This window comes from Gouania willdenowi, chromosome 24, assembly GCF_900634775.1.
Source record: "Gouania willdenowi chromosome 24, fGouWil2.1, whole genome shotgun sequence".
NCBI classification, from domain to species: domain Eukaryota; kingdom Metazoa; phylum Chordata; class Actinopteri; order Blenniiformes; family Gobiesocidae; genus Gouania; species Gouania willdenowi.
The window spans coordinates 11,512,644-11,627,323 of NC_041066.1; the positions used below are offsets into that span (position 1 = coordinate 11,512,644).

At 36.9% G+C, this 114,680-nt stretch overlaps 4 protein-coding genes across 8 annotated transcripts; 1 reads left to right on the top strand and 3 right to left on the bottom strand.

The window, feature by feature from the left end:
- Nucleotides 1-6,211: 6,211 nt before the first annotated feature.
- rps6kc1 (ribosomal protein S6 kinase polypeptide 1) lies at nt 6,212-44,726 on the bottom strand. Of its 2 annotated transcripts, none has more exons than XM_028439840.1 (16): nt 44,531-44,726; nt 42,347-42,382; nt 41,137-41,257; nt 40,903-41,018; nt 39,685-39,778; nt 39,517-39,570; nt 37,433-37,831; nt 36,724-36,848; nt 34,223-34,321; nt 29,998-30,045; nt 29,294-29,426; nt 24,934-26,541; nt 23,032-23,121; nt 12,581-12,663; nt 8,564-8,659; nt 6,212-7,409 (listed from the first exon to the last, which is right to left on the bottom strand). In XM_028439840.1, exons 1-16 carry the CDS (start codon nt 44,633-44,635, stop codon nt 7,305-7,307), a joined length of 3,312 nt encoding a protein of 1,103 aa, XP_028295641.1. In that variant the 5' UTR covers nt 44,636-44,726; the 3' UTR covers nt 6,212-7,304. The 2 variants fall into 2 exon arrangements, with proteins under 2 accessions (XP_028295641.1, XP_028295640.1); XM_028439839.1 differs by having other exon boundaries at nt 37,433-37,849.
- A 1,196-nt stretch (nt 44,727-45,922) lies between these two features.
- moxd1l (monooxygenase, DBH-like 1, like) lies at nt 45,923-54,349 on the bottom strand. The gene is made up of 13 exons (XM_028439956.1): nt 54,076-54,349; nt 53,094-53,240; nt 52,752-52,904; nt 52,593-52,676; nt 51,301-51,456; nt 51,089-51,188; nt 50,834-51,006; nt 50,649-50,737; nt 47,874-47,970; nt 47,732-47,791; nt 46,459-46,580; nt 46,257-46,374; nt 45,923-46,095 (listed from the first exon to the last, which is right to left on the bottom strand). Exons 1-13 carry the CDS (start codon nt 54,304-54,306, stop codon nt 45,943-45,945), a joined length of 1,683 nt encoding a protein of 560 aa, XP_028295757.1. The 5' UTR covers nt 54,307-54,349; the 3' UTR covers nt 45,923-45,942.
- A 3,246-nt stretch (nt 54,350-57,595) lies between these two features.
- Nucleotides 57,596-79,687, top strand: snx9b (sorting nexin 9b). Of its 4 annotated transcripts, XM_028439584.1 has the most exons (20): nt 57,596-57,913; nt 60,280-60,366; nt 61,212-61,286; nt 62,959-63,081; nt 64,513-64,590; nt 67,045-67,189; nt 69,066-69,101; nt 71,645-71,774; nt 72,404-72,488; nt 73,414-73,539; nt 73,630-73,747; nt 73,830-73,960; nt 74,619-74,722; nt 74,819-74,922; nt 75,067-75,144; nt 75,384-75,460; nt 76,468-76,557; nt 77,391-77,505; nt 77,598-77,689; nt 78,525-79,687. In XM_028439584.1, exons 1-20 carry the CDS (start codon nt 57,902-57,904, stop codon nt 78,570-78,572), a joined length of 1,854 nt encoding a protein of 617 aa, XP_028295385.1. In that variant the 5' UTR covers nt 57,596-57,901; the 3' UTR covers nt 78,573-79,687. The 4 variants fall into 4 exon arrangements, with proteins under 4 accessions (XP_028295385.1, XP_028295387.1, XP_028295388.1 ...); XM_028439586.1 differs by lacking the exon at nt 69,066-69,101; XM_028439587.1 differs by lacking the exon at nt 64,513-64,590.
- A 3,337-nt stretch (nt 79,688-83,024) lies between these two features.
- On the bottom strand, nt 83,025-90,446 carry LOC114458068 (microfibril-associated glycoprotein 4). The gene is made up of 8 exons (XM_028440314.1): nt 90,282-90,446; nt 89,281-89,496; nt 87,358-87,477; nt 87,165-87,279; nt 86,322-86,459; nt 84,472-84,688; nt 83,286-83,481; nt 83,025-83,211 (listed from the first exon to the last, which is right to left on the bottom strand). Exons 1-8 carry the CDS (start codon nt 90,444-90,446, stop codon nt 83,065-83,067), a joined length of 1,314 nt encoding a protein of 437 aa, XP_028296115.1. The 3' UTR covers nt 83,025-83,064.
- Nucleotides 90,447-114,680: the final 24,234 nt, after the last annotated feature.

Below are 114,680 nucleotides of genomic sequence, written 5' to 3' on the forward strand. Positions count from 1 at the left end.
GATAGTCTAAAGGGGAACAAAATATGTGCTGAGATATGCTTCCCTTTTGACATGAAATAGCATCTACTGTATGAATTCATTGATCAGTGTAACTCGTGTGTGTGTGTGTGTGTGTGTGTAGTAATAGTAGGGATACATGTGTGTGTGTGTTTACAGGGGATAATGAAGAGGCATTGTGTCTCCTCATAATGACATTATGGCTCTGACAGAAGATGCCCCAGGTCCCACAGCAGAACTCTTCAGCTTGGCACAAGTGTGTGTGAGACAAAGTGTGTTTGCGTGTGTGCGTCCCTAAGCCATCCCACTCCTCCTGGGCTTTGTGAACAAAAGTCAAAGCACCAAAGACAAAAAACAAAATCTGACCACCAGCAAAATGCAGCAGAGGGCAGGGCCATTTGGCTGCCGCCCGCTCACTGGGGCCTCAGTGCGAGCGCGATGGGTTCTACGTTTAAGGAGAACGCGGTGGAACGAGAGCACGGAGAGGGGGAAACAAAGAGGAAGAGACTGCTGGTGATGAAAGTTGCAGGAGAGGGTCAATTCGGGGGTCAATTCAGCCTGCAGGCCCGGGTGACGCTTTCAGGGCCACATTGCATCATGGGAGTCCTTGGTGTGTCCTCTCACTCTTGCCTCTGACCAGACCGTGGCTTTACACACACACGCACGCACAATGACACACGTAAAAAAAAAAAAAACATCTTACTTCTATGTGGTAGATAAGCAATTTGGACTCACCCAACAAAATGAACCAGTCCAACTTCCTCCGTCAGATCCACCGAAACATGTTGACAGAGTTGAACCTACAGCAACAATAATGAACAACAAACTGGACTAAAGCATGCTAAGCTAACCCACCAAAACTTCTTCTTCTTCTGGTTTAATTATAGGATATCAGAGAGATATTTATAAATCATAATTCTATGTAACTCATTATCAGATATGAAATAAACAAGATTATATTAAACAGTAAAAGCCTTTTTTAATGTGTAAATGCTATTAGTGAAGCAGATTCTTCTGTTGATGTATTCAATTGACTTAGTGTTTGTAAGGAACACTTACACTTTAAGATGGGAAATGTTTTATTTATTGTCTTTATTTATCATAATTTTTATCGTTAACGTGATAAATACCAGAAATCAACATTGAACATAATATCTACAATTGAACAAATATAATATATATCGCAGATTTTAGATGCAGTTCGATAAAAACCGATGTTCGTTTTCTGGCTGATATCGGACAGATATCCAATATCAATATCGGATCGGGACACCTCTAGTTCTTTTAGTCTATATCACCCATCCCTATGAGAGATACCAAACCTAAGGAAGGCACAGAATCAGGAAGTGAATTGACCTGATTCTAGACTAGATACTTCAAATAGTACGGCAAGAACAAAAAACAAATTGTGCAGCGTTCAATTAATCATCTTATTGTTGCAATATTTGTGTAAATGTAAGTTCTTTTGTTTTTCATTTGCATGTAGATGTTAAAGACGATAGTTTTAAAATACAAAAAAAAAAATCATCAAGAATGAAGTGCGTAAAAGAGAACAAAAAGATTGATCTTGTATTTTTTTCTCACAGAAACAAACATCAACATGAATAAAACAAAGGCAAAGCGGTCACCCAGCAACCAAACTCAAACAATTCAAATTACTTCATTTAATTACAATTTCAGTTCACAAAATGCTTTGATTATAGGCGGTGCTCCTGAAGCAAATAGAACACGGCCAGTGTCTACTAAAAATCTCCAAAAAACAATCTATGCTAAGCTAACTAGCTACTCAATACTCACTATACCTCTCTATTCACATTCTCTCTATCCAGCGTACTCACCAGATTGTCGAGCCCACAGGTGTCATCTTTCATCGGAGGGGCGGAGCCAACACTGGTGGTTCGTGAGCTAAAAAGCTTTGAAAACGTCATCAGCGCCCATCTCTGCCAATAGCAACATGTTATTGTAATAGCCTGGTTTCAACCCATAGAGGGCACTCACTCTTATAATCTTACAATAAAATGTGCCAAATAAAAATACTTGGACTAAAATGTCAAAAGTTGGACTAGAACCAACCAGCAACACTACTTTATAAACAAATACATTTGTTTTCAGCAGAAAAAGTGGTTTTGGGGGTTTTTGTTACTCTTTAATGAACATAAATGAATTTTAAAACCCAAACTATCTAAATGCAGCCTGGTTTTGTAAATGGTCATCAGGCTGTAAGTAAACATCATTTTAGATAGAAAACAATAGCTTGAGTTATACTTTGTAATGCTCTAAATCAGTGGTTCTCAAATGTTTTTGGCTCCATTATTCCTTTTCTCTTATTTCTGAATCCTATTACCGCCTGTGTTTGACTTTTGCTTAGAAAACTATTCAAAAACTACTACTACTTTCTTTCTAGAATTAGTTTTTAATCATGTTTGAGCTCATATACATATACATATATATATGAACTCAAACATGATTTTTTTTTTTTTACTGCATTTTAGTTGAACTAGATTTCACAAAGTAGAAGTATAGAAATACTGTTGTTTAAAATTGTTTTTTTTTTTTTTTTTGTGTTTTTTTAAAGAATACAAATTCAACAAATTCAAAAATCAAATAAAAATTTTCTGAAATTTCAAGTGATCCCTTTAACTCTAGGCGACCACACATGGGGTCTCAATCCCCAGGTTGAAAATGCTGATTTAGTGATTCCTAAATAGATTAATTTTTTATAGTTTTTAATATCATTTCCAGTCATCTCATTCCTGTGGTGGGACCAAGACTGACACTTTTTTTGTGTTAATTTTCCACTCTCTCTCTCTCTCTCTCTCTCTCTAATATCCCCTGTAGTGTCTAAGCGTACCCCACTTTGGGAACCTCGACTCTAAATCATCTCTGTTTAAACTGAAGGTTTGAATTAGTTTAATAAATGGAGGCATTGGATCTGTGGCTTTCTATAAGCTAAATGACATTGACTTTTATTTGTACTGCATGAACAGATCAAACACATGCATTTCCGGTCAACTCTAGTCCTTTCACACTACACTGTTTGAAATCCTGACATCTGTTTGACAAAATGAGCATGAACACTAAATTATATTTACAATAACTGAAAAACTGAAAGCCTCGCCACTGCTTTATTGCAAAGGAATTGACGCATATCTGCTGTAGCATCTTCAACGACAAGATGTATAAATCATTTACTTTATCATCACAATTAAAGTCATATTTAAAGTTGTAGGAAGTCACACGACTCGCACTAAGCTCTGAAAAATCACAATCAATTAGCAACTCTTTGGAATAAGTTTTACATCATACATTCTCACAAAAACCTTATCCGAGATTATAAATCTAATATGTAGAACATGAACTAGGATGGATCAGATCCTTCACTGAGAGCACGTCTCTCATTAACTCCAGGTAAGATTGACAGGTTTCTTCTGTGAGCCGAATTCAACCTGGTGACCTGAGTGTATGTGAAAATGGGAAACAGGTCTTCTGGATGAGCACTAATCAGCCCAGACTCTCGACCCCTCGGTGGAGAAGCTCACACATCAAAGTGCGTTTCAACACCTCACAACTTTACCGACCTCTGTGAGAGCGACGACGACGACGATGATGATGATGATGAAGATGAGCAGGTGGCGACTCTGGTAATGAAGATTAATGCAAAACTGGCTCGCTTGAGTTCAAGGAGCCTTAACGCTCCGTTTCCTTAAAAAAGAACACTTATCATGGCTTCCTTAGGGAAACAAATTGCTATTTCCACAGTTAATAAAACAGGAAATATGACAAATGTAAATTAATATACTAAAAACATTCATTTTTAGCTACCTTATGGTAATATAAAGCTGATATCCGAAGAAAAAAAAAACTGGTCTTTTACTATGGTCTACTGCCGGTGGTCATTCACATACATTAATGTATATAAGTCCCTCCTTTGTCCTATAGACCCCTATACAAATCGAAACGATCGCCGAGTGCGCCCAGCCAATAGGCTTTGACTTCCTGTTTTTGAGACTGTCAAAGTGAATGTGGAACTGTGCACGGAAACAAGGCCGTGCATCACAACAGCAAACAGGTAAATATGATTTTGGCTCTTACTTGACCCATACACCTACGTATATCAATGCAATCTTATTATGTTCTGCAATGCATGTGCAGAAAAGTAGAGGCGTGGCTTCTGGTAGATTGGCAGAGGATGTGGGAGGAAGTGAGGCTGTTTAGGAGGCGGGACAATGAGATGTTTCTCAGAAACTCCAGATAGCAGCTTTATGGTTACCAGTAGTTTGGTTTGAGTAGTACAATTCCACAAATCTGCAGTCCTTTTTAAAGTTTGCTTTAATCAAATAAAATCTAGCACTTTTACTACATTAAAAGACAAAACTTTATGAAACACAGAATATTTAAAGGCTCCATATTATACTAATTGTCATACCATTTCACGGAAGTCTCAAAAGGCCAACAAAATAGTATTTGAAGTGTATCTCCTCAAACACATTCATTTTCCCAAATTTCAACTGTCTAAAAAGTTGATATCATGAGCTCCCCTCAGAGCAGGCTGTTTCTGAGTGTACTTCTGGATACGCATGAGGTTGGAGGGAGGGGCGGTAGGAGGAGTCCTCTTATGACATCATAAACGGAGCAAACTTAAACTCACCTGTCTAAGCACAAATTTCACAAAATGAGGAGCAACAAGGGAGGGAAAAATCATACATTTTCACTTTTGGAGCTTCATAATGAGTCTATGCAATATCATACTGTGCATATTATTGTGAGAAACCATTTAAAAAAAAAAAAAGTTACATTTGTATAATATGGGACCTTTAAAACAAAAAGGATGCATATTATAAGAAAAAAAAACAATGTTTAAAACATTAAAAAAGAAGACATTTCCCACATAAACTACTGAGGAGAAAAGTAAAATGTTTGTGATGTAGACACTGACGGACCATTTGGTTCCTTTCAATAAGGGATATATTGCTAAATAAAAATAATTATGTTACCTTAATTTAAGATATTTAATTGTAAGATTTCACATTTTGCAGTGCAGCTGAGCTGACATTATTGAGGGCCATCCACATCAGGAGCCCAGCTGTGATCACGGGGGTGGAGACATTGATCGCCTGATCGGACAGAACGAGACGAGAGTGATCCAAAAGATGGTTAACACTGTGTTGACTATTGCATTAACGTCTTATGTAACCTACGGTTTTCTTTTTGATCTTCTCACCTAATGATTGCTTTGATTCACTGATATGCAGACGATTCACCCTAGAAAGGTTTGTTACAAATTTCACAAGTAAATATGAACAATTAATTCCAGCAAGATTCTTTTGGAATAGATGTTAAGGTTTCATCCACTTTGATCTCCTGACGTTTTGACTGTTAACTGCCAGTCTTTTTCAGAGGCGTCTGTTGAGCGCTTTGATGTTTCCTTTGAAGTTTCCTTAACTTCAGCGTTAGCAATTCCAGCAAGATTCTTTCTGAATAATATGTGATGGTTTCATTTATTCAGACAACTGTTACTGAGGAAATCCACTTTGATCTCCTGACATGTTTCGATTGTCAACTGCCATTCTACGTCAGAGGCGTTTGCTGATCGCTTTGATGTTTCCTTGACTTCCGCATAGTAATTCCAGCAAGATTCTTTTTCAAGAGCAAATGCCTACGTCGAAAATTGGCAGTTGACATTCGAAATAGGTCAGGAAGTGGATTTCCTAACTAACAGTTGTCTGAATAAATAAACCCTTAACATACTAAATATAACCAACCCATTTCATCAGTTGGTGGTAAATTTTAAATAATCAAACGTTTCATTTGAACGCTATTCCCCAGCCATTACACGATCTCGCTGAAACCCACCTTTAGGCATTCAGCTCCAGTATCTCACTGCTAAAACTCTTTAAGTGCTCATTGACAGTGCGTTTCTGTTTAAGCGGTGCTAGCGACGTAAAATCCTGAGCCAGAACGGTACAGACGAGAAGTAACTGCAAGGCCCATATTTCCTGATCACTGCTGGGTATCCTCCATGAGTGTCTGCAGGTCTGCATGCTGTCTCATATTAGAGTCAACCTGACCTTTAGCTGGAATGACAGCCGCTCTCTGAGTCGATCAGCAGCAGAGCAGATCAGACAGCCTGTAGCCTCAGAACATACAGTTACAGCCTCTCATTTCTATGTGATCAGTGTATAATCCAAAATAAAAAAAAATAGCATAGCTGTGGTTTCTTTACTCATCCAGGTATGTTTATTGTTTATGGGAGTGCACCAGCATAACAGAAAACTCATGTAAACATGAGAAAGTGTATAAATGAGACAAACGACCGTGTACGTAATGCAGAGTAAAACCGGGCAAGCAGCAATTATAATGAATATGTTCCACCAGCTTTTGTTTACATCACAATTACAAAAACAGCAATAAACTACCATAACCATAAAACTGTTAAACTATCATTGGGATCAAATTATGAAAATATGTATGTATATTTTTTTTTGTTTAACTGCATTTGAATGACGCGACAGGAAATATTGGACAGAATCCGACTGATTTGAGTATTTCAGCCCTGGTGCACCTTTCACATCCTTCATATACAAAACACTCACTTTAACAGCATTAAACACATTCCATAATCTCAATCCAACACACAGAGTTCAGAATGTCATCTGATATTTTAAAAAAACACTTTCAGACTTTGTAGGCTTTATAGGCCTCGTCCTGCTTTATTATTTCCTGAAAAAAACATAAAACCACTTATTTTACAACACTCATCAATAATTTATACTTAAGTTAGCTAAACACTCATCTACCACCACTACTACACATGTTGTTCAATTGCTTTGCATAGTGTCCTTTGTTTTGCTTGTCTGAATGCTGAAAAAGGGGGGACACAATACATTATACAGTGTAAAAAAACGAGACGCTACTCTCGTTCGGACGTCCATAAAGACTGATTTGGACTGTATTGCTCGTTGGTCTTTTAGAAGGTGAATTTCTAAGAATAAAAACATTCTTAATTGTTATTGTTGGAGTGTAGAAGAAACAAAATCTTAATATCTAAATTATTGCACAGCAGGTGTTAAGGGCTCCCTGGATCAAAAATGTGAGATGGCAAGAATTGAAGATAAACACGTAAAGAAAAGCTTCAGCAAGTATGACAAAACCCTGCTTTTAAAACATGTAGCTAGAATAGGAAAAAATACATTAATAGTGTTTTGTGCAGGAATGCATAATAATAATAATCAACATTTACAGTGCCTGAACTGGGATCCAGTTGCTTGGAGGTTGTGTCTCAACCACTCCATAGTGGCCAACAAGTGCTAGGGTTTGGGCCAGTCCACTTTAGCAAAAAAGGGGTGGGCTTTGATATCTTCCACACCTCCCACGCCTGCTCCCAGTCTCTCAGTGGGATTGTACTGGAGCAGCTGCGTAAAGACACAAAAGAAAAAGTTTACAATTGTACAGACAGCTTTTAACGGCAATAGTTAAACATACATTTTTGGGTATTCCCCGCTTTGAACAAAGGTTAACTTTCAAGCCCCACCTGTGCCCATTGCCCCTCCCCAAATAATCCTGACAAATAACACATTTTCAATTGTATTGAACTAACAGGGAACAAGTAACATCATGTATCATAATAAATCAAACACTAAATTAAACTATTCACCTGCATAAAAACAAATGTGAAGGTGCAGCAGTCAGAAATGCAGGCACACACGCGCGCACACACACCACTGAAGCAATGAAGTGACCATAAAGCACCACTATGTTCAAGAGACTCGTCACGGGCGATTTAAGTGACTGCAGTCGCGTTCGGTGTGAACGCACCTACACTCCCTCTCTAGCGAGAAAAACAATGGCGGACTTTCATCAGGTTGGGGGTGGAGTCCATGAGTGGATTTAACAGCGGAGGGGAGGGCATTTTCTTTCCTGATTTAGTTTGTGACATCACAAACTTAGCAAATTTGAAATGGAGAAATGTTCTCTGTGTTATAAGACTTAAACAGACCGCAAACAAACGACTGGATGGTTTTATTTCATTATTTTGTATGCCGGCGGACACCCAAGATACCTCATATGTGGTCCAAAAAAACTTGAAAAGGGGATTTTTCATAATTGGTCCCTTTTACGCTGTTGAAAAAACTCAAAATTCTTATAAAACCTTCCATTTTGCACAAATTATTACATAATATATCCCTTTATTAAATAGAAATTGGTCACAAAATCTAGGAAATTTAAAGTGACGATCCGGTTGGGACTGATATCTATCACTTATCGCTTGAAATGTTGTCAGTTTCTTCAATATTTTGTATTTTCTATATACGTAGAAGTGCAAACTAAGGTGAAATAATGTTGAAATGTGTCGTTTTCCTTCATATAATCTGTGGCCCACTTGAAATCAAACTGCTCTGTATTTGGCCCCTGAACTAAAATGAGTTTGACACCCCTGATCTAAAGTGCATTCATGTGAATGGTTGTGCATTGCTTTAAAAAATAGACCACATAATCATCTATAGCAGAGAAATATTGAATAAGTGAAAAAATTAACAGTAGAGTTGGAGTCAGATGAAGGCGTTACCTGCTCCAGCAGAGATCTGGCCTCCTCTGAAACAGACTCAGAGATGTTGAGCGTCGTGTGGCGACCGATTCGAGCCGGATGACAGCGCAGCAGAGACTGCAGAAAAGAAGAGAGACGGATAAGCATCAGGGTGAAACACAGAGATCATTGTGTGGAGCGCCTGTGCTGGACAAATAGGATGACCCGAGGGAGGCGGAAGAAGCACCTGAAACAACACTGATCTCACAAATGAACGCAAAGTGATGACTTTATTACTGTTTCTCTTTCTTAGATCTGATGCGTTATCTCAGACAGACGTCACACAGAAGCTGACAGAGGAAATGGAAAAAAAAAAACCCTCTGTTTTTCTAGAGTTCCCAGAACAAGTGTGCGTAGAATGATGAGGTGTGTATTAAAACAGTTGTTTCATTTACAGCTGAGAGGGAAGCAGAGCTAATTTAGACATTGAACTTTGACATTGGACATTGTTATGAAATTTGACTTAATTTAGTCATCATTATATTCAATTAGATTGAACTTTAATACAGCAGTGAAGAAATAAAACAAAACAGCAAATACACAATTTACTCTGTGCAGAAAAGATGACACAAAACCAATTTAACAACACACATTTTAAAGATTTTAACAATATACAATAAACCTATGAGTGAGGTATGAGATAGGTAAATGAGTATAATAGAATATGTAGAAAAAAAAAAAAAGCAACAATTAATAAATAATATTGCAAATGATAACAGTAGGCTGTGAAGAACAGTACTTGGAAATATAAAATATAGATTAAATACATAGGTGGTAAAGTCAGTGTAAAGCAAATTTAGCCATTTTAAATGTATTCCTTAAAATTTGTAAAAAGCCATTCAACCATTTCTAATGTAATTGTGGAGCTCAGCTTCCCAAACTGTTTCAAATTTCTGTGTTCAGGATTTAATGAGCGGGTCAGAAATCATAGCCGCGTTACATCATTAGCATAAACACGACCCTGCTGCTGAAGCACACCAAACTTCTGCGGCCTCCAGCGGGCAAAAATTTGGCCCCTAGCTAAAAAACAAACCACATAATAATAATAAAATAATGAAAATGAGCACCTTTTTGCACCGCGATTGTGTTTTTTGCCTCTAGGGGGCACAGTTCTGATGCTACCAAGGTGAGAGGCACATATTTGTACGCGGGTGGCGCAGACCTTTCGGAAAACCAATGGGAGAAGCACTTTCGACACTGAAGCCACTTTCACACTGCTCTCTCCCATAGACACAGTACACGGAGAAGGCGGCGGCCTTCCCGCGCGTGGGCGTGGTTCTAGCGCCTCTAACTGACACGCCCCCAGCGTCTCAGAGCAGAGAGAAGTGCTTGTTTTTCCATGATTTTGAGACCTAACCTTCTATACTTAGCAATTTTTTTCATCTGTCAAATTTGGCTCAGTGGTCAGTGACACATTTCTGTGGTGTGACAAACTCATAACACACATTTATTTCTGCTTTACACGGACTTTAAGATAAATAATACTTAGAATAAAAAATAGACTACCTAGTTATTTTATTTCTTATCTGTAATCGAGTTAAAATCCAATAAACTCACAGCATTGGGGCAAAATGCGTAAAGACATTAATCACCCCAACCCTTTGTATGCATTTATTCTTTTTAAAGTTAAAAACATGTTGACAAAAGCTTTAAGAAAAAGAAAAAAAAACATTAAAAAGTATCCTGTGAGAGTAAAAGAGCAACGGTGTTTCTCACCAGATACATGTTAAAATATTTAACAATAATGAATTCAACCAGCATATGATATATTGTTCAGTTTATGTACACTGGTAAACTGGAGCGGAGGAGCGTGTGTGTGTGTGTGGCTCAAACAGTTTAGTGTGTTTGTGTAAAAGGACCCTCTGATTTCTCCCATCACTGATGCTGGTTGCCTCTTCGCTGCCTGCTGCAGGAGTTCTGGCTGCGTTCCTAACCACAAGTCAAGTCTGCCCCAGGCTCGATCTTATCCTGCAAGGATCAAGAGACGCTGTGTGTGCCTGTGTGTGTGTGCTCATGCCAGCACTGCACCAAGACATAATCATCAAAGGAGACATCTGTGTGACTGTGGTTTTTGTTGTTGTTTTATACTCAGGTAAGTCGATGTGTGCGGTTCAACATAACACTAAGCTAACACCTCCACCACAGGCAGCGATGGCTGATAAACATTATCTGCCCACTGGCAACCACTTACAACAGGGGTGTCAAACTCATGTTAGTTCAGGGGCCAAATACAGATCAGTTTGATCTCAAGTGGGCCACAGATTTTATACAGGAAAACCAGCAATTTCAACATTTTTGTGGTCTAGTTTTCACTTCTACGTATACATAAATTACAAAATATGTAAGAAACCGACAGGATCCAAGCGATAAGTAATAGATATCAGTTCCGACACTATCTTCACTTTAAATTTCCTAGATTTTGTTACCAAATTCTATTTAATTAAGGGAAATATTTAATAATTTTGAGTTTTTTCAATAGTTTAGCATTAAAAATGACTGCAATCGTGCGATATAAGCACCGGGACAACTGTGAGATCCTGCAAATATTGAGTTTCATTTCTACAATGATTCATGTTTTCCCTGTCATTTTGACTTTCTCCTGCGGGCCGAATTGGATCCTCTAAAGGGCCGGATATGGCCCCCGGGCCATGAGTTTAAAATACATAATTTAGAACTTATTCAAATTGAATAGACAATGAAAAAGCAAAGAGGCTAACGGCATCTCAAGCTAAAGTGAGGAACTGCATTCTTTTTCTGAGCGTGTGAAGATTTGATTTACAAATGTGCACCGCTAGAGTCAGGACTGAAGTCAATTACATTTTAAAATCACAAATACATCTACAGTTATAAATGTTCAATTACAACTCTATTACGGTGACCAATTAGTTAAATTTACAATTATTATTGTTCCTCTGAAAGTCAATTAGAGTTATGTTCTCAATTACGCATATTTAATTACAATTACTGAGCCTTTAATAAATAAGTCTATAAAATGTGACCTTCCTCTTGTGTTAGCTTTCTGTTAGCATCTCTTATGATAACGGGCCAGTTTAGACCAATGTCTCAAATCAGCTGTAAAATACACTAATAAATATTATCTATTTAAATAATTTGTTTCTCATCTCTTGGTTACCTTGTTAGGCTTTCTTATAATGAAAATATTGGCATTAATATTTTTGGTGTGGGGGCGTCTGAGCCTTTTTTCTGTCAGTATACCCTTTGATTAATTTTTTTTTTTTTCCAATTGCAAAATGATCCTCAAGGAAACTGACAGGTAAGATTAATATGAAACATATTTTAATAATTGTTGGCTACGTATGTGTAAGCCATAGAACTGTGACATATTTCCACAGTTTTGTGTTTAATTACATTGTAAATGACCATTTTTATAGAATTTGAATGCCAATTACAATTAAAAAGTCAGTTATCTGAATTCAATTACGATTACAACAGCAAGACATTTTTCAATTACGCAATTACAATTATAATGAACCCAAACCCTAGCTAGAGCTGCCAAATGTGTGTTGATTTTGAAACACAAAGATCACAGATGATCCCTTTGATCCCAAGTCTATCTTGAAAGACCGTCCCTGTGATCGAGGACGAGCCAAGCGGCCGCACCCCGAGACCTGCTCCGGTCTTCACCTTCCACGCCGCTCCAAGCCCGGCGCTGCTTTAGGAGCCAGCAGAAATGGCCCCGCAGAGAGCTGACCTCATGGCCCAGCAGATGGAGCTCAGGCTGGGGGAGAAAGTCACACCGACACCCCTGGCACTCCCTGAGAACCAGCGTAAGAGACTGTGGCCAAGATGCACCGCACACACACACACACACACACACACCAACGTGCGCACAAAATCACTGCAGTGAAACACACTTCCTGGCATCACCATAAAGACTGTGAGAGAGCTGAAAGCCAAGACACCTACAGATATCCCACAACACCTAAGCAACAAAGATAAAAAAAAACAAAAAAAAAAAAACTTTTTAAACAAACTCACCGTGCACGTCAGAAGCTCAAACAGAATGGCACCCAGACTCCACCAATCACAGGAAGCCGTCTCCTCACCGATGCCCCCCACCTCTGAAACAAGAAGGAAAAAAGGAGAAAACAGGGAACAATAAATTAGATTTTCTGTTTTTTTTTCTTCCTAAAACATAGACACAAATCTTATATTTAAACGATAACTATGTGAAACAAAACCACAATAACTTGTAAATGCACTTGAGTAATGATCTTAAGCTTGATTGCTTTTAAAACCCACAATTCTTGTAGAATTTAAGATTCCTCTAAGCCGATGTAATCAATTGAAAACGTGCACAAAAACATGAAAACAGTTACACGCACACACATACCAAGTGTGTGTCTCATAAAAGGAGTGATTTGCATAATAAAAAGCAGTTAAATTGAGGAAACCGTCTGTGCGGCAACTTCGCACCATCTGCATGACCTGACCTCAAACACACACACACACACACACACAGTTGAACGACGCACACACACACACCAAGAAATGTAAAGCAGGCGCAATTGAGAGTGTTTGCTTTCTTGTAATCCCCACATTTGTTTGTTTTCAGGTATCACTTAAAACTAACGCTTAGCTTCTCCCAATCCGTTTATTTCAAACCAACTATTGTGAAAAAAGATAACGCACTTTAAATTAATCTAAACTACGATTCACAAAGCATTTGATTTCTGGTATAAAAAAAATAAAAAAAACCCAAAAAATGAGCATAGTCCTACATTAAATATGATCTGTGATTAGTGTCTTCTCCCAGGATTAGGAGTCTAAATCACCTGACTCATTCCGATACGATACGTCAATTATCAGAACGACGTCATATTTGCCAATGTCACAAAGCCTGCCATGATACGACTTTGATTTGATTCGATTTAGAGGCCTGCGATAGATATTAGACAATAATCTGGGTTTTTTTTCACATAAAAAAAAAAGAAAACACAATATTGATACATTTTAAGAATTTTATTGCCTGACGTTTAAGGCATTTACATGAAAAACATTCTGTGAAAAACCTTTTAAACGTCGGAAACACTTCCGTTGTGGCTATTTTGCATTTGTGTTGTGACCTTTTTGCATTTGTGTTCATTTCTTTAAATGCATTCACCTGACACTTCACGGCCACCGGGTTTCCACAACGGAAGTGTTTCATACGGACCGATATTACAGACGGACACGTTTCTGGCAGATGTTTTTAACCCGCCAGAACAGAGAAGAACAAGAAGAAGACATCTAAACAAGTATGAAAGTAAGTGAAAGTTGATTAGGATGCTCTTATATTTTTCATATCAGACTATCATATCATAATACCGGTCCGTATGAAACACTTCCGTTGTGGCCATTTTGCATTCGTGTTGTGACCTTTTTGCATTTGTGTTCTTTTCTGTAAATGCATTCACCTGACACTTCCCAGCCACCATAGTAATGTGTGCACTTGTATTTAATCCTTATTTAATTAACAGTTTTTTTTTTACATAACTATGTACATTTTCTTTTCTCTTTCTTTCTTTGTTTAGTATTTATTCTTTTCATTTGTAATATTTCTCGAGCCTCTTTGACACACGTAATTTCCCCCTGGGATAAATCAAGTATTTCTGATTCTGATGCATGTGTTTGAGGCATAGAATCCAAGAGTGACACTTGTTTGCTAAAGTCAAACATGTGTGCATGTGTCTGGTAGCTACTCAGGGTACCAGATGGCCTCTTGTGCTGTTTTCCTTCCCTCTCCTCTGTTCTCCAGAGGGAGGGGGCGCCTGGGACCCAGGGTCACGGCTGTGAGCGCCCAGGGATCAGGCTCCTCAGCTGGGGGAGCATTTCAGACAAAGACCCCTCGTCCCCTGGAGGCTGCTGGGATCTCCAGGGCCCAGTGCGGCTCTCTTTCAGCCAAGGTTAGAGAGAGCTATGATACAAGTTACCCACTTTTGTACGCGCACACACACACTCTCACACACCCAACTGAGCAACCAGTCTTTAGGGCTCCCCAGGACTAGTGTTTTGACAACCAAGGAGAGAAGATCGTCATTGAACGGACCAGTGATACCTGTGTGCTTAGCAGCTGGAGGGAAGATGCTGGACACACACACACACACACATCTCAGAGCAAGGTCGATGTCATCACAATGGATTAATGTCTAAGGAGCTGCAGGGAGAGTACAGTGGAGCTGGCTACACTTACCGCTCTGTCAGAGCGAAGCAGGGAGAATAGGAGACAGGGAAGGAGAGGAAGTGAAAGGAGAATTAACTGCATCCAGAGGCCACAGGTCATTCAAACCCTGCTCTTACTCTCTTTAAATGATCCGATCGGAGTAAACGTATACACAGCCCTGCTGTTTGCCTTCTCAACAAGTATATGTTAAAAAAACAAACAAACAAAAAAAAACCCAACAACCCGCAAAGCAGTTTAAGAAAACAAAAGGTGTTGCATTCTGACTGGATAACAATACACTGGCCATGTTTACATGAGAGCTTTAATTCCCCTTTAATTCAGAATAAAAATTAAATCCTTTTTAAGCTGACCTTGTAAACACTTAATTCCGAATGAAAATGGCCATTCCGAATTAAACTTAAATCCGAATTAAGCGGACAACCACCAACATTCATGCACAATTCATACCCATTCATACAAGGCACTGTGAGTAAAGTGCCTTGCCTAAGGACACAATGACAATGACTTGGATGCAACGGAATTCCTCAGTCTTGTAAAAGTTTAATACCACTCGAAATGAATTCCGGTCGTTCTGCGTATGCTTGCCCTGTCACGATGACGCGCTGGTGACGACATAATCCAAGATGGCCGCCCAGACTCCAGCCGAGACTATTTATTTAATAAGAGCCTTAGAAGACATGGATATAATAAAAAAAAGTGGATGGATGGAAGCATAAATATGCATAAATATTAAACACACACAGACATCGGCAAACGAAACAGGCTTCATCGGAGGACATCGTGTAGATGGAAATAGAGCAGCCGTTGCATAAATCGTTGGCTTTGATTGGCCAAAGTACGGCCTTTTGCCTCTTTTCTCCTCCTCAGCTGACCAAAGTGAAACCGTGTTATTGTAGAGCTGCTGGTTCAAAACTACAATCAAAATAAAAGTGAAAACAGTACCTATTATGTGGTATTCTATGTTGTATTTGAAAAGAAAAGGTTTTTTTTTTCCTGATAGACGTGATACGTCACATTCGCCCATGTCCAATCAGAACCCTTCCCAATCCCCATACCTACAACGAACTTGAATAAAGCTGAATAAACCTGTTTTCCAATTCGGAATTACCATTTCCTTGTTAACACAAAGCAGAACACTTTAATTTGAAATAATTAATTAAGAATTAAAAATCATGTAACTGTGGCCACTGTGCACTCATCTTCTTCCCTTTCCCGTCAAACCTGCAGCTCCAACCTACTTTAAACCTGAACAACAGTCAACCACCTGTCTCTTAGGAGCAACAAGGAACTTTCTCTCTTCTCCTCTAACAATGACTTCCCTTTAAAATCAACCGACGAGAACAACTAGAAGAGGAAGCAGAGCACGTGCAGATGAGAAGTGAGGAAGGACTGGAGCATGAAGCTTTAAGATGGGCTTCGGTCAACACGCACAATTTCACACAACATAGAAGACTTAAATGCAAATATAGGCAAAAAAAAAAAAAATGTTTAGTGCATACTTGGTATCAACTAGAACGATCTATCTACTTGTGTGTTATTTGCAGTCTTGACGTAGGAGGGAATGTGTATGTCTCGTTTACTTAATTGAATATTGTATGTACTATTTTATGTTCTGGACCAAGTGCTAATGCTAATCTGGATCTCAATAAACAATAAACAATATAAATTCTGTTTTTTAAAACTTAAACAGAAAGCACAAGTCCAAAAACGTTAAACACATGTTTAAATACAGTTTGTAAGGCTTGGACTGCTTAGGATATCACACTGATAGCCCATGAGCAAACAGTAACAGGATCAATATACTAACAATATGTTCAGTCTGGATTTAAAGATCAACTGCACTCCGCATGCACATAGGCATACTAAAAAAAGGTTCACAAGTAATACATCCTGCCCCCAGCTTTCAGTCAAAATACCCTAAAACATCAGGTTTAAAAGCTTCTGTCTTCATGGTTGTGTCAAGATGACACAGAAAATAAAAAAAAAAATTGTGTTTACAAAGACTGCTAAACTTTCTTTTTCTGCTTTTAACAGCTGTAATTACGAATAGCAACTAGAGATGCAGCCGTAAGTCAAAGTTGAGCTAAAAGGGGCACAAAAATAAACCAGAACATTACCAGGCTCTGTGTAAAGACCTTGCATAGATCAGAGTTCAGAGCAGATGATCACTCGAGTTATAGATTTTTGGAAGTTGCTTTTTGAGCCTCATAAGTGGAGTATCAGCGTCACATATGGACTGCATGCCAGTGTCGGTGCACCAGTGTTGGAAAAAAAAAAAAAAAAAAACAGTATTTCAGGCATCGGGAAAGTATTCACAGCGCTTCACTCTTTCCACATTTTGTTATGTTACAGCCTTATTCCAAATTGTGTTAAATTAATCGCTTTCCTTAAAATTCTACACAAAATACCAAATAGTGACAATGTGAAAAAGTTTTTTTTTTTTGTTAGATTTTAGCAAATTTATGAAAAACAGAAAACTAAGAAATTACAATTAAGTATTCACAGGCTTTGCCATGAAGCTCAAAATTGATCTCAGGTGGATGTTGTTTCCAATGATCATCCCTTAAAATTTCTACAGTTAAATTGGAGTCCACCTGGGGTCAATTCAGTTGATTAGACATGAATTAGAAGGCACGCACGTGTCTAAATACGATCCCAAAGTCGACGTTGACAGTGCATGCAGAGGTGAGAGTATCAGATTACAAGTACTCAGGTTACTGTAATTGAGTTGCTTTTATGGGTACTTGTACTTTTTTTAGTATATTTCTAAATGAGTAATTTTACTTGTACTTTAGTACATTTTAAAATAAGTAATGTGTTACATTTCTACACCCAACCCTTACTGAGTAAATTATTATTTTTTGCTTTAAAAAGATCAACAGACATTGTGAGACTACAAAAAAAGAAATGACCAGACAACAATCAAATGCATCACATCACAGATGACCAATCAGATTAAACGCAATGCAAAAACAGCATTGAATACCGGTCATTTTCTCAGTATTAGAGTTCATAAATGTACTGTAGCTATACTTAGAGCCTGAACATTTTTTTTATATTTTGTATTGTATTTATTGGTGTTGTTTAAAAAACATCAATTAGAAACAATTAAAAAAAGAATATTTAAAAAAGAATTGTACATTTTGACAAACCTTTTATTTAATACAGGTGCCTTTGTGGAAAATAAATTAAGTTCCAATTGTGCAAGATTTAGTCTGTACATGAGAGGTTTACTGTATTTAAGGGAACCGTGGCAACATTTATTACAAAAAAAAAAAAAAAGGGGGGGGTCAAAGTAACTAGTAATTTTTTACTGTGGGTACTATTCAATTGAGCTATACTTTTTACTTGTACTTGAGTATTTTAAGTATGACCTACTTGTAACAGTACTTCTACTTGAGTAGGAAATATCAGTACTCTTTACACCTCTGAGTGCAGGTCAGAGTGCAAACAGCAAGCATAAAGTGAAAGGAATTGTCTGTAGACCTCTGAGACAGGATTGTTTTGAGGCACAGATCTGGGGATGGACACAGACAAACTTTTGCTGCTTTGAAGGTCCCAATGAGCACAGTGGCCTCCATCATTCAAAAATGGAGGACATTTGGAACCACCAGGATTCTTTTTAGAGCTGGCAGGCCATCTTGGGGAGAAGGGCCTTAGTCAGGGAGGTGACCAACAACCTGATGTTCACAGAGCTTCAGCGTTCCTCTGTGGAGAGAGGAGAACCTCCCAGAAGGACAGCCATCTCTGCAGCAATCCAATAAGCAGGCCTGTATGGTAGAATGACCAGGAAAAAGCAAATCCTGTGTAAAAGGCACATGGCAGCCTGTCTGGAGTTTGCCAAAAGTCAACTAAAGACTCTCAGACCATGAGAAACAAAATTCTCTGGTCTAATGAGACAAAGATTGAACTCTTTGGTAGGAATGCCAGGCATCATGTTTGGAAGAAACCAGGCACCATTCATCACCAGGACAATACAATCCCTACAGTGAAGCATGGTAGTGGCAACATAATGTTATGGGGATGTTTTTCAGCAGCAGGAATTAGTAGGCTAGTCAGGATACAGGGAAAGATGAATGCACCAAAGTTAAAGACATCCTTGATGAAAACCTCAGACTGGGGCAATGGTTCATTTTTCTGCAAGACAATGACCTCAAGTACATAGTCAGTCAAGATCTAAAAGGAGTGGCTTCAGATCAGAACCGCTCTGTGAATGTCCTGGAGTGGCCCAGTCAGAGTCCAGACTCGAATCACATTGGACATCTCTGGAGAGATCTGAAAATAGCTGTGTTCAGATGTCTCCCATCCAACCTGATGCAGCTTGAGAAGAACTGCAAAAAAGAAAGGGCCAATCTGCCAAAAGACCGCTGTGATATGCTTGTGGCATCATTATAAGAAAAGATATAAAAGGTTGAAATTCCTGCAATTGCCAAAACTTTCGGAAAAAACAAAAACAACTTTCCATTAAAAAAAAAAAAAACCCACCAGAAATGTGTTGGAAAGTGACTTTGGCAAAGGTTTTGAGGAAAACATAAGAAATCTCATTGTCAATAAACAGTTATTTAACAGTTTCACAAGTTTTTACTTTTTCTTTTTGGAGCAAATGATCTCCAAAATATTGATATGAGGGCCACACTGTCTTTATCTGATAAAAAAAGCCATCCCTAGCAGATTTAAAAATAAATAAAAGTAGATTCAATTTAAAAATAGGAGGGTTTTTAGGAGAATTGGCAGGTTAAAAGGGGAATATTGTTTCTTCGCGTTAGCTTTAACTCTGCAGATAGAAAATTATTCCACCATGAAAAATATGACAAACATGGTTTTAAAACAACAAAGCAGAAGTATGACCAAGATCCAAGGCCTTCCTTAAAAAGCTTTTCAAATCAATTAGATGACGTCTCAGTGTAAAAAAGGGGAACCAAACTACCTTCCATTAAATCAAGAGCAAAAAAAATAAAATTACTCATGCCAATTGTGGTAAGAGTCCTCTGGAGGAAGAACAACGAGTTTCCCTTTTCTTGGTTATTAAAGACAATCGGTTTGAGCTTCGCTTCCCACTTACCGTCGCAGTAAACAATTACCAGCTTTGATCAAAGCAGCAGCTTGTGTTTTTTCCCTCTAATCAGAGAACAAAAGATTAGCCATCTGATGTTTGTTAGCATTGACAACACAGTGAGAACATAAATTAGCCAAAGTGCTAAGATAAACAGAATAATACCTAGCACTGTATTTTCCAAGCACACTCCCATGTTTTCTGGGTGTGAATGTGAGTTTGAAAAACATGCTTCCCTCCTTCGCACACACGCACGCATGCACACACGCACACATGCACACACGCACACATGCACACACACGCACACACACAGAGAGCAGGCCCCCTGCTATCTTTCTGGCAAATAGTCATCAATCTGTCATCAGGAATGAAGCCATCGCAGGAGCTGACCCCGTCTGGATAAACATCAATACATAACCAGAGCAGGAGAGGGACACACAATTACTAACCTGTGCGTGTGTGTGTGGCCATAGTCATGTGTTTGTGGCAATAAGATGTACAAGTGTGAATGTATGGCTGATGAAAAATAAATTGTAACAAATGCCACATTTTTTTGTGTTAGTCTGTGATATTCTTCAACGCACATTTAGACCAAATAGGGGACAACAGAGGAAGTTGTTGGACAAGGACACTTGATGCAAACTTGTGTGGCCACAGTCCATGGCGTAAACCCCCGCCTAGTGGTAAATAAACGCCATTACAGCCTCTGACTCTGGTAATGAACTGTGGTTGAAAGAACCAGAGCTGAAGCTGATCGCTGAAAACCGAGCACTGGTATATAAGTTTACTTCACATTTTACTTAATGTAATATTTCACCACTGACTCTAATAAACATGACATCCCTTAATGCAGAGGTGTGTCAAACTCATTTTAGTTTAGGGGCCAAATACGGAGTAGCTTGAGCTCAAGTCGGCCACAGATTTTATGCGGGAAAAGTGCTAATTTTGGCAAAATTGTGCCCCAGCTTGCACTTCTACATATACAGTAAAAATAAAATATGTAAGAAAATGACAATATCCAAGCAATAAGCGATAGATATCAGTCCCAACAGGATCTCCACTTTAAATTTACAAGATTTTCGACCACTTCCTATTAAATTAAGGGAAATTTTATGTCATAATTACAGGAAAATTTAAAGATTTTGTAAGAATTTTGAGTTTTTTCAACTGTTTAGCATTAAAAAATGGCTGCAATTGTGCAAAATAAACACCAGGAAAACTGTGAACTGATGCAAATATTGTTGAGTTTCATTTACACAATGATTCATGTTTTCTCTGTCATTTGTTACTTTCTCCTGCGGGATGTTCCAAAGGGCCGGATTTGGCCCCCCGCTATGAGTTTGACACGTGACTTAATGCCTGCTCCAACAGATCTGCTGTGTCTCTCATTTTTTTTGTATTGACAGAAGCATTCATATATTGGTGTGTTCAAAGTATAAAAGTGACATTTCTGTGTTTATAACAAAGAGCGTAATGACTGAGTGAGGTCCCTGAGCTGATAATCAATCCTGTGTCTTTAGGTCACTTAGTGCATGTGTGCACCCCTGAAAGCAGCTCTTTCTAGTGAGCTTTTAAACAAGCTGATGCAGAGGAAACAAAAATGACCACTTTAGATATTAAACAGAGCTGCTCTTTGTTGCTCTTAGATTTATTACAGCAGTGAGACACAAGGAGGATTTAAATATGAAGTGACCTTTTGAGCTTCATACGGAGAGGATCAACGTGAAAGAATAGCTTCATGTGTGTGTGTGTGTGTGTGTGTGTGTGTGGGCGAGAAAATGAAGGGAACAGGTGTGAGAGTCTTCAATGAGAGTTTTCATCTAGTGGCCACATATCCTATATACGCATCTAAGCAAGGTGATGTTAGATGTAACGCAAGTTCAAAGCATGATAAAGTGGTATACAGATGTCAAACACATGTACACATGAGCACAGGTAAACGCCTCGCCACTAAACACACACACCACACACACACAGTAAGAAGTAATAACTTGATACTGTAAACCAGTAGCAATTTGTTGTAGGCAGATTTAAAACAGCATACCAGAGCTGCCACAAAGGGGGGGGGGGCCTCATAGGGTGTCATTGCTAATGACTGACTGTTGCACAACAGCGCACTCTAGAGGACACCAGAATGACCAACCTCACACTTTGTACTTTATAGATAAAAAAAATCCTGCATCGATGTCAAAATATACTAGTAATTTTATATATATATGTATAATTTAGACCCTTCTTCAATGGAAAGGTGCTAACCACTATCCCACTATGTTGCCCATAATTAACACATGTATTCCACAATGACGTTAAATAAAACCGTGAAAACAGTAAAAAACTACAAAAAAAATGTGTATTTTTGTATTTTACATCATAAAAAGAAATCTTATACAATGAACCATGTTTTATTGGCCATGAATAACAAACAACTTGAAATGTATTTATTTATTTTAAAGTGTGAGAACTTTAAACTGAAACTGAGGGCGAATTTTGACAGCAAAATTTGGATTCAGTTTTAGTCAAAATGTTATCATCAGGACTATTTCAGTGATAGTCTAGTTTTAGTCAAATTAATGACATTAAGATTTCAGTGGATTAAGTCTGGTACAAATGTCGTCGACTAAAATACAAAGCAGAAGATTCAATTACCATTGATCAACCTGACATTGGATGGTATTAATGTTTGTAAATACACACAGACAGATTTGATGTAATCAATGTGTAAGACCACATGAGTTCTGATTGGATTTAATCTTGATGTTACCAAATTATAGCTTTGTTTATATTAGTCGAGAAAAACACCAAATATATTTTGATGTATATGTTAACGTTTCATTTTTTCAGGAAATTTTATCTCCAGACATGTTTCGACTGTCAACTGCCAGTCTTCCTCAGAGGTGACTGCTTTGATGTATCCCTACGAGTTCTCACAAGGAAAGCATCATACCAGCCTGAGAGAACTCTCTACTTGAAAATAAGAAGACAAAATGAACTTGCTGGAATTATATATTTTTATGTAGTTTTTTTGTTGTGTTTTAAATGAGTCGGTCTTGTTATTGTCACCTAAAAAATCTGGTTGACAAAATTATGACGGTCATTTTTAGTCGATAAAATTAACAGCTTTCCAGAGGTAAATTTTGGTAAATAAGTGTCAATAATCTAAACAGATAAAAGATGAAATGGATAAACAAATGTATGGAAATGTTTCTATCTTACCTGGAGCACAGTACATGTTTGCAATGGCCTCCTTGTCACAGGATTCCTCCACATCGCTCCAGCAACTAAAGTATGTGAGCTGAACATGACCTAGGAGGAGAGAGAACATTAAACATCTCTACTCGGCTTTTCCCCCCCCTCCCACATCGATCACCTCAGTCAAGTGTCACTCGACTTTTCCCGGCTATTTACTCACATCCACAGCTCTTACATCATTCCTTTTTGCTTTTCTACGTCCTCCGTGAGCTTTTCAAGCACACAGCCCCTGCGATTACTTCTGTTTAGCGGCTACCCGTTAACACTATCATTAGAACTAATGGTGTCATTAGGTAGCCGTGGCCATTAGCCTGGGCTAGCCAGACTGATGCAGCACACTAGGTCGTTGATGGGCCCTTTAGAACAATAATTACCACCGGGGAGACGAAAACAGCCACTCAGCTAATTAGATGCTTGTTTATAACGAGGTGAGGAGAGATGATTGTAGGATTACAAAAGAAAAAGTTGAGGGAGAATCTGTGACCTCGTAATAAAATGTCCCTTTACCAGTAGGAGCTTTAGTTCTGGTAATAGATTAGATTATGGTAGACACAACAAAACCCATCTCCAGTCCGACTTTGTATAGCTAAAACATTATGGATTTTTACAAGAATGAATAACAACAACAAAAGACCTAGTGGTGCAACAGGAGCATAATATGAATTATAAAAAAGCGCTTATGTCAGCATTGCCTTTATCACCACAGTGCTCCCATCGTCTAAAGGATACTTCCACAATAATAAATCAGCATAATATCTCAAATCTGTTTCTTAAACATGAGAATAATTGAAGACGTCAAAACGTTACTAAATCTCAATAAATTTTAGGACGTAGTGGTAGCGCTGGGCAATATATTGGGATTCAAGATGTATCAAGTTTTCTATTTTGGCAATATGAAAAATGACTATATAAATATACATATTTTTTATAGCTTATTTTGTATTAAAATACTCGTTTTAGGAGTCGCTGCTTTTACCACTTCTCAGAACAGCATGAAAAGCACAGTTAGATGGATTTCTGAGTGCCTCCTATCCCAGACCTACGGTTGCATGATTATGGCCAAAATAATAATTACAATTATTTTGAACAATATTGTAATCATGATTATAACCACAATTATTATTATCATATTTGGTAAAAAAAAAAATTGTTTATTACACTACTTTTAAATAAACAATGTGTGTACAGTTTGCAAGCTTTACATAAGAATTATAATTTTATTTTATTTTTATTTTTAAATTAACCCAAGAATTTTAAATGTACCAAAGGATAAATGAATGAATACACTATTACAGAGTACAGAGCCCATATTATAAATGTAAATATTGCAAACAATCAGATTTATTTAATCATGGTAACCAAAATCGTGATCACGATTTAAATTCAATCAATTGTGCAGCCCTACCCAGACCTACTCCTAAACAAGTCACACTACAAAACTCACTCACACGTGCTGTCCCTTAGAGGAGAAAAAGCTAAAAGTGGCACACTTGTGAAAATGCTTGTTAATAAATGAGCCTGTGGGGCATTTTGCATCAGCAAATTTAACCCATTCTTTATTTGAATTAAAAATATAGCATATATCGCCATTTTGAGAAAAAATATTGAGATATGAGTTTTGGTCCAAATTGCCCAGCCCAATGGAATAAAAATCAACTCTGTAATTCCATTGGGTTCATGAGCCAAATCGTCAAAAGAAGGTAAAATAGGATTGAGACTGGTCAAAGTGGTTAAAGTGCTCGTGGAGTAAAGTGGGCTGATTTTTTTTAATTTTTTTATCATGAACAAAGCAACACTAACATTTTTAGCAACTGTTTGAGTTTCCTTAAAATGTGATGTGAAGAGGAAAAGGTAGAGATGTCTGACCTCTGTGATCGAGCAGGATGTTATTGGGATTCAGGTCCCTGCAGATGATGCCTTCTTGATGAAGCGAGTCCAGTGCCGTCACCAACTCCACTGCCCAACATCGAACAAACTCCTCTGGGATACGAGCTTGGGAAGCAGCCAGTGACAGCTCGTCCAGCTCGGCAAATAGCCGCGATACCTCTTTGTCAAGTTGGTTGCCAGCCGCAGTACTAATAACTGGTGATGATTCACAATCAGGACCTAATAAACCTTGCGGCGCTGCACAGGCCTCACTCTGAGTTAAGGCTGGGATTGAACCAGTGGTGCAACCTCCGGGGTGAAAGAGAGAATCTGTGTTTACTTTTGAACTGGCCTCCATTATCTCACTGCAAGACGGTTTATTAATGGGCAATCCTTCATTAAGGCCTGGTTCACTATTTTGGATTTCAGGGTGCACACGTACTTCAGAAGCCTGTTTTCCAAATGTCTGAGTGTAGTTGTCCCAAAGCGAGGGGAAAAGTGATGAGGCAACGTCAGTTTCACAAGTTGCAGAGGTTGCACACGCAGAGGAAATGTCTTCCTTTGCTGGTTGCTCTTCCTCCTCGGACTGACTAAGAAGCTGTAAAACATCTGGCTGAGTGACCTCGAGGCCCAGACACACACCCGAGGTCGGCAAGTTGTCCCGTAAAGATTCCGCCCCACTCACCACAGGGAGGTTCACCAAAAGATCAGGCGGGTGACCTTCATCTTCAACTGCAGCTTCTTTAAAGGAGATGACTGGCACTGACTCGTTGGAGCACTTATCACTATAGTCTAAACCCCAGCCCTTTGCTTCCTGAGCCAACTCTGGAAAATCCTCAGTGACATCTGAGCCTAAGTCTGACGTAGAAAAGAGTCGAGCGTGCTTCTTAGACGAGTGTTGCTCTCCTACGTCGAGGCAGGTCACCTCGCTTGCACTGTCTCTGCTGTCGATTCGAAAAAACTCCATAAGTGTGTGCTTGGACTGGTCTAGTGACTGAGGCGCAGGAGGAGACGGTAAAGGGCTGAACACCTCACTGTGCTCCTGCTCCTTGCTGTGGTACAGATCACCGTCGTGGGTGTGGCTGCTTTTATCCGACAAAAGGCCGAGTTCCTGAGAGCTGATGGGCGAAGAGAGGCTGTCGTTGCTAAGCAGTGAGCGGCTGCGTGAAGACGTGGTCATTGTGGCATTGGGAACATCTAGAGACAGCTGTTCACTCCTGTCTTCCTCCTCCTCTAGTGCATCTGGTTCTACTTTGTCTTGTTCATACTCATTGCAAAGTGTCAAATAACTGTTAGTGCATTCTTCTTCAGAGGTAGCTCCAGACTCCAATGATTGGGATCCTGTTCGTTGGACAAGTCTTGGAGGGATGGCACTTTTAGGAGCCACAGAAACATCTTCTGCTTCTTTCTGCAGCCTCGAAACTGAATCGTGATCAATACCAGCCCGTGAATCCAAACTGGAAGCCTCCAACAAAGACACGGCGTGCTGTGAATGTTGGGATGAATGTACAGCGGTTGTGTGACTCTTCTGGATGAAGGGAATGTCAAAGCTCTCGTCAGGGCTGGAAGTGTGCAAATACTTTCCAATGTGGGACCACAGCTTCCCACCTGGAGATGGAAATCAAACAAGTTAACCAACAACTCATGCATAGAACACACCCATTGGCTCTCATTTATCAACCTTGAGTGAAAACGGGTAGAAATCTGAGTTCACATTTGGTCGTACGACAGGACTAACGTGTGATTCATGAAACATTCGTATTTGACCAATCCCAGCGTACAAATGATCGGGTGTTGATAAATTTGATCGTCATTAACTTGTTATGCCCTCATGTTTCGGAGGCCCCGCCCACTGAGGTCAAACAAGAAAAGAAGCCTTTCCAAGATGAAAATCAGCATCCTCACATCTGAGGTGGAGCAAAACAAAAATATGCTTTTAAACAGTGTGAAAACTGTAATTAAGCGCATTCAAACGCTCTGTGGAAGAGGATCAGCTACTGAGGAGCTGACGTCTGCCCCCCTGTGTGCTCTGCGAGCAACTTCACAACAGAGATCTTGGAGAAACAAACGAATATGATGTTTTATATAAACTTTATATCGCATCACATTAAAAGAAATTTACAATCAACAACACTTTAAAAAAATGTTGACCCTCGTCTGTGTTTATTATGCCTTCAGCCAATTTCACCTATAATTCATTACCAATTACTACAGCGCATTTTTAAAAGTTTAAGGAACTAATAACATTTAAAAGCATGAATGAAGTTCTATTTCCTCCATACAGCCCCCAGTGATGTGCTGTATGTAGAAAATAGAGTTCATTAGTGGGTTTATACAGTATTCAGTGAAAGGAAAACCAAAAAAGTGGTATCAGTAATAACGTGGGCTTTTGTAAAATTCCTTTTATTTAGTTTAATTCTTCTTAATTCTACAATAATCTGTTTTTGAAAATGTGTCTGCTTATGCTTAAATGACAGCTGAGGCTTATTTTAATACTTTATTTTCAGTATCAGTCAGATTTGGTTGTGTTGAACCATAAATCCACACGCTCAGGTTCGCATACACGAGATCAGACCTGTTGTGAGATCTGATGTGAGATCCGTAGCGTACAATCACGTCAAAATTGATAAATACCGAAGCTTGTGTGAATTTGGTCAAACGCATGTTGTACACTCAGATATGACCGATTAATAAATGAGAGCCATTGATTCTCAAACTGGCCACAGTTTAAACAGCCCTTTAGTGGAAGATAATACCCAAAACATAGAAAGTATGGTTGCACTGAGCAGTTGAAATCGTGTCCTCTAAAGAGTTGTTGGAGTGATCCATTCGGTCACTTGCTAACTGAGCACAACATTTTGTAGAAAACATCTGTCACTGTTATGCAGACATGGCGTTTAAAGAATAAATTTAACACACGGTGCGCACGCGCACACACACACACACACACACACACACACAGAGCAGTGTGAGCAATTGGAAGCCAGCATCTGTTGTGAGTGATGAGAATGAATGGGGACTTCTCAATGATGATCACGACAGTGGGGCAGCTCGATGGCTTAGAAAGTAAAAACCAACCAATGTCATTCAGGTCAATGCCTCTGTGAGTTTGCCTTGCTATTGTTGTCTGCTGCCATTAAGAAAAAAAAAGGAAGAAATCCACAATTGTATGAATCACAAGTAGGAAATATGTTTGATTTAACTTGTATTGGATTAGCTTTATTAGATAATTTCAAATAACCCCCACAGGTTGCTTCAGGCAGACAGCAGATTGAATAGGTTACAGGGTATTAGGAAATATGGCTGCCTTTCATTGTAACTTCTCGACAACACACGTTGGACGACATACTCATCAAAGAGCGAGTAGGATGTAAGGAGGCCCAGGTGTTAGCATAGTTAATGAAGCATGATGCCACCTGCTATTCAGAATAATGACCTGTGACACACACCTATCTCTATCAAACATCTGTCTGGAACAAGGACACAAAAAAGGTGAGAAAGGGACTTAAGAGGAAGATATCTATAGCAGTGGTTCTCAACCTTTTCAGCCCATGACCCCCAAAATAAAGGTGCCAGAGACCAGGGACTCCCACTGTACCTGAAGGTGGTTGAATACAGACATGAACAATAAAGAACAGTCATGCGGAGACAGGACCATCTATGAAGGGGAATAAAGGGGAGAGATTTTTGGGGCCCATCTATAAAGTCAGCAAAATGATGGTCCATTGTTCTATGAATCTGTGATAACCACATTTATTTATTTACAGTATCTGAATATTGTCCACTGTTATACAGGAAGTTTTTTTTATTATTTGCTCCATAGTATATAGTCATCATAAAGATGTAAATCCTTGTTCTAATCAGAAATAAAAATAGGTTAAAAGTGACCAAAAATGGTGGAAAAGGTGGTAAAAAAAAAAAAAATGGGATTTTAGAAAACACAAAAATTGGTTAAAAGTTAGAGTGGCCAAAACTGACAGAAAAAGTGTTAAAAAAAAAAAGGTTCAAAGTGTCACTAATGAAACATTTTGAAAAGAGGGTAAAGGTGACAATAATGAGTCAACTAATGCAACATTAGGTGGGAAAAGTGGTGGAAAAGGGTTTTAAATGCCAAAAATGTCTTGAACGTGGAAAACATTTGCAGAAAAAGCATTGAATTTTGATGGAGAAATGGAAGTAATGTAGCAAAAATGCATTAAAAGGAGCAAAAATATAGCATGTTTGATGTAATTGCAGAAAAAGGGTGATTGTTCAAATATCCTTATTTTTTGAAGGCATCTGGCGACCCCCACCCAGTGTCTCGCGACCCCAAGGTTGTGAACCCCTGATCTATAGGATGATGTCAAAAGATATAATTTACCTTCGGCGTACTGCAGCAGGAGAAAAACTGTGTCTTCAGAGATGATGATCTTTTTTAGCTGCACCATGTGGGGTACAGAGCGTGGCATGATGGTTCTCTTTGACCGCCCACAGTCACTGCTTTTCCTTAGACCCTGAAGTTTGAAAAAGGGACAGAGTAACTGTGGTAAAAGCAAGCACGAACCTCCATTACTCACATTTAAGGGCAGGAGGAGAAAATGAAAATTAACCCGAATGAAGAGGGCAGAGGCAGCAGGAGAAAAAAAAAAGGAGGGTGAGTGTGTTTAAGGTGATGAAATGGGCAAAGGAGCGTGTGGTAAAGGAGAAAGAAGCCATTAACAAAGTGCCAGCCATGCCCCATGGCAAGCCAAAGTCACAGGATCCATCATGCTATACACACACACTTTACAAGGGGCCTCGCAAATCTATCAGCGCTGGATGTAAATTTCACTTTGGGTGTGAGAGCGGCGATGCTACGCGTGTGCGTGAAGCCATTTGTGGCTGTTTGTGTCATTGGCATCTGGCACACGTCTCACACCTGAGAGCAGAAGGGCTGTAAGGGACGGGCAAATTAGAATCAATTACAGCAGTCACACACAGGGGCGTCTGGCACACTTCACACAGTGTGGATGACGAGAGTGTGAGATGAACCACGCAAACACAAACACACACTCACTTACACACATAAACAAAGGTTACACTTACTTTAAGGATAAACGTCTCTTGCGTTCTCTTGTCCATGACCAGCAGGACCTGTGATGGAAGAGTGCCATTAATACAAAAACACACACAGTCTGGTATGACGGAGAAGGTTGAGGTCAATTATAATTGTAATCGTGAGGTGTAATTGATGATCAATTAAATGTATGGTGAAATTATAATTGTAATTGTAATTGTTTTAATCTGTTGCTGTCATAATCGTAATAAAATTGTAACTGAGTTCAGATAATTGACTTTGTAATTGTAATTGCCATGGAAATTCTATAAAAATTGCCAAATAGAATTTAATGGAAAACTGGGGAACCACGATACAGTTCTATGTACATTTCTACACATATGTAGTTAATTATTAAAATGTGTTTATATCAAGATTTCCCACATTTAAAAAAAAAAAAAATACTCTGATGGAGATATTGCTCCTCACAAGCAGTGTGTTTTAACCAGAGGTGTAAAGATTGCTGATATATCCTAACTAGTTACTTTCACCCCCCACTTTTAGTTTTGCAAATAGTAAACATCTCAAGTATAAACTTAAAAAGGAACACACCAGATCTACCGTAATTGGAACTTAACATATTTCCACAAAGGTATCTGTATAAATCAATAATAATTGTTTTAATAAAATAACACCTGTAATGTTCGAAATATATGCACATTATAATTCTACGCTCGATGCCAATATATATATATATACATACATATATATTTCTCCCTCCTTTAATGTCAGGGCTCTGTTTTCACAGTGTTGTCTCTCCTTCTCAGACAAGTTCACAACACATGTCTTGTTCCCACAGAGATTCCCTCTTAGTGTCAGATACACAGAAAATCTCATAACAAAGTAATCGCAGGTGTCCTGTGCTGAGAAAACCTATTCCCTTTCCCTCTATTTGAGTTTGATTAGCCTATAGCAGTCTCTCTGATCATCTTGCCTTTTTCATCCTTTAAGAAATATGTGCCGTTACTGTGTGGTTGCCACTTTTCTTTTACCCCCCCACAAGACCTCTTCATCTGTACCCTTTTTTCCATGCCAGAGCTCTGGAATAAAATCCACATGGGTTACTCATCTCGACTCATCCTTACGTCAGTAACTTTAAAGACGAGGGAACCGAGGCCCAGCTGATACCCGACGGAGGCTTCCCGACCATCCAAACAAACTCAAGTGCACAATTTGTCTGGTGAGACAAAAAAAAAAATTCCCCTTTTTATTCTGTTTTTTTCCTCTCTTTCTCTCTCTTTTTTCCCTTATCTGAAAGTCGACTGTAGGTGCTTCGCCTGCTAACCTTGTGTGTCGGAATACTGATTGTAAATTAACCCCGAATAATTAAAACAGGATATGCATATACATTAAACAAGGTGGAAGTTAGACTTTGTTCTCAAAAATATATACACTAGTATATATATATTAAACAAAGTGGAAGTTAGACTTTGTTCTCAAAAATATATACACTAGTATATATATATTAAACAAGGTGGAAGTTAGACTTTGTTCTCAAAAATATATACACTAGTATATATATATTAAACAAAGTGGAGGTTAGACTTTGTCCTCATATATATATATATATATATATAGGTATCTCAACAAAATGATAAACAAATATGGGCCTGAGTTCATTTTATAGTGACCTGAGTGGACATCATGGTTTGTGTTCCCCGAAATTCTGTCTTCAAAAATTATGCAATTACAAATTGCTCAAAAAAAAAAATTAAAAAAAATGGTGAACTTGTGAAATCTGCACTAAAAATAATCTACAAAGTAATATAAAACCTGAAAAGGGAGAGATAGGCTCCACATAGTCCTGCAACAGGCAGGTGTGGATGCTACAGGGCCATCACTGAAGAAAACAACTGAGGCAGGACGTTAGGGAGCCTCAACCTTAGGGAGAGATAACTGATAATAAATGTAAAATGTCATAATCTTAATCATTATGTGATGACTGATCATTCAACTTTTGTGCATGAAACCTAAATAAAATTATTGGTTAAGCCAGAAATAAAAAAAAAAATCATAGTGGTTTTCTTATAATGTTTTCACTGTAACCAACTCAGGAACACACAATGTGCATGTCTGCATTATCTCATCCCCAAGGTCCTGCTGAGAGAGCAGGGCGGGGGAGCTGAGATACACAAAATATCTCAATATAATTCAAGAAAAATCAATACAAATGTGTTGTTTCTGTTATGTGTTTGTCTACTATTGTGTGTCTGTTCCTATTTTATTTTTTATGTATTCATTTTTTTTTTCACATTACACATTAAAACGCATTATTCCAAAAAAAGAAACAAGACAAGGGAGAAAAAAAGTCAATACAGAGCATTTTGAAAACACAAATAATGTTCTTCGAAACAGCTAAAGAGAACACGAATACCCAACATTCCATACTGACAGCCTCTCTGCTCTGTTTACAGATTGGTGGATCCTCTGTTTGGACGCTGACCCAGTCTCCTGCCCTTCTCCATCCAACCACCTGTGCCAGCAGCAGGCTGAACACCATCTGAAAACTACTTCCGCTCCACAGCAGTGCAACCCCTCTCTGATGCGCGGAGCTACCTTCTCTGTGAGCTGACTGACAGCCGACACTCGCAACTTCTGAATATGACAACACACATGCTCAAAGACTTCCGTAACACACCAATGAATTCAATTAAAAATAAAAAAAAATTCTCAGACCAAGTATAGTTACACGTATTAAATCTAACAATTGAGAATTAACCTTGGTCGGTGATGATGTGATGCATTTGATTGTTGTCTGGTCATTTCATTTTTTGTAGTTTCACAATGTTTGTTAATCATTTTACAACAAAAAATAATAATTTACTCAGTGACAAGTTGGGTGTAGAAATGAAAAATTACTTTAATTCTTTTAAAATGTACTTATAACAAGTAAAATTACTGATTTAGAAATACTCAAAGTACATGTACCCATAAAGGCAACTCAATTACAGTAAGTAAGTTACTTACTTTCACCTCTGGTTTTAACCCATGGGTCAGAGCACAAAAACAATGTGTTTGTGCGTGTGTGTGTAGACGGAGAAATGTAAAAGCTAAAAAATGTGATTTTCAAAACAGCTTAAAATCTTCTTCAAAAGTGTGCAAAACTTGTGTTTAATAATAGTGGCAGTGAAAGCTAGCACTAGCGTTCCTAATGCATCCCCCCAGCTCCGCCTCATTTCCTCCCCCCGTCCTCCTCTTCCTCCCTCGCTGACATCTTCATTGCTCTTTCTGATCCCTCGCTCATCTCGAGGGGGAGCTTGAGCATATGTGTGCGACCCGCTGTGCGTTTGTGTGCGGCACGCGGTGTGTGCGTATGTTCTGTGGATGCGCTCTCTGTGTGACCCTGACTGGGACCAAACAGGTGCAGGCTAAATGGAAATGAATGGAGTTGTGAGTAAACAGAGTGGCAGCGCTAGCCAGGGCGCTAATATAATTAAGAAACAAACATCAGTGAGGGGGTTGGGGTGGGGAGGGGGCGGTGCAATGAGGGCAGCAGTGTGAGGAGCTCTCTCCATCTGTCCTCTCTGTCCCCATTTAAAGCCAAAGGATGAAGGAAAAGAGGAAGACATAAAGAACCACTGATCCACTCCTGAAAAAGCCCATTTCTGGCTTTATTTGTTACCTTGTGCCTGAATGGATTCAAACATATTTTGCATGCCCTTCCGCAGGGCAACACATGTTGGTTTTGTGTCAACATTTTCCTTAGGGTTTCCTGTGTGTGTGTCTGTGTGATTGCAGGACGAGCATCATTGATTCAATGTTCTGCAGCGCTCTCCCTGAGCCGCGTGCCAAGTCATTTCATGGCTGAGTGGGAAAGTTGCTTCGCGGGCAGCTGGTTGAGAGGACCGGCAACCCAAACTGACCTTGTGGTGGCCATAACTGACACTAAACATGCACACGCTCAGCCCTTACAATATACATCGAGTAAATCCATTAGCTTTTACTGCTTCAGATAAAGTAGACGGTTGAAGACGAAGAGGACACAAGAAGGAGAAATTGGCCTGGTTAACGGTGAAATAAATGAGCGCGTGCTCGACCTCAGGGTAATTACTTGGAGGGAATTTTGGCATTAAATCAGACAAAGTCAAACATTTAACAGAACAATTTGTGCCCATTATACACTCATTTCCAAAAACACTGAGGGTTTCATATACTATGGACAACATTTAACATGAACTAAATCTGGTTGAAACGTACTAGATTAAGTAAACCTACCTTATCTATGACTCCCAACACTCTGTAAACACAGAGCTCCTCTGAAGGACTCTGCAGAACTCCTCTGCTTGTGGAAGGACAACACTGGGCTCCTAATGCCTTTAAAGGGATTTAAAAAAAAAAAAAAAAAGAATGGCAGACATTAAGATTAAAACTGCTAAGGACAATATATATATATATTTTTTTTTTTATCAGATAAAGACATAGTGTAGGCCTCATAGAAAAATAAATCAAAAACATTTTGCTTGAAAAAAGATGTAAAAAAGTTGAAATTGCCGCTTGAAAGTTTGCTTTGATCACAGAAAAGTTGTTATATGGACAGTTAGCTAGTTTAGTGTGTACATGTATATGTTCTGTTTTTTTTATTGTGCAACGTCCTTTCTTGCCACGTGTCTTCCCTCTTTCGTGTGAATGTGAGAGTGATTGGGTGAATGAGCTGATGTGTAAAGCGCTTTGAGACTGCTTCAGTGTGGTGATAAAGCGCTATATAAAATCAAGTCCATTTACCATTCTCCCTGTACTGTGTACAGGCCTATGTATGTATACAGTATATCGTCTATTTTTTATTATTATGTTTTATTTTATTCATCTGCTGCTGAAACTGTGCCAATTTTCCCTTGCGAAACTAATAGAGGTTATCTTATCTTATAAAAACATTGAATAAATACAGTTTTTGAATTTGTTCACAAAACTTGACTTTTTTGTAGTGAAAGACTACATTAAAACCAAAAACTATTTCATTAGAAATTTTTCACTACTTCTCAATACGGCATGAAAACGCACAGTTAGATGGATTGCTGAGTGCGTCCTAACTCAGACTTTCTCCTAAACAAACCACACAAAAGAATTCACTCACAAGTGCTGTCCCTTACAGGAGAAAAAGCCAAAAGTGGCACATATCGTGCAGCTGTTGGTTAATAAATCTGCCTGTGTGGCATTTTGCATCAGAAAATGTAACTAAGAATTGTCTTTATCATTAGACTTTATTTGAACTACAAATATTGCATTTATATCGTATATTGCCATTTTAAGAAAAAATATTGACATATGAGTTTTGGTCCATCAACTGTAAATAACACTATACAGTATTTAAAGTGCTGTGAGGTGTTACTTTAAAAAAAAAGTCAAATAATTCAGCAGCTAACTGATGTTAAATGGAAAATCAGGAATCAGCAATAATCAAAAATCAAACCGATAATCATTATGGATCGATAATCGTTTTTTAATCAAATCAAGTCTTCAAAAATCAGAACAATCAAGTGAATCACTTTCAATTCTTGTCCGAGGAAGAAACACAAGAAATTACAGGAAGAATAAGTAAAAACGCTTATTGCATCAATGTACAGGACTCCATATCCCACAATGCAATGCGTGAAACTTTTCAGACAATGAGTGTTTACGCTGGAGATCAAAGCAGATTTCCTAGCAGCAATTTCAACCCTCTACATTTGTTAGTAGGAATGTAACGATTAATCGTAAGGCAGTTAAAAAATGATTCATAGGTATCACGGTTGATATCGATACTCTGAAAATTGAATCGCAGTACTTTTTTTAAACAGCAGAGAGCGGAATCGCCTACGACTCTTAAACATGCTCATAAATGATTCCTTACCCCTTTAGCACCGAAAGAATATCTGTAATATTACATGAATATCTGTAAAAGCCAAGTTTTTCTATTAGCGCTGTCTGCTAGCGCGTAGCATCTCTTCACTGCAAGAATAGCTGCATGCCAACCGACCACTGGGTTACCAGCGCCCTCTGCTGGTCCAAACAAATATCTGATGTAAATACAATGCAATGACTGTTTCTTTTAAAGTCCAATTGTTAAGGCACAAAATATATTTTGAGTTGCACTTTTAAAAAGAAAAAGAACTATTATGCAGTTTTGCATTGTTTACTACAGAACCAGAATTTAAACTAATAGGCTTCTTCTTCATTTGTATTATTCCTTTATTTATTTAATTCAGGATTTATTTTTAGTTAAATTGCATTGTTTTGAATAGTTTATCAAGGGATTCTTTTGACAACGAAAAATAAAAAGAAAATAGTACAGTATTTCCCCCAAAAAATAATGGAATATTTTTCAGTCATTTGTCTACAGTCCCATTTTGTAAAATAAATCATGAGAGAATCGTATCGTGAACCCAGTATCGTGAATCGAATCGTATCGGGAGTTCAGTGAATCATTACATCCCTATTTGTTAGTGAGTAAATTATCTTCCAATTATTGATCTATGAAATTAAAAATGATCATCTCCAGCAGCTTTAAGTTTTTTTTTTTTTAAAGAAAAGCCTACATCACTTACTGTTTTCTCAATTTTCCAAAAAAAATGTTCATCAACAATCCTCAAAGTAACTGTGAGAACCAAGGAATTTTTCTCACTGACTTTTTCTCCCCGACAATAATTGGCTATGTTGCTAAATCCCTATTAGGACAGTGATGCAGGAATACAGGAATGTTTGTATAAAAAGCACAAACAGCTTAATGTCCCCTGACTCACCACTGTTTGTGTTGAACCCTGACCCATGTTGCTCAATAGTTGCTGACAGGAAAGCTGCTCTGCACGCATCAGATACTCAGCCGTCTTCTTCTTCACCGCCTCGCGCCGTGCAGCACTGGGCTCACCTGAAAAAGTAAGAGTAGGATTATTATATTATTATTTAACTGGGTGGGTGGCTGAGATGAGCAGCCTGTATGAAGACATTTTTCTATCAAACACATGTTCTCTTTTCATTTACACACAATTTTAGCTGATTTGTAATTTTTTGTAATCTGACTCTGGGACATGCACAAGAATTCCATTGTACCAGTTCTTTTTAACGTGTACATACGGCAATAAACTCTATTCTATTCTATTTTCACAGTCTAAGAATAATGAAACTGCTTCCAACAGTCGTAGTCCTACTAACTGAAAACTGCTGAATTGTGATACTAAGAAAAGCTTCTTCTTTTTTTTCTTGTTTTTCAACCATGTCTGCATTTTTCAATTTAGGTTGACATTAACTGTGGTGCAATATTTTTTACAACTACCTATGTTTTCTTGCAAAAAAAAATAAAAACAATAAAGGACAAATGGAGGAAAAAAAATTAATTATGGATTCACAACTAAACTCCAAAATGAAAAACAACCAAACTAAAAGCATATAATACAAAATTAGTGTTTTTTAAAACTATGAGGCTTGGAAAACAAAGAGCTTGGTCAAACTGACCCTGCACTCCTTGTAAAAGCAAATCGACTCCACAGCGATAGTACACCAAGGCCGCCTGGTAATCCTCCTCTTGCTCTTTCTGAACTGCCAAGCAGATTAGTTCACTGGCTCTGTCCAAGTAGTCCGACTTCACCTGCTTGGAGCTTCCACCACTGGAGTTTTTCCAACTGCCAGAGAAAAGCTGAGGGAGACTTGGCCTATTGACCTCTGGCTTTGGGACGGGAGCGGGAGACGTGTGCGCGCTATGGCGAACGGGCAAGTGAGGGCTGCAGCTGCTGCTGATGGCTCCCCCGTGTGGCTGGTTTGGGGAGGTACGACCAGAGGCCATGCCATCATCTAACCCAACTAGAGAATCTGTATCCACAGCCGAGGAAGTGAGGTCGCTCTCACTGGAGGGGCCTGGGAGCAAAAGCAAAGCTGTAGAAAGCCCTACTGATGTAGCAGTGCAAATACAAGGACAAACAAAAAACAAGGTTGGGGTCCAATTTCATTGTAATCACATAATTGATGATTAATTTCAATAATGGTGCAATTATAATTGTAATTTTAAAAAAATTTTGCTGTCGTAATCATAATTAAATTGTAACTAAGTTTAAATAATTGACTTTGTAATTGTAATTGCCATGAAAGTTATATAATAATTGTCAATTACAATTTAACGCAAAACTGGGAAACCATGTTACAGTTCTACACATATTAGTTAACAATTATTAAATGTTTCATATTTTTTAGGGTAAATGTACTTGTTTTTTTTAATACAATTGCTCGGCTGTGTGAAGTGTGTATTTTTAAAGCTAAAACTATATCAAATTTATGTATAAAACACTTTAAAAATAGAGCTTATCATCAGTATATCCTAGAAACAATTATAGCAACAAATAACAACAGAATAACTGAGCATGAAAAGAAATGGAATGTTTGTTTACTTGAGTTAGAGATAAAATTATTAGATGTACTTTCTTAAAGGTGTGCAATTTGTTGTGTTATAAATGTTTTGCTAATTGTGTTGTATTTTCTTTATTTATTTTTGATTAGTATTATTGATTTTATCTTATTTTTCATTCTGTTATGTTATCAATTATTGTTTGCTTTGGGCTCCTTTTCTATTTATATTTCGCTTTCCTGTCACAACACTATGAATGTGTGGATGATTGTGGCTGTGATTGTGGTATGAATGTATGGGGGGCTGGTTGGAAGCCTGTTTTGTAATTGTATTCTGTAAATAAATACATTTTGAAAAAAAAAAAAAAAAGTTCCATATGAAGCTTTCCCACATTTTACCATTTTATACAAATCTAGGGGTATACGGACACAAAAAAAAGGCTCAGATGCCTAGACAAAAAAAAAGTATATCATTAATTTATTTACTTTTAACCATGCATGCATTTCTTGTGTCACATGTAGCGGAATCTTTACATAATGCGTATGTAATACATACATGCAGATTTCTTATAAATAGGAAACAAATCCTCTGGTTTATTAAGAGAGCGCTCTTGTTTTCTGCTGTATGTTACAAAAAATTAGCTTAACATTAAGCAAAAGTCTCTTTTATACATTTACTTGATTAATCAATGGTGTTTAAAGCATCTTTTTGAATCCATGTCATTAGGAATCCAGTCAGTTCTGAAGCCAAAGGTGGGTTTATGTGTATCTTTTTTCTGGGATGTTCAAATCCTAGAGGGCAGCAATCCTGTTTGTTTCAAGAGTTTATTAAACCTATATTTAATTGATCAGGAAGCCTAACAAAGTAACCAATGGATACGAAAAAAAAATGACTTGATAGATAATTGTTTTTAGTGTATTTTACAGCTGATTTAGGACCAGTTATCATAAGAGATGCTAACAGAAAGCTAACACAAGAGGAAGGTTAAGTTTTGTTAGGTTATTTATTTCAAGCTCAGCAATTGTGATTAATTGTAATTGAACATTAGTAATTGAGAACGTAATTGAGTTTCTGAGAATAAAAAAATAATTGTAATTCGAAAAAATAAAACACTGGTCACTAATCGTAATTGAACATGTGATTGAAAATGAAAAATGTAATTGACCCCAACCCTGACAAAAACATGCATTTCAGACGTTACCTCCATACTCGGATGTTATGGTCAGATCATCTGCACTGCCGACTTCTCTTTGAACTGAAAAAGACAGGCAGAGATCTCAGCGCTAAGCCATCTACAATGTTGTTAATGTGGACATCGGCGACTGATAAAGACTGACTTCAAACAAGGACTTCCTGTGTAAAAACTTACTGTCAGAACTACAGTCGGACAAACTCTCAGCCAGGAACTCAGAAAAAGGCTCAGCTGGACCAATGAGCTCAGAGCCGTCGTGGAAATCACCTCCCTGGAAACCAAAGAAAATAAAACAACTATCTTAAAACGTGCAATTACTGATCTGTGTGTAGCTATTGTATAGCTCTATTCTCCCATGCGCTAAGTCGAAAATGCTGCACAGTGATGCTGTTTCTGACTCTGGGTGGAGTGTCCCTGAAATGTGGGTGTTCCCATTCAAATCTGGCCTTGCACGCATTCTCCCGTCTGTTTAAGTTATTTTCTTCTGCACCTGGAATAACTGCAGCGCCCCGATAAGGTGAAACATTAGATTGCACTAGAAGTTAGGACTCAGTTACAATTGAAGCCACACGAACTCAGAATGTTCCAAAAGAGACTCCCAGAAAGAATCGATCCAAACTGACACTGTCACGAGGTTCAAAATGTTCACATTTAACAGTTCTATACGGGACAAAACGCGTAACATTTCCTCATATTGTATCCGTGTCATCCACTCCTTTTTCTGCAGAGACGGTTGGTTGTGCGTCGTGGAGCTGATCAGCTGTGCGCACCCGGGTTTTTCCTCGGCTGCTGCTGCTCGATAAATGAAACCCTGACAGACGTCGGACATCTGTCCACGTTGGTCACACTGATGTCCAATTATTTTCATACTTTATCCAATGTAAAGCCACAGTTTGATCAACTACAGAGTAAATAAGTGAAACAAGCTGCCATATGCGGTGGTTGGTGAAATACGCATATGTGTGGGAACAGAAACTGTTCCCACACACATTTAAATGAGACTCAGCTTCAGGTCGGACATCAGCTCCATACGGCTTTAAACTATTTATATTAAAACTGTGTATTATGTAGGAAGCCAATGGTTCTGTTTGCAGGAATGGAAGTAGTTTATTAATACATTAATCTGGCGTTAATATGAGGGGGGAAAAAGACAGTTTTTAACTGATCCTCACACTGCAATAATCTGATCAATAATCTGATCCAATCAACCTGTTACATTGTTTATCAACGAAGGCGTTTATTTGCACATGGGAAGATTGGTAAAGAAATATATGCTGCTTCTAAATAAAACGTATTGGACTTTACACTGTATCACATTAGTAATCAAACTGTGGCCAAAGCATTCTGCAGTTCTTGAAAACCTTCGTGAGAGACATAAAGGTTACGATTTAGTACCTTGAAGAAATCCTGAATGTGTGGACTGTTGTAAAGAGCAGGGATATTAGCAGAGAACTGAAGGAGATCCTCTGAACACTGTCTTCTTTGCTCTATCACAGAGTCATCAAAGCGACCTAAAGGCAGAATAGATAGACACACACAGCAAATTTGCTTCATATTGAATCTTACAGACATGTGACTCTTGTGCCTAAGCATTATTTTGTTCTTCTGTACAGGTGACCAGTAACCTACCAAAGACCTTGGCCTTAGCAAAAGGTGGGAACAGCTCAGAATGGCTACATGTATTCTTGTGCAGCTGCCACAGATTTTGATGGAGCTTCCGGAAATCACTGTATCGCTTCCATACTGTTATCTACAGAGAAAGGCACGTCACATGGAGACAGAAAAGAAGAGGGAGAATCAATATTTTGATGATATTTTGAATAATTAAATCCATTTGATAAGCAGGCATTGCTTAGAACAGTGGCTCCCAAACTGGTGGGTGTCATGAAATGGGGGGCGGTGGGGGGCACTAGAATGGCCTTGCTCAACCATGAAAATTAGAAAATGTTTTTTCTTTGCACCTTATTACTTTAAAGATATTTATTCATGTTCGAAGAAGAAGAAAGAAGAAAGAAGAAGAAAGAAGAAGACTAAAAAGAGGGCTCTGAGAGTTTTTCTTTCTTTAAAGGGGGCACAGCAGGAATACTTTGGGAACCACTGGCTTACAAAAAAAAACAAAATTGATTTCACAAGAAGAACTTGCAAGACATTTTTTAAACTCAGTTTTTCCTGTTACAGCCTCACCCTACCCTTGACCTAATCACATGACAAGTCTTAGTCATCATCTTACCATCTATTTATAAATCAAAGTTAAGGAATATTAATTCTCCCACAAACCTAAATACCATTGAAATCTGGTATTGTGGCCTAAAGCTGACGTGCACGTCTGAAAAATCCTCATCTTATAGGCTGAAATAAGAGAATACACACATATATATACATATCAACAGTGTTAAATATGTGCTTTCACTGCATCTCATGGACAAACATGGAATAATTGACATCATGCCTGTTGCGTTAGTGCTGCTTCCTGTTGGCGCTGCACTGCATTCCTTAGTCTGTATAAAATTCAGACAGGTATGCATGTGGTTTAATTAGAGTGTGTTTAATGATTTACGACCAGAAAATAAAATATTTTCAGACTAAAAAAAGTCTGCAGCAATGTGATCAATAGTTATGACTATTTAAAAAATGTAGATTATTTTTTTTACAATGACAACAAAGACGAGCCACAGAATTTTACCACCCAAACTAATAAAAGACTTAGCAATGCCTAAGCTTTATTCTGCATTAAATACATGTAAACCTGAGCTGCTGCGATAGATTGCTCCTTTCAGTTTAAAGGAATACCGTCACGACATACCTCAAATATTAATATATCTCAAAATACTAGTCTTACCTCTTGGATATCTTCTGGGTTTTTCCTGGAGATGATCTGCACAGGAAAGGGAGAACAGAATCAGGACTTTAAAATGGTTCTTATTGGCTTCAATGACTGTTCTGCTATGACTGGCAGGGACACGGCTCACACAGAGAGTGACAATGAGAGCATTATGGAGCAGAAGGAGGGAAATGTTGGGGGAGAGGCCGTGCGAGACATCACCAACACTCAACAAGCAGGAAGAGAAAGTTCAATCTGTTAAAAAGTTAGTAAACTAAAGAATGTGACACGATCCAGATGTAAGTGTGAGGTGAAAAACTGAAATCAAGGAAATTACGGTAGAATGGTGGACGCTTGTTAATTTTTTGAACAATGCGACTAAGAACAACTGACCGTATTGCTGTCAGAAAGCCATTTGTAGGGCCCTATAAAATCCATCTTATTTTTTTTCTAAATTCTGTTTCATTTTTTTCCCCCACATACATTAAAATTCTGTTTTTTTAAAAATATTTGTCAATTTTGTCAGAAAAGATTAATTTTTAACTCCAGTGAGGGAAAAAAAAAAATAATATTTTTTTAAAAGATAACCAAATTGAAGCTCCGCCCCTTTCTAGTGAAGCGCTGCAAACAGGGCGGGGCTCTCTTAGGACACCTAAGTCCTTTCTGTGTGGAGTTTGCGTGTTCTCCCCTGTGCTCGCATGGGATTTCTCCAGGTACACTCTTACGTAAACTAATGCTAGGCTTATGCTAATCCAGTGTTAGGCTAATGCTAATGATAATCCAGACCTGGGCTAATACTAGGCTAATGCTAAGATAATGCTAATCCAGGGTTAGGCTAATGCTACTGCTAGGCTAATGTTAATCTAGGGCTAGGCTAGCTAATGCTAATACAGTGCTAGGTTAGTGCTAATTCAGGGCTTGGATAATGCTAATGCTAATCCAGACCTAGGCTAATACAAGGCTGATGTTAATATAATGATAATCCAGGGCTAGGCTAACGTTACTGGTAGGCTAATGTCAATACCAAGCTAATGTTAATCTAGGGCTTGGCTAGCTAATGCTAATATAGTACTAGGTTAATGCTAATCCAGGGTTAGGCTAGCTAATGCTAATATAGTGCTAGGTTAATGCTAATCCAGGGTTAGGATAGCTAATGCTAATACAGTGCTAGGCTAATGCTAATCCAGAGCGAGGCTATTGCTAATATAGTGCTAGGTAAGCTATTGCTAATACAATGCTAGGCTAATGCTAGTCCAGGGCTAGGCTAGCTAATGCAATTGCACCTGACTCCTAAAACAAGTATTTTGATACAAAATAAGCTACATATATATATAATTTATTAATTCAATCATTTTTTTTTTTACTTTTAATTTTATTCATTGTCCTCCGTACACATGGCTGGAATAGATGGTCAACCTTCAATTGGGATTAGCAATTTAAAGTGTTTAATTCCTTGCAGGAAAAATAACAATAATCTTCCTTTACCATTTGTATTCATCATAAATTTGAACAAAATTTGAGAATTACATATGGTAACTAAATTCAGGGTCAAATGGGTCAAAACTGATGTAAAACAACGAAGAGAAACATAGGAAAAGTTAAATAATAATACAATAATAATACAAAAATCTTAAGTCATTATTATGAGATAGTATCTTATAATTATGACTTAGATTTATTTATTTATTTATTTATTTTTCTACTGGCGGGAATGGCCTTCCATAGAAACCATAACCACATGTAAAAGAAAATGGAAAAGAAAAATATGTTTTATAGATGTCCTTGAATGTTCAAATACAGAAAGGGATGATGAATAATGATGAGAAATAAAATGTTTAACCATCATCGCGGAACTATTATACATCATCATGAAATCCAATGCTCAGAAAAGTAAATCTTCTCCCAAATGTGGGAGATTTTTCTCGAGATAAAATGAGGAACACGAAACTGAAACTGCGTTTAATTGTCTGATTCAAGCCCTGCTAATGCACAAAAGCACTAACACAACTAAATAAAACAAAACTACGTGTGAAAATCGATCAGGAAAATTATTTCCACGTGTGTTCTCAAAAGCAGGTGATGTTGTCAGCGAATACAACTGCGTTTTTACGTGTTTGTGAGTCTTGGGTGAAGGTAAACAGCTAACTGAAAACACATTAGCATTAGCCTAGCATGAAGAGTGGCTATCCACTAATAACTTACCCGTGCAGTGACTTTATACACAGTGTAGCCTTTGTTGTGCTTCTTGGGGTCGGTGACAGTATAAAAACGAGCAAGTTCATCTATGTCCCGCTGCGATATCATCATTCTGATAATGACAACATTGCCGAAGATAGCAGCCGGCTAGCTGTGCACATTCATTCTACACATACCACAGCCAGACATGTTGACAACTGAGTTAGTGCGCCCTCTAATGGAAGGCTGTGGGATTACATGGTCCACTTCCATTCATCGATCCATTTTCTGGACAATTCTTTATTATGGTGTTTTTATATTAATATATATGATGTAAACAATGCAGTTTTTTTTTTTTTTAAAAAAAAAGATAGTTTACATTGTTTTGAAAAAGAATTATTCACATCAGCAAAATATACTAAATCGGATCAAAACACAATCATAGACAATGATAGACCAAAAAAAAAAAAAAATAAAAACCAAAATAAATCGGAATTCATCAAAACATAAATTTTCTTTAATTTATGAAATCTTGGCAGCAGGTTTAGAATTCACAAAATCTTAAATATTATTTTAACTTATTCAGAAAAAGGTGAGAAACATGGCTTTGTTTTTTTTTTTGTTTTTTTTTTTTTAAATCTGAATGAATGAAGAATACAAAAAAACAAAATTAAAAGTTAAAATAGGGTTGTCCAATTTTTTTTCTTTTATCCTTATTTTTAAACTGAACCTTATATAACCAAACTCAAGTAATGGAAAATCAAAATTCTATTGCATATGCTGTCATTGTAAAATAGTACGCAAACAGGATGTAGATGCGTTTCGCGCATGCATTACACAGATCGGGCAGGATCTTTTTTTTATTATTATTATTATTGATATCATAATACATTAGGAGGTCATTCATAACAAAGTATGATAATTACAAACATAACTACAAAAAAATAGTTAAAACACTATGATTCGTCTGCGCGAATGCACCCTTAAAGCTGCAGTATGTAATTGTGAGAAATCACGCTGTTGTTCTGAAAATATTGACTTTAATCTTGAAATATTACAACTTTAATCTTGAAATATTACAACTTTAATCTTGAAATATTACAACTTTAATCTTATAAAATTACAACTTTATTCTCGAAATATTACAACTTTAATCTCGTATTACTCAGATTTCTTTTTATTTGATATCTAATCACATTCAATACAAAAGCAAGTTATATGTATTTATTGATAATGTTACACAGAAAAGACACAAAGTTGTATTATTGCCAGAGAAGCCAAAATATACTGATTAGCGATGCTGTTCTTTTTTTATACGTAACAACAATAGCAGACATTGAAGAATATGCAATTAATGTAGTATGGATATACAGTAGATGACAACAAATTTGTTGCTGAATAAAAGAGGAAAGTGTAGAGAGAAAAGTTCAATGAAGTCATTAAAGCTGCACAATCAGGAGCAGCAAAATGATGATTCCCACTAAGTTCCAAGAAGAGCCGAGTCTGATTGACGAATTCGTTTTTTCACAAGTGACAGTTGGTGTCTTCATCAAATCTCTGATTCCGTCAATTTGTACAGTTGACCAGTTGAACTGTAAAAACAAAAGAATTCCGTTCAGGAAGTTACCAAGGATAAAACGACAGAGCTTATTTTGTTTCTCTGTGCTGAGTATGCTCAAATGTATATTTATAGCTATAGTCAATGACTTATTAAATGTATCCAATGAAAACAACAACTCTGACTTGTATTTACCTTGTCGTCGACGATAATCTGGACTTGTGGTATGGTCTTTAACAAAGTTTCATACGCTTGTATATCCTCATATTCTGGAGTTTGTGTCGACAATGAGTTAGAAATGGGTTCAGACCTGCTGCACGACGACAAACATCACAAACATATTATGTGAAAACTGGCAGACTTATATAATATTATGGAGAATTCTCGTGAGTCTTACTTGTCATTTGATTTCATAGTTAAATATTGTGTAATTGGGTGGCTGAGGCAAGTGGTGATGGGGAGAGCAGGGTAGTACAACAGGAAAGCCAGACACATCTCATCAGTGGTCCCTAACCCGAGCTGTAGGGGAGGAAATGACAGGTAGTGGAGGCAGAGTTGGGGTCAATTACATTTTTTAGTTTTCAATTACTCATGTTCAATTACAATTCAATCATGATTACAGTGACCAGCATTTTTTTTTTTTTTCAAATACAATTGAATTACAATTATTTTGTATCCTCACATAGTCAATCACAATTACGTTATCAATTACTAAAGTTCGATTACAATTATTCACAATTACTGAGTCTCTTAAGTTAGCTTTCTGTTAGCATCTCTTATGATAGCGGGTCCTAAATCAGCTGTAAAAATAAAAATATATCAACTAATTTCTTTCCTATCTGTTGGTTTCCTTGTTGGTCTTCCTAATCAATGAAAATATAGTTTTTAATATTTTTGGTGTGGGCGTCTGAGCCTTTTTTGTGTCATTATACCCCAAGATTATTTTATTAATTTATTTTTTTAAATGGTAAAATGTGGGAAACGCTTGATATGAAACATATTTTAATAATTGTTGACTAGATATGTGTATAACTGTACATACAGAATTGTAGCATGGTTCCTTAGTTTTGCGTTAAATTATAATTCATGACAATTACAATTACAAAGTCAATTATCTGAACTCAATTACAAATTAATTACGATTACGACAGAAACAGATCTTTTTTAAATTACAATAATAATTACGTCATAATTGTAATGAAATATCAATTACGCCAATACAATTAAAATTGATCCCAACCCTGATTGGAGGTGATGCTATCTTTGAATGAAACAGTCAAAATATGTTTCTGAAACAATACGGGTCTTAATGTAATAACTACAATCTAAATACATGAATGAGTCGCTTGAAGATAAGGCTAACATTGTCTGTCATTAGCATTATTAAGGCGTCATGAAGGCTGTCATTAATTGTCGTTGGCTAAATTATGACACCTTTGGAGCTATGTTGGCATTTCTTGGGTTAGGTGGAGAGAGTGGGGTTAGGTAGGGTTAGGGTTGGGGTGACAAATGACACAACAGCCTTCACGACACCTTATTAATGCTAATGCCAGATGTCATGTCACAATAAGGACAGCGTAATGTCAGCCTCAATGTATAAAACTTCAAGTAAAGTGTAACCAAGTATTTCAAACTAAAAGCATTTGAAGATTCTTCCAGTTTGTACTCACGTTTGTGACCTTAGAACGATTGGTAGTGCTGTATGTGCACTCAATTATGATGCTGTCATCCTGTCGTGGGAAAATAGGATTAGAAAAACCCAAAGTACCATGGTAACGGATAATAAATGAGCACCTTACCAAAGAAACGTACCGGCTTGATTGTCTTGATGGTCCCCAAATTCATAGCTTGTTGCATTTCAAAGTCATAGTTTTCATCCACGCCCAAGAAGTCTATCTGTTGACCATCTCTATGGAAATCAACAACAAAGGAAATCAGACTGAGAAATAGAGTTGCAAAAGGGGCGGGAAATTCCACTGGGACTTAAGATTGGGAATTTTGAGAATATTCAAAAATTAAATCTTTTCATGGGAATTATTTTTTAGAATTAACCGAATCGTGAGACTAATTTTAAATGACTTTATCATATCCAAACATTAGCAAAGTATTAGCAGCCATGCAAAAACAATAGAATTAAAAAAACCAAGGTTGCAAATTTCCAGCATTATTCAAAGTTGGAAACTTTCCATTGTAATTTATTGGGGGAAAATACTGGGAATTTAGAAAACTGAAGGTTGGCCATTAACAGGGATGTTTAATATAGTTGGGAAATATATTAGCATCATTTCAAAATAGAAAGTGTTTACCGAAGTAAATGTACATAGTGTGTTAGGATTAGGTTTAGGTTTAGGTTTAGGTTTAGGTTTAGGTTTAGGTTTAGGTTTAGGGTTAAGGTTAGTCTTAGTTACTTGACCTAAACTGGCCAATGAGGGGCGCTGCGTACGGATAGATTGTCGGTATATTGATAGGGCAACCGTACGGATAGCCACTGCCTTTAAAAGATTAGCATCAGTTATCATTTCCTCCCTTTTGCAACCTTACAGAGAAAACATTCAAAGAAAACAACAAAACCCGATTTGATTGGTGATTAATGATCTAATTCAGGGGTGTCAAACTCCTTTTAGTTCAGGGGTCAAATACAAAGTACCATAGTGGATCTTAAGTGGGCCACAAATTTCAGGAAAATTGAGTTCTTTGAACAATTTGAGATTTAAAATGACATTCGTGTGAAAAAGCATGGCAAATTGCGATCCTCCAAATATTGTGGCGTTTCATTGAATTTGTGTTTGGTCTAGAGCAGTGGTTCCCAAACTTTTCACAGTCCCGTACCCCTTCACACCTTTAACCTGAAGCCATATACCCCCTACCCCTACATACTAAATAAACATAATGTCATATACACATTTAGAACTACAGTGAACTTCGTCCCTGAACTTTAATTATCCTGTTGAGGAATAATACATAATAATGACTAGAATATTTGCATTACCTGAAGAAAAAGTGATGATGCAGGTGCTGGCCCGCATAGTCCTGCCTTAACTTAGCATTAGCATGAGCTAGTATTAAATCTAGCATTAACATAAGCCCAGCAATGACATTAGCCTGGCATTAACATTGATCTTGCATTAACTTTAACCTAGCATTAGCATTAGCCTAGCAATAGCATTAACCTAGCATTAACATTAACCTAGCATTAGCCTAGCAATAGCATTAACCTAGCATTAACATTAACCTAGCATTAGCCTAGCAATAGCAATAACCTACCATTAGCATTGGCCTACCATTAGCCTAGCATTAGCATTGACCAAGCATTAACTTTATTACCTAGCATTAACATTAGCCTAGCAATATCATTAACCTAGCAAAAATGTTAGCATTAGCCTAGCAATAGCATTAGCCTAACATTAGCATTCACTTAGCATTAGCATTCACTTAGCATTAGCTTTAACCTAGTATTAGCCTTGCAATAGCATTAGCCTTGCAATAGCATTAGCCTTGCAATAGCATTAGCCTTGCATAGCATTAGCTGCTTCATTTATATTCTCATTTCAAATTTTGTCACAGTGTTTTTAATTTTCATTCACATACCCTATGACAATTTGCGTACCCCTGGGGGTACCCGAACCCAACTTTGGGAACCTAAAGCAGTGTTTCTCAAATGGGGATATGTGATGGCACTACAGGGGGTACTTAAGACACAGAGAGAGGAAAAGTAGTAAATGAAAGTATAAAAAATATGGGGTTTTGTATTGTTTATTTTTAGTTAAAAATGATAATCACACTGAATATTACCAGCAACTCACAAAACCACAAAAAAAAAAAACCCACACAAAATAGGAGAAAAATATACTGAATAATAAAAACAACAGACAACAACAAATTACACAAAAAACACACACACTAAGAGAGAAATATACTTACCATTACCAGCAACACACAAAATGACAACAAACACACACTAAATAAAAGAAAAATACACAAGATGACTACAAAATACACAAAGCTAACAGAGCAAAATACAAAACGACATAAGAAACAACCATACGACACCAAAAACCCACACAATGAGAGATAACAATTTAAATAGTATCAACAACAGAGAAACATATACTGTATATACTAAAAAAAACAGACAAACAAAAAATACAAAACACACAAAAAGATAATAGAAATTATTTAGATTAAAATGAACTAAAAATACAAAGGTCAGTTTTGGTCCCACATCAAGAGGGAGATGACCGTAAATGATTAAAAAAAAACTAAAAAAAAACTATAGAAATAAATCTATTCAAAAGGCACTAAATGCTGTTTCATTTTTCTTGTTTACAAATGTGTGTTAACACTCATTCATTCCATCATTATGTTTTATAGTTGTTTTTTTCACAGAAGTCTGAGTAAAATGTTGTAGTCAGACATAAGGGGGTACTTGCATTCAAAAGTAAGAAAAAGATGGTACTTGAGCCAAAAAAGTTTGAGAACCACTGGTTTAAAGGGGCGAATTTGGCCCCCGGGCCTATAATTTGATACATGTGATCTAATTGCCCAGATGGGATTAAATAAACCAAACTCCTGGATTATTGTTCTTACCTGAAGTGACCAACTCGGACTTTCCTTCCAGCCAGGTGAGTGTGTAAGAGCACAGCAAAGACATGAATGTCAGGCATTGGATTGACAATCTACGGGTGGGGAGGAAGAATTCATTTGTACATTTCCAAAAAAAATGTGCAAATAATTGATGGTGGATCAAATATTTGAAATCTTTAAAGAAAAACCTGAGAAAAGTGAGACGTGTGGCAGACGCCGTAACTGTGGAACTGATCTGCCTTAGGAGGGATGTTGTACTGCATGTGTTCCATTTTCAGCATACCAAAGTTCAACACTCCCACATCATGCTGCCTGAGTTCCGAGGTGTAGTACAGTCTTAATCCAGAGCTATCGATAATGTCTACACAGAAAATGAACAAGAATTATTATTGTTTATCTTAAAGACATTTTAATTTAATTAATACAAATGATTGTGGCTTTACCTGCTCTCCCTTGAGGATTATTGTAATGGATTTCCAGTCTATATATTTCATTTTCTCCATTTCCAACAGGAATACCTACATTTTCTGGAAGCTCATATATCTAAAGTTTCAGAAATACAGCAATGGTCAACTCCAATAAGCAAAAATAACAGGGATATACACTCAATGTAGTTAGAAAAACTCATGGATGAAATTGAATATAACTCTTTTACCCCTCCTCCCACTGCCCATGAGGCCACGACTCCAAAACACACGTCGCCCGTGTCCCCTTTGTAACACTGGTGGTCGTAGGTTTCCGTCACCACAGGAGGACAATGGTACAGCAGCATGTGGTGAACAACTTCATGGTTATCAATTATGGGTTCCATCTAAAGTGTGGGATACAAAATGATAAAAAAAGAAAAAAAGGTCATACACATCATCAAATAAAACAAGAGTTATATTAGTCATCAATAATGAGGATTCACATCAAAATGAAATAAAAAAGGTACATCCTCCACCAGTGCATATTTTGACAGCAAATTTAGATTTATTTTGTCGTCTTTTGACTGAAATGCAACTTAGTTTTTGTCATAATTTATTTAGTCATCAGGACTATTTCAGTTTTAGTCAACTAAATGACATTATGATATTAGTCGACTAAATCTGTTAGCTAAATCTAAAAGCATAGGTTTTGCATTTTCCAACTCTTCAATTACCATGTACAGTATTATCAACCTGATATGGGATGGAATTAATTCCACGCAACAAAAGTAGTTGTGATTGGATAGCTTCCATAAAGGAAACTTAGTACGGAATAGATTTCGATCACATGTGAACGTTGTAGTTTAGTTTTTATTAGTAAAAAAAAAAAAAAATATATATATATATATATATATATATATATATATATATATATATATATATATATATATATATATATATATTATATATATATATATATATATATATGTGTATATATTATCATATATCTATCTATAAAGAAAGGGAGCACTGTCTGTCTGTGTGTTCCTCAAATATCTCTGCAGATCAGGCTCAGATTGACCTGAGACTTTCAACATGGCCGCTGCTTGGTTCAAAGGTGTGAGACGTCAGATTTGTTTGGTCAACAAACCTAAATATCCCTAACATCCCACCTTCAAACACAACCTCGTTTGGTCATTCATGAAAAATCTACTTAACCTCCCACTTTCCAATATAATATAATATAATATAATATAATATAATATAATATAATATAATATAATATAATATAATATAATATAATATAATATAATATAATATATTATATTATAATATAATATAATATAATATAATATAATCTGCTTCATTTATTATTATTATGATTATTAACAATGGACTCAAAATGGCTAAAATCAAACCAAAACTAGCAAACTGATATGATTTATTTTTCTTCTAAATTTGATTTTAAATCTCTCATTTTAAGTTAAAAAAAATTAGGGAATGGATTAATTGTGTAAAAAAAAAAGAAAAAAAATGTTACCAGATATATGTGATGTTTTGTGGTTAGCTTTGGAAGCTTCATGGTTTTGCAGTGATAGTAGGTGGTGATGGGAGGGACAGTGATCTGAGATGAGGAGGAAAATGTCAATCATTACCATTATTAGAGTAGGTTGGCAAGACTATCAAAAAAACAACTTACATTTTCCACGACAGCATTAAAATAGTTGCCGTTGCTTGGAGCTGTCCTTGTCATATAGTTCAACAGATTCACTTCCTTGGTGCCTCTGCGGGACGCATGGTACAGAATTTCATCCGTTGTCCCATAGGCGTAAATGATCTTAATAGGTTGAGCCTTTGAAAAGAAACAATTGTTGTCGTGCAATGTGATCCTGTGCACCAAACATAATTTTAAGAACCTTTATTATTTTGTTGCCTTTTGTCATTCGCTCTGACTGCATTCAAGCACACACTGGACAATAGCAGTTGCATAAAAGAAGTGAAATGGTGATACTCAGGTCACTCGGCAAACAAGAAATCTCACGGTGATGTGGAAATCTTTGTCGTCGCACGTTTGAATCAACCTTCGGAAAGTCATTGATGTTTGCTCTTCATTTTCTTCCATAGAGAGGAGAGTGTAGCTCTGCAGCTCATCAACCACAGGTGCCACGTTCCCTGTGGCATGTTGGTCCTAATGGACAGAACGTCATCATACAATAAGAACAATATGACTGTGGCAAAGCCTGAAATACACAACTTAAGAATGATTCGTTGATTTATATTTTTCAGTCGCAATCACATTTTCAATTACCCATGTTCGACGAAAATCCAATTACGATTGCAGTTACCGACATTTTTTCCAATTACAATTAAATGACAATTACTTCTAATACTAAAATTACGTTCTCAATTGCTAAAGCTCAATCTGAGCCTGAAATAAATAACCTAATAAAAGTTAACCTTCCTCTTGTGTTAGCTTTCTGTTAGCATCTCTTATGATAGCGGGTCAGTGTAAAATACACTAAAAACAAATAGCTATCATCTAATTTCTTTCCTATCTATTTGTTGTCTTGTTACACTTCCTAATCAATTAAAATGTAGGTTTTAATGTTTTTGCTGTGGGCGTCTGAGCCTTTTTTGTGTCAGTAGACCCCTCGGTTTAATTTTTTTTTTAAATGGTAAAATGTGGGAAAAGCTTGATATGAAACATATTCTAATAACTGTTAACTGCATATGTGTAGAACTAATAATAATAATACATTACGTAGAACTGTAACATGGCTCCCCAGTTTTGCGTTCAATTATAATTGACAGTTTTTTTTAGAATTTTCATGCCAATAGTCAATTATCTGAACTCATATACAATTTAACTTCGATTACAACAGCAACAGATTTTTTTAAATTACAATGACAATAATAATTATCAATTACGCAAATACTATTATGATTGACCCTGACCCTGGTATCGATGCAACAGAAAGTATTTCAAATGTAATGTAAACTGTAAAAATAGAGTTTTCTCTGACTGTGAAGTAGCTTCCGTTGGGTCCAAATCCTCCGATGATCATATCTGCTCCTGCCATTCCTCCATTGGGACTGAATCCAAAGCCGATCCAACCAGTGGTGTTGACCACCAGTGTAAATGTGATATCTCCCTGCAAATCATCAAAGCCCCATTCCATAAGGAACAGGTGATCATGATCCAGATACTGCTTAAAAGGCATGGTGGAGTTCATTCCCCATACTGCCCCTTTCATGATGACCAGCACAAGGCAGAGAAGAGGACGACGCGGCTGGGAACCCATGATGTCCAGATATGAGCCTCTGGTTCTCAAACTGAGATTTATACTGTGGTCTTCTCCCCCCACCCACCCCTCCCTCTCCCATGAAACACCTGCACCTCAATGCTCTCAGGTGATAGAAGCAAAAAAAAAAAAAAAAAATGCAGAGTCATTGCCCAATTCACCCATGCATGGCAACAAAAACCACTTTATGGATTGTTTAACAACTATTACTGCAGTTTTTGCACACCTGGCAGGGATATCACAGCAACTAAATATTGTTGCATCGTTCACGCTGCAAAAGTCTCATATACATGCTTTATTTGTACATCCAGATGTATTAACCCTGCAAAAAGTTGGGAGTAAGTTTCCAGTTATACCAAACTATTTAGAAAATTTTATTTTTGGTTACCAGTTTGTCTTCCCTCCTCCTTGCTGACAAGGTGAGAGAACAAACAAACAAACAAACAAAAGTAACCCTGCCAACATTTGTCCCTTTCTTATATTACAAACTGTTAATTTGAGTGAAAACAATCTGAGTGTTGTAGGAATGTGAGTAATCTGGTCCCTGTGAGCAATGCTTCAAGTCCTTGGTGCTCAATGTTGCCGTAGATATTTTGTTGTTGTTCCAAGGTGCATTAGTGTGAATACTCACATTTAAGGCAAGGCAAATTAGGGATGTAACGATTCACTCAACTCCCGATACGATTCGATTCACGATACTGGGTTCACGATACGATTCTCTCACGATTTATTTTACAAAATGGGACTGTATATAAATGACTGAAAAATATTCCTTTATTTTTTTTGGGAAAATACTACACTATTTTTCATTGTCAAAAGAATTCCTTGATAAACTATTCAAAACAATGCAATTTAACTAAAAATAAATCTTGAATGAAATAAATAAAGGAATAATACAAATGAAGAAGAAGCTTATTATCTAAATTCTGGTTCTATAGTAAACAATACAAAACTGTCAAATAGTTATTTTTCTTTTTAAAAGTGCAACTGAAAATGTATTTTGTGCCTTAACAATTGGACTAAAAAAACAAAAAAAAAACATTCATTTTACTGTATTTAGGTCAGATATTTGTTTGAACCAGCAGAGGGCGCTGGTAACCCAGTGGTCAGTTGGCATGCAGATATTTTGCAGTGAAGAAGAGATGCTATGCTAGCTGACAGAGCAAATAGAAAAACGTAACTTTTACAGATATTCACATAATATTACAGATATTCTTTCGGTGCTAAAGGGGTAATGAATCATTTATGAATATGTTTAAGAGTAGAAGGCGGCCAGAAAAAAAGTATTAGCAGATTTCGCTCGCCGCCAACACTTCTGGGTAGCGCCCTCTGCTGGTTAAAAAAGTACTGCAATTCAATTTTCACAGCATCGATGTGAATCGTTATACCTATGAATCGATTTTTAACTGCCTTACGATTAATCGTTACATCCCTAAGGCAAATGTATTTGTATAGCGCATTTCATACACAAGGCAACTCAACATGCTTTACGTGATCAAAAAGTGCAACAGAAAACATTCAACAGCCTAAAATCAATAAGAACATTAAAGTCGGCAAAAAACAAAAAAAACAACACATTACATCAACAAATGACCAAAAATCTCCCTTGCAATCATACGCAGTAGAGAAAAGAAGTGCCTTTAACTTTGATTTAAAAATGTTCACATTGGATGCTGACTTCAGCTCTGCTGGCAGTTTCTTCCACTTCTTTGCAGCATAACAACTAAAAGCAGCATCACCATGTTTACTGTGAGCTCTGGGCTCCATTATCTGACCTGTGTCCACTGACGTATTCTGGACCAAACCCATTCACAGATTTATACACCAGCAGCAGAACTTTAAAGTCTATTCTGAGGCGGACTGGGAGCCAGTGTAAAGACTTTAAAACTGGAGTAATGTGCTCTGACCTCTTTGTTCTGGTTAAGACCCAATATTTAACTGATATGTTTTGTCTTTTTTTTAAAAATGTTCTTAATTTTATCAGTGGGCAGTCTCAGTTTCAAGTCCTGATAGATGGAATTCTTTCCGTGCAGAGTTTGCATGTTCTTCCTGAGAATGTTGGAGTTTCTAAATTACTGTATAATAGAGTGAATGTGCCAGTAACTGTGAGTGTAATAGTCTAAATGTCTCCTGTCTATTAATGGAGTAAGATGGATAGGCTTTGATGAAATTCCACTTATCTTAGAGGACAAAGCTATACCCAAAATACACAAAAGTTGTGAAAACTTGTTATTAACAATGACATTATCACTGACCATATATATATATATATATTTTTAAATGACTAGATAAAACCCTGCACTACATCCACATGTGTTTGAGTTGTCCTTCTTTTCCCATGTGTTTGCTGCATTACAATATCTCTACCTCTTAACAATCAAATAATAAGGCACTAGAAAGAATACACTTGTCTGTGTTGCGTTAAGGGGTAGTGGCCAGCTGAGGGCGATCGACCGATTAAGGAGACATGTTCACGGTGACTCCCTTTGCTTTGACATGTTTTTTTTTTTTTATTATTATTTAATTTCCTTTTTTTTTTTTTTTTTTTTTTTTAAGCAATCTAATTCTGGAGTATTCCTGCATAGAGGATTAAACTCAAACTCAAATTAAACGCATTAATTACATTTTTGATTATACATTTACATTCATAATTATTATTGTTAATATTTTATTTTTATGGTATCGATACTTTTTAATACCAACATGTGTCAAATAAGTGAAACTTGTATTTAAGTATACGGCCTCCCTCCTATTTAAGGATGACTTTTTGTGTTTTATTGTGACTTTAATGTTTTGTTTTTTTTTTTTGTAAGTGATAATCTAATTCTGAAGTATTCCTGCATAGAGGGTTAAACTCAAATTAAACACATAATAATAAAAACACACAATTAAAAAAATTACTATGTAAAACATTATTCTTATTCTTATTATTCTTATTATTATTCTTATTCTTATTATTATTATTATTATTATTATTATTATTATTATTATTATTATTATTATTATTATTATTATTATTGTTGTTGTTATTTATTTATTTATTTATTTATTTTTTGTGGTATCGATACGTTTTTCTTACTTTAATACTGTTCATATTATTGTAACCAATGCCAACATGTGTCAAATGACTGATTCATGTAAAAACTTGTATCTGAGAATGACTTTTTTGTGCTTTATTGTGACTTTAATGTAAAGACGGTGTAGTTTTGGCTCTGCCGTTCCGGGTTAGTGTGGGTTGCTGCAGGTCACTCCCTCCTCCGCCTGCCTGTCACTAGCTCCGCGCTTCAAACTCGGCTCCGTGTTCCAGTCTTTCCTGCTCACACTCTCCGCCGTGTTTCCACTGCTTCGACAGTTTTAAAACCTTCACTTTTGTTTGATTTTAACTGAAGAGTTAGTGGTGGCCGTGTGGTGGAGGCTAGCTAGCGGCAGGAATCGCTGTGTTTGTCCGAAGTTGAGGTGCTGCTGCTGGGGGAGAAATGGCCAGCTGAGCGGAGGAAAGCCTGAAGACTACAGGGCCTGTTTGTAATGATTGATCAAAGCTGGGACTATGGCGCTACAGGTTGGTCTCACTACTTTTTCAACAGTACTTTCAAACGTGCATTTGACTGCTTTGAGTCGTTTAACCTCGTATGACAGTCTTTATTATGTAAGCGACTGAAGTTGCAATTTCTCTTGGATAGACGGATCGCCTCCCTAAAACTACGGTTTAAATGTCACTTAAATACTCTGCGTAAGGACTCTCTAATAACTGTTTAACATTATAAGTTTAGATGTTAAAGGAAAAGTTTTTAATATACATGGAAAATATCTCATGAAAGATAGCGTCTTGTGACATTTTACTGCTTTTCCAGTACGGGTCATTTCTGCCACTGTGGAATTCTGGGAAATGTAGTCGCTGGCTTGTACTGTGTCCACCTATCCCTATTGATACGTTTTCTGGTTTAACCCTCCCTTTTAAAAGTATAATACCTCAAGTAAAATACCTTCCACAAGTATTTCATAGTAGATAGATTTTTTGGTTTATGACCTCTACAATAAAGTAATGGGATTCCTACGGTTTTTATGCTCATCGAACGAATCGAATATATTATATTGAGATTATTATTTGTTTGTTTACAATAAATAAACTAAACCAAACCAAATCAACTTCACGGAAACATTTTTTAGCTGTTTCTGGCTCTTAAACTTATACAACCATGACACACTTGATAAGGGTGCCACTTCCTCTATGCATTAATACTATACAGCAATATGATATTTAACATAATCAACATACAAAACTACTTTAAGTTTAGAAATGGCAGTTTACAGCATCAGCGCCCCTGCATTTTTCTCCCCCTTTTTCTTAAACGCTGTGTATTAAGCTGATAGTGAGCTGTTTACATTTTTACATTAAATGTGTTTTTGACATTTCATGAACACTATATGTCTCTGTTCTACAGTCCAGGTTTATGTGCATTGCGCACCTTTGTTTTGTAGTTGTTTAATATTTCCAAGTGGTTGAATGTCAATATTTGCTCATACTTTCATGTTGGGATGAGCATGAACCATCTCAAATATGGCATTGTCATTTGATATTTGCAGTACAAATAGAGATGTTGCCATAGTTTCCATGACTGTATGTCTAAGCCTTATTCTGATTTAATTCAATTATTTATTTTCTTTCACCTATTTATACATTTCTATAACCACTTCCTCCTGTACAGGAGAACAAGTAAATGGTAACTAACTGTAATCCATTTTTCAAAAAGGTTAAACTTTTGTTTGATTCTGATTCTGTTAAGTTATTTAAAAAATGAAATTTAAAAAAAGTAACCACATACATCTATAAAAGTGCCCAGTATGTTTTATAAAAAAAGTGCAATCAACTTCCAAGCTAAAATGCATTGAGGAGTGGTTTAACAAGGTCTGATGGTGCGTTCACTGACACCTAGTGACTGGGGGGGGGGTTACGTGCTATGCATATGTTAGCGCAATTCAATGTTTTCTTTGTTAAAAAAACAAAATCATTCATATCAATTTTTTGGATCGATACGATAATCGCTAGGGGTGTCCCCATCTGATATCGGATATTGGTTTGATATCAGCCTGAAAACGAATATGGGATTGAAATAGCTGTTTTTTTAAATTCATTTTTTAAATTTTTGCCACTCATTTATTTATTTATTCTATTCAATTGTAGTATACTGTAGATATTGTGTTGATGGTTAAAATGTATGTAACCAATTGGTTAATCATAAATGGGTCAGTTTTTCCTCATTTCTACTGTTGCTGACTATTGTTCTCTGTTTGAGTGACATCACTTGATCAATTATTTTCTAACATTCCACACTACAAAATAAGTCATTATTATTTTTTTATTAAAGAAAAAAAAAGTGATTAAAGTTTGTATGATTCACGCTGATATCGGATCGGATCAATATCGGTATCGGCCGATACGCAAGGCTGCAATATTGGTACCATATCGGAAAAAGTTGTATCGGGACATCCCTAATTTAGACACAATTGTCCATTTGGTTAATAAATAACGTAACTGATGTCGACTATCAGAACAAATGTGCTATATATATATATATATATATATATATATATATTTATATATAGCACATTTGTTTTCTTTCTTTCTCTCTCTCTCTCTCTCTGGGACCCCAGAACCCTACATATTAGTAGATGTGGGTCAGTTTGAGTATTAAACTGAATAAGGGGAAGAAGTAGTTCGTTTATTTTGGCAAAGTCAGCAAAATGTGAGCCGAGGTCTGGTTTTGCCTGTTCCACTGTGATCTGAGTGTTGTCACAATAGTTTCACCGCTACAGGTGTCAGTGGGTGTGCTGGTGTGTGTGTGTGTGTGTGTGCACATGTAAAATGGTTTCTCATTTGCTCATGCTGAAGGACTTTGTGTGTGTGTTTTTTTTTTTTTTCTTCAGGCACGGGTTTTGTACGAGTTCACTGCTGAAGCTGGAAACAATGAGTTGTCAGTGAAAGAGGGCGAGACCTTAACTGTCACAAATAAGGTAAAAATAGCTCTGAATCCAACATGGGTCACCTACAGTACAATGTCTGTTTTTGTTTTGTTTGTCGCGTGTGTTTTCTCAAAAGTTAAGACATTGTTTTGGTGAAAACATGATGTCATAGCTGCCAGTAGCAGGGAGTTCAAAGGTCACTAAACGTGTGCTGACCCACATAGTTTTCAAACTAAAGTCTGCCAAAAGCCAACCAGGAACTCCTGTGTCAGGAAGTAAAACACCGTACATATTAGAGCTGGGCGATATATCAAGTTTTCTAAACAAGCCACACGACAGAACTCACTCGCACGTGCTGTCCCTTAGAGGAGAAAAGTGGTACATGTTGAGCAGCAGTTTAGCATTTGGATCATCAAATTCAACCCAGAATTGTCTAAATGGTCAAACTTTATTTGAAATTAAATTATTGATGTTTATCGCCCAGCTCTAGTACATATTTACTTTTCGTTGCCAAATGAACACAATAGACACTGAATTGATACACAAATAACACACACAACCTTTAACCATATTTTATATTTTTTGGCAACTTTGGAATTATTTCTTTTTGTATCACAAACGGATTCAAACTGTATAAACTCAGATCAAAGCTGAATTAGAAAGATTTTCTAGGCTTTCTACTCATCAGATGTAAATAATTTTGTCAGTCTTATTAAATTCAGTTGTTGCAGCAAGTCTACAAAAAAAAAAAAAAAGCATTCTAAGTAGTGATATGTTGAAATTGTAGCGTAACTGAATTTTGGAAAGTGCTATTTTGGTTAATGTGTGATAGTAAAAATACTAATAGTCCAAAATCAATAAAAGTGTAAATTTTGCTGTTTATTGTTCTGCTCCAGAGTATTGGCGGTGGCTGGATCGAAGCACAGAACTTCCGAGGAGAAGTCGGACTGGTGCCCGAAGACTACATCGAGGTAAAATAAAAATAGTCTCTCTGGAAATAAAAGGAATCTTCAGTAATCAGGTCAACATCTCGAAATCTTCGTGTCCTTATCAGCCTGACATTGGTTAGTACAAGGATGTCTGCTCAGTGTGTTGCTGTCTCTTTCCTGGCGTTAGAATCACAACAGGATGTGGCTCCTTCAGGGTTTTGCTGATTAAGGTGTTTCTACGTGTCCTGCACAATTCAGCGACTCTGACTTCATGCAGAGGATGTGATTCACTTTGAAAGAGTGCAAAAGCTGTGCTGTTAACAGTTTAAGGCTTATGCAAACACTCACGACTACAGCTTCTAACAAAGTACTTTGTGTGTGTGTGTGTGTGTGTTTAAGATTTTTACTGCATTCGTTTGTGTAAATTTGCAATCAAGCTAATGTTTAAAGCTGCTTTTATTAGATTAAATCATAGTGTATGCCTCATAGAGCAATAAATCCAACATTGTTTACTCCAAAACGAAATGAAAAAGGTTGACATTTCTAGAGGTAGATTTGTGTCTTTATTATTAAAAAAAAAAAAAAAAAAAACAACTTTTCAATTTAAGAAAAAGGTGAATTCAAGTGTTCAAATCCAAATAATTTCATTTTGAACACTTCTTTTCTGTGAGTGAAAAGGTTTTTTTTTTTTTTTTTTCATCTTTAAAGAAAAACACTTTGATTCTGTGATTGAAGTGAAAAAAGTATATATTTTTTAATTTAAATTTTTTTCTGTCGTTGAAAATGTTAACTTTTTTTATTAAAAAGGTTTTTTCTGATTGTATTGACTTTTTTATTTAATTATATTGAAAAGTTTTTTTTTTTAATTGAATAATAAAGACAAATCTACCTCCATAGAATTTGCAGCTCGAAAGCTTGTTTTGATCTACACTGTATACACTTTCATTGACAAAGGTTTTATGCATTGCATTGTGGGATGTGGAGTCCCGTAAACCGATGCGCAGAAGTAGGAGAACAGCGATTCGTTTGACAACATTTTTGTTCTTGTTTGTTCCCAATATTCCCTGTGATATTCAATTTCGGCCTGTTTCGTAAACTGAAAAATAAAGATCCACCATTGATTTAACGCAACTTTCAGTCTGTGTCGGGAAGAGACTTTTGCAGAGTTTTTTTTGGGGCAAACACAAGAAATCACAGTAAGAATGAAGTAAAAACACTTCCCTGCATCTGTCTACACTCTACAGACTCCATTTCCCATAATGCAAATGCACAAAACGTTTCCGAAGTTGTCAATAAGCAAGTGATTACAGTGGAGACCAAAACAAACCTTTCGAGCAGCAATTTTTACTTTTTTTCTTTTTGGATTTTGTGATGTTCAATTTATTGATCTATGAGGCATAGACTATGATTTAATCTAATCAAAAAATGACCATGAAAAGCATATTTAAGCTCTTTCTGACCCAAGTGCCTACAATTGGTGTCCACATAATAAATATGTACAAGTGATCGCACTTGAATCTTATGCAACGCGTAAATAAAAGCTTAACTTGAGCCGATGTGCAACGACTAAATTGTGCCACGTACATTTCACTTCTGAAAGGTTCATCTTAAAATGCAATGATGTTTCCCTGTTAATAATCTGGACTTGTTCTTCTTCCTGGGCTGTTTTTTTTTTTTTTTTTTCACTTTTTGCTGTCATTCTTTTCATTTTTAGTTCATTACACTTCAAGCACCAGCAGCGCCCCCACCCCCTCCTCAAAGCGTCGGAAATGTTGCTCCACAGGACCTTTCCTTCTTTGATGCATACGCTCCTGCGTCAACACCTGCACAAAACCAGGTAATGAGTCAAACCCGTTTTGTTGTCCTCTGGAATTATGAGATTAGTAGTGAATAAGTACCAGGGTTGGTGCGTCGTTGGTCATTTATTACAATTATGACGTAATTATAATTGTAATCGTATTTGAAAAAATTTGTTGCGGTTGTAATTGAATTGCAATTGAGTTCAGATAATTGACTTTGTAATTAGGGTTGAGTATTGGCAAGGATGTTGCAATACGATACGTATCATGATACTTGGGTCCAGTTAATGTAGAGATGAAAAATCAAGTTGCATTGTTACACACTGCCATCATAAAATAAAGTGCAAGTTTATTTTCACTGAAACTACTGTGTAGAAGTCTCAAAGTAATTATTGATTAAATATCAGAAAAAAATATACATTTTTTTTTTTCTAAAATCGATAAAAAAAAAAAAATCAATTTAAGATCTGCACCCAAGAAGTTACAATATATTGTGAAATTGATTTATTTTTGTTGTTTGTAATTCTAATTGGCATGGACATTCACAATTTATTTAAACGCAAAACTGAAGAACCATGTTATAGTTCTTTCTATATGTAGTTATCAATTAATGTTTTATAATTCATATCAAGTTTACCTGTCAATTCTCTTGAGGATAATTTTACTATTTAAATAAAAAAAATCTAAGCGTATACTGACAGAAAAAAGCTCAGACACCCACACCAAAAATATTAAAATCAATATTTTCATTGAAAAGGAAGCCTAACAAGGTAACCAAGTGATGAGATACTAATTAGATGATAGATCATATTTTTTTGGTGTATTCAGCAGCTGACTTCCGATGACGCTAACACAAGAGTATTGTTTTTGGGTTTTATGGGCTTATTTGTTAAAGGCTCAGTAATTGTGATCTTTAGTAACTGAGAATGTAATTATAATTGACTTTCAGGGGGAAAAAAATAACTGTAATTTTAATTTGAATTATAAAATGTAAGAATAGTAATTTAAAAAGGTAATTGACCCCAACCCTGGTAAATACATTTGGCGTGGTGGGTTCCTGTTCTACACATTGCGGTGGAGGGATGTTGAAGAAAAAGCAGAAGTCAGCGATGACAGATATTCACTGATGTTTGTGGAGCCACAGATGCAGAAGTGAAAGCAACAGCAGTGAGGCAATGTCAGTGCCGTCATGTCGTTTTTAGCGCACAGCTTTTAGCTAGCTGAGAAAAACTGAAAAGCAGCAAGTGTAACAGAAATGTCCCGTCACTGGAAGGAAGGAAGGAAGGAAGCGTTGGAGATGTAAGTGGACTAAAGGCTCAGGACAGGAAATAAATGTCAACTCCCGACACTGCTGAACTCTCACTTGTTGTCAGCCATGCTTTTTCTGCTCTAACTCCACTCCCTGTCCAGTTTAGTCCTCCACTGTCTGTCAGCGCTGTGTGCTGATATTAACTTCTTTCCCCTTCAAGGTGGATGCTGGGGGATTAAGTCCCCAGCCGGACACCCCTGACACCCCAGTTTCCACCTACATTTCGTCCCATGATGAGGTAAACGCCACATAAAGGTGGTGAGCACCAAACCAAGCATCCAATCTCCTAATCCGACCAAAACAAGCCTCGCGTCTGATTGGATAAACAGCCCTGCCTGTCCAAAGCATGATTTCTTCCCCTGTCTTATTACAGCACAGACGCACCAATTAACACTAGGGTGGTTCACAAAATTAATTTTCACCAAATTTTGTCAGATTGCTTTTTTGCCTTGTTCCATGATTCATGATTATTAATCACGATTGTTCATCCTGTTAGGGAAAACGTCTGTACTTTTATTTAACTAATTTTTAGTTTGGTTTTTTTGCACTCTAAACTGTTCACATATTGCTTAAAAGAGGCAGAATTATGAACAATTCACTTTATAATGTTTTAGCTACAACGATCTACATCCCTTTAGCCTCATTCAGAGAGCTAACATTTAAACCGTTCTGTTTCCTCCCTCCCTTGTTATTTCACATTTTGTAAAAATTCAGTTCCAAATGCGAGTTGGATTTTCCCCCCAGTATTACATCATAAGGGGGAAACTCCTCCTACCCAACATAAAAATATGAGGTCCTCCCTTTCAAACTACCTCACAGGTAAAAATAAAAAATTAGGATTGTCCCGATACAACTTTTTCACTTTTGATACGATACCGATACTGCAGCCTTGAGTATTGGCCGATACTGATATCGATCTGATACAATATCAGCACGAATCCTACATACTGTTATTACTTATTTTGTAGTGTGGAATGTTAGAAAAGGCTGGATAAGTGATGTTACTCAAACAGAGAACAACAGAGAACAATAGTCAGCAACAGTAGGTATTTTATTATTTATTATTAACCAATTGGTTACATAACTTTTAACCTTCAACATAATATCTACAGTATTCTACAATTGAAAAAAATATGATATATATGGAAGATTTTAGATGCAGTTCGATAAAATCCGATATTCGTTTTCTGGCTGATATCAATATCGGATTGGGACACCCCTAAAAAAACACTGCTGTTTAATATTTAATATACATTGTACTTTATTGTCATATATGTAAAGCTACATACACGAAATTTGTTCTCTGCATTTTTAGTAGCCGTGTGTCGACAGACTTGCCCACTCATACATATACACAAAGGCCCCAAAACAGCCTGTTACTGACCTCAGAGCATGTCAACATGTTGCTTTTTCTTAATAAGAACTAGTTTATATATATATCAGTTTAGTTTACCTATTGTCCCGAGGCTGACGAGAGTTGCTCACTTGTTATTAAGGTATCTTAATGAAGTCATAATCATGTGTTCGCCCCCTGGTGGTTGGCTGACTACTGGGGTTGAGAAAATGCCCTGAATAGATATGCATTAGATAGATTAGAGCCCCCATTTTAAATGTAAAAATCGCAGACGATGAGGTAAATTTAATCTTGGAGGCCCAAATCGTAATCACGATTAAAATTTGATTAATTGTGCAGCCCTCATCTGTACCAAAAATGGAGTCAATTGCTCCACATTTATTGGTGGCACAATTTTTTTACAATGTTAATCTTTTCCTATTTTCAGGAATAGTTTTTGAACTGTTCTAATGTTCTTAGTCATTTAGTATAAATACAGGGTGAAACTATTATTGACTGTACTTACTTTTTTTGATACCTGTGAAAGTTACGCATTTTTCAGTTGAGCAAAAAAAAAAAGGGGGAAAAAGTGTGCGACCTTTTACTAAAGTTTTATTGGCTCAATATTTGGTACAGATGTTCAAAATGTCAATAGGAATGGGGAAAAGTGCGATCTGGCAAATTTTGGAAAGCTTTTACTTATTCCATCATATTGTGAATCACCCTAATGGACACGCATCATGATATTAATCAAATCTCACTCTGTTGTATGGAAATGAATAAATCAGCATCAAACTACAACCATTTTTCACTGAAAATTGTGTATTTAATCCCTTCTGTGATCAAAATTTCATAAATATTTACTTAGTGATAATCCCAATTTGAAGTGTGCGTGTTTGTCATGGAAAGTTTTTTTTTTTTTTTGTCTTTTTGGGTCTATTTATTTTAATTCTGCTATTTATTTAGTTAATTTGCCTTTTAGGGTTTGATGACTGCACCGAATCCATGTTCAACAACTCAGGCTTAAACACATGCAAACTCTCACTAGCATGCAAACACATTTCTACAGTAATGTGCATGTCAGCATGGCATGCGTTTGCACCAACCAAAAGTGCAGTGAAAAAGTCAAATTGCTATGAAATAATAGGATTTGTGTGCAAGCATGTGTGTTTTTGTTCCATGCAGTGTTGTTTTATCATCTCTGCGTTAAAATGAGGAAAAAGCATTAAGCGTGTTTGTTTTAAGAGGACTGGCATCTCATTATTTTACAGGCTGCTCCTTCTTGGCAGGTTCCCTCCTCATTTTTTTTTTTTCTTTCTGTAAACTCATACTTTCATCCCGAGTTTCTATCACTTACAGGCTAGTAATGGTAACGATCCCTGGTCCACTTGGAACTCAAACAACAATTGGCCTTCCAATCCAGAGGGCACCCAGACAGGGAAGAGCGCTGCTGATCCTTGGAACTCCCAAATGCAGGCCCACCCACAGGCTTACCAAGGCCCAGGTAAAAATATGGTTTGCCTCACACTCATATTACATGTTCTTTAGTCGACTACGTTCTAAACCGTTCAAATATACATTAATATGACGTTTTCCGGTGCACTTCTTTGTTGGTTTATTTTCTGGTTGTCAAATGTGTTATTTCTATGTTGAAAATGCCTTATCAATACATAAATATACCCTAAAAAAGTACAGATAAAGCCGATAAAGAGATTGTAGAACATTTCTATGGCAGTGGTGTTGTTGGGCTGCAGGAAAAGGAACACCAAATGTCTCTCTGGGAACTCACAAAATGTCAAAAACAGAATGTTCTGTTTGTTTTTCCAAATGTAGCTGCAGGTATGGAAAAGTCAAGGTGGATGCAAAGTTTGTTTGGGAAGTCTTAAAAGTGTTGTCTCGATCCCTGCAGACAATCAAACAAAACAAGCTGGCGTGACAAGTTGGTTCAACGTGTCTTATTTACCGAGGGTTGACGGGCTTAACCCAGAGGGGGGAGGGGTGTGGGAATTTAAATTATTCTGTCCTTGTCGCCTTTCGTTTGCATTGTTGACTGATGACGAGTCTTCATGAGAACACACAAACACACACAAACACACACAAACACACAAACACACACGCACACGCGCACACACACACACACACACACACACACACACACACACACACACACACATTCAAACAGAACCTGAGCCATTGGGTAATGACTTGTACAATGGTGCTTCCCACAGAGATGGTGACATAACTACTTTACCTCATTTGACTCATTAAACAACTTTAAAACACTCCTCAAAGCCCACCTGTTAAAACTTGCTTTTCCTTAACCTTTCTTTTACTTTTATTGTCATTTCTTTATTTCTCTGTTTTCTGTAAAACAGCATTGAGTCCCAAAAAAAAGCTCTATATAAAATGTATTTATTATTATTATTATTATTATTATTATTATTATTAATAGTACAGTGCCCGTCAGTATGTATGGATGGAAGTATGGATTTATATACTGGGAGGAGCTTAAGTAGAGTTGTCCTTTATGGCCAAATGAGTGTGTTTGAAGGTTGGATGTACGTAGAGGTGTACATACTCTGTACTCTGTAGTGTTATAAAAAGGGTATATTTGCGGGTGCAAAATAAAATAGCATGTGCAATTTCCCTGATGACCAAACTCCATAGCCACTGTAGCGCCAATCAGAAAAGTAACAAAACTGCGCAGAACAAAATGAGTGATTACATGAGTGATTAAGTCAATTAAAGTATTATCTACAATTTGGCTGTCTTTTTTTTTTTGAAAACAAAAATCATTGTTTACCCCCAGAGCTTAGCTTCCATGCGCGGCGCCACAAAGACTCCGCAAAACACAAAGTTTTCCAGATGGAGTATTGAACCGGTTGAGTTCAATTTTGATATAGGCGATATTGTAAGTTTCTATATCCCCAAGGTGGAAAACTCTATATACGGTATGTTACATCTCAATATATTGCCCAGGTCTAGTTGGAGGTGAAGGTGAAGCTGTTCTTTCCTTTTCTTGGTTAACTATCTTTAAAATAGAGACTGAATTCACAACCTCAAGCTACATTAAAAACAAACATTCTGACTCTGCTGCTTCCTGTTTTAACCTGACTTCTGGTAAAAATGGTGTGTGGAGAACAAATACCCAATCCTGTTTTTTTTCTTTTTAAGTGGTCGTCGTAGTCGTTGCAGAATGTTAAAATGTCAGAGTACAGTTATTTTTTCCAGCTATTGAATCTTCTACTTGTGACTAAGGATACATTTGCAAAACCAGTTTTCTTCTTAAAATGATTCATTTGAATTCTTGTGAAAACACGATTTGTGTGATGGGGGGAAAAAATCTAACAGACTTCTCACTTTCTTCTCTTGTGCCAAAGACATCTACCCATATCCTTATCTTATTGACTACACAGGTACACTGGTCATGTCTTTCCATTTGTGTCTTATAATCGCATGTGCGGTTTGATCTTAACACTGTTGTTTGAGAGCAAACGGGCGCTCAGAGTCATGGGGGTTAAAAAATAGAATTCATTATATAAAACACAGCCTTCTAGTTTCAAGGCAGAAGTGCTAACCGCTTCACCACTAGTGCACGGCCCCAAAGAAGTTAGAATTTGATGAATGATAGACATTAGACTGGACACTTTAAGGTCTTTGTATTATTCATAACATAGGTTTGATAGCATCTTTTAAACCCAAAAACATGCTTCGAACCAGGAATGGGGTAAATTACATTTTTCAATTCCAATTACATTTTTAATATCCACCTTCAATTACAATTCAATTATTATTATTTTGGTATCTGGCATTTTTTCCAAACACAAATCATTTGGAATGATTAATTTTTAATCTCTAACCGAAACTTAATATATTTTATTTTCTAATGTATATATATACCTTTGGAAAGCACTTTGTAACGTGTGTATTTAAAAGTGCTATATAAATAAAGTTCTTATTTATTTATTTATTTAGTTATTTATTTATTTATTTATTCATACATTTCCAGTGCAGTTTTACTAACTTTTATTCATATAACGTTGTGGTGATTGTATGTGGCTTTGTATGTGTGTATGATGTTGTTTTTGCATCTTCACATTTTAGCGCTTTAATTATAATATGTTATGTAAATGCCTAACAAGGGACAAGAGGTGGGATTTAGCAATAGCTAAAAAACTCTGTACAAAACATCAGTTACATTCACATTATTGTTAGTCTGTAAAATCATATCGTCTCTATTAAAAAAACAACTATTATATCCCCACTCTAACCCATGTGTTAAACTCAAGGACCTGGGGCCCAAATCCGGCCCTTTAGACCATCCAATCTGCCCCACAGGAGAAAGTCAAAAAAGAAAGAAAAAATATAAAATCATTGTGTAAATGAAACTCAACAATATTTGCAGGATCTCACAGTTTTCCCGGTGCTTATATGGCATGATTGCAGTCATTTTTAATGTTAAATTGTTGAAAAAAACCTAAAAATTCTCACAAAAATCCTTCAATTCTCCTCAAATTATTACCTAACAGTTTCCTTAATTAAGTAGAAATTGGTCACAAATCTAGGATATTTAAATATATTGTCTATTGTATTTTTTTTATTTTTTTTTAACATATTTTGTATTTTATGTACATAGAAGTGCAAACTAAGGAACAACAATGTTGAAATGTTCTCATTTTTCCACGTAGAATCTGTGGCCCACTTGAGATCAAACTACTTCCTGAACAAAAATGAGTTTGACACCCCTACACTAACCCCCTAACCCTGACCACCTGTATGGGTGAGAAGATTTACTGACAGGTAGTGGGAAAACTTGATTTGAAACATATTTTAATAATTAAATACATATGAGTAAGCCATAGAATTGTTTTGTGTTTAATAGGGATATAACGATTAATTGTAAGGCAGTTAAAAATCGATTCATAGGTATCACGATTCACATCGATACTGTGAAAATTGAATCGCAGTACTTTTTTTCAGAAGTGTTGGCGGCAGGCGGAATCTGCTAATACTTTCTTTCTGGCCGCCTTCTATTTTTAAACATGTTCATAAATGATTCCTTACCTCTTTAGATAAATATCTGTAATATTACGTGAATATTTGTAAGTCACGTTTTTCTATTAGCTCTTTCTGCTAGCATAGCATCTCTTCTTCACTGCAAGATATCGGCATGCCAACCGACCACTGGGTTACCAGTGCCCTCTGCTGGTCCAAACAAATATCTGACCTAAATGCAGTGAAATTACTGTTTTTTTTGGTTTTTTTTCAAGTCCAATTGTTAAGGCACAAAATACATTTTCAGTTGCACTTTTAAAAAGAACTATTTTGCATTTTTGCATTGTTTACTATAGAACCAGAATTTAAATTAATAGGCTTATTCTTCATTTGTATTATTCCTTTATTTATTTAATTCAGGATTCATTTTTAGTTAAATTGCATTGTTTTGAATAGTTTATCAAGGGATTCTTTTGATAATGAACAATAAAAGGAAAACAGTATCGTTTTTTATAGTTTTTTCCCCCCAAAAAATAAAGGAATATTTTTCAGTCATCATTTGTCTACAGTCCCATTTTGTAAAATAAATCGTGAGAGAATCGTATCGTGAATCGAATCGTATCGGGAGTTGAGTGAATCGTTACATCCCTAGTGTTTAATCAAATTATAACTGACAATTTTTTATCAAATTTCCATAATTACAATTACAAAGTCAACTATTCTTAACTAGATTACAATTCAAATACAATTACACCATCATTGTAATCAATTATGCATTTATAATTTTACGTGACCCCAACCCTGCTGCTTATTCAAAGTAAAAAAGTGTTGCACGCCCTTAACTATTAAAAAGTTTGTCTAAAACTCTGGTTTAATCTTTGAAAAAAAGCTGTCGCATAGATTTATAACCACGTATTTAGAGATCGTAGCTGATAAACTCACTGATGACTACGTTCAACCTCAGGGGCAGAGGATGATGAGTGGGACGACGAATGGGACGACACCAAGTCCAACGCCGAGTCTGAGGCTGGAGAAGCTGGAGCTATGATGAGAAGTGGCGCTCATGCAACTTCCATGAAAATATCCCTCAACAAGTAAGAGTTCATAATAAGCTTTTAAAGTCACTTTTTATCCAAGAACTCTTGGATGAAAGGCAAGGAAACGGTGAAATTCAGCTCGTTTGAATAGATGTAATAAATGGATATTTTGTTTAAACTGGATGGATGAAATGTTTTATAGAAGAGTATTTACAGTATACATGGTTTAGAGATTCACTTTGATTTGCAGAGGTGTAAAGAGTACTCAAAAACCCTATACTCAAATAGAAGGACTGGTTCTTGATTGAAATTGTACTCAAGTACAAGTACAAGTAAGTCATACATAAAATAAAAGTAAATAGTAGCTCAATTAAATAGTACTAAAAGTAAAAGTTACTAGTTACTTTCACATGTTTATCTTTGGTAATAAATCTTGCCACAGTTCCCTTGCATACAGTAAACATCTCATATATACTAGAAATATACTAAAAAACATACAAGTACCCATAAAAGCAACTCAATTACAGTAACGTGAGTACTTGTAATGCATGACTTTCACCTCTGTTGATTTCTTTAAATGTATTCCTAAAATGTAAATAATCTTACATTAGAGTTTATAATTGAATGAACAGCATTGAATATTTCCGCTCCTTTCAGACTAGTTTGAACATGTTCTCTATGAGCAGGTTCCCTGGGTTCTCCAAGCCTGGCCCTGAGCTCTTCCTTCTCTGTAAGCAGCTTGTTAAAGGCAAAGACAAGATACCAGTTTATGTGAGTGGTTTATAATTAAAGCACGTCATGCACATTATATATTGGGACAGTATGTAGATGTTTTTGTCATGATTTGTTGGGCCGTTAGCAGAGTTGGGGTCAATTCCATTTTTCAGTTACAATTACATCTTCAATTATCCAAGTTCAATTATGATTATGATGACTGCCATTTTTTCCCAATTATAATTACAATTATTATTTCCCCCCTGAAAGTCAGTTGCAATTACGTTCATAATTACTAAAGTTGAAATACAGTGTCTTTAATAAATAAGCCCATAAAACTTAGCCTTCCTCTTGTGCTAGCTCTCTGTTAGCATCTCTCATCATGTCATAAATCAGCTGTAGTTATTTCTCCTGTGTGGTTTTTTTACTCTGTTCGAGGTGTATGACAACCAATCTGGCAGGGGATGTTGATGACTGTCTTCTTGTTGGCATTAGCTTAGCAATAGCATTAATGTAGCATTAGCATTAACCTAGCAATAACCTTGCATTAGCCTAGAAATAGCGTTAATGTAGCATTAACGTTTGCCTAGAAATAGTGTTAATGTAGCATTAACATTAGCCTAGCATTACCTTTAGTCTAGTAATAGCATTAACCTATTGTTAGCATTAGCTTAGCAATAGCATTAATGTACCATTAACCGAGCAAAAGCATTAGCCTAGCATTAACAATAACCTAGCATTAGCATTAGCCTAGCAATAAAAATGTATGAGCTCAATTACAAATCATTTATGATGACAACTGCAACAGATTTTTAAAACTACAATTACAATTATGTCATAACTGTAATAATTTTATGGAATACGCCATTACAATTATAATTGACCCCAACTCTGAGCGTTAGTTACCAACCCAGAACTAAGTGAAAAGATAAACATGTGATGACCAGTGAAAGGGCGTTAAACATGTCTGCCTTGTGCTTAGATGGGAGAAGTTGGTCCTGTGTGGTTGTACCCAGAATCTCAGCTGGATTGTGTGGTGGCTGATCCCAAGAAAGGCTCCAAGATGTACGGCCTGAAGAGCTACATCGAGTACCAGATCACACCCAATGTAAGTAGCATCTCAACTATGGAAGCACTCGGATGTTCACCCTTTGAGGATTCAAGCTGCTCCTCTGACGCCATTCTTTTTAATCCACAGACCACAAACAGACCCGTCAACCACAGATACAAGCACTTTGACTGGCTGTATGAGAGACTCCTGGATAAGTTTGGCTCGGCTATTCCCATTCCGTCTTTGCCGGATAAGCAGGTGACAGGTGAGCACGCGGCTCCTCCTCCAGCATCAGAACATGTTCTATTAGTGTGTTGAGGCTTATCTTGTTGTGTCGTCGTGTGAAGGACGCTTCGAGGAGGAGTTCATTAAGATGCGGATGGAGAGGTTACAGGGTTGGATGATCAGGATGTGTCGTCACCCTGTTATTTCCTGCAGCGACGTTTTTCAGCTTTTCCTCACGTACAAAGACGAGAAGGTAAAAATTCCCTTCTCCACATTTGGAAATCAAACCGTCTGTGTCAGGGGTGTTGAATTCATTTTAGTTCAGGGGCCAGGAGCAGTTTATCTGCAGATTTTAGCCAGGAAAATTAGTATTTTAATTATTAATGTGCTCTAGTTTACACTTCCAGTATTAATAAATAATAAAATATATACAGCAATGATAATATCAAAGCAATAAGTGACAGATATTAGTCCCTGCAGAATTGTCACTTACAATTTATTTGATTTTGTGTCCCATTTTTATGTCATTTAGGGAAATTTTGTAGAATAATTTGAAGAAAAGTGCAGGATTTTGGAAAAGTTTAGAGTTCTGCCATCATGTGATATAAGATATATATGCGAGCCCTGCAAATATTGTGGACTTTCATTGAATTTGTGTATTAATTTGTTGATATCTATAACTGAATTAGTTTTTTGTTTTTTTTTTTGCTTTCTGCTGCGGGCCAAATTTAGAGGCTCTAAGGTCCAGATTCGGCCCCTAAGCCTTGATTTTGACACGAGTAGTCTAAGTAGTTTATTATAGATTTGTTAAACTGTAAACAATAATTGTGTGTAAACGAGGAAACGGTTAGATATTCTAACTTTTATGTTCCTGAAGATGTTCCTGGTTGAATTTAAACAATTTGTTGCAGGACTGGAAGATGGGGAAGAGAAAAGCAGAGAAGGACGAGACAGTGGGAGTGATGATCTTCACCACGATAGAGCCAGAAGCCCCAGACTTAGATCTTCTGGAAGTGTAAGTCACATCGAGCCTTACAAACAAATTCCACACGTGTGCAACACAGTCGGTGTTTAAAAAGCACGTATTTCTGTGTTTTTGTCTTGTGCTCAGGGAGCAGAAATGTGAGCAGTTCAGCAGATTTACCAAAGCCATGGATGATGGCGTGAAGGAGATCCTCACCGTGGGCCACGAGCACTGGAAGAGATGCACAGGCCGTAGGTTCATACCATGTTTAACGCACGCACACACACACACACACACACACACACACACACACACACACACACACACACACCACTCCTTTACCTTGGTTTGTAAACACTATTTAGGATAAAGAGTTTTTGTTTCTTCTCTTATAGCTTTGCCAAAGGAATACCAGAGAATCGGCAAAGCTTTCCAAAACTTGTCCTCGGTGTTCACCAGCAGTGGTTACCAAGGTAACACACACGCACGCACGCACGCACGCACACAGATGATTAGCAGTGACTATCATGTGCAGACATATATTTCAGTATGTTGTAATGTGCTGTTGTAATCAGCTGGAGTGATGTGTGTAACACCGTTAGCAACATGCTTTGGTTAAACACAGTTAGGTAACGTGTTTGCTAAAGAATGCTTGAGTCGAGTTCTTAAGAAACAGTGACGATGACCCAATTGGATGGTTTTTCTGCCGCAGGTGAAGCGACTCTGACGGATGCCCTGACAGAAGCAGGAAAGACGTACGAGGAGATCGCTCGCATGTTTGCTGAGCAGGTTGGTTTCTCACTGTGTTCTTCTATCAACCAGTTCACACCCAACGCTACTGAAGCGACTAGATTACATTCAAAATCAATGTAAACGAGGCGACCTCCCCCCAAGTGACGCAATGACGTCGGATGTGAACGCACCTTTAGCTTTTGATGACTCAAAGCTCCTGAAGCTTATTTGAAGCTTAGGTATCGACCATATTGTTTTGTGTTTATGATGTTTGGCACACCTCACGATATCTATGGGGGACCAAAAAATGACATCATTACAAATAAATAAATAAATGCTGAATTAAATGAATAAATAATGACATGTATACTGGAATAGATACACAATTGCAAACAATAAATAATTAAATACTTGTTTTTTATCTCTGTCATCATATTTTTATATTTATTTATTTCCTCAATTATGCATGCTTTTTTAGTGTATATATATACATATGTAATTGCATTTCCACATGTATTTATTCATTTATTTACGTATTTCTGTGTCATATGTTAATTAAGTGGGTGGTTCTAAATAATTAGTTACATCTATGTGATATGCTCTGACCATTACTAAGCATCCATCTTCAAAACGCAGGAACCGTTTTGTTTATTTTGCAGTTACTGTATATTTAAGTATTTATTTATTTAATTCAGCATTTGTTAAGGGCAAACATATGTCATTATGATGTAGTAGTCTGATCACTAACCAGTATGATGGATACAGTTTTGACTAATGTATTGTCTCGTCAGCTTTCTGAGGAAGGATGGTGGGGGTAAGCTTGTTCTGGCTTAGATAGTTTCTATTAGTCGTCCTGTAGAGTTGATGCCATTAGTTTAGTAAAGAACTGTTTAAACTGTAGCTGGGCTTATTTTGTACAAGTGTGCAATCCTCAGATATTCTAATTGTTTTTATGGTTATTGTCGTTCTCTAATATTATTATTCTATCTAGCTCTAAGGTTTAGTTAATATTAGGCTCTGGGGGGGGGAAGTTGTCTTATGAAGCCTGTGTGTTTTACTTTCAGCCTAAAAAAGACCTTCACTTCCTCATGGAGAACAACAATGAATATAAGGGTCTTCTTGGATGCTTCCCTGATACAATTGGAGTCCATAAGGTAAAAACAACAATTCTCAGGCTAAAATAAACTGCACAAACACACTTGAGTCATGTACATGCTCTTTAATCATTATCACAATTGTAAAAAATAATATATATATATATATATTCCCTAAATAAAGAATGAAATTTGCAGTCAAGATGAGGATGAAATATGACAACATACTATTAATTAATATCTAAAAGATTACAATACAGACTTTGACTTTTTTTATTAACACTCATTTAAGTGACCCTAAAATGAGTTCCAGTTTATTGATAAAAAATATATATTTTTTTGAATGTGCTAATACAGGGTTTTTCAACCTTGGGGTCGTGACAGCATGTGGGGTCGCCTGAAAATAAAAATAGGGTCGATCCAAATAATGAAATTAAAAAAACTCACTCAATTATATATATATATATAATTTTTTTAATTGCAACAGTGTCCTTAGAGCATGGTTTTTCAACCTTGGGGTCGTGACATCATATTGGACGCCTGGGAAAAAAAATGTAAACGTGGTTGCCTAAAATGTCTGGTAATAATAAAAGAAAAAAATGGCTCAAAAATCAAATCAAAATAATGTTGTCATTAAAAAATACTAATAATTGATTCTGATGTATTGATCTATTTTGCACATTTAAAAAAAAAAAAACAATACATAATATCACAAAAATACATATACAGTTGTAGCTCTTTCATTTTTCATGCAAATTTATTTTCCATATTCTTGGAGAGCAAGTTCCTTTTAAAATTAAATCTGCTTTTTTTATTTGAACTTGTTGCTGCTATGTTAGCATTAGTGTCCATGTAGACTAAACATTTTGTTCTCTACATGTTTCTTCTCACAGGCAGCCATAGAAAAAGTGAAGGAGGGGGACAAGTTGGTGGCTGCCAGTAAAATAACCAGTCAGGAGAAGGGGGCTATGGCTAAGCGTGTCAGTACCATGTCCTACGCATTACAAGGTTCTGCAGGATCTTCATTAAAACAAACCAACACACCAGTTCTCTGGGTTTGTGTCTGATTTCTGTGGTTGTTTTTTCTTTTTGTGGCACAGCTGAGATGAACCACTTCCATAGCAACCGTATCTATGACTACAACAGGGTCATGCAGTTGTACTTGGAGGAACAAGTCAAGTTTTACGAGACGGTAAACAATCTTTTTATTGACAATTTGTCTCCTTAAATGAGTCTTTAATGTATTTCAGTAAATGTTCACCAGGGTTGGGGTCAATTACATTTTTCAGTCACAATTTTTTTAATTACCTATCTTCAATTACGATTACAGTGACCAGCATTTTTTCCAATTACAATTCAATTACAATTATTTTTTCATCCTCAGAAAGTCAATCTCAATTTCTAAAGTTCAATTACATTTACTGAGCCTAAAATAAATAACCGAATAAAAGTTAACCTTCCTCTTGTGTTAGCTTTCTGTTAGCATCTCTTATGATAATGGTCATAAATCAGCTGTAAAATACACTGAAAACAAATATCTATCATCTAATTTCTTTTCATTCCTTGTCAGTCTTCTTAATCAATGAAAATATAGGTTTTATATTTTTGATGTGGGCGTCTGAAGTTTTTGTGTGTCAATATACCCCTCGATTTAATTCTCTTAAATGGTAAAATACGGGAAAGCTTGATATGAAACTATATATTTTAATAACCGTTAACTACACATGTGTAGAACTGTACATAGAACTGTAACATGGTTCCCCAGTTTTGCGTTTAACTATAATTGACATTTTTTTATAGAATTTTCATGGCAATACAATTACAAAGTCAATTATCTGACCTAATTTACAATTTAATTACAACTATGACGGCGACATATTTTTGAAAATTACAATTACCATTATAATTAAGCCATAATTGTAATTAATTATCAATTATGCGATTACAATTATACTTCACCCCAACCCTGATGTTCACAGATATGTGTTATGATCACTTACGCTTCTTTTCTTCTTCTGATTCTCTAGATTGCTGCAAAGCTGCGCCAAGCGCACAGTCAGTTCACTACAATGTGAAAGCAGAGGCCGGCAGGCTCAAGGCATGAAATGTTAAACTTGTTTTCTTTTCTTTTTTTGTTGCTTATATTGCATTTACTTCTCTCACTTTAATTTAATTTTCCCTTCCACTCCTGCCCCACGTTTGTCTTTTCTCTGCATTTACTGCCAGCAGTAGCGACTTGTGGGGCTACGTTCTGTCTCTCACACTCAGATCTTTGAACAGTTTAGTTTAGGAGACCTTGACACTGGTGTTTTATAGAAGCAACAGAATAAAACTCACATTTACAGACTTCTCTCTGTCCGAGGTCCACAGTGCGTAACACAGGAAGCTGACCTTGCAGATTCAGTAGTAGTAGTAGTAGAGTCCTTTTCTTATGGGATACAGTATCGCTACAGCTTTATATCATCACTTGTTTTTGTTTTTCTTGTTACAAATGTTGAAGTTATTGATTGAAACATGTGACAGAATCCTTGCCTGTGCAGAGAGGCAGGAAGTACTGACAGCACAAACCAAACTATATTTCTCTTCTTGGATTTGACTCAGTCTATTGTGTGTTTATGATATTTTTTTTTTCTCTCTCTTTTTTTTTAAAACTGATATTATTAAACAGCTTCATATCATTCTCAGTAGATGTGAATATATGTTTCTCTATCTGAAGTCCCAGCTAGTGTAGGGTCCTCTCTGTGTGTGTGTGTGTGTGTCTGTCTGTCTGTGTGTGTGTGTGTGTGTCTGTGTGTCCACTGCTGGCAGTGCCTTACTTCCATCCATCCTGCATTTCCTCAGAAGTTCACAGGAAGCTCCACCTACTTCCTGGTTTGAGAAAAATAGCAGCGACTTTATATGTCATCAAGCCCTCCTCCTTAAGCCCCTCCCCCCACCCCCCCACCCCAACACACACGTACACGCTGCAGTTTACATTTCAGGACACTATGTGGAATATGGAAGTACGGAGTGCCTTTTTTTCTTATTCAATTTAATGTAACTAAGCTATAATTCGATGAATCAGAACATTACAAGCCAAACTAGCCTTAAATGGAACATTTGTCTGTGTTTCACTAGTTAATGAAGGTGTCACTCATGCTTCATACTTTAAGAGTATATTTCTATATTCATAAATAAATATATAATATTAGACCTATCGGGTGTGTCTTGATACTGATATACTATTTTATGTATAAAGTATTTTCACTTTATCGTTTAAAAATGTAAATTCAGTTTGATTATTAAAAAATGATTTGTATTCATTTATGTGTCGTGTGATTCGTGGATGAATGCGTGCGTTTGTGCTTTGAAGAAGCTTCATCTTGTTCTCTGCGCACAGCGTGCAACACAGTGCGTGCACTAACAGCCTCGCACTGAAAAGCCCCTTTCACCACGCGCGTGCGTGGAATGAGAATGAGTCGGCACTTTCTGTGAAGGATGAGTGCTGAGTTCTTTGCTAGAGGATGTGAAAGAGCTCTTTCACCTCACGCTAGGATAAGTTGTGGCTCAATTTGTTTGTGGAGAAAGTACAGCAGGGGTGCCCACCTGCAGATACCAGCATGTTTTAATTTAGTTTTTTAGTAGTATAGTAGGTAATAGCCTAAAAGTGATTCATAAATCTGCTTCATAAGCAGAGTTTGAGATTGTTGCCAGGGGCGGCAAAAGGAATATTAGAATTTACTATATGGACCGTCTCGAGATTTGTGCCAACCAAAATGTGTGTAACATATGCAAAAATTATTAGTAACATAATTGATAGCATTGACCACAAAAAATTGCGTTGTCTCAACTTTTGCTGCAGTACCATACATGACCTCCTGGGTGCAGTGTTGCTTCACCATTTACATGGTGAAGAAGAATTGCGCATCAGAAGAACCAACCTAAAGACTCGAAAGTTTGGGACCTGTCGGTGCCCAATCCTTTCGCGGGTCTGATCCTTTCGGATCCTTTCAACGCATACGTGAAACGCATATACATCCAGTCGCCCTATTTTACGACAGTTTGTGTACTATTTAAAAGGTTCAACTTTGTCTATAAGCTGTATTGATGGGAAAATTTGTCTTTCTGTACTTGTTGAATAACAATACAATTAAAAAAACACGGAAAAAAAAAACAAAACTTTTAAAACGGTTGAAACCCTCATATTTATCTATAAATACAAAGAACGTGTGTGTGTGTGTGTGGAGCGCTTATCTCCCTGACACGGTGTCTGTTCGACCTGAAACTTTTTTAACAGCTTGCGCATAGCCCAAGTGTGCACATCTGTTCTTTTGGTCTTATTTGGTGATTACGTTGCGAAACGTTTATTTTAATTTTATTTTGAATGCAGGGTTACACTGGGCATGGGGTGTTAGTGAGAGAGTTGCGACAACGGAAGTTCGAAATAGACTCAAATAGTTCTCGGAAGTTATTGGTAGGCAATGGCAGCGGCTGTGCTCAAAGCAAACAGCGAAACATGCACATTTCTCCACAAACACGCCATTACAAACCCTAATGTTTTCATCACGTGTTTATAACCTAATGCACACCTTGGATGTACATCACATGTTTGTGTGTAATTAATTTTCCCACTGGGTTTTTTTTTTTTGGTTTTTCCTTGCTGAAGGAGGGTCTAAGGACGGGATGACATTTATTATCCATTTGCTTAAGTCCAGCGAACATTGGTACAAACTTTATTTATAAATTTATCATGCACATGTCCCATAGAATTCAACCAGGGAAATTGCACACGTTATTTCACTTTGCACCTGCAAATATACCCCTTTATAGCACTAGTATGTACACCTCTTTATGCATCCAACCTTCAAACACATGATAATTTTTTGTATATATTGTCTTGCGGTGTCAAATATTTACATGTGTACTAATAATATATTTAACAAATGTCGTATGGTCGGTTTACATTCAAATATCACGTCCCAGGTGCTTTGTCGTAAAGATTGCGAGCGAAGGAAGTTACGTAGTCTACGCGCATGCGTTGAAAGGATCGAGCACTGGCAGAACCATTTCACTGAAAACTTAATACAAGTATTTTTTTTTTAAAAAAACACACAAATTAATTCATATGTCTTTTGTACAGTCACTGTGTTTTATGGCACTTAAAATGTTTTTATATTATGTATATTTTATTAGGAATTGTATTTTTTTGAAAGAATTTGGGAAAACTATCATGAAAACTTTTGACCACTGTTAAAGAAAACACTTGATTTCATTTAAAAAGATTTATTTCTTCCCACTTCTAACAAAAAGCAACCACAATTTGCATTTGGTGTTTACCCGATAAGGTTACATTTATGTACTTCACCAGCTGTTAAATCCTGCTCTAGATTTCTACTAGTTGGGTGAGCATCATAAAAACTTCTTTTAAATTCTAATCTGGCACTGCCTTTTTTAATGCATATTGTGAGAAGGTATACTTTGGCTTGATTGTTGAAAAACTGGCAGATTGTGTAACAAGTACAAAAATAAACCCATTCTCTATCTAAGCAAAGAAATATCTGAAACTGTACATGAGTCTTCATTACATAACAAAAGTATATTGTTTGTACATCACCTATAATCATAGGTGGACTGGGACAAAAGTTCAACCATTGCATTTTCTGTCCAGACCAGCCCACTACATTATCAGAGGACACCACGTACTGTAGACACTGTTATTAAGTCAGTAATGCTCAACATGTGGCTTTTTATGTCTAATTCTTATTCCCCCAAAATCTTAAAAGGGGGAACTTTTTAAAACCTTTTTACTTATTTCCTATTTCCCATTTTTGCCATTTTCAAAAAGTTCTAACACTTTTTTCAGACTTTAACTTCCTTTTGCCAATAAATATCCTTTTTTTTTTCACTATTTTTTGTCGATTTTTTTAAGTTCTTTTTGACACTTCCATACATTTTTTTTTTTTCCTTTCTTTATTTTTTTGGCCACTTTACATCCAAATAAGCTGACTTTTCCCCAATATATGCAACTTTTTTCTCTACATTTTGCCTCTTTGTTGCACATTTTTGCCCCTTTTCACTATTGTTTGCCACATTTTGCCCACACTTTGCACATTTAAAGAGTAACTAAACCCCAAAACCAATCAAGGCATTTTTTCGAATTTCCCTCCTAGTGACAGGTTAGGAGAAAGTAGGGGTTTAGTTAGTCTTTAGGTTACTCTTTTCCATTACATACCACCCGATTCCTCTATTTGTCTATTTTCTTGGCCACTCTTGACTGCTTTTTGCCCATTTTAGTAACTTTTCACTCTTTTCTTGCCATGTTTTTGCCAATTTTGGACCATTTTTGGCCACTTGTTACAATGTCTATCTCCGCTTGTAAAAAAACCCAAAAAAAACGACCGGACCGGCTGGGTCGACGGCCCACCGGGACGGTGCCCGCCATGCCAGATGGCCAGTCCACCACTGCCTGTAGTAAAAACACAATGACAGTCTCTTAGCTGTCTTTGTGTGCTCTCATGCACATAATCACTGGGTATCTTCAGCACCTTGTTGCTTCCTGAGCAAGATGTGTCATCCCCGTGAAAGTCATCACGGTGACAATCGTGCTCGGAAGCTGCGCGGTCGGATCATCATGGTGACTTTGCGTAGGGAGTAGTAATCAGAGTCTCTCCAGGAGTACCAAACGATCCCATCAGGACCCAGTGGGCCCAGGCCTCTAGGAGTGTACTGCCCTCCCTGGTGATGGTTAAACACACTGTCAACAGCTTTGAACTTCTCTAAAATGAGAGGTGATCAGTGTGTTTGCTTACCCCGTAGTAGACTCCATTAAGATTGGCGTAGAAACACTGGTTGTACCACCAACCACCGTGAGAGATCTCGGCACAGATGTTGCCACTGTCTGGTGTACTAAAGCCTTGTTTGTCATGGTACCAGCTGAAAGAGTCCTGCATGGTGCCACTGAAGCCAGACACATGAAGGCGGTACTGATGCTCCTCATCCTCCACACTGCAATAAAAAAAAACCAAACAGACTCTATAAACGCTCTAGAGCAGGAGTGCCCATAAATTGAAGGGCCTAAAATTAGTCTTAGTGCATGAAATTAAATATGCCAATAACATAACTATGCAAAATAAATGCTTAAAGTAGTTTTGAAATTGAAGAACACTTTTCTTTATTGTTTTATGGCATAAAATTATGAATCATCGAAATGTCTTCAAAGACATTTAGTACAATATAAATTCAACAAAATGGGACACAACATACCACGCCTATACAATCAAAACACTACATTTTCCCTGCCTTTAAAAATCCTTTAAAACTGCAGAAAAAATAATGTTATTGGACTTCAGCTTTATCAATAATAATGATAATAGTAATATCTTATATAGCACTTTTTAAAGAAAACTACAGGAAGCCTTCGATTTTTTTCTTATAAATCACTGTACAGTATTACATCATTCTTCATATTTTAGATAATATATTTAAAAAATAAAAATAAAAATATGTCCAGTGGACCCTAAATTGGAGTGCCATGTTTGAGCCAAGGTTCCCAAAGTGGGGTATGCAAGATGTCATAGGGGGTGCTTGAATTGTTATTTTTTAAATAGCGTGACAACAATGGAAACTAGAATATACATAGAGCAGCAGTCGGGAGCCTCCATACATTGCCACAAACAGCACAAAGACTACCCTCTAGTGGTGACTAGGCGTTATCATCTAAAAAAGTGCAAATAGAACGAGCGCTACATTGCTTTGTGCTAGCTAATCCTTAAAAAGAGATTTTTTCTCAAAGAAAATGCCAATAGACTAATTAATAAAATTATTCGAGTGATAATTCTGAATAAGATGTTTTATTATATCTCATTCCCCAACAAGAATAGGTAAAATTCAGTGTAGGGCTGCATTTTATGTGACATTACATTATTATATTATACATGGGTTCAGGGTAAATGTCTGAAGGGGTACGGGACGGTGAAAAGTGTGTATGACACCCACCTAAAGCTCTGGTAGAGTGCATGTTTGTGCACGTTGCTCCAGTCCTCCAGATCAATGCGGAGGCTGTAGTCTCCCCGAGCGGTCAGATCATGGATGTGGTCGTTGCCCAGCCAAAACTCTGAATGTAAGTCACCAAATCCAACCCTGTAGTCCCTCCATGTACGGTCAAAGCTCACTGAGCCATCGACTCGCCGCTGAATTACAGTCCAGCCACCACCTGAGGCAAAAACATGTAATGCCTAAATAGGACGATTAAAGCCATAGATGCTTTGTCATAATTCATGTTAGAAATGTCTTCAAGTCATTTGTATACTTTTAGGCTTCAAATACACGTAATATCCCCCTATACAGTATGTGGGCATCTCTTGTTTGGATATTTCAGCCAATCAGCTTTCACACATATCATATTCTTGCCTCATCAGGACAACTCTTTGTTTTTCCAGCTCAGTGTTAATTTTGTTGATTAAAAGTTTTCGTCGTAGCTTTTGTCGCCTACATTTTTTTAAAGTAACGATTACTAGACCAGGACAAATTGAAAACATATACATGAGAACAAAAACCTAATCAAACCATATTGATATTTTCGTCAACTATCGTGTTGTTAATTCCAGCAAGTTCCTTTTGGCTCCTTTTTGGAAATAATATGTAAGGTTTAATTTATTTAGACATTGTTTTTTGTTGTTTTAGCCCTTAAATGCATTTTGTTGTATATTTAGAGTGTTTAGAAGTACAGAAAAAATCAAATTAGTCTCTTCAGGTGCTCCGTAGATATCTTTATATTCTGTTTTGGTCATTTTTTTCAATCTGTTTTGATTTTTCTATTCTCTATTACGTTTTTTGAACTATTACGTCACAGTATTTGCAGCGGAACTGCCAAATTAGTACATCAACTCCAGGCCCAACACTTGGGGCAATCCGCCATTTTTATTTCTCGCTTTTATTTTGTAGTCCAAGCTCAAGGATGCCGAAGTTACGAGAGGATAAGTCAAAATGTTCAGTTGTTGGATGTAGTAACCCACACGCTTCATTACACCGTCTCCCAGCATCAGAACCTTTTCGAAGTGCCTGGTTGAGTTTTATTTTTTATGGAAATGTACCCACATCTGTGAAGCACTTCAAGGATGACTGCTTCTGCAACCTCCACCAGTATAAAGAAGGATTTGCCGAAAGACTTTGTCCGATTGAGGGTTCAATTCCTTCTGTCTTTGGAGACGACGAACAGAGCACTTCGGTAAGCTGTAAATAACGCTAAAAAGTGTGATGATAAGACGTCCCTGTCATTGTTTTGTTAGCATTAGCAGTTGCACCGTCTTCATATGTTAGCGCTGTGTGCTCGTTTTAGATCCTTGATGATATGGCCTACGTGGTTTAATTTAAGTGTAAAGTTTTCATTAGTCATTTCATTTTGCCGCTTTTGTCTCATTTGCATTTAAAGAGACCGCACCAAAACGAGTTGCTCTCAGAAGCACATCAGAAAAGGGGCCCGTGGAGCTATAATAATGAGGAATTCAGACCCAAGCATTGTAGTTCTACTTTATGTAGACCACAAATGTATGATTTATATCTAAAAACAAAGGATTTAAAACCATGATATGTCCCCTTTAAACAGTGCGCTGACACGCTCTGGTGGCTAAAGTTAGTTAGTAGTTAGAAGACACTCAAACCCTGAGGATAGAGGGACTCCAAATTAGGAAAAGTCATGAAATATGAAGCAAGAAAACAAAAAGTCAACAATGATTTTTTTAATGATAAACATTGAATGGTGTCAAATTGACCCCAAGGATAAGAGGAGGGTTAAAATATGTATATGAAGTACTATACTATATGTATCTGTTCAAACACATCCTTACCATCTGTATCCATGTCACAATAGACCTCCACAGGCATGCCTGACAGTGATGGCACCACAGTGTAGGAACCGGACCTCCTCACCCCATTATAGAAGATAGAGGCACAGTCGATGGGGCAGTTCCTCACATGTAGCACGTCTGAGGGGAAGAACATAAAGAAAAGGGGGGCGTTTGGCACCCTCTGCTGACACATCCTCATAGTAGGGCTAGGCAAAAAAAAATCGATTTTATCGAATTTGTAGATAAAAAAACTGTTTTTATTTTGCAAATTCAAGTTTAAAATGTATTTATTTTTAAAATATTATTTTTAATTGTTTTTATTATTATTTTTTCCCACCACAGTTTTTTCTGACTTTTTTCGCATTCCGTCCTTGTGGGTTACCGTAGCGCGATGTGAGCCAGCCCCCTCTTTGTTTACATTTGTTTATCCTTTGAGTAGGCTGTATGCGTGCCACAGGCATGTTTCATTTTTTATAGAGTTTATTATTATTATTTTTTTAATTGTAATGTTATTTGTTGTAAAATATGTAGTTATCTGATTTCTTCATCAGAAAATATAAGCTGTGAAGTTGCTGTTGCACTTTTGTTTAAACCTGGGTTAAAGCTTAAAATTGTTGAATGACAGAGCCTCATTTTCTTTTTATTTTGCATTTTAACTCTTGAGGACAATCACAGCAATAAAGTGGACTTTTGACAATATGTCATTTTTAAGTGCATTAAAAAATAAATAAATAAATAAATAAAAAATCGAATCGAAACTCGAATTTTTCTTCAAAAAATCTGCGAATTTTTTTTTTTTTTTAGGCAAAATCTCCCAACCCTACCTCATACGTGAGTGTGTACCTGATTTCAGTGCCGCCTCAGCGTGCATTAGTGGGTTGGGTTCGACGATGTTGACCAGACATCCAGGACCTCCTTTGATTTTATCCCCCAGGAGTGTCAGATTGTGTAGCTGGTGCTTAATAAAAAAACAAACAAACAATTGCAATATTTCTAAAATCTTCAGGAATATACAGGCTGAAGGGCGAGAGAGTACCTGCAGCTCTAAGATGAGGGTCCCCTGAAGGTGCAGCAGACTGGTGGCTTCAGTGTAGTGCAGCTCCAACTCATGAAGACGTCGCTCTAATGAAAGATTCAAATGATTCTTCTCTTCACTCTAACAAAACACATATGGAAACATACATAATTGTCTTCAAAATTGTGCTGAACACACACACACACACACACACACACGGTCTAATCCAAGCTTACGCATAGAGGAGGGGTGTCCAACTCATTTTAGTTCAAGGGCACATTGCACTCTCACCCTATAATAGTCGACTCTTCCCCACCCATTCCATTTTCCTACCCTGACTCCCTCTTCCCTGTTCCCTTTCCCCTCACCTAGGTGTAACACTTCCCTCTTTTTTTAATATCTTCCCTTTAATAAAGTGTTCCTTATCCTTCCTTAGGGAGAGCTGGTGGTGGTCACAATAATGCAATAAAATAAATTCATTTATTTAATTGCAATAACAAAACATGAATTGCTGTTGTAAAAAGATTGCACTTCATGTAGTGTTGACCTTCGACAGCATGTACAGACGAGGCAAAAAATAAAAAAAATAAATAAATAGTTCAAGGGCCACATATGACACAATTTGAAATCAAGTGGGCCGGACCAAAAAATAATAATTTTTGCAATTTAACATTATTGTAAATCAGGGGTGACCACCATGGTGCCTGCGTGCACCAGGTAGCCCATATGGACCATAAGAGGTGCTCTTCTAACAAGAGCACTATATTAACCATAGAACTTGGTGTAAAATCTGATTTACTTGCCAAGTTTCAAACTAACAGAGATAAATACAGGTGATAGATGTAGTCAGAGCTTTAATAGAGTACACGCTGCACTTGATACGTTTTTGTATTAAATCAACCATCTTTAAATGTTCATTTTCGACGGAGAGATTGAGACAAATTTGTTTAAGTGTAGGATTTAGTTTAAAAAAAGCTGCAGATTGTGACACGATGTGTTTTAAAAAAAAAAAAAAAGCTCCAAAGTGGATTTTTCTAAAATATTACAAAATTGGTAAATGGTACAACATTTTTACATGTTTTATGATTCGTTAAAAACATGTTAGTTGGTGGCTAGTTAATAGCAACATAAAGATTTCCTATGAAAAGTAATGAAAATGAAACATTTGCTTGAATGAAGAAAAAAAAAGCATTGTTGAACTATTTCTTACCTTTTTAGGTTACTGCTAATTTCCGATGTTATCTTACCCTTTATTTAAAGTGAAACAGTGAAAATGTAGTGTTTAAGAAGTGTATATCAAACCAGTAGACCTTCGGATTATTTAGTACCTTTGAAGTAACTCACAGTTTCTGCTGTAAATAATGTAGTACTGCAACATCCTTCGTATTTTATCTACAACTTCTTGTGGGCCGAACTAGATGTTCTTGTGAGCCGAACTTGGCCCGCGAGCCTTGAGTTTGACATATGTGGCATAGAGGATCAGACTAACTCCCATTACTACCAACGCTGTACGCTGCACCTATGGCCAATGATCAGTCCGTCTGTATAAGCTCACAGCCTGAGACTCATTTGTGAACACGTGAAGTATAGGAGGCTAATCCTGTTAGCGACTAGGGTCAAGGACGTGCTGGAAAGGAAGCCACCTTAATGACCCAGCACTACGTCACAGGAGTGTGTGACTACTAGTGTTTGAAGCTGCATTGTTGATTGTGCAGATTTACTTTCATCAACAAAAAACAAACAAACAAAAGGAGATTTGATAAAGTTTAAATCCAAATCTAAGCTTTTCTTGATGAAACGTAAAGGTCTGATGCAAACCTAACAAACGTCACATTCTCCTTGACACCTATAGGTTAACGTCAGCTCGGCTAAAGCAAATGCTCAAAGCAGTTGAAAGGATTTCCCTTGATTTTTGACCTTTTGAGTCAACACCAGATTGGTCACCTGCAGCTCCAGGACTTTGAGGCGGTGACGGTGGTTCCTTAGCTCCGCCTGTAGTTCAGAGATGGTCTCTTTCATCGCCTCAATCTGCTGTTTTCTCTCCTCGTTCTCGTGCAGCCAATAGGAAACCTCGTCGGTGCAGCGGAACATATCAGGGCACCTCTGCTCGCCCAGCTGAGGCAGTGTGGCCACCACACGACACATCCCGTTCTCCAACACCTGATGGGCGAGAAACACTTCCTTTATATTCCATATCGAGCACAGCCATTTTTTGACGTTTTTCAGTGCAAAGGAACTGGAATGTTAGGAATAGTAGAAATGCTGTCTCCTTAAACTGGTGTAATTGTAATTGAACATTGGTAACTGAAAATGTAATTGACTCCAAACCCCCTGCATTGAGCAATTAGCATCAATAACAGACATTAATGATTCAACTCTTGTGACGTAGGCAGAAATGGATTGGATTTTATATAGCTCTTTATCATAGACAGTCAAAGTCGCTTTACAGAATTAAGGCATTATTCTTTCACTCCACACTTAGTGGTGGCAAGCCGCTATTGTAGCCACAGCTGCCCTGGGGCAGACTGACGAAAACGAGGCTGCCATAATGCGCGATCGGCCCCTCTGACCTCTGAATCAAGCGGCTATCCATATGGTTGCCGTATCAACAAACCGACATTCAATCCGTACGCAGCGCCCCTATTTGGTCAGTTTAGGTCACGTTATAGGTCAGTCATTGGCCAGTTTAGGTCGTGTGACTAAGACTAAACCTTACCCTAAACCTAAACCTAACCCTAAAAATGGTTGCGATATTGGGTTGTAACCTAATCCTAACCCTAAACCTAAGACGCTACGTACTTGTACTTCGGTAAACGTACCAATAGCACCGGGGGTTGTCTGTATGGCAACCGCACAAATAGATACTTTCTACTTTAACCCTGTTGTTACCATGAAGAGTGACTGCGTGTGCGTGTGTGTATGTGTGTGTGTGTGTGTGTCTCCACCTGATTTGTGTAGTCCCCACACTGTGACCCTCCTCCATTCTGTGTTAACGTTGTGTTAACGTTGTCCCCTTTGGCCTGTGGGAGTAGCACCATGATAATATTGATCATATACAGAGCAGAACACACACTCCAGGCTGGAGAGTGTGTTAGGGACAGCAGGGACATTGCTCCCAACAGGTTAGTGGATCCAAGCCTTGTCAGCAATCGGACACAGGGGCGTGTCTTTCACCATGCCAGGACGGTCTGGTTCTCCCTATGAGGAACCAAACTTAAGCGTTACATGTCTTTGACAATGTAAACACAAACTGCTACTAAACTGAGGTGGCCTCAATGCCCCATATTCTTTATAAAGAACAATGTAGAAAAGAACTCACCCTGTGCACAAACCATCTTCTGCTCCGTTCTTGGTTCCTAGTTTGCCACAGGGACGTCTCCATCATCTGCTCTTTGATATCCACTTTTGTATCTCACTCTTTGTTCTGCATGTTCACCTCCAGTTTCTTTCCTGCTCTCTGTTTCCCATTGCTTTCCTTCCCACTGTCGACCTCTTAGTGCAGTAATCCACCTTTAAGAGGATTCACATCCTGGGAGAGATGGCAGAGAGTGGGACACACCCAAACCAGGAAGTGATAGTCATTTAATAAACAAAAAAGAAAGTATACTGCCTGTCAGGGTTGGGGTCAATGACTTTTTTTCAGTTACCGATTACTTTTTCAATCACCCATGTCCAATTACAATTAAATTACCATAATTTTTTTTTTATCCTCACAGTCAATTACAATTGCTTTCTCAATTACTAAAGTTCCATTACAATTAATCAACCTAATAAAAGTTAACCTTCGTCTTGTGTTAGCTTTCTGTTAGCATCTCTTATGATAACAGGTCCTAAATCAGCTGTAAAATACACTAAAAAACAATAATCTATAAACTGATCTGTTTCCTATGTATTGGTTTCCTTGTTACGCTTCCTAATCAATTCAAATATAGGTTTTAATCATTTTGGTGTGAGAGTCTGAGGCTTTTTTGTGTCAGTGTACCCCTCCATTACATTTTTTTTCACGGGTAAAATGCGGGCTTGGTATAAAACGTATTTTAATAATGAACTACATATGTGTAGAACTGTACATAGAACTGTAAAATGGCTCCCCAGTTTTGCGTGAAATTATAATTGATCATTTCTATAGAATTTTCATGGCCAATCACAATGACAAAGTTGATTATCTGAACTTAATTACGATTACAACAGCAACATCATTTTAAAGTTACAATTTCAATTATAGTTACACCATAATTGTAATTAATTATCAATTACACAATTTCAATTATAACTGACCCCAACCCTGCTGGTTTATCTTACAGATAAACTCGTAATTATTTCATTTTTTTTAAATAATTATAATAAATCGTGCAACAGTAGATGAACAAACTATTTTTGAAGTAGTTTTTTGAGTTGGTTTTGGATGTTTACATGAAGATGTGAGGAAGGATTGTGGAATTTTGACCAAAGTATGTAATGAAAAGCTTGTGTAAATGTTTACAAAAATTAAGGGAAAAATATACAGAGTTTAATGTAATGATGTACAGGGCGTAGTGTAACAGAGGCTGTGCACGTTTGGCCACACAGAGGCACTACGCAACAACAACTCACTTATAAGCTGTCGTTGACTGAGGGGAAGGACTTCTTTGGACAGTTGAATCTCTCACAATTAGATGCTAAAACCCAATTTTGAGATTGAAAGGCAGAATAGTTGTTAATTCAATTCAACTTTATTTATATAGCGCAAATTACAACAGAGTCATCTCAAAGTGCTAAATAAAATACTGTATAGAGTCCATAGTAAGAAAGAAAGAAAGAACCCAACATTATCCACATGAACAGTGGGTGGAAAAACTCCTTCCTTTTTATTGGAAGAAATCTCCAGTGGACCAGGTTCAGAGGTGGCAGCATGCGCTTAACGTGATAATAAGGAGAAGCACTTGGAAATGTTCTTGATGAATTCATGTTGTAATTTGATATAAAACATTTAGCGTTAGCTCACTGACTGTTCTGCTTCCTTGGAATCTTTTTCAGTGTCTTATGTATCAGAAACAGGAACACTTTATTTCAAGTTTTATATATAAGGCTGACGTTACGCTGTCATTCTGTCATTAGCATGAATAGGGTGTCATAAAGGCTGTCATTAAGTGTTGGTCGCTAAAATTGTGACACCTTTGGAGCTATGTTGGCATTTTTTGGGTTAGGTAGAGGCATCCAGTGGAGTTAGGTGGTGTTAGGGATTAGGGTAACGAAGGGTTAGAGTTAGGGTAACAAACAGGCGTCATGTCATAATAATGACAGCCTTTATGCATACAAATTCAAGTAAAGTGTTGTCTCAGAAACTGCAAAAACTGGGACATCAGGACATTATTTTTCTATTTACTTTAGACTTCATTCACCTGACAAATAAACATCTTATTTTCAGATTTCTAAAAATAATTTATTTTTATTTTATTTATTTATTCAGTTTATTTCCGACATTGTATATTCGGCACTTGTCAGTGGCATTTTTTTTGCAAGGATTTGGTTGAACAAATCTGTCATGTTCTTGCATGTTGACAACTTCTTTATGTCTGTCAAATGGATTTCAATGCACCATAACAGTTCAACCTTGTCATTGGGGTTTAGAAATTGATTTTTATGGTCTTGGTTGACTCCCAAAGTTCTTGGTCCTGGTGCATTCTGGGTTTGGGCAAGTCTTGGTCTCGGATACTGCAGTACAGCACGTAGAAGCACTTCTCAACGCTGGTATTTATATAAACATTTACATTCTACATCAGTGCATCCTGACGTGTCTATGTGCTGTGCATCGTTTGACACACAGATAAGTGTGTTTATTGGCTGTGTGTGTGTGTGTGTGTGTGTGTGTGTGTGTGTGTGTCTCCCTGTGGGATTTCTCCGGGTGCTCCGTGTCCTCTGCAGTTCAAAAACATACATCACATGTTCATCCAAGTGTGTTTGTGGTTGTGTGTGGAAATACTGCCAACCAGTTTATGGTGTACGTGTACAACCTGAGCAGCGATATAAAGATAGAGAAAGATTGTTTCTTTTTTTTGTTTTTTTGTTTTTTTTTTACATTTAGCATCAAAACTGCCAATTTAACTCGCAAATTTTGTTAGACAATATTCAAATGTACCATAGTTATTTGAAGGATTATCTTTATCCATAGGTACCGTTGCAGGTTACGCTGAACATGTTTCTTACATGAAGATTTGCATGTGTCATGTCGTGAAGCAGCTGTTTGCAGCTGGCTGAGTCTGAGCGATGTGACAGTTTGACACTTCAAGGAGGAGTTGAGGTGGAGATGGAGTGCGTGGTGGGGGCGGGGGTATGCTACTATGCATGCTGGAAAAATAATGCAGACGCACATAAACAAAGCTCAAAGTGACAGCCGTGTTTACACTCTGACACACAGGATGTATTAGAAAGCTCACTTGTAAGGTCAGTCATGAGAATTGTAACAAAATGAGCCCTTTCAAAAGGGTGTCAACTTCTTCATAGAAAAACATCCATCTCTCTGCTGTGGTGCTGAATGAGGACATTGGATTTGGTGTAAAAAGGCTCAAAGAAAAGAGACTTTTTCTGGAAATGAAACTAATTCATGAATATCTGTTGGAAAAACAAACCACAAACACAAAGAAGTATAAAGGAAGTCCATAATCTTCCACACAAAAGGAGGTTTTTCATTGAAATGAAACAAATTGCTCATAAGTTGTTGGAAATTACAGCCAATTTCTCTCACTTCATGTCTTTTTGAGCTTGACGTGCTCAGGAAATTCTGAAGCCGCTCTACATGAATAAGCTTTTTAGCAACAATTTTCTCTTTGAATGCAGAGGTGCAAAAGCTGTGTCATCACAAGTGAAAGCAGTGGTCAGAGCACAGTTGAAGTGGATGGGGCAGTGACCGACTGAATGTAATGGCTGTGGTGGCGCAACGGGCTTGTAATCGAAGGGTCACTGGTTTGAATCCAACCTGCGACATTACTGTGGGATGTCGAGCAAGTCTTTTAATAACCTTTTCCTGTTGTATGGTGCTTTGGATAAAATTGTCTGCAAGAAACGACGAGACACTTTATTACACAGTTAATGTACTTTGTTCTAGACATCAGTCCTTTTGGAATGACATTTTTACCTGTCCAAGGTCCTGAAATTTAAGGTCATGCCAAATCCAACACTTAATGTTTTTGTTTTTTCTAAAGAGACAAATTAAGAACATAAGGTATGCACAGTGGCATTTTATATCTTATGCATTGGTTATTGCAAAAAATTGCAGTTTTGGAAAGGAAAAGACAGAACTTAAATGTACACTTTATCTTGAGAAAATTAGTAATTTTGAGAAGATTTGGAAACCCTTATTATTCTTTCTTGAAAATACTTGACGTGCGCGGCTTGGGGAGGCGGAGTGTCAATAGGAGATCATAGAGTGTTGTGTGTTCATTGTTTGTAAGGCCACAAGACATCTCCCAATTACAATTGATACTTCTTTTCCTATTATTTATTTCTACCATATTTTAATAGTTCATTTTATTGGTGCTACCTCAATATTTTTTTGTTTTAAGCATACATATGCATACTTATCCTGGCAACAACATGATTGCAGTAAACTCACTCACTTTTACTTTTTATTGTATCTGGCAATTGAAAATAACCAAATACATTGTAATCGTAGGAGCTCTTCTTCTTCTTCTTCTTCTTCTTCTTTTTTTTCCGCAACTCCTTTGTCCGAGAACTCCTCCTAGGCTATTAATGCAGCACGGATGACATGTATGTCATCTCATAGAGGCAATGTCAAGGATGATTGGTCGACCTTTTTTGGAGCCAAAATGTCATGGTCAGTGTTCTTCCTGTTAAAAGGGAGTTGTTTCTTCCCACTGTCGCTAAATGCTTGTTCATGTAGATCTTGTTGGGTTTTTTTTTTCATCTTATGAATTTTATATTTTGATAAGCGCATTGAGATGACTTTGTTGTAAATTGCACTATACCAATAAAGTTGAATTGAATTTATGAAAATCTCATCTCAAGTGGAGTATTTTATTTAATTAAACCAAAGCTGTACAACCTACCAGTAAAAAGATTGGTAGGGGTCAAAGTTCATGACGTCACAAAAAAACCCCAACTTTTTTTCCCTATAACTTGGCCACACATTGAGATACAGTGCTCAGACTGGTACCATTGAACAACATTTCCTTTCAATGTGTGACCTTGACCTTCGCTCAAGGTAAAAAAAAAAAAAAACAACAAAAAAACCTTTATCTATGACTTGGCCTTTCAATGTGTGACCTACCAGTAAAAAGATTGGTAGGGGTCAAAGTTCATGATGTCACAAAAAAACCCCAACTTTTTTTCCCTATAACTTGGCCACACATTGAGATACAGTGCTCAGACTGGTACCATTGAACAACATTTCCTTTCAATGTGTGACCTTGACCTTCGCTCAAGGTAAAAAAAAAAACAACAAAAAAACCTTTATCTATGACTTGGCCTTTCAATGTGTGACCTACCAGTAAAAAGATCGGTAGGGGTCAAAGTTCATGATGTCAAAAAAAAAAAAAAAAAAAAAAAAAAATCCCCATAACTTGGTTACAAATTGAGATATAGTTCTCAGACTGGTACCATTGAACAACATTTCCTTTCAATGTGTGACCTTGACCTTCACTCAAGATTATATTTAAGATCAAGTCAGTCTTCTGTTTTTCCTGCATTACATACCTTGTCAACAAATCCAGATACAGGTTGTCATTTTTGCCAATTTTCATTTGCCAAATACGTATTCGCCTTGCGAATACAGGTCTTGCCAAGTTATTTCTTCTATTTGTACATAATTGAAATGACGACCCTCTGTATAATAAAAAGAAGCATATATGCCTTGTAAAGCCTGTATCAATGTTGTACTATGCTTTTAATAAAAAAAAATAATACTTGAAACAAAAGCATCTGCTAATTTAAGATGTCATTTAATGTAATAACTGATATGGAACTTTTAAGTGGCCTCATACATAATTTTTATCTGACATTTCATAAGTGAATTTGCATCTTACTTTACCAAACACACACACACACACATATGCAACCTTTAATTTAGTTCAGCAGAATAACCAAAAAATACACAAAACAACAGCACAAATACATCTGCTTCTATTCCGTTCCTCTCCACCTTTCTGGAAAATGTTTTTAAGTTCACACATGTGAACGTGCATGTGTTCGCATCGTTCTCATTACTCATTAATGTGTTTGAATTAAAGGAAGAAAAAGGCTGCATTGATCATACATGCATTAGTTTGAGACAATACTAGCAAGACTTACTGTTACATTGACAATGTATGCTTAGAATACATTGTATTGTATTTTTTATTATGAAAAGACCAAATGCAACCAGCCGCCTCTATGATGCAATATATATATATATATATATTATTGATTTAGTTGGAAACTAACTCTTGTCCTGCCATATCATTTGCGGCTTTACTTGATGCTTATTTATTTACAACATAAACTTCAATCTTTTGTAGGAATTAGTAATAATGTAATTGTGATGTAGTTTTAATATGTGTCTATAATCAGTGGGGATAATAAGTATTTGATAAACTGCCAATTTTGCAAGTTTTTCCCACTTCCAACGACTGGAGAGGTCTGTTATTTTCATCATAAGTACACTTCAACTGTGAGAGACAGAATATAAAAAATTACAAATCAGAAAAGCACTTTGTATGATTTTTAAATAATTAATTTTTTTTTATTTTATTTTTTTTATTTTTTTATTTTAGCATAAAACAAGTATTTGAACGCCTACCAACAAGCAAAAATTCAGGCTCTCACAGACCTGTTGCTTTGTCTTTAAGAAGCTCTTCTATCCTCCACTCATTACCTGTATTAACTGCACCTGTTTGAACTTTAAAGACACCTGTCCACACATTCAATGAGTCAGACTCAAACCACCAACGTGCTGTCTAAGCACACCAGAGACTACATGCTAGACCTGCACAAGGCTGGGATGGGCAGCAGGACAATCGGCACGCAGCTTGGTGAGAAATCAACAACAGCTGGAGCAATTTTTAGAAAATGGAGAAATTCAAGGCAACCGTCAATCTCATATATATATATATATATATATATGTATATATATATCTATATATATATAGATATATATATATACAGTGGTGGGATTCACACATTACAAAAGTAAAAAGTGACTGTAATGTATTCCTTTTTTCTGTAACTCTGTAATGTAAAGTGTTACTGAAACTAAAATCTGCAATATATTTATATTTAGTTACATGGAGACTTGAATGAATTCCACTGATATTCCAATGAAAACCAAAAACTTAGTCAAGCGTGTCGAAGACACCACCGTTATTTCTAATCTACCCCTTTCTGTGGTGTAGAAGAAGAAACTCTGCATTGTGATATAATATCCGTTTGGCTATGAACAACTATCCTTAGTGATTCTATTATTTAGACATATGGTTTTTGTTCAAGTTCTACACATTTATTTGGTATATTGCCTTTTGCTGTTTCAATTTCAGTTTTACAAAAAATACTCAAACTTGAATCACAATTTAAGAATATATAACGAGACGAGACGCAAAAATGCTTATATGCCCAACATAATTCACAACATTCAAGCTATCTTTTCCAATAATACACACAAAAGAAATGCAAGCATTCAACAAGTACATTAGAGTTGCCTTTTTCAAGTAATGCAATATATATATATATATATATATATATATATCCACATGCTTTTTTTATATACAACATTTAAGAAAGAACACAAACATATTTATGCTGCTTCACATAACTCTCTAACCCTAAGACGCTGCGCACGTTTACCGAACTACACGTGCGTAGCGTCTTAGGGTATCGCAACAATTTTTAGGGTTTGGTTCACGGTTAGGTTTAGTCTTTGTCACTTGACCTAAACTGGCCAATGAGGGATGCTGCGTACGGATAGAATGTCGGTATATTGATACGACAACCGTACGGATAGCCACTGTTTTGATAATGTTTACATCGTTAAATAAGAATATGTTACGGTGCTGATGACTGATTCAAAGGTCAATAGAATATTATAAAGAAAAGGCAAGTGTTTTGTGGCATCACATTTGTAGACATGAATCTGGAATGTATTTATTTATTTTATTTATTTATTCAGTTTATTTCCGACATGGTTACATTAACTTTTTTTTACATTTTTTTTTTTTGTACATGCCGAAAAAGGAGACGAGAGAAGCAGTTTGCTTATCTAGGTCCCGTCCCCTGTTTTGTACATCGAAAATTTATATGGGTTTACATGTCTCTCTGGTCATTGTAATAAGATTAGTATTTTAAAATGGCTTCACATAACTTAAATGAGCAATTATCTCACAGTAACGAAATATTTTACGTTTTTATGCATTAGTAATGCTTTAGTAATATAAATTGTATTACATTTTTAGAGTAACTTGCCCAACACTGCATGTATGTGTGTATATATATATATACAAAATACATTTTTGACATTAATATTTTTGTTTTACCCAAGTACATTTAAAAGAGGTACAACTTAAAAATGTGTACGCTCCTTTATTCTCCCTTTAGGACACTGAATAATAAAAATAATACTGTTACTCTGAACATTTGCCATGTGCTTGTTTTGTTGGATAACAGTGGTAAAAAACAGAGAGTTCCTGGTTGTTGCTGCGTATGACATTCTGCATCAACCTGCACGTGTATTTCCCCCTGAAAATGTGCAGGGTGTGTTGTGCACAGTGAGGGCTGAATGAATGTTTTATGATTGTGGAGTCTCAGCGTAGATCCTGTCTCCCAGCTGCACTGTGGTCATTTACCTTAACCTGCAGTATCCACACAGCCCCCTCTGTTCTCCACTATTGCAGAATTATGGTATTGTGCACTGTGGTGTTTGACTTCAACTAATGTCACAGCTTTTTTTTTTTTTTTTTTTTTTCAAATTTATATTTTTAGTTGTGATGGCTGAAAACAGGACTGTTCATTCATTTAAGGCCCGTGTGTCAAACTCAAGGCCCTTTGGAGCATCCAATGAGACCGGCAGGATAAAGTCAAAATTACAGAAATCATGAATCATTGTGTAAAGACATCAAGTAATTCAGTCAAATATATAAATTCAATGAATATCTACAATATTTGCCAGGGAATTTTGTTATTTACTTTTAAGTTTTTGTTGTTATTTTGTGTTTTTACTGTCATATTTCGGGTGTTTTTCTCTTATTTTATATGTTTTTGTGAATTTTTTGTTAATTTAGTACATCTTTCTTGATTTTTTTTTTTTTTTTCTGTTTTTAATGTTATTGTGTGCTTCTCGTGTAATTTATTGTGTTTTTGTTGTCATATTTGTTCGTTTTTAGGGTAAAATTTCACATATTTTTCTCCTTTCTGGTGTATTTGTCAGCGCACTGTTTTCTAATACTTTTATCCAATGACGTCATTTTTAATCGCAAGTCTTTTCCAAAATCTTGCAATTTTAATAAAATAATTCCCAAATTGAATTAAAAAAAATAAAAATGGTCACAATGTCAAGGAAATTTAAATATTGAATATTGTCTGTAACTTCCATTACTTTATGTATATTTATAAAGCAGAATAATGTTGAAATTGCTCGTTTTCTCGTCTAAAATTTGTGGCCCACTTGAGATTAAAGTGGTCCGGGTACGGGTACCTCCAGGGGGTCCAGAAATTGTCATAAAGGGTAAATGAATAAAAAATACAAATTGGAAACTATAATATAAATCGACCAGCATCAAAATGCATTGCCACAAATTACACATTAGCTGATGTAAGAGTAACCATAGTTACAAGTGATTATTCTTTTTTTTTAATTATTATTATATATTCCTAAACAGAATAGGTAAAATTCAGGGACAGATGTCACTGTAGGGCTACATTGTCTGTGCCATTACATCAGTAGCTCCCAACTTTTTTGGGTCGTGACCCCATTTTAATATCACAGTTTATTTTTTTCTTTCTTTCTAGAATTAGCTTTTGGTAATGTTTATTTTGTTGCCAGGATTAATGCACAAAGTGACAAGATGTGCCAACTGAGATATTTTTATTCACCATTCTATTTAAACCAGATGTATATTTCAGAAAGTGACAGAATGCAGTTCTTTAAGATTATTTTGTGTGTGGCATTAAAATTTGAACAAGAATAATGATTAAAACTTTTTAAAAATTCATTTTTAATCAGTATATATATTTTTTTTTATTGTTATAAATTAGACTTTTCAGGGAACCTCATTTGAAATCCAGGCGAACAAACATGGGGGAGACTATGAAACGTTTGGGAACCATTGATTTACAATATAATCCAACATCTACATGGTCATCACTGATATTCGACGCTAATATCAGACACTAAGTTTGACGTCAGAGGCATGTCGGACCAGTTCCACTGTTGTATTAAGCTTCATCAGTTGACGTCAATGGACGCATTTTTCTGTTCGCTCTCTGCTCTCCATCCACAGCAGGTCTCTGCAGTGACTCACACTTGGAGGGTTTTTCTTTTTTATGCAATAATGTGTCAAATTATTGTAATTGAAAGGTTAGATCAGATTGGGATGTGAGAAACCAGCCTCAAGAGCAGTTTCACAGGATTAGAGCAGCTGCAGTGATTCCACCACAAATATCCTGCAGATCAGAAATAAAAAAAACTGACTGGCATGTTTTCACTTACTCATGGTAGATAACGGTGTTAAAAAAAAAAAAAAAAAAAAAAAAAAAACACGATTCGACAATATATCGCAATATTTCACCGTAGGACCGGTTCGTTATGATACGAAATTTTAATATACCTCCGTACCGGTGTATTTATTCGAAACGTTACGCTGCGCCACGTTTCAGACTGGACCATTTTCAACGTTGCACTTCTAAATAGGAAGGTAAACAGTAGCGCTCTGGAGTTAGTTGTGGTGTAAATCATACGTGTAAACGGATACAAAAAACACAATTGAAAGCTCTGAAGCTGCATGTCAGCATGTGCCTGCGTGCGCATGCCGCTGCTACAGGAGAACAACACTCACGGAGACACGGAGGCACGGTTAGCTTAGCGTGTCGGCAGTAATACACACAAAAAATAGAGCAAAGGATCGCAATTTGTATTATTCACCATAAGAAACCACCACACCACTCAGTATGCAGCATTTAAAGCTAGAAATCAAGCTAATGCTAAAGCTAAGCTAGCGCGGCAAAGAGACATTTGGCTGCTGTTGCAAACTTGTATTACTACTAGTGTGGAATTATTCTACAATATTCACCTGATTATGCATGAAAATAAATAAATAAATAAATAAATTTACATTTATGTAAAAATACATTTTTGGTCATACCGCCCAACCCTATTTCACCACACGATTTATGTGATGATGGCGCCTGTGCATTTTGTTTGTTTTTGTTGTGTTTCTTAAAGCTCTATCGCAGTATTTATTTGTGTTGTCAATTTAGTTTATTTAATTGGATTTTACATTTGTTAGCGGTGAAGAACGGGGGTAGGACTTCTTCCTATCTCTTGTTTTTTAAAATTTCATTGAGATTTATTTATTCGTTTTCACCCATTTTTTTTCATTTTTTTTAATTTGTCCGTTAGAAAATAAATAATAAGGTGTCAGTGAACCACATCAGACGAGAAAAATGTAATTTGACAGTTTGATAAACATCCCAATTGTTTTTGATATTGATGCTTGAATTACAGTAAGTTACCATTTACTTATTCTCGTAAGTTAAACAAAAATAAATTGTATTTCATACTTTTGGAAGGTGAAATGTGAAATTATTGATATCGCAATACCGGTATATATCGTATCGTGAATCGTATCGTCAGATCCGTGGCAATGTACACCCCTAATGGTAGAATGTGCTCCCACAATAGGGGAAAAGAAATGAGTTTACGTTCATCAAACACAGCAGAAAGTGATTTAAGCCAGATATTATTTTCTTCTTTGATGAGTGGTAAAGGATTCCTACAGTGAATATTGGAGCGTACAACACCACCCTGAACACACACCAGTCAATACCAGGCCTCACACTTTGTGACAAATAGCCCACGTTCACACATCCATTCACTCACTTTTCAACTGCAAGAGGAAAACGGTGAGTGTTGAGCACTTGCACTGCATCAAATATAAGAATAAATAAATAAAACTTCTACACAAAATACAGCATTCAGGATGTTGGATTCTGCCTTTGTGTCCTACAGTTCATCCTCCATCTCCCTTATACGGCAACATCGCTATAGTTTAATGCTTTCACACATATTTCCAGAGCTTTCCCCCACATGATGATTCAAAGAATTATTGAATAAATGTCACTTTAATGAAAAGATAGGCAGGTTTTTTTAACAGCGCAACTACAATAATGCACATTTTCTGATCCGAGGGCGACGTTATCCAAAAATCATGTCAGCATTTAGAATAGTGACCAATCTGAGGATTAACACAAGACAAAAACAAAGGCTTTTGTGTATTTTTTTTTTTTTTTTTGTCGTCGTTGGTGTGTTCTGAATGATCTTGTGTGTTTTGGAATAATTTTTAGAATTTTGTTTTTTTTTTGTGTGTGTGTTTGTTTTTTATGTTTTACTGTTATTTTGTATTATTTTGGTGTTTGTTTTTTACGTTTTACTGTTATTTTGTGTATTTTTGTTATCTTGTGTGTTTTTGAAGAAATAGTTTATTTTGTTGTTGTTTGGTGTGTTCTGAGTCAATTGTGTGTTCCTTTTGTATACATTACTGTTATTTGGTGAATTTTTCTGCCATTTTGTACATATTTTATGAATTATTTTCTGTTTTGGAGTCGTTCTTTAATTTTTTTTATTTTGTGTGTTATGAGTTTTTAATGTTTTACTGTTATTTTGTGTATTTTTGTGGTTCCTTTTGTACACTTTACTGTTATTTTGTGTTCGTTTTTTACATTTTACTGTTATTTTGTGCATTTTTGTTATCTTGTCTGGTTTGTGAAGTATATTAGTGTATTTTTGTTGTTCTTTAGTGTGTTCTGAGTCATTTTTGTGTAGTTTTCTGTCATTTTGTATGTTTTTTTTTTTTTTTTTTTTTAGTTAGACATTTGCATTTCCTTCCGGGGCCGCACAAAATTACCCTGAGAGCCGCATGTGGTCCCCAGGCCTCCCATGTTTGCTCTAGTGTTGTACGACACTGTGCTCACACCATCAGTGGTGATGGTGAGGGGAAAAGATGGCTGGAGGTCTGCTGGGACTCTCACTGGGAAACATTGTGTCAGTAATTTTAAGAGCAGCACTTTGCTGTAAAATAAATGTTCTGCTTTTAGTTTCTAATACAGTAGCTGCGTTAACGGGATTATTGAGTGAATACTTAAAACCTCCTGGTGGACTGAATGTTTATAATAAGAACAGTGTTTCTAACGCGACTGGCAGAAAACAAGCATAGTGTGTGTTGACTGCAGCTATTATAATAAAGCTTCCCCAACGCTGAACTGCAATAAGTAATACGTGTGACAATGTATGATAAGTCCCTTTACTGCAAAAACCATTAGCAATAATTTCTGTTTTTCCAAAATGTTGAAGATAATAATAATAATAATAATAATAATAATAATAATAATAATAATAAAATCACACAATATGAAACTCGTGTTCTGTGCAGCCTGTGCAGCAACTTTACAAGTTTACTATGTATAAAACCACAAATGACATTCTGCCTGGCATGACTTGGTAACCGTAGCAACATCCGGCATGGTCATTTGTCTGCAGATGTAAGGTCAACAAAATAAAAAATAAGTGGAACACAGAAAGGCTGCATGGGATGGATGGATGGTTTGTTCTCCCACATCTTCCTCCTCCTCCTCCTCTTCCTCTCTATTTGAACTGACAGCTTCTTTCTGCACTATTCTAAGTGTTTATTCACAGTAATATGCTGGATACACATAACTAAACAAAGAATTATATAAACATGCTTGTGAATCATAACTAATACTACTTTACACTGGAGAGCTTATGATGGATTTATTGTGTCTGGTCTATGTTTATCCAGTGGTTAGAAAAAACATTTTTCCAGTATGACCAACACACACTTCACTATACGTCAGACCAGGGGTTTCTCAACCTGAAGGTTAGGACCCCATTTGGGGTCGCCAGACACTGGGAGGGGGTCGCCAGATGTCTTCAAGAAACTACAAATATTATTAGAAAAATTTGAGCCCATTTTTAGTTTTCTGCAACTACACCAAACATGCCATATTTTACCCTTTTTTCATCACTTTTGAATGAATTTTTGCTACATTATTCCCATTCTTACCACTTTTCAAATTTCAATGCCTTTTCTGCACATTTTTTGCACTTTCAAGACATTTTCGGCAATTATAACTTTAAAATGATTACTTTCCACCACCGATGTCGCATTTGTTGACCCATTATTGTCACTTTTAACCTACTTTCACCATATTTCATGTTTACTTTTGCAAATTTAACCACATTCATATCATGCGCATTATTTGCCAGTTTAAACTAAATGTTCCTACTTCTTAAATTACATTACCGCAATTCCACATTTATGCCACAATTGACACTTTGAACCATTTTTACCACTTTTTCTGTCTGTTTTTAGCCACTCTAATTTGCACCTTTTTGTGGTTTTTAAAATCCCATTTCACCACCTTTTCCACGTTTTTTTTTTTTTTTTTTTGTCCCTTTTAACCCATTTTATTTCTTATTAAAACAAGGATTTACATCTTTAAAATGACTATATACTATAGCGCAAATAATAATAAACCTCCATAACAGTGGATATTATTCAGATGAATAAATAAATGATGAGCAGTCAATAGATTCAGCTGACCCCCACATGGGGATCACTTATTGATGGGTATACGAGCATACTGAAGAAGCTACTGGTGGAGAGCAGCAAGAGGTTGAATTGTCTTTTACAAGGTGAATAATCATGACTTAGAAAATCACAGCTGATAAACCTCTAAGCTTGATGTGTCAAACTCATGAACCGAGGGCCTAGACCAGGGGTTCTCAACTGGTCTCACCCTGGGACCCACATTTTACCACGGTCATTAAATCGTGACTCAGTTTTTTTTTTTGTTTTTTTTTTAAGAATTCAACCAAGCAAATGTATTTTTTCTAAAATCGCAGTTGAAAACACACACATATATAATCTTTTTAAAAACATAAATCTATATATTTTCCCGTGTAACCTGCATTTCACAGCATGACTGTCAAAAGAAAAGTTTCTTTCAAAATAAAAGACAAGTCCAACATGAGAGATATTAAGTGTTAATTTATTTTTGACCAACTGTCCGCGACCCACTTTTGGGTCCCGACCCACCAGTTGAGAAGCACTGGCCTAGACCATTAATATAAACTAGGACCAACGTTATTTATCATCATTACAGCATGCACACGTGACATAAGGCGTGTTTACAATCAATGATGACATTTTCCTTTATTGTACATAGCAGTTATAAAAAATATATAAAGCATTGCATGATAACCACCCAGATGCTGTAAATGCATCCGATTCCACATGCATTTTCCAGGAGAGTAATGAGCTGCTTAGCTGACGTGAGCTGGAGGCTCCAAAGGAAAAATGGCTAAACGCAAAGCGAATGTGAGGCAAATCAAAGAGGAAAGTCAGCCTTTGAAAAACAGCCTGTCACACAAAGTGTAAACCTTGAGTGTCTCCGCAGTATTATCATCCCTGTTCAGAAACAGCGGTCAGGATGTCTTTAGCGTGCTTCGGTGACGTTGCTGTTGTTATTGGGTGGTTGAGCCTGCAGGCAAACACAAATATACGAGAAAAGAATCCAGTTGTAAAGCTTTCCCAGTACAATTCTCACATGTGCGTCGACTGGTCTCTCATTGTTCCCGACTGCTGTTTATTGCTAGATTGTGAGGACAGACTGTGCTCTGATGATGAGCGCTCAAAAAAAAAACAAAAAAATCACAGCTCCAGAGTGTAAATGTGTTTGCAGTGCAACACAAACAGACAAAGGATTAGAGAGGCAGAAAATCAAAATGTGAGGGACGTAACATATGCATCAATGTTACATGGTTAAACTTGGCATTCTGCATTAACTGAAAGCAACGTTTTGTTGTCATTGTGTGATCATTGGTTTGCTAATATAGGAAAACAGAACAATACTGTTTAAATTTTTCATGAAGATGAAAATCTGTAAAGAGGATTATGAATTTTCCAATAAAAGTGTTAGATATCAGTTAATCTTCTGCTATCCGCTGCCCCTTATTGACCTGGAGAGAGGTTTACTACTCTGCTTAACCATGCATTGTATAGAATGGGTTCTCAACCTTGGGGTCAGGACCCGATTTTGGGTTGCGAGACAATTTCTGCCCATTTTTGCTTATTTCTATCATTTTTCTGCAAAAACACCAAACTTGCCATATTTTACAGCTGCTATCCGGAGTTTGTGAGAGAACGTCTCGACAACAGCTCTACTTCCTCTCTCCGCCTCTGCCAATCTACCAGAATCGACGCCTCACATTGCAAAACATAACATAGTCGCATAACTACAAAAACTACACTTTTATTGTTAGAGTGCCATAACTTTGAATTAAAACATGTTCATTACCTTTCCATGAGAAATGTTACCAAATCCTGGTCCGTTCGCAATCCTTTTAAAAGCAACAAATCCCTCCATCTTTGAAAAGCAGCTCCGAGATCAATTCTGTTGTCAATGGACGAAGGCAGGACTTGTATACATTAATGTATGAATGACCACTGGCAGTAGACCATAGTAAAAGACTAGTTAGGTATTTTTTCGCATTTCAAAAGAATCATACATTTCTCAGAAACTCCGGATATCAGCTTTAACCTATTTTCATCACTTTTTCTTGCCATATTTTTGCTGCTTCTAATCCATTATTCCCATTTCTGCCAATTCTCCGTCAAATTTCAAAGCCTTTTCTGCACATTTTTTATTTATTTTTTCCCACTTTCATGACATTTTCGGCACTTATGAACCCTTTCCACCACTTTTCCACCGAATGTCGCATATGTTGACCCATTATTGTCACTTTTAACCTCTTTTCACCATATTTCATGCTAATGCTTGCCAATTTCACCACATTCACCATTTGTCATGCCCATTATTTGCCAGTTTAAACTAATTGTTCCAATTTTGACACTTTGAACCCCTTTGTCCGTTTTTTGGCCACTCTAATTTGGGATTTTTAACCAATTTCTGTAGTTTTTAAAATCCCATTTCACCACCTTTGCCACCATTTTTGGTCACTTAAACCATTTTATTTCTGATTAAAACAACGATTTACATCTTTATGATGACTATATACTATCTTGCGATTAATAATAATAAACTTCCTGGATAACAGTGGACATTATTCAGATAAATAAATACATGTGGTTATCACAGATTCATAGAACAATGGATCATCGTTTTGTTGACTTTATGGATGAACCCCAAAAATCTCTCCCCTTCATTCCCAATTATAAATGGCCCTGTCTCCATATGACTGTTCTTCAATGTTCATGTCTGGGTTCAACATATATTTTGGGGGTCGGGTGCTGAAAAGGTTGAGAACCACTGGTATAGTCAACAGCTGTATTGACGATTGCAATAATGCCTGTTTGGACCAACCAAAGAAAACATGTATAATAGAAAACACAATAGTGCTTCATTCATTCATTTCAATAGGAGAATTAAAAGCCTCACATTTTATATTATAATAAAGTTTTGCGAGCTAATTTAAAGCTGTGTCTCTTTTCTGAATTACACTCATGGTTGCAAATCATTGCCTTTGTTATGAGCCAACAAGCCAGCAGTTATCTCCTCTCGCCAGATTGGTCGGTGAGTGTGGGAGGGAGCATGTGTCAGTAACGCCGTGTCAGGTGCTACATTCATCTTAATTAACCACCCGTCGCAGAGTTGTACCCGTGTGGGCCATATGTTCTATGTTAGGAGGGTTTCGTGCTTCTCATGCACTTATCACTATCACGCAGTGTTCTCTGTGGGAATATTTCATACATTTTAGTTTAGGAGAAATAACCAAACAGTAAAAACATTATGAAATTAAATGACAAACTAAATGATTACTTCAATCAGATATAGGCAGCTGACGGGCCCAGGGGTCACATGCAGCCCTCGCTATAATTTTATTTGCTCCCCAAAACAAAATTTGTATTCATGAAGTTATATGAAGACCTACAAAATGCACAAAACAACAACAAAAGTACACAAAGTAACAGCAAAAATACGTAAATATTAAAAAGAATACAAAAAAGACTTCAAAAACGCACAAAATGACAACGAAATTACACACAATGACAAAAAAAGACACAAAGTGAATACAATAACACAAGAAATATAACAAAAACACATAATGACTTGAAACACACACAAAAACACAACAAAAAATTGGTGTATTGACAAAAAAATGGGCAAAATGACTGAAAAAGCACACGGAACGCCAAGGAAACACGCACACACAAGGGCGACAAAGACAAAACCCTTTGTTCTTCTGTATTAACGCTCAGATTGGTCATTATTCTAAATGCTAACATGAATGTTGATAATGTGGCCCCCTGATCAGGCAATCACATATTTGTGGCCCCTGCTGTGGTGGATATTGTAACCTGATCTACCCACATATTGATTTAATCTCTACGTGCACCTGCTACAGTCATCAAATCAACGATGTTATTGATATTTTAATTTAAATAAACCATCCTGTGCTGATTAATCCATTTGATGCAATGTTTAGTCTGGATCCATTTCCTTTACAGGTGTTGTTGAAGTTATTACTAAACCATGCATTAATTCCTAGGTCATAATTTCACCAACGTTTATGTGTTTATTTGTCTGTTAGCAGGATTACGTCAAAAAAGCTTCATGGATTTTGACAAAAAAAAGATAAACCTTACGCCATGGAATATTCCATGAGGGAATCCGGATCAATATACTGATTCTAGATCAGTTTGAAAAAATTCATTCATATACATTAATGTATAGAAGTCCCTCCTTTGTCCTATAGACACCTGTACAAATGAAAACAATCGCCGCGATCGCCGAGCCAATAGGCTTCAACTTCCTGTTTTTGAGACTGTCAATCAAAGCGAAGGCGGAACTGTGCACGAAAACAAGGCCGCGCGTCACAACAGCAAACAGGTAAATATGATTTTGGTTCTTACCTGACCCATAGACCTATATCAATGCGACCTGGTTATGTTCCGCGATGCGTGTGCAGAAAAGTAGAGGCGTGGCTTCTGGTATAGATTGGCAGAGGCAGTGGGAGGAAGTGAAGCTGTTGAGGGCGGGACATCAAGACGTTTCTCAGAAACTCCGGATATCCGCTTCAATGGAGATGTCCATACATTTGGACCAAATGTATTGTTAGTAATGTGAATGTGAGTGAAGTATGAATAATCATGGAACCATGGTGGAGGTTTGCGCTCTTGTTGAATTGTTTTCTCGTATTCTACAGGATTTAATTGGTAAATTTAACAATGATGAAATGTGTGTGGATGTTATTACATTTCAATGATAATTAGGAGTTTAAGACGGCGTGACAAATTCAGTTGTAAGGAACCACAAAGAAGGAACACTTATTAAAGTTATGTTCCAAGGAAACATGAAGATTGTATAAATTATTTTTAAATCAATGTTTTCTTGCTTTTTAACGTTTCGTTCCGTTCATTAAGAGATTTAACTTCAAAGACTTGGGATCAACCCGACCTGGCAATGACTGTGCAACATAAATGCCAAATGTTCAATATTACAAGTTTGAACGGCTCACATACTAGTAGGAGTGTGACGATATCTCGATACGGCGATATGTCGCGATATTTTTTTCGCACAATCGATTTTCAATATGCTCGCACTACCGATTTTTTTTTTTTATTATTTATTTTATTGTTTTTTTTTCAAAAAATCTTTTCTGCTTTTTTACTAAAATGTGCAGGTAGGTCTTCACAAAATTGTTGTCACTGTTTGTTGAAGGAACTAATATAGTTTACTGGAATATTGCACTATAATGGTGTCACTGGTAAAAAAGACCCTATTTTTTGTTTACAGAAAGCACTATAGGAGACACCTATTCATTTATATTGGTATGTTGTTGACACTTATTTACAGAAATGTTGCACTAAAATAGTGTCACTGTTCATAGGACACTTTTTTAATGTATTGTCTTTCAGAGATACAAAATTAAAATTGTATTTTTTGTCATAGATTATCGTAGATTGATTTCTGACCAATACATATCAATCGCGGTATCGTCATATTGTGAGATAATTATTATCGGGAGCTTCGTATCACATCGTGAGGTTCCCACCCCTACACAATAGTGCTAACTCTCTACTAGTCCGTACATCATCTGCTGTCCCTTCATTATGATCAGTGTCTTTGTGACTCCAACTACATTTAACGGGATTCATGACTTCATTGAAGCTGGAGGGATGATATTTGAGTCGTTCCTCGTGCCCCTTGTGCAGCTCTCTTTAATCAAGATAGCTTTAGACAGGCTTTCTAACATTTATGGTGTTTCTCCACAGCAATGCTTGGAAGCCTTACATAACTTTTCATACACCCACGTCAGAGTTGAGGCTTTTCTCCGGAACGGATGCACAGAAAGACTGTTTGTGAATTTCGGTCAACGGTAGACATGGTTTGACCGTGTGAAACAGAGCAAGTAATGAGCCCACAGCAGGTGTCGTTTAGGATTACACTTTTCATTCAGGTTGAGCACATAATTGAAGGTATAGATGCATCTCTTGTGATTTGGTCACAGATCTAAAATGGGAACACTTCTAGGCCCAGTGGTAGTTTGACATCTGCACAGGCTAAACACAGACTTCTCCAAACCCTCATTCATTTATGTTGTCTCTGTTCAACCACTCTACAATGGATGAGATTTAAAAATACAAAGCAATGATAAAAACAAACTGGCACTTTTAAAAAGACTTCCCTAGAAACAACTGATCAGCTGTCATATTTGGCCATTGTGGGTAGACGCTGTCAGTCACTATATTCTTTACTACAGTAGGAGGAGCTTTGTTACAGGAATACAGGAAGTCCAAGAAATAACATAATAACGTACTACGCGCTACACACTCAATGAGTACATACTGTCTACTATATACTATTAGTATGATGACCGTTCCCACTGCAGTATATTTTTAAATTTCCCAAGATGCAATTTGAACCAACAAAGACAAAAACCTGAAGCACACTGAGGCTAAATATCTGTTCATTCATCACCTTTGAAAGTTCTGAAAACATTTTAAGCGAGAAAGCGACCAAGTAGAATATCAACATGTCATCATTTGATCCATAAATCTTGCGGAAAACACATTTCATACCAATATTTCAGAGATTTTCAGAGACCCGCCATTGAGCTACTGACGAAACCTTCGGTTAACTTCAAAACAAGAGCCCTATTTACAAAAAGGTTAAAAAAAAACGAATGCAAGATGAGAAGAGATGCTTTTGTTTTGAAAAGGGGATGTTTGACTTTTAGCTTGAAGCTGGTCCTAGAATGATTCTACGTTCCGCACACAATGCATCATGGGGCAGTTGAGTATGACTAGTATGCCCACCGTGCATACTTCAAAAATGTCCCAATATAGTATACATCAGGATATTTCTTGTGTACTCAATCGTTGCATACTATCTAATGTGAAAGCACTACATACTCTTTTTGACGTCAGGCTTAGTATGAGTAGTACGTTAGTACGACATTTCAAACACAGCCCATTGAGCAAAGCGAGCTGGGTTTGGGTCTCTTTAAGGTACGCTGCATCCATTTATTTTAGTGTACTGTAGTGTAACTCCGAACTAAGTCATTGCACAGACAATATTGTAAAACATAGCATACAAAGATCAATGCACAAAAGAAGTGCTGATCTTTTTTTTTTTTGCAGCATCATGAAAAGTGCAAGGCCGACAGAAAGGATTCAGGCACACTCAGAGTCAGCAGCACAGGGGATTAAAATGAAAAATTAAAATGTCACGCAAATTCAAGCTTACAGACGCATACCTCACACACTAATTATTCATCCTACATTGATTTAGAAATTTAAATCAGAAAAACGCAAACCACATTCAGTGAATACTGTGTGCATACAAGCCACTGCCACTACTTTAAGGTACAGTATAAGTATATATATATATATATATATATATATATATATATGCACTTTTTTTGTAAAACAACACAGAGGTGAAGTTTAGAAAGGTTTACAACACCATTATCATCTTGCAGCACTAACAGGGGACATGATGAGAGTAATATGACACATTGACGTAACAATGTCACCCTTAATAGCATTACTGTTGAAGGTTCCTTCAACAGGTGCTGTCATGACTAACAGTGAGCAAATTAGCATTATCTTATGAAACATGAGGAGATTCTTAATGTATGTTAGAACGCTGAAATCCCATTACACTGTAAAATACATCTTTGAAAAGTTGGCGAAACAAAAGATGAATCCATATCAGAGTCAATGGGTAGTGAGTATTGTATTTAAACATGGACTGGTTTTATGAACACTATGCCTGCCTGCTGCCTCCATCTTGGGTCGCCCACCACCAACACCCGCCCATTGTGACAGCTTGAGCGTCTAAAGTGTAAACACTAGAGGTGGGACGATACACCGAGTTCACAATTCAATACAATATATGACAATGGGCTTGCAATAACGATACAATATGTTTGTAAAGGAAAAAACACCCCCCCCAAAAATGTACAGTTGGAAAATGTTTTTATTTGACCTTAACCACTGTAAATACATACTCTGGGTATGACCTATGCAAATCAATAGTAGTAGATTGTGTGGATTTTTGTTCATCTGGCCCATCTCAGTACCACTCGTACCCTCGACGACACATCTTGTTACGTTTTTATCATCGTGATACCTTGTCGCACGATATATCGTCCCATCTTTAGTAAACACAAAGAGCATGATCACCTCTAACAATCACACACTTATTTCGGAAGTTTATTTCGGAAGTTTACGTTCCCTTTAAATATGTGTTTGAACTGCAGATGCAAGAAAACACAGACTTAAAGTTTAAATTAGGGATGTCCCGATACAACTTTTCCACTTCCGATACGATACCGACATTGTAGCCTTGAGTATTGGCCCATTTGTTTGCGCAAGAGCCACTTCTGCGAACCCAGGTGCTGCCCCGGATACGAAGGTGCAGCCAGGCCGGCATCAACAACAAGGACCGAGCAGCCCCCCCACACTCCCGAGAGACTCCAGGCCGAGAAGCAGCCACCTCCCCCACACACACACCTGGTCCCACACTTTTGATACTTTAGGTTGGTTCTTCTTCTGTTGCAAAATTCTTCTTCACAATGTAAATGGTGACGCAACACTGCACCCAGCAGTTCATGTATGGTACTGCAGCCAAAATGAAACAAAGGGGCAGCCAGCCTGATTTTATCATGAATTTACAACATTAAAGGGACCATGTTACACTAAATCAACTTTTCTCTACTTTAAACATCATAAAATTGCTATTTGGGTTTTTTTATTGATTCCCTCAATCGTTAGTTAGAGGGTGATTTGCTCCTTTCTTACTGAAAGGGTGAGCCCAAACACCTCGCTCCAATTTGATGACACGTTCCCACTTTGATGACAAATTTGACCCAGCGCTGAGCTGGAGAAGCCGCGCCTCCAGGAAGCTCTCTGCATTGATTGACATGTAAACAGACACGCCCACAAAGATGAGCTTGTCAGCGTCCTTCGTGCAGCGCTATGTACGTATTTTCTACAGTCTATGTATGTACCGGTGAACGCCCCGCCCCCACGCTCTGTCTAGTGTTTATTAAGCAGCATGAGCTCGGCTACGGAGTGGGTGGGAGGAGGGCCCTACGTCACCGTGCGGGGAGGAGGAAGTCAGTGTCCCATCTATGGACACGCCCACTCATGAATATGCATAAATAGGACACAAATCAGCCTGTTTGTGCGGAGTTGCTCACAAAGTGACTTTTCAGAGGCTAAAACTCTGGAAAACAGGCGAGTTTGGGAAAATAAACCTCAAATACTATGTTTTTGGGGTTTTCAGAACAAAATGGAGAATGGGTGAAAAATAGCATGACATGGGACCTTTTAAACAACACATCGATGCAAATTTTTGGAGTCAACATTATCAAATATGTTACTAATCATTTTTGCGTTATTGTATATGTTACACACATTGTTTGGGGGGGGGGGGGGGGGCGCAAATCGTGAGAAGGTCTATATATTTAATTGTATTTTTTCCTCGGCCTATAACCAAGTCTATCCCCACGATGGTGCACATTGAACTCATCATCCTCACCTCAGATCAGATAGGCCTGCTGTCGCCTGCAGGTAGACTTGTCACCTTTAAAAGGTGTCACATGATGTTTGACCCCT

Excerpts from the sequence above, each read along its gene's own strand:
- rps6kc1 (XM_028439839.1), bottom strand. The coding sequence starts at position 44,635 with ATGATGATATCGCAGCGGGACATAGATGAACTTGCTCGTTTTTATACT. Across the intron at positions 39,779-40,902 it reads ACATTCAGGATTTCTTCAAG|GGAGGTGATTTCCACGACGG; the intron begins GTACTAAATCGT and ends TTTGGTTTCCAG. Across the intron at positions 7,410-8,563 it reads CCAGATCTCTGCTGGAGCAG|CTGCTCCAGTACAATCCCAC; the intron begins GTAACGCCTTCA and ends GTCTTTACGCAG.
- moxd1l (XM_028439956.1), bottom strand. The coding sequence starts at position 54,306 with ATGAAAGGGGCAGTATGGGGAATGAACTCCACCATGCCTTTTAAGCAG. Across the intron at positions 52,677-52,751 it reads TTAATGCTGTCGTGGAAAAT|ATCACTGTCCCTCCCATCAC; the intron begins GTAAGTTGTTTT and ends TCCTCATCTCAG. Across the intron at positions 51,457-52,592 it reads CAAAACATCACATATATCTG|ATGGAACCCATAATTGATAA; the intron begins GTAACATTTTTT and ends CCCACACTTTAG.
- snx9b (XM_028439584.1), top strand. Across the intron at positions 67,190-69,065 it reads ACAGGCTTACCAAGGCCCAG|ACATCTACCCATATCCTTAT; the intron begins GTAAAAATATGG and ends CTTGTGCCAAAG. Across the intron at positions 77,506-77,597 it reads CATGTCCTACGCATTACAAG|CTGAGATGAACCACTTCCAT; the intron begins GTTCTGCAGGAT and ends TTTGTGGCACAG.
- LOC114458068 (XM_028440314.1), bottom strand. The coding sequence starts at position 90,446 with ATGTCCCTGCTGTCCCTAACACACTCTCCAGCCTGGAGTGTGTGTTCT. Across the intron at positions 89,497-90,281 it reads GTGGGGACTACACAAATCAG|GTGTTGGAGAACGGGATGTG; the intron begins GTGGAGACACAC and ends CTCGCCCATCAG. Across the intron at positions 87,280-87,357 it reads CCCTCATCTTAGAGCTGCAG|CACCAGCTACACAATCTGAC; the intron begins GTACTCTCTCGC and ends TTTTTTATTAAG.